Source organism: Desmodus rotundus, chromosome 6 (assembly GCF_022682495.2).
Source record: "Desmodus rotundus isolate HL8 chromosome 6, HLdesRot8A.1, whole genome shotgun sequence".
Lineage (NCBI taxonomy): Eukaryota > Metazoa > Chordata > Mammalia > Chiroptera > Phyllostomidae > Desmodus > Desmodus rotundus.
The window spans coordinates 14,797,098-14,928,994 of NC_071392.1; the positions used below are offsets into that span (position 1 = coordinate 14,797,098).

General features: G+C 42.4%; 2 protein-coding genes across 3 annotated transcripts; one reads left to right on the plus strand and one right to left on the minus strand.

Moving 5' to 3' along the window:
- Window positions 1-3,563: 3,563 nt before the first annotated feature.
- Window positions 3,564-106,694, plus strand: IGF2BP3 (insulin like growth factor 2 mRNA binding protein 3). Of its 2 annotated transcripts, none has more exons than XM_053926898.1 (15): window positions 3,564-3,988; window positions 5,388-5,448; window positions 43,926-43,974; window positions 73,604-73,655; window positions 73,750-73,813; window positions 82,004-82,285; window positions 85,898-86,032; window positions 87,443-87,565; window positions 89,710-89,845; window positions 91,318-91,443; window positions 98,731-98,847; window positions 99,523-99,597; window positions 102,099-102,230; window positions 103,528-103,641; window positions 104,554-106,694. In XM_053926898.1, exons 1-15 carry the CDS (start codon window positions 3,814-3,816, stop codon window positions 104,650-104,652), a joined length of 1,740 nt encoding a protein of 579 aa, XP_053782873.1. In that variant the 5' UTR covers window positions 3,564-3,813; the 3' UTR covers window positions 104,653-106,694. The 2 variants fall into 2 exon arrangements, with proteins under 2 accessions (XP_053782873.1, XP_053782872.1); XM_053926897.2 differs by having other exon boundaries at window positions 3,719-3,988; window positions 98,728-98,847.
- A 673-nt stretch (window positions 106,695-107,367) lies between these two features.
- MALSU1 (mitochondrial assembly of ribosomal large subunit 1) lies at window positions 107,368-119,901 on the minus strand. Its single transcript, XM_045197399.3, has 4 exons — window positions 119,560-119,901; window positions 118,689-118,867; window positions 109,220-109,301; window positions 107,368-107,571 (listed from the first exon to the last, which is right to left on the minus strand). The coding sequence occupies exons 1-4, from the start codon at window positions 119,798-119,800 to the stop codon at window positions 107,384-107,386; spliced, it is 690 nt and encodes a 229-aa protein (XP_045053334.1). The 5' UTR covers window positions 119,801-119,901; the 3' UTR covers window positions 107,368-107,383.
- Window positions 119,902-131,897: the final 11,996 nt, after the last annotated feature.

Here is a 131,897-nt window from a genome sequence, read left to right on the forward strand (position 1 = left end):
TTCTCCGGGAAGGGGAAAAGGAAACAACCCCATCTTCTCATCTCCCGGGGCACCATTTTTTATTTAAACAAAAATAACTGAAGGCAGATTCTGAAGAGAGGGCAGAGCCAGGTTACTACTTATCATGCATCTGGTTTCAACAGATCAGAGTCCCGGAGCGCCGGTTGAAGGAGCAAGAGCATGTTAAAAAATACCTCCTAGGAGGCCCAGGCGACGTGGCCGGCATTGCGAGCCCACCCTGGTTACGGTCATCGGCTCTCGGCTGGGCCCCGAGGCAACGGGAGTCCTCTACCTGCTCAGCCTTCGTTCATTACCTGTGGATACAGCCACGGTAACCGACCTTCTAGACATTATTTTTCCTCTTTAATGTTACTCTGACCAATAAGAAACATTTTTATTGCACTCAAGACAGCAGATGAGGAGGTGCAGCTGTCCAAAGAGTAAACAGGCTGCAGTTGGAAAGACTCAGCCGATCAGAGCAGATACAATGGATGGGAGTCCCTCGTGGAATTATTAAATAGGAGCTACGACTGCTTCAGGAAGAATTTGGAGTAGCCATGTACATGGTTAATTTCTTGTGTGAGACTCATCAAAAGATTGGAAGTCAGAGTGACTTTGTATTTATTCGTGAAACTCCATCAAAGATATTTTTGCACTTGAAATGCCAATAAAAAACAATTACCTATGCTCTTTTTACTACGCCATTAAATATATACTTATCCCTCAGTGCCTGGAAGATTCAAAGTGAAGTGGACTGTATCCACCTCCCTTTTTGATGTCTGAGGTTGTGTAACTTGTGTATGTTTTTAAGGTCCTAGATGGAGTATCCAGTTTGTTACAATAATACACAGATTAAGTTCACAAGAGTCTCAGGAACATATTTCATCAAAACAGCGCACACTGTTTTAAGTTCCAGCTGTTAGATTTGTTTGATAGTGACAGACAAGCGTGAGCTAATGTTTATGGGAAATAAACATTTTCCCCCATACTTTGGAAGTAGATATTTCCTTAGGTCTCAGTTTTAATATGAGCAAATAGTCAGAAATCCAAAAGGCACCATTCAATTGATTTTAAAAACATGCTGAACATACAAAATTTGTTCTTAATGAGAAATGACTAAAAATCAAATGATCAACAGGCGAGTTTATAATAAGGAGGTCTTTAGAAAAGCAAACAATACTAAATAAAAAGCACATTTTTTTCAAATAGCTTTTGATCACATGCAACAGGTTCATGAAAAATTCACAATTTTTGATATTTACATTTTTAATACCACAGAAGTCATAAAGGAAGAATATTTTTTTATTTTTTAGAACCAAGGTTTCTTTTATTAAAAACATGGGAAGGGAAAAATAAGCAAACTCTTTTGAAAAGTTAAACCTACTGTTTGGGGAAAAAATGTTAAACCTAGCCATAAACATAAAATTTCAACCACCAAAATGTTTTTTTGAGCTACAGCTCAACACCGTTCTAAAGTATTATACAAAAACATGTTTGTCCCCTCTATCATAAAGTAAAAACGTTTTACTAAGTTAAATTTGAATGAAAATATAGTGAAAGTGAGGTTTACGTTAAAAAATTTGGATTTGCTTGGCAGGGGAAAAAAACCTGTTTGAACAGTTGCATTTAAAATGGATGATGATACCTTCCGGTTCCTTAACACAAAATTATAAAATAGTTCACATTAAAAGAAAAAACTGTAAATACTCTTCATATTTTGCAATGATCCCCACATAAATAATCTGCCATTCATCTTTTAATTGGAATATACACTTTTAAATGCCATATACGGTTTGACAAGGGAAATTGCTTGTCATGATTGCTTAAGATGTTTTAGTGTAAATCACAATATTTTCTCTACTACACAAAACATTTTCTACTACTAAGTATCAAGCCATTAATGAGGTTTGTATTTATTTCCGTGCTATACAGAATTTCATTCACTTGCTTAAGCATTTTATACATTTTATATCTTTTCCATGCAATACGTGTTAAATATATACAACAAGTATCTGGTGCAAATGAAGCCTGTGAATGGAGTACAAATCATTAAACGACACTCGGAGATTTCCAGCGGAACCCCAGCCCTGCGTTCATTTCCGTATTCCTCGTCTCCAGCTCACATTTTGTTGGCCCAGGAAAGCTCCACTGGGCCCAGACCCTCCCCCAACACCCACCATTGTACTCGTTGCACACAAGGGAAATTCTTAATGGTTCTCACGGCCAAAAGCGGGCAGAGAAGAGGCAGAAAGAGACTCGAAGAATTTTCGAGTGCGAATACCACTTAGGGGTAACGCAGAGTGATCTTCCTGTTTTTGAGTCCCAAGTTCAACAAACTAAAATGATTTAAATGAAAGTACCAGCCTACCCCACTCCTCCTCCTCCTCTGGAAACTACAGGAAGAAATGGTTTCCGTTTAAATACCGTCTTTTCCCACTCTGCCTTCTCTTCTCGGGCCTCCGAGGCCCCGGGACGCCCCCATCCCCACCCCGCAACCCTCCGCCCCTGGGCTCCCCTCCCCCACCGGTGACCAAGCCCGCCCCCGGCCTCATTTATCCCAGAGCCTTTTCTGAAGCGCGCAACCAATGGCAAACGCGAAGCCGAGAGCCACCGCGAGCGCAGGCGGAGGAGGTGTCGCCCAGACACCCGCCCAGGACGCCGCGAGCTCCCATCCCCCACCTCGCAGGCTCGGGGCCGCCCCCCTTCCCCGGTGCCCCGGCCGGTGAAGGGTGCAGGGGTGGGGCGCGTCGGCCTGCCCCTCCCGCCCCTCCCCGCCCCACTCCCTCGCCGCGTTTCCGCCCGTGCTGGAGCTGGAAACGTGCTCGCGGCTGTGCCAGGTTGCACGCCCCGTGTCACCCACGCCACCAGCCGAGGGGGAGAGTGACTCTTCGGTTTTGTTAATTATCTATTGTAAGAAATCGAATATTTAAAACTCCGGCCCTGGAACTGAGGAATTGCCTAGTTAGTACCCCCGTCCCATCTCGTGCAGAAAAAAAAAAATCAATATTCCTCCCCTCTGCGTCCCCTCCCCCCCGGACCCGCCCCGACCAGATAACCCTTTCCAAACTCCGCGGTGCAGACGGGCTCCCGCAACCGCGCTTCCCCGGGCGCTCCGGCCGCGGCTCCGCCAGCATCCCCCCTCTTCCTTCCCTTCTCAGGGTCCCTCGCCCAGTCTCCGCGCCCCTCCCCCCTCCTCCGCTCGCTCTCCACCCCGCCCCCCCAAACCCACTCTAATTGAGGCGCTGGGATTCCTCACGTGAGACGTTGATTTGTAGTTTGAACACGTGGCTCATTCAAAAAGCCGGACACTCGGAGCGGATTTTTTCCGCCTCCTGCGCCTTCCTCCCTCCACCCCATCTCCCCTCCCTCCTGCCAGTCACCCTTGTGGGTTTTTTTATGGGGAGGCGGCGCCTGCCCTCACGTAGTGTGATATTTTCACAGTCCGCCGGCCGATGCCAAAGGGGTTGGGGAGGAAGAGACAAAAAGTAGTTTTCCCCCCTCCTCCTCCCCCTCTTCTCCTTTTTCTCGCTAATCCCGCCTCCTTCTCCGAGTTAGGAAGACTCGTTGATGCGTTTGGGTTGTAGGAAGGCTTTTTCTTTTCCTTTTTTTTTTTTTTTTTAATACCCAGAAAGGGAAAAACAACCCTCGGATCTGATTTTTTTCTCTCCTCGTTCTTCTCCTTGGTTCTTACTGTGTTTGTGTATTTTAACGGCGAGAAGACAAGGGGAACAAAACCCGCCGGATCCATCCATCCCTGGGGGTGGTTTTAATTTTTCGTTTTTCTCATAATTTTAAAAACAACCACTCTTCACAATGAACAAACTGTATATCGGAAATCTCAGCGAGAACGCCGTGCCCTCGGACCTGGAAAGTGTCTTCAAGGACGCCAAGATCCCGGTGTCTGGACCCTTCCTGGTGAAGACTGGCTACGCGTTCGTGGACTGTCCGGACGAGGGCTGGGCCCTCAAGGCCATCGAGGCGCTTTCAGGTGGGCCCCGGCCTGGCCCCGCCGGGCGCCTGCCCCAGCCCTGCGCCTCCGCCCGCCCGGGCCTGCCGGGGTCGGGGGCCCGGAGCCAGGCCTGCGGCAGCGGCCGCTGGTCCACACAGGGCCCCAGGCCCGGCCGAGGGCGGGGAGCGGGGCCGAGGCCCGGGCGCCCACACGCGTGGGGTCCCGGCTGCGTTCTCAGCTCGGACTCCGACCCCGGACCCCGCCGCTCTCCTCCCCGCGCCGGAGCTTTGCGGGCTCAGGGTGGAAGCGCTGTCAAGAAAGCCCGGGCGCGGGCTCCGAGGGGAAGCGGGGACCGCGGCGGAGCTGGGCAGCGGGCCGGGGGAGGGGCGCCCGCCGGCGCTGGACCCACAGCGCTCGCCCCGCGCCCCGCCCGGGCCCGGGAGCGTGCCCCGGGCTCCCGCACGCCGGGCCTCGGCGCCGAGCGCGAACGCCGGCTCCTCCCGCCGTCCTTCCTCTGCTCGGCTCGTCACTTAACGGTGTTGGATTCGCTGACCCCGCTCCCACCCCAGGCCCGGCCGTGGGAGGACGCAGAGTGGCCTCGACCCCACGGCCGAGGGAGGCCGCGGGCTGGTGCCTCGCACCGGCGACCCCGCGCTGCCTCTCGACCGTGCGGGAGGCGGGCATTGCGACCCGGGTTCCAAGTTCCACCTCCCCCGCGTCCCACGAGCCAGGGGGCAGGTGGGTGGGTGGGGACGGCGGGTGGTCGCGAGGGAGGGACCCGCCGCTCTCCGCGCCCGGCCTGGGGCTGCCGCCGCCCGGGATGGCGGGGCGCGCTCGGCGAGGACGGGGAACGCCCCAAGGGAAGGCTGCTCTCGGGTCCCTTCGGGAGCCCGCGCCTGTCGGTGTGGCGGGCGCAGCACCGTCCTCCGCCCGTTGTCCCTTCCGTGCCGAGAGGTGCCGCCGGCGTTTTCTCTTTCTGCGCCCACCGTGCGGTCCTCGCGCCTTTCCCGCCACTCCCTGTTCCCCACGGGCCTGGGCTCGAACACGGGGGGAAGGGCTGGTGCGCCCCCTCCCCCAAGTTTGCCTCAGGCGAGTGTCGGGAGAGGTGCGTGGAGGGGTCTCGTCGGTCCGGCGACGGTCTCGGGGTTGGGTGACCCCCTGAGGTGGGCGGGAGAGCCGAGGGTCGGGAGGAAGAATGTGACCGAAGTGCTGGGACAGCCCGTGGACTCCCCTCCCCAGCGGTCTGTAAGTTCCAGCGCCCCGCGGGGTTAGCTTCCTCCCCGCGCGGCGCCGCGCTTCGCCCTCGGCCTGGAGTCGCCTCCGGGGGCCGTCCTGGCTCTCGGAAAGCCACTCGTGTCGCCGCTTAGGCCGTGCGGGTCCTTCGGGCCTGGAGAGCCGCGAAACGCTGCCAACCGTCTTCCATCCCTTGTGTCCGCAGGTAAAGTAGAGCTGCACGGGAAACTCGTAGAAGTTGAGCACTCGGTCCCCAAAAGGCAAAGGTGAGCCTATTTACTCTGTTCTCGTCGATTCTCTGCTTGCCCCATTATTGGGAGGAAAGACTGTCCACACAGCTGAAAACAACTTTTCCCCTTAATGCTTTTTGGGGCTGCTTGGCCTCGTCTTTTTCTCTTGCATTTAAGTGTATGGCAGGTGTGCGTGCGTGGGTAATGCTGAGAAGAACAGAAGGCTTGTTGGTGGGTCCTTGACGCTCCGTTAGTGTCATTGGCATGGAAGTCTCTCAGGGAAGCTCTCGCAACTAAATATTCCCCGGCGGAGTGGGTCAAGTTGCTACATCAGGAAATGAGTCTCAGAGGGCAGTTTGGGGGCGTCTGTAGGATTTAGGAAGCAAAGGGCGACCCCACCCCCACCCTACTTATGAGGACAGGATAGGCAAAGGCAGCTGCGGACACTCGCGAATGTGGCCTGCCTTTCCTTGAGAGGCCTAGGAGCCGCCTGCAGCTCGGAGAGGAGAGAAATGGCCTTTACCCTGTCGGCTGGCCAGCCAGGGTCGGAGCCCGTGAGTGAACGCCTGGCCTTTTCCAGTCCAGAAGCGCCATTCGGTCGCTCCAGAGTCACACAGGTTTCTGCAAACCCGCCTTTGTCTCCTGCTGCTCTCCCCCCCCCCCCCCCTTTTAAAACTATTTCTGCTTACAAATAACCACCAGGAGATGGTGAAGACTCAAGATCTGGGCTACTGCAGCCAAGGGATTGCACTTTTGGGAGGGCATGTGTGGTGTGTCACTTTACAGAATGTTTGGAGGCCGTGTTTTTAACCTATGGAGTGTTCTGGAGACATGGCTCCTTTCTCGCGATCAGGCCAAGATCCGGCTCTGTAACCCTGACTGGAAAGGTGCTGCTCCTCCCCAGTGGTGCTGGGGCTGGCCTGTCTGCCTTTCTGGGTTTCGCAAGGTGGGGTTAGGGCTTCTGCCTTTTCCCCTCCCCTTTCCCCACTCCCAGCCTCGGCCGAGTAATAACCTGGAAGTTAATTTAAACTGGGACTGTTTGTGTCTGGTTAGGTATTGGTGATAGAGTGGGTGCTGGAGGCCAGGGGGTTTTGCTGTGCATTTCCCCGTCGCTGTGCAGAGAGAGACGGCTACACAAAATGTCCTTGTTTGCCTAGTTCTAGATTGAGTTCTCTTCCAGGTAAAGCATTTTTGCGAACTATGTTTTTGTTAGCAAGTTGGTTTGGATTTTTGTGGATTTCTCTTGTTCATGTGCTTAATGTTCATCAGGATATTTGGAAAGACATTTGTGTGACCAGATAGATTTAGTTCTATTGGGAATTTCTGTAGGTGGTCAAATAATTGTATATAGTAGAATGGAATTCTTTTTATAAATTTACTAATGTAATAGAATGTGTACTGGAAAGTATCTAAGTTGATCTTAGTTTAATAGGAATTAAAAAATTGAGGATGAAGTCATATCTCCTTAAAAAGAAGTTTAAAGGCATAATCTGAATTGTTTACCCCAGGGGTGGGGGGGATTATAAGCACATTCTGCAAATTCTAAATGGTTTCATGTTTAGCCAGTGTGTCTTAATTTTCTTTGAATATTGAATTAAAAAATAAGCAAATGATTGTTGAAGGACTGGCATTTTAACATTTGAGAGTTTCTAAATTTAAAAATTAAATATCTTTTGCTTCTCAGATATAACTCATTGACCTGCATGCAAATTACTTTCCAACTTGGCGTTAGTTCTCCCCCATGTGTAGGGAATTGAATTTAAAACATCTGGTAAGGACTGCCTGTTTTATTCTTAAAGGCTTTTGCTCAACCTAAAAACATAACTTAGTTACTTGTTACTTTGTAATAGCAGGTTCCTCTTTATAGAAAAGCACATAAGGTAAAATGTTGCCAGTGGAAGCAAGAATTTATCAATGGAAGCCTCCAGTTTATTAACAATGTAGATTAAACTAAAATGTTTAGGATTTTAAACGATACTATCTTACTAGCAAAATAAATAGGAGTACACTGGAGACAACTTTTTACTGATTTAGAGAATTATCAAGTAACTCCTTTGCTTGTATTGAAATGGCTAAAAACAAAAGTGGAGCTCTCTTTTCTGGAATTTTCATAGAGAAATTTTCTGGAAATCCACATTACAATTTTGTTTGAATTGAACCTTGAGGGGAGCGGTGACGCAGTTCCCCTTATCTGAATGCTTCCACTGCTCGAGTGGGCTTTGGGAGCGGGCAGAGAAAGAGCCCCGGTGATTCACATGCCCAGCACCTATAGGAAGGTCAAGAGTTGGTACTGGTGACAGAGAGTTGAATGCCACAGACCAGTCCTTGCCGAGTGAGCCTGCTGGACTTTTGGGTGGAGTTCTTTGTGCTTAGCAGTCATGGCATTCCATCCCATCATCATGTAGGCATCTGAGGCAGGCACACCCACATGTGCAGCGATGACCTTTATACCTGCTGTGCAAGGCATGTTGGGAGCCCTGTGCTGAAGAATGCTTATGGCAGCACTCTGAGATGGATGAATGGGCTTGCAGCTACTAAACAGGGGAGTGGGCCTGGGAAGTGATTTGATGCTTGGCAGCCTGGCCCAACTCTGACTAGGAGCAGGGCTGGGAGGGGACCCTTTCAGGAAGGGGTATTGTTGAATTTGGTTCAGACCAAGCTTAGCTCTTGATTACCAAAGTCTCAAGGGAATGTGGAAGGAATGTTGCTTTTCTGCATTCAGATACCCCTCCATTGGGGAAGTTTATAGCAGCACACTTCACAGAGCTGGAGGTCCCCTGCATCCAGAGTGAAGGGAGGATTGCTCTGAATATTGGTGGTAGTGTAGCACTTTCTGTTCCAAATATAAAAGCTATAGCACGTGAAGATGTGGCTTCACTCTGAGGCATAAGCTTAACCCTCCCTTCCACTTGGGGGTTAAGTTTAAGTTAAGGGTGGGTGTGGAGATTGTTGTGACATTGGAAGACTGTAGCTGAGTTTGGTTGGGAAGAGCCACTGGTATCTTGGTGGGACCTTGGATGTGCCCCTATGTGATTATGTAAATACCACTGATATTTTTGTTGTTATGTTGTGGGCTATTGGGCATGGGAGAGCGACCAGGAAAGTCGCTGACACTGGGGAACTGAAAGGATGGTGGTTTTACTTCACTTTCCATTACTTTTTTAAATTATGAAAATCTTTTATATTTTCAGGTTTTTTTATATCTTCAACTTCCTCATGGTTTGGCTGTTAGGATATATTGATTAGGATATGTAGCCAAATATATTTGATATAGGAGAAAAAGCAGGATATTATAGTTAATGTTTTTTTCAGGAAGGATTGGTTAAAATGGACTGTGGTGCCTAAGCTCAAATGCCTTTTTTGTTTTGTTTCTTTATTTAAAAATGTTCAATGAACAACTCACTTCCATATTAGAATCTTATGTTTAACATGTAAATTGGATGCAACATGTATAAAAACTTACCAGGGCTTTCAGCGTATCTTACTTTAAAAGGCTATTTAAATGCTAGTGCTGCATTTTAATAGCTAAGTATGGAGTCGGTGGGTGCCATGACCAGCCGTGTGCCCATTAGCCAGGGCATATGACCCTGTTGTCTCAGGACAACAAAAGCTGTCTTTAATGCCGACCATTTAAACACAGGTATGGACACCTGTGTGGGTGGCTCCTTGCTTATCAGCCTGGCGGTCCAGGTGAACCTTGTGCATTAGGGGAGATTTCTCACACACACATTCCGAATGCTAGGAAACTTCGGTGGCTGGTAAAGAATCATAAGCAGGGTTATCGTTGGAGTGCTGTTTCAGATCAGTAATGCACCGCTGCCTAAGTGATTGTAGCCAGGAAAGTTTTTCCTGCTTTCATATTCTTTTCTCAATACAGTTTGAAAGAGTTGCAAAGATTTCTTACTTTGCCCTTATTCGAATTTAAACAGAAAATAAGTGTTAAGTGCTTGTGTGTGGCTGTGCGCAATAACGAGGAAGATGTTAGGGAAACCTGACATGTGCCTGGAGCCGGTGGGAATTGAGAAACTTGGCTTGTGTTTCTGGCTTTCCCTTTGACTTGTGTGATCTGTTCCTGCCAAATGCCATTATAATAAACTAACAAGGGGCGTATTTTGTTCTGATTTGCCATTCTGCATGAAATAAATGAGTTACCAGCTAAGGCTTAAAAATATCTATTGGAATTACAGAGATCTGGGTTTCCCCTGCAAGGAACTTGACTTGTATTTCTTTTCTGTAGTTTGGAAGCTCAGTTGCTTTTGCACGTGTACCTCTTTCAGGCAGTTAGCAAGAGGGAAATGATCTTTGCCATACTTTGAAATTCTTTTATGAGCCACACCACTGCAGTTAATGTGTCCTTACAGGTCCGGGATTTTGTATGGAAGCGAAGCTGTTGAGCTACCTTGATATGTATTGAAAGCAATTCCATTGTAATTGTCTTCAGCAGCATTAAGACAGCAACTTTTCCAGCAGTAGCATTTTTGAAAGGTATGAATTATCCATTCAGTAACTCTGGTGGTTGATTTGGTCTAGGAGGAAGGAGACAGGCTGTGCTATTCTTAGCTGAGTTTCCTTTATCAACCCTTGCCTTTGATTCAAGAGGCAATAAGACAGGAGGTGGCAGTGTGGTAGCAGTGGCCAAGGGGTAGACTGGCACTTTTAGTTAGGATCTCTGCCCCATAAATCTGATGTTTAAAACTTGGCTTGGACTGCCAGGGTTTTGCTTGAAAGCTGGTGGCAAACATAGTTTTCAGTGCTCTATTAAAATTGAGGGTGTAATTTCTCATGGTCTTAAATTGCTGTTTGGCGAGTGTTCAGTATTGGTAAATAAACACAGTTATAAATTTTAATATACTATGTGGATTTTGTTGCCCTGAAGGGGAACACATACTACATAAATTATATATTTTAGAAAATTATCCTGAGACCATTTAACTTGATTAGGAAACTGTTTGAAATTATGTTAGAACTATTCTTGGAGGACTCTAACTGAGCTCTAAGTGGAAAGAGGCCTAAATCCTTAGAATAGCTGGCATTATCATTTCATTGTTTAGGAAGTTGATTCATAACGAACCACCATAAAGCTAGCAGCTCAAAATAAGTTTTTCTCCCCATGACTCTATGGTTCGGCTAGGTGGTTGGTTCTGTTCACTTGGTATCATTTTGGGTCATTTACTAAGCTAGGTGAAAAGGTCCATGAAGCTACCCTCACATGTTTGGCCTCTTGGTGCTTGTCCTCCTGACCTTTCTCCACAAGGTATCTAATCACCTGGTAGTGGTAGCCTGCAGCTGGCTGCCCCACGTGAAAGCAGAAGTTGCTAGTCCTCTTAAAGGGTTGGCCCCGAATTGGCACGATATTACTTCTGTCCCATTCTGTTGATCAAGGCAAGTCACAAGGTCATCCCAGATGTGAGGGGGATATGGACATGGACTCTACCTCTTGATGGGAGAGTGGCCTGCCAGGTGCAGAGAGGGAGAAGTTGATGGCTGGCGGTCTTTGTAGGTTATCTTCCATCAAAAGGAGGAGGGGAAGAGTAGTGGCTTCAAAATGCTGAAGTCACATAAAATGTCCGAACATTGCATTTAGCATTAAAAATGGAGAGCCAGTCCCCATTGTAATATTCTGGCAAGAGATGATTAAATTAGCTTTGGAGGAGATAAATAGTGGTTATTATCTGTGTATTTCTAAGGAACAGCCAATAGGACTTGCTGATGCATTAGACAAGAGGTAGGAGAAGAGCAAAGGATGATAAGCATTTTTGGCCAGAACAACCGGGTAAAAAGGTGGTGCCATTTACCAAATTGGAGAGCATTGGAGGAAGAACAGATTTTGGGGTAGAAATCAGGAGCTTTACTTTTGGCATGCTGTGTTTCTGGTACTTATTAGAAATTAAAAATCTAAATGAAGAAGTTGAGTAGGTAGCTGGATACATCAGTCTATTGCTCAGGGTAAGGTAGGAAGTGAAGGTGAAAATAAGAGGCTTCATTAGCTTGTGGTGTTTGAAATGATGGAATTGGACAAGATCACCAAGGGACCGAACCTGGGGCTCTAGGAGGAAGGCGGGACCAGCAAAGGGGAGTGAATGAGGCCAGTGAGGCAGAGGAAAGCAAGGAGAGCGAGCCATCCCTAGGAGATCCGTGAAGAAAGCCTGTGGAGGCGCATGGTGGCACCAAGTGTGTGGCCCACCACTGAGCGTCTGTGATTTAGGTGCATGAGTAAGCAAGTGGGGGTGGCCTTAAGTCTCAGCCTTCTGGCTCTGCTGTAGATAGATAGAGAGGGACTTATGAATTTTGGAGCAAACTGGAATGTAGCCTTTCTTCCAGAATTCATTTATTAGGACATTAGTTCATCTTCTTATTTTTTAAAATAAAAATTTAAAAACTTTTATGTATTGATTTTACAGAGAGACAGGAAGAGAGAGAGAGAGAGAGACTGACTTGTTTGTTTCACTTATTTGTGCATTCATTGGTTGTTTCTTATATATGCCCTGACCAGGGATCGAACCCATAACCTTGGCATATTGGGATGACACTGTAACCAACTGAGCTACCTGGCCAGGACTCATTTTCTTATTTTCTAGAAACATCTACGAACACATTCTGTTTAGATGGAAGAGTCTGAGTTTAGCAGATCCTCTGTTGAATGGACAAGACTTGTTTGTGATGGTGGACCTACGCTCTGATATCTGTTTCGTCGTTTCTGGTGACTGTGAGCCCACGTTCTTATGGACACTCTGTTCTGCTTTTTGTTAATATGTATTTGGAAAATCTTCTGAATCTGTCTTAGGTTCTAAAACAGTGTAGACCAAGTCCAGTGCTTCTATGTGGTTGTCTAAATATTTGATGATTTGACAAGCAAAGGTTGAAACCATTGGCCAAAACACTTACGGATATATCACAAACTAGCTTTAACATATTGGTTTGGCCAAAAAGTTCATGTGGGGTTTTTTCTCCCCAAAATAAAAGGTACATTTTTCATTTTCACCCATAACTTTATTGATTTGGATATTTTGAGTGTGACAGCTCTCTCCGTGTGGTATAATGTTGATCTCAATTAATATCTCAATTTGATCACTATCAATTTCAACTGGTCTTCATGACTGTGGAGCATCGTCCAGTGTGAAATCTCTAGCACAAAACTTTGCAAACCACTTCTGATGTGTTTGATTAGTCACAGCACCTTCTCCATACACTGCACAAATCTTTTTTTGCATTTCAGTTGCTTTTTTTTTCCTTTCTGGAAATAATGAAGCCTAATATGCCAAAAATGTTGCTTATTTTCTTTCATCTTCAATACTAAAATGGCTACCAAAAAATTCACCAATTTTGATAAGTTTTTTTTTAAATGCGTGCTGTCACAATACAATCTGACAAAATTGTTTCAAATGACAACTAAGCAGCACTTGAGCTGTCTTATGGAGAAAAAACAAACTTTTTGGCCAACCCCATACTTGAATCACTTTATTTTAGGGTCCTGGAATAAGTAAAGCATTCTTTCCATTTTATTCATACAATCTTAGCTATAAGAAATACAAGAAACCTTTTTTAAAAGATTTTATTTTTTATTTTTAAGATTTCATTTAGAGAGAGGGGAAGGGAGGGAGAAAGAGAAGGAGAAACATCAGGAGGAACTTTGGCATGCAGGAGAAATGTCAGTTGGGTGCCTCTCTCACGCCCCCTACTGAGGACCTGACCTGCAACCCAGGCATGTGCCCTGACCAGGAATAGAACTGTTCTCAATCCACTGGGCCACACCAACCAGGGCAGATTTTGTCTACTTCTATGGCTTCTGCAAGAGTCCATTAATATAAGGTCAGTGCTCCACTTCTCCCCAAGAAAGCTTTTGTAAGTACCCTAAATTTTCTCATTTTTGCATATTTAAAAATCTGATTCTTGCTAAAGTAGCCATCTCCATGAATTATGGATTCTGCCTTTAGTCACACTAGTAGTTACCAAAACTAGGTAATGTGTTAGAACAATTAATTTTGAGACAGAATAAGTCTTTTTAAAGACTTTCTGTGTCTATGCAAGTCCTTGGATCAATAGAGTACTACTTTCAAAATATGTTAAACACCTACTACTTTAAAAAAGAAAAACTAATAAAAATGAGATAGCACAATAGGTTTTTTTAAGTGACCTTAATTGCTTTACCAGAGGATTCTCCATAAAGCCCTGGGAGAAGAAGAGACCTGCCTGAGGCACCAAAGGTGATCAGTGGGACCCCTGCCCCACCCCAGGCCCTGGACTCCGCTTTGCCTTTATTCCTCCCATTGAAGTTGTCAAACCCTCAAAGGGGTTTAGGAGCAGTCTAGTCATGTTTGCAATGGCAAGTCAGAGCAGAGGTGTCCTGTTTCCTGCATTCTCCAAAAAAAAAAAAAAAAAAAAAAAAAAAAATCTTGTTTGACTTCTTTGAAGGGTTGATTTTATTGTCTTCCTGTAGGAAAAAGACAGGTACTTACTATATAATAAAATATCTGGATGCCCTGTCTTAAGATAGAAAATGAGACTGTTTTCCCTTGAAGGTAACTTTTAGCAGCTTCATCTTAACATTAATGAACTGCAGAGAAGTTGGAGGGGGTTCTAAAGACCTATGAGAGTGGAGCAGAGGGCATCGGAGGCAGGTGCGTGGCTTTATATCAGGCAGGTGATTGGGACTTGTGAGATGTGTTTGAGATTACAAGAGGTAGCTGTGTCCAGATTGGAGTCCATGGTGCCTGGTTGTCCCAGCTTGTTACCAAGATTAGTAGGATCCTGACTTGCAGGAGGAAGTCAGTATCTCTCTTTTAAAGATTTTATTTATTTTTAGAGAGATGGGAAGTGGGGAAGAAAGAGAGGGAGAGAAACATCAATGTGCAAGAGAAACATGAATCAACCAAGGTCCTGGCCTGCAACCCAGGCATGTGCCCTCACCGGGAATCAAACTGGTGACCTTTTGGCTTATGGGAACGAAGCACAACCCAGTGAGCCATACTGGTCAGGACACAGAAGGAAGTTTCTTAAATGTGGAACATTGTTAAGGATTAGAGAGAGTAGGAAAGGAGAAGTAGTGTAGAAACATTTTAATTAGGAGTCTTGTTTGCCTTGTGCCCGTGTTAAGCTGAAGGGTACAGCCAGAAGAATGTGGGATATGAGGTCCTAGACCTGGGTTTGAATCCCAGTTCCACTTTGTAAATGCATGATTTTGTTTAAGGATGAGGAACTCGAGATCTGGGGTAGGAGGTTAGAATGGAAACGACGCCTCATGAGTTCCTGGGGACAATGTGGGGAAATCATCAGTTACAGTATCACTAGTAGTCACTCCAGTGGCAGCTGTTGTTTTTTCGCCTCTTGAGATTTAAATGCAAAGGCTGGAAGTAGATCATATTGGTGATAACAAATATGGAAAAAATTTTGTTCTGATTGGGGTGTGAACTGATATAAGTAGAAATCTGTGGGTGGTGTCTTTTTGTTTTAATTTTCACTGAGCATGTATTACCTTTTTTTTTTTTTTAAATTAAGGCATAACCTAGATACAATAGCATGTGTAAGTATTAAGTAAACAGCTTAATGAATTTTTATGTATGTATACATTCAAATTAATTGAAACCACATGAAGTAAAATGTGAACATACTTGTTTTACAATCCTCCCTATCCCCAGCTATTTCCCAGGTCTTATAGCTGGTACCTCGGTGTATTATTTTCCAGAAATTCTTTCTTGCCTGTATCCACAGACATGACTTTTTAAGTAAATAATGAAATCAGTCTGTTTATATAATTTGTGCTCTTACTAAACTAAGTATCCTGAAGAGTCTTCAGTGTCAGTATAAATAGTTCACCTTTTTTTAACAGTTGCATTGCTCAGCATAGGCATGCATAATGTCATTGTTCTTTTCATAGTAATTTCAATCAAGTGTATTTATTTTACATGTATATCATAGGACTCTTGGGTACATACTTTTATAAGGTAAATTCTTAGACCGGGAATTGCTATGTCAAAAGACCCGCGCATTTGAATTCGAAAGTGCTCTGCCCCACACACTTCGTTGACATGTATTGACACGGTTAGTCCTAATTTGACAAGCAAGAGAGCTGTTTTCAGTGAAGTGTGCAGTGAGGCAGTCTGGTTCAAAACTGTCTTTTCAAGCATGGAGGACTCTATCACTCTAGGGATACCGTATTCTCTCCACCACGGTTTTTGCGCTAACTCTGACAACAGCCCAGGTCCTGATTCATCTGTTCCCCTTGTGTGTGGAAATTAAGCCAATAGCTACCAAGGTTTAGTTTTGATAACTTACAGCTCGAAGACCTAGGGCTTATGTTCTCCCATACTTAGCACTGTGAATTTGGGATCTTACTTCAGAAGCTAACAATATTTTCTTGCACTGGGAACTTTACTAAATCATACTTTGAGGTTAAATTTGACTAAAAATTAGTTTCCAAAGTGCGGCTCAGCTTGCCACTCTGGTTGGGTAGATGATGATTGGAGAGCATTGTGAAGAGAGGCTGTGATGTTGTTAAAACTGTTTGGGAAGTGGTTGAGTTCTCCCCAGTGACCCCCAAATGTCTGTTTTTTTAAAAAGTAAGCTGTTGTTGCAAAAATAAAGCAGCTCTTGCCTTTTCTTTGGATAAATAAATGTCGTTGAAAATTATAATTTCCGTATTTTTGGGGGGTGCTAGTTTACTTACTTCTGCATTTTTCGAGCTTCAGAAATGAATTTATTCCCTGTGGCTTATATCAGCTTTGGTTTAACAAGCATAGATGGAACATTTGTGCTCATAGTCCATCTCTGCAGGGAAAGAGAAGTTGTGGATGTGGCCCAGGGTATCTGGTTCGCCCCAGAACGCAGGAGGGGCATCAGGCTTAGCTGGGTTTGGTTGGCCAGCCAGGGGCAGGTTCAGACAGGGATGTGCAGGCAAACTGGGGCTAACCATGTACACTGGGGATGGAAGAGGCAGAAGGGACAGCAGGAGCCAAGGCATGTCAGTGTGAAATATCCTGGTGTGTGTGGGGAGCTGCAAGCTGTTTGGGATTAGAGAGGCTCAACTGTGAGAGGATGGTGGTTGAGCCTGAGCCTAGAGGGGCGGTGGCGAGAGCAGCCTTCATGCTTGAGGAATGACTCTGCAGGGTGGGGCAAAAGTAGGTTTACAGCCCTGGCTGCTGTGGCTCAGTGCATTGAGCCCCGACCTGCAAACTAAAAGGTTGCTGGTTCAATTCCCAGTCAGGGCACATACCTGGGTGGCGGGCAAGGTCCCCATTTGGTGGTATGCGAGAGGCAACTGGTAGCTATATCTCTCCCACATTGATGTTTCTCTCCATCTCTTTCTCGTTCCCTTTCCCTCTCTCTAAAAGTAAGTAAATAAAAATTCTTTTTAAAAAAGTAGGTTTGCAGTTTGTATGGAAAATAATACAAGAATAAATTATAATACAAGAATAAACTTGGTTGTGTTTTGCATACTCACAACTGTAAACCTCCTTTTGCTCACCCTGTATTATTCTGATTGTTCATGTGTTCAGCCAGGTTAATTTAACAGGTGGTCATTTGCGATTATCATGCAAGACTTCATGCCCAGGTTAATTTTGGGATCTGCTCACCAGAGATCCTGTTGAACTGCTTTTACCTCTAAGGTCTTCATGGGAACTGCTGTGCCCGAAAATATTCTGTGGAATTTAGAGCTGCCCTCAGCATACCTTTGACAGAGTAATTAGGGTAAACGGTGCTAGGACTGAGGAACCCTGCAATGAGGCTGGATAAGCCTGTGTGATTTTTGTTTAAGGTCAGCTATGACAAGACAGTAATCGGCGGTGATGATTAAAGCACCTGGGATTATTTGATTTTTTTTTTTTAGGGCACCTCCAGGGACGTAGTGAACTTTGGAGGAAAGGAGGTAGACTATCTAGTTGCACACACTGTTAACGGCACAATGAGGGGCAGCAGTGCTTGCAACACACTGATAAGGAATAGGAGGGCGGGGCATCTGGCCTGGAGTCGTAAAAACCTTAGTGGTTCAGCTCTGTGATCCTGGGAAAACTGACGAAACTCTCTGAAGCCGCTCAGTTTATCTATAAACACGGACCATAAAACCTATTGCACAAGGCTGCTGGGAACTAGATGATAATGTTTGTGAAGGACTTCTGGAAGTATCTGGCACCTACGTGGTATTGTCTCATATTAATAAGCCTGTGCATTTGCACGTGACAGTTGGAAGTTAGAGGTACATATTGATTCCTGTATAGTCCCATGGTTGGTGTCTCATCTGTGTAGGCAGGAATCTTTCACATTTCCTTGGGGACTATAGGTTATGTGTTGTGAATAAGCTCAGAATTTGTATTTTATGTTTAGATGTGTAGGTCTTAGGATCCTAAAATAAGTCTAGATTTGAAATTATCTTGAGAGATCATACTGTTAAAAAAACAACAACTAGGAGATAAAGAATTCCTGTTAATTTCAGAGGTAGGCAATGTAGTATAAAAATGTACAAAGGATAAGAAGTAGACGTTCAGAAGGGGATATCTTAAAAGACAGTCTACTTTGGGAAAGATACCCAGTCTTACCAGTTATAAGAAAAATTGGGAAACGTGAACAAGATTGATACTATCTGGTGTTGGCAAGAGTGTGGAGGAATGGACTCCCACAGCTAGAGAGCAAATTGTGAGAGGCTTCTTGGCATGTCACTTGGTTGTGTCTCTTAGAATTTGAAGTGCAAATACCCCTCAAATGTCATGGAAAACAGCTCAGTCCTCGTGGTTTTGTGCAGTGTGTAAGCACAGTTTTAATCGGAAATACGATAAAAGAGCTCCAAATCTCCAGTCAGGACCTTGTGAAAAGGTCTCTGGGTAGGAGTCCATAATTCATGCAGATAAACTTGTTGGTTTTATTACCTCACTCATTACATTTTAACAGGCATTATACAGAGAATCTAGAACTTTCGCTATTGTCTACCTTCCAAGCAAAGGGGATGTCCAGCCCCAATTTGACTGTCTGGGACACTTTGCAGTTAACCAGTTTTGAACTTTAGAAGGTAGATTTTTGAAAAAGAGAGAGGGTTCTAGATATCTTCCTCATCTTTCTCATTTTTCCCCCTTAAAAGCACTTTGAAGTAATGTTAAATAATTTCTTACTTTTAGGCATGTTTAGTGTCTTCTGGTAATTTCTGTTATAAAAAATACTTGGCAAAAGACATTTTTTTGCAGTATTGTTCAGTAGAAAATTGGAAATAACTTAAATGTTCGTAAATAAGTAAACTGCACCTTATTTTAACAAACTATACTGTGGTAGATTTTGTGGCAGTTATAAAGAATGATACTGACTTATATGAGCTGACGTGGGAGAAGCAAATTGAAAAGCAAGTTATGGGATTCCTCTTTAAAGAGATGGACATTTGGGGCAGGGTCCCCTCGGATGCACATGTCTGTTTAAGAACAGAAGCAGCTCTGGAAGGTCACTCGGGGAAAAGAGCGGCTGTCTCTGCAAAAGGGACCTGACTGGGGAAGGAAGAGGCTAAGGGCAGACTTGAATTTTAGGAGCTATTCTAAGGGGTCCCAAACTTTGTTTTTGACCCTTTGACACTTAAAAACTGAGGACTCCCAAAGAGCTTTTGCTTGTTTTTGTTTATTGATATATACTTCGTGAGCAATCAACTAAATCATGTATAAAATTATTCTTAAGTAACTATGATAAAACCCATTTCATGTTAACATAAGGTTTTTTTTTTTTTAAACAGCAAGAACAACAACAAAGCCCTGGCCAGTGTGGCTAAGTTGGTTGAGGGATCAATTCCCAGTCTGGGCACGTAATTGGGTTGTGGGTTCGATCCCTGGTCTGGGTGCAAGTGATCCTCTGATCCCCGGTCCTGGTGCATGTGGGAAGCAACCAGCTGATGCTTCTCTTTTGCACGGATGTTTCTCTCCCTTCCTCTCTCTAAAAGCAAAGAAAAAGTGTCCTTCGGTTGAAGATTAAAAATAAACAAACCAACAACAAAAACCCTCCTAAAACCAAAATAAAAATTAGGAAAGTGGGAGTTGTTTTTCCTTTTTGCAAATTTCTTTGATGTTTGGCCTAAAAAACAGCTGAATCCTCATAAGTACTTCTGCATTCAGTCTGTTGTGATTATTGTTTTGGTCCAAGTATGTGAAGAAAATCCAGCCTCTATGCCTGGGTTGCAGGCCAGGTCCCCAGTTTAGGGCACGTGAGAGGCAACAGATCGATGTTTCCCTGTCTTTCTCCCTCCCTTCTCCTCTCTCTAAAAAAAATAAATAAAATCTTAATAAAAAGAAAGAGAAAGGGTTATTTTAATAGTCTGTTTAGGTAGTTGTGGATATTCTTTGTTCCTACACCATTGAAATGTGGAACCTGAAATCATGTCAGTAAATTTTTTATATTGTTACAATTAAAACCCATTGGTCTCTCTTGCACTTTGAATGGTTCTTTTATCCTTAAATACTGGGAAGCCGTCAGAGCTCTTGGTGGTAGATATGTTTGCCGAAATTCTAGTTTTTACTTAAAAGCTCAAATGTAGTCATTGGTGACAAATACTATTAGTTTTTCTAGAAGAAACTGGCTGACTTTATTCTGTTTTGAGCAAATGTATACAAGAGACTCAAGGTTAAATAACCATGCTGTGTTGATAGCTCTTTTAAGTAAAAACAGTGCTCCATGAAAAACGTGGCAGGTTCAGCCTGGCAACTCAAGCACCTGCTGGGCGCTGTTTCTCCAGGCAGCCCCAGGAGGCAGCGGAAGTGCTTCCTGCGCGCTGCCCTTTTCCACATGGGTACTAACAAGGTGTGTTCACTCAACGGTTATTTAAGCGAATTAATCATTTTTTACTGCTTCATCTAGGACACTTAAAAATGAAACTTGGGTTGTATTTTTATTGCAAGTGAAGAATACAATGATGACTATTACATCTTAGTGTTGCTGCCTTGATTTATTTTGCTCGGGTGCCTCAGTTTACCCATCATTGCTGTCATACCATCAGTGCAAATGTCAACATGGTGAACAAGCAAATAACTTAGTAGTATAGCAATAGTGTTTGATTTCTTGGACCTCTTGAAAGTGCCCCAGGGACCCCCAGGAGCCCACATACTGAGTCCATCAATAATTACTGTTTTACACGAATGTGATGTTTGAAATTAGTTGGATTAGGTATTCCCGTGAATACGTATTTACATCCTATCACAGCAGATGGCAAGAACACGTGAGGATTTTATGCAACTTCAGGGTGTGTTAGCTGCAATAGGGAATTTTGCACAAGTCAGTTTGTAAAAACCAGGTATGAGAAGAAAGAAAAACAAAAGAAAAAAGGCCAGAAACTAAACACAAAGGAAGAATTTAGGTGTATGAAAGGTAAAATATTTAAGTAGTTAGGGAGCACTTAAAACAAATGCACATGGGCAAAATGAAGTGAGTTTTATCATTTGGGCATCAAAGGGAACAGTACGTGTTGACTGCAGGTTTTGCCTAAGGAAATGGACGGCCTTCAGTGCCTTCTGTTATTTCTGAACGTTAAAGAGACCTAAATAGAATCCACTGAAGTTTCTCTTGAGGAACTTTCTCTCTCTCTCTTCCTTTTCCTCCCTCCCTCCCTGCTGGAAGCTTGCTTGTGGCGACACATTGCGTTTGTAAGGATGAGCACATGGGGAGTCCACCTCTGATATATATGAGCTGGCTTTCCCTGCCTTTAGTAACTGTTGGTTCACTTTAGAGAATAACTACTTTTGTTCCTATCACAGGAGGGGTACTTTCCTTGTCTTAGTCAATAACTTTTTTCCTTCAGTGACTATAAAACAACAATGACCTATCATGGCATTTCACCAAGTCTTTTCTATTCTGTGCATGTATTTTTCTAGTGTGGGAAAGCTTGGTAGCTGCCTGGTATGTTTTCCTTTTCAAATGGTTCTGTTTTGCCAGTCTTGGATCTTAGCAGTTTGTAAATTGAACAAATTGGAGTGTTCACTACGTGCCAAGGTGCTGCCTCAGGTTCTCGGGAAGAGAAGAACTTGCTCTCATAAAGATTAGGGTCTAGGACGGCGCTGCCCACTAGGGCAGCCACTGGCCCCATGGGGCTGTCAAGCAATTGACATGTGGCCGGTCCACATTGTGATGAGATCTGTGTACAAAATATACTGGATTTTGAAGACTTAGTTCAAAAACAGAATATGAAATATCTCAGTTTATCTTACTTTTACCTACTTCTTTTTACTTGAATTGGCTACTGGGAAATTTAACGTTATGTATGTGGCCTGCATTTGCGGCTTTTGTATTTCTGTTGGCCAGCACCGATTCACAGAGGAGAAGTGCGCAATATATACGTAACGTGAGGCGTGTTCAAGGCTATGGAGGAAAATAAAACAGGATTCGGAGGAATGGGGACGACTGCCAGGGGCTTGGGTTTGGTTACTGCATGTCAGATGACCATGGAAAAGCCTCACCCATGCAGTCCTCTGCGTGAGCAGAGGCTTGTAGGAGGTGAGGGAGTGAGATGAGCAGGTAGGTATCCCCAGGAAGAGTGACACAAGCAAAGAGGGAGGGAGGGAGGGAGAGCTCAGGAACACAGAAGTCTGCAGGTCTGTGTGTGTTCTCTGCCTTTCTAGTCAACAAGCAGGCCACTGTGGCTGGACCAGAGCGACTGCAGGAGACCTACAGGAGGCCAATGTGCTTGTTAGTTGGAGGAATGGAATGGGAGGAAACCATGGGCGGGGTTTTAGAAGGAACCGTTCTGTTGAAGTTTAGGGCAGTCTCTGCTGGGAATAGACCATGTTGGGTGGAGTGGGATCAGGGAGACCAGTTAGAAGGAAATCACAGTTGTACAGGTCAGTGATGGTGGCGGTGGGACTGGGGCTTTGGAGGTGGCAGTGGCCATGAATAGGTTCTACTTTGAAGATGGAGCCAACAACAAGCGTGGCGGGACGGGGGTAGCAGTGATAGAGGAACCAAGGATACCTTGACAGTTTATGGGAGAAGCCACTGGAAGGATGAAGTTCCCACTAATTGTGAAGAGCAAGACTGTGGGAGCCGTGTGGTGGGGGAGGGGAAGGTAATGAGTTCAGGTTGGCTGGGTTAGGAGGTGCCTGTCAGACACGTGGAGACAGGACAGTGAATACACAGTAAGTGGAGGAGAGGGCAAGGGGGAACCAGGGATGGAGTCCAGAGAACAAGACCCTGAGGTAGGAGGAGAATCCTGAAAGAGGTACCTGGAAGTCCTTGTCAAAGGGTTTAAGTAGGGGGAGGTGTCCGCTGTGACAAGGGATGTAGAGTAGGGAGAGGATGGAGTTGGCATTTTCGACACTGGTATCGTGACAGGTGCAGTTTTGATGGAGCAGGAGGGCTGAAACGGTGAATGGTGAGGGCTCGTGAAAGAAGGGATTAATGGAGAGGAGGCAGAGACAGCGGGCATGGACCTGCTCTGAAGCAGTTTGCTGTGAAGATGTCAGAGAAATGGGATGGTAGTTGGAGGTGTTGTGCTTTAAAGCTTTTTATTCCAATTTACAGGAAAGTTTTCAAAACAGTACCAATTATTCACATATGCTCTATCCATTTTCCCCAAATGCTAATTTTGACAAATTTTTCTGGAACACTTGAGAATACATTGCAGAACTGCCATCTACCACTCAAACTTTCAGTGTGTGTTTCTTAAAAATAAGGATATTGCATTATATGAACACAGTAAAGTTATCAAGATAAAATATTAAAACCCTAGTGTTTAATCTATAGCTGTTATTCAGATTTTGCCTGTGGTCCCCTAGTTTCCTTTCTCTGATCCTGGATCCAGTCCAGCATACACAGTGCATGTAGTTGTGATGTTTCTTTGCTTTCTTTTAGTCTGAGACGCTACCTTAGTCATTTGCGTATCCTTCAGGACCTCCATGACTTTGAGGACGACAAGCTCGTTATTTTGTAGATTGTCTCTCGTGTGAGCTGGTCTGCTGTCTGTCCGTGGGAAGAATCGGGTTATGTGTTTTTGGAGGGATGCCACAGAAGTGGTGCTGTCCTCAGCGCCCAGTATCAGGAGGCTTGAGATGCTGGTTTTTTTGTTCCCGTAGTGAAGAAGTTAACCTCGATCAGCGGGTAAGGTGGTATATCTGCCAGGTTTCTCGTGTTAAGTAACTGTTTTGTCCTTTGCATTAAGAATCTTGTGAGGGGTAATTGAAAACAAGGTAAAGATTTGGTTTCTCATCTTACTTTCACTAATCTCAGCGTTCATTGATGATTCTTAGCTGAAACTGTTGTGGCTGCCAAATGATGACTTTCTATTTCTGTCATTGTCCCACATTGATTAGTTGCAGTTTTACTCTAAGGAAGAGCATTCTCTACTTAGTTTGTTTATATTAACATGGACACATTGATGCTTATTGTACAGACTATAACATGTCCCTATTATTTTGTTTCTCAAGTTCAGGGTTAAGGTGAGAGGCATTCTCCCACGGTGGTGGTGAGCTGAAGGCCCAGATGAGACAATGATTTCGATACTCTAATGTCCACAGTACCAGATGAAATCTTTGTAGGCTGATAATTGATTGTAAATGAGCAGCTTTGTACTTACCTTGCTTGAACACGGACTTTCACTGCCTAAGTACAACAAATCTAATATATTTGACTCTCTCCTGGCGATGTTTTATAACCAGGGAAAATCGGGTCACTCTTCAGGTACTGGGCACATCACGTTTAAATTCAGGGACTGTGCTGTGCACCTGGAAGTGGGTAATAACTGTTGTCTAGTTGTGCATCACTTATCATCGATAAGCATAGGCAGGGTGTTTTTTCCACTCTAGTCTAACTGTGTTTTGGCCCGTGAGCAGGCGTGTGCCCCAGTCTGGTGCATTTCGATGCACCAACTGCAGTGAGTGAGAAGCTGGAGCGGCTTTGTCGCCCATGTCTTCAGTGTGTCTGTCCGACCTTACGACTCAGGTGGAGTCTTACACTGTCTTCTTGAGCTGATATACTGCATACAAAACACCCACAGGAATTAAGCAGAACTAGTTTTCTCTATGGTAATTAAAAAGGTTGGAAGATTAAAAAACTATGTAGTTACATAGTAAAATTTAAACCATAAAAATGATTAAAACAATCTTTTTCTCTGTCCCCAAATGTGGTCTTTGTGTAGTTTCTTGTGTTGGGGGTGGTGGGGTTTGTATACATGTATAAGAATCTATGAATGTATAGATTTTTGGAAAAAATACTACTTACTCAGTTCTGCCCCTTACTGTTTTGAAGTTTTTTTTTTTTTAAGATTTTATTTATTTTTAGAGAGAGGGGAAGGGAGGGAGGGAGAAAGAGAGGGAGAGAAACATCAATGTGTGGTTGCCTCTCACTCACTCCCCACTGGGGACCCAGCTTGCAACCCAGGCATGTGCCCCGACTGGGAATGGAACCCATGACCCTTTGGTTCTCAGACCTGCACTTAATCCACTAAACCACACCAGCCAGGGCTGTTTTGAAGTTTTAAAAAGCAGTTTTAAAGTTGCTATGGAAGCTGGAGGGGAGGAAATTGTGGTAATAGAGTAATAGTTCATTACTATTAAAATAGGGGAGTCTTGATTTAGGAGTAAACTGTGTTTACCCATATCTGGGCTGATAATACCTTAAATTTTCTTTAAATGTCTTTGTTATTAATAGGATATTAATAATCTGTTAGGTTTCATTATGAATACTTGGTATAGGAATTCTAATTTTCTGAAAACTCCAGCATGTGGTTTACCTCCATTTTCAATATGGAAAGAAGAAACATGTTTTACAGCGTTTAATCAAAGTGCCCCACCCTCTGAAAGCCTAAATAACACGTACATAATACATTGTAGTAACTGGATGAGTTCAGTGCTCCAAATTTAATTCTGTTACCGTTCTTCTTGTCCCCCCCCATTTTTTTGTGTTCTGAAATTGCCTTTTTGGGGTTCTCAAAATGCTGTTTATTTTTTAAAGTATTTTTTAAATAATTATTTTCCAGTTGCTGTTGACATATGACATTATATTAGTTTCAGGTGTACAGCATAGGGATTAAACATTTATGGTACCTTACAAAGTGGTCATCCTGGTAAGTCCAGTGCCCATCTGACACCACACATAGTTATTACAATATTATTATTGTATTTCCTATGTTGTTCTTTATATTCCCATGACTGTTTTTATAACTAGCAATTTGAAATGCTGTTTATTTTTAAAATTAAAAATTTTACAGAAAAATTTTATTAAAATATTCTGGAAAACACTGAAATTTGATTAGTAAGCATAAAGAAAATAGTTTGAGATTTTAAAGGAGGAAATTTTAGTTTTTACACTGTTAATATAAATATTTTAAATTGAAGTGTATATTAGTGAAAAGTCAAACAGTGCAAATCAAAAGGGCTGATTCCAAATTTATAGACTTGTTTAAACTAATAGCTGTTAACTAAACTATAGAATTAAATGTTAAATATCTCCTTAATGGAATTACAGCTAACAATTCAATACTGCATAATATATCTAAGCTTTGTTATATGTCTTGAACTTTAAACAAGTTTATTAAAAATATCACTTCTTATACTATCTAGATATGTAGTTCTGACAAATTTTAGTTTGCATGTTAGATTTGTGTATGAGTATTAGTATTTCACTTTTTCAGAACAAGTTTTAAATTTTATGATAGTGTAATTAACTTAAAATGCTAAAATTTCACTAAACTGCTTCCAAATGGCTTGGTCAAACAAAATTCTGGTTAGCAAGTTTTATTATAATTTTTAATTTGGTTTAATCACTGCCACATACAAAATCTCAATTTATGAAAAGACTAGATGAACATTTTCATAAAATAACAGCAAAATACCTAAAACAAATACTGAAGCTTATTGCTTAAATTTGAAACACTAAAACTTTTTTTTTAAATCAGGAGTTTGGTCTCAGGAATGTCTGAGTATGTATTCTTGTTATTCCAATAACGAATAAAAACCACAAATGCTAAGAATTAAGATTTTTGAAAATATAATTCTGTTATTAATTTTGTACAAAACTAAAAAATCTCCAAGATAACATTAATTCATAGCCAACTGATAATAAATTTGTTTCAAGAGAATTGTATTTTTAAAATATAAGAGATTGTATTTTAGAGCTATTGATATTTGTAGTTTGACCTTAGTGGTGTAAGTGCAATTTTATTTTCTTTCAACTTACCTGCCGAGCCCTGCCAGTGACAACCAGTGTACCCAGGTGTTAGGGGGAGAGAGAAGCATTATCTTAACAATTTTGAAAGAGAAAAATGAACATTTTATAGTAATTTAATTCAGGCAAGCAATTTTTTATGAATGATATGTGCATTAACATATTTTTAACCATTGTCATAATTGGCAGTAAAATTAAAATGCATAGAAAAACGGAGTCTTTTGGACTGATTAGGTAGTTTGTGGTTTCTGGGAGAGGTGGGAGCTGTTAAGATTCTGAAAGTTTCTTTTTTTAATTTACAGAATATTAAGGTGTATGTGTGTATTTTTTAGTAAATCAGGCCCGGTTCTGATTGGCTGCCTCTTGATAGTTTTTGTTTGGTTTCATTACAGTGGTGATAATTTATAGGCTCTTGAGAGGATAGACTATCACACGCCCAGCATTTTTTCTGCTTGTATCAGAGTGAAGATAGAATTCTGCAACTAGTTTTTTAGTTAACCACTTTATGTATTTAACGCCTTCTCAAGTCTTAAACATAGGGGCGAATAGCTAAATAATGTCTAACAGATAAATCTATTAGGAGGGTATTTAGAATCCCAAATGCTTGTAACTCATACTCCATTCTTAAATTTGAGATTTGTTCTAGTTTTAATCATCAGTAGAATGTGCTAAATGCAAGTGCATATGTATATTCTAGGACGTCTTAAAAAAAAAAAAGTGAAAACCTTGGCCTTTTTTTAACTAAAAAAAAAAAAACCCAAACAGATGGCTGGTGGTTAGGGGTGTATCAGAGTCATGGTGTGCTGCCCCCTGGTGGACGGTCCTTCCTGATTGCTTACGTTTTGCACTTGTTTCTACAAGTCAGTCTTCAGGCAATTAATTAAGGTGCTTGTCCGGTGTTTAACACGTTCTTAAGTGTTTTGAAATGCCTAAGCTTTTATTTCAACATTTTTACAAGGTGTTAAAGTCTAAAGCCCAGCCCACTAAAATTTAATGCCCTGTACAGATTGCTAATGACAGGTTTAGTTTGTGATGGCTTTCCTAATAGTAACGCTTTCAAAAGGGTTAGAGCACTTGAGGATGGGGAGGGCCATTTAAAGCCCGAAGTGTCTATGTTACTGAGAAAGCCTGAGGGCGGGCAGGTGTGCTTTGGGTACGCTTTGAGGACGAACACTGTGCAAAGGTAACTTTGGTCCTCAGTGCCCTCTCTCCTTTTGGCTTAATGTTAAACTTTTTGGACCAAATACGTCAATAGATCAAGACCAATAGTTTCTTCCTTTGAGAGACTTGCGTCCTCCGTGGTCTTGGAGATGTGAGTCATAGGTAATGTGTTTTTGCATAGAATTAGTGATTGTAAGCATGATGTTACATTCTAGATTGTCATAATAGGCATAGTTTAACATGTCACTTTTTAAACTGAACTTGAACCATATGTAACATTTTTTGAAGTGGGAATATAATTTGGAAGTGTAAAATACACTTGAAGTTCTAAAGAAAAACACACAACACAATTAGGTTGTCGTAAAGCTTATTTAACTAAAAGACTAATGCCTAATAATTTTAATTTAGTCTTATCTAATAACTATGTAAGTACATAGGGCCCTTGAAAGGACTTCCCGGTAGAGGGGAACTTACTGAAATATCTTTTATTGTCAGTTGGTATAGCTGTTTGTCGTCTTATTCAGGTGCCATGCTAGCTGCTAGGTGAGGCTGGAGGTTTTCTTACCTTGAAATGATCACCTCTGTGTTGATGTGATCTTTTTGGGCCTTCTCTGTAACGTGGATATAAGTTAGATAACCTCCAATGTCCCCCACTCAGGACATTGGGATTTATATAGTTATGATTATATTGAACTATTTTCTTGGAGAGCTGTGGGTCCCCCCCATACATAGAAGCCAAATAGTAGATAGCTAAAATTATGGTAGAAATAGCATGAACATTGGAGTTAGGACTTTGAATTTCATTTTTCATTTATCTAACATTTCTTGTTTAAATAATCGCTTGAGACAGTTTCCTTAGTATGTGAAGAGAGAGTATTAATGCCTACTTTGTTCAGTTGGTATAAGGTACAATGAAAATATATTTCAAGTGGCTGGCATGGTCTTTTATGCATTAGGAGTCCCTGAATAAATGGTTCATTTTATCATTTTCATTCTCAATAAAATTGCCATTCAAAAATTTATCATTAAGTTGTAGTTGTGGCAGAAATAACCTGGTAATGACTAATCTTTTCCGGGATGTTGCTGCCTTCAGTCTTTCTGGTAAAGGATGCAACTTTTCTTCTGCAGCATCTCTTATTTGTATCAGAATTGACATAAATGCAAACTGCATAGAATTGTTTTTTTAAACAATTTTTATTTATTGATTTTGAGAGAGAGATAGACAGACACTAGGGTTGGAACTCCCACAACCTTGGTGAATTGAGTCCACAACCTTAGCATATTGGGACAATGCTCTGACTGACCAACTGAGCTACTCGGCCCGGGCTAGAATTGTTGTCCTAATGTGACAAAGGATTCCTTTTAAATGAATAGCACAGATAATTTCATTAATATACATAAAGTTATAAAACAAAAATTTTGTGAATATCCTGTCCCTTAGATAAAATGCTCAAGTCCCTTATATAAAATGGTGTAGTATTTGCACATAATCCACACACATCCTCCTGAATACTTTAATCTCTAGATTACTTATAGTACCCAGTACAATATAAATGTTATATAAATACTCATACAATATTGTTTAGGGAATAATGACAAAGAAAAACATTTGCGTGTGTTCTGTACAGGTGCAACCATTGTAAGCTTAACTACACAGTACACACCAGCAATAACAAAACATTTTTTTCTTTTTTCCTTTTTAAAGACTTTTTAAATTTATTTTTAGAAAGAGGGGAAGGGAAGGAGAAAGAGAGGGAATGAAACATCAATGTGTGGTTGCCTCTTGTGCCCCCCTAACTGAGGACCTGGCCCCGAAACCCAGTCATGAGCCCTGACTGGGAATCGAACCAGTGACACTTTGGTTTGCAGGCCTGCACTCAATCCACTGAGCTACACCAGCCAGGGCAAAACGTTTTTTTCCTGAGTATTTTCTATCTGTGGTTGGTTGAATCCACGATGTGGAACCCTGGGGATACAGAGCGGCAATTGTACTATCCTCCCCAGGCAAGGGAAGGAGATTCGTGTCTGATGCCTCAATCTTAGGGCCTTTTACTGTTTCTGCAGGACGGGAAAGGCTGCAGTGACCGAAGGGTATGTGTGAAAAGTTCGTGAAGTTTCTTTACCACCACACAGTCATGTAAACGTAAATCATCTTTTTCTCCCAAAATTGTCTTTCTGATGGTATAAAGTACTAACAAGCCCAGACTTTGATTTTGGTGAATTTCTCATTTGTGAAGATGGTGACTTCTAGATTTTAGAGAATAGGAAACAAACTTAAGAAATTTCAAAAATACAGTACTGTAGGAGAGAATAGAATAAAGAATTCTCCTATGCCCCTCACCTTCAAGAATCCCCTAGCTTCAAGAATCACACCAGCTGAGACCGGCCTTCTTGGATCTCTATGCCCCAATGCCATATCTCCCCTGATGATTTTTGAAGCAAATTCAAGACAAGCCTATTACAGTCCTAGATTCTTTAAAATGTATCTCTAAAAGATAAGTATTTAAAACACAGACAATACCGTTATTGCATATACAAAACATAGGCACCGATTCATTGATATCAAATACTCCAGTCTTTCCTGGTTATCTAATTGCCCCCCCCCCCGCCAGTTTATTTGAATAAGGATTTAAATAAGTTCCATACATTGTGATTGATTTATAGGTCTTAGGCTTTTTGGTTTTTTCCCTTCTTAATGTCTAAGTTCTTTATCTTTTTTCTTTGAAATTTATTTGTTAAAAAACTTAGATATTTGTGCTGGAGAGTTTCCTGGGGTCTGCATTTTGCTGATGTGGTATGTTTCAGCAGGTACTCTACGTCTGTCCCCAGAGGATATGACAGGTCTAGAGTAGCGATTTTCTACCTTTTCCCACGGCATACATAAACTAATCACTAAAATTCTGCAGCACACTAAAAAAATATATATATATAGTTTGCTGATCAGATCAGAAATATAGATATGATTTTGATTCATTCACATTGCATAGCTCTTGTGCTTTGGCTGTTGTCGTTGTTTAACTTGACAATCTAAGAGGGAAAAAGAAGTCAGTGCCCCTGACTAAATGGTCAGGTGTTGCATGTTTTAAAAATTCTTGTGGCACACTGGTTGAAAATTGCAGGCCTAGAGACTTGGTCATTTTCAGGTTAATTTTTTTTAAATTGGCAAACATATAATAGGCAACTCAAAAAACTATACTTTCAGGGATCATTTCTGTAGTTTGTTATAATAGGCAACTCATGGCAAAATTTTAATGTCTTGGCCAAGGTTTTATTTGTTGAAAGGAATAACAGGTTCAAACAGTTTATCAATGTGAGAGTTCAAGTTGGGGAAAAATTGGTACAGATGAGGAAGCATGTTACCTCTAAGTGAAACAGGTCCTAACCTATTCTTAAGTAGTGTAAGCATGCTTTTTTGTCTTTTAGCCTTACTAGAGGGTGAAATAGGTTACTAGGCAGGCGGAATTTGCTGCTATCAGAGACCGCTGTGGTAGCGTTGCATTTATGTTAAGCATTCTGCTAGGAGACGGGTTCTCTGCAAAGTCCAGTGTGGTAATATCTTGGGTTAAGTTGCCTAGGACGAGGAATGTCAGATATTTGGGTCCAACTTGTCTACCTTCTTTGCTGCTGTTGTTTTTGCTATGTAAGAAGTCTTTATTGATATGAAATAGAATTTTGCTATGTTAGAATTCTTTAATGACATGAAATAGTTTTCATTTTGATTCTCTTCTGGGCCATAACAATTGCTTATTTTATTTGCTTGATTATACAAAGTGTATTAAAATTGGGGCATATTAAAATTGGAAATATAAGCCATGCGGGTTGTATAACTCTACTTCTTGGAAATAAGAAGGATCTAAACTCTCTTCTTCAGACTCTTAGGTGGGGGTGCAACTTTCCCACTTTTAAAACCAATTCAAGAATTGGCCTTGGAAAAGGACCACATCTAATTGGCAGTAATGCGAAATAGAAAGTGTTAATGTAGAAATACCCTATATTCAAAATACAGCACTTTCAAAAGTTTTGTCATCTTAAAACACCACCTCTTCGTGCAGGTACAGTGCACTTAGTGATGGCGGGACTTTGTTTCTTAATTACTCTTGACATTTACTTGACAAAAAAATAAAATTCTATCAGTTTTACCTTTGAGTGTCAAGGATACTAAGTTTTAGATCAGCTCTGTCCAATTGAAAAAATGTGAAATTTTATGTATATGTAAAATTTTAACTTTTTTAGTGGCCACAGTAAGATGTAAAAATAACAGGTGAAGTTAATTTTCATATCTTATACAACCCAATATACCTAAAACTTTAATCTTATTAATGTGTGATCAGTGTTAAAAACTTGACATTTTCTTTATTTTTGGTACTGAGTTTTCAGAGCCTATTGCATGTCACACTCATGGAGCAGCGCAGTGCGGACTGGACTAGCCGCACGTCAAGTACTCAGTAGCCTCTTGTGACTAGTGGCTCGTCTGTTGGACAAAGCAGTTTTAAGATACTTACCTTTAAAAGTCACTTGTTGAAAGTACGACACCTTGCTGGAAAAAAATGCAATGAAGTTTATAAAATTAGTTTAACTCTGGAAAAATATGGGAATGATTAATTTTCAATGTGACTCAAACAAATTTGAGGTTTTGAATCTGAGTACTTTATTCCCTTGTGACCACCCTACGTTTTAAGGAAGAAGCTATGTGTAATCAGCTATGTTGTGTTAATGTTATACATTTGAAAGAACTACACTTTTGAGTCATATTCTCCCTGATGTTCTGTTCCGTGTGTTTCTGTGGTTGGTTGAAATACTGGGAGTAACTTTTTGGTTAAAGGCACATTTTCAGATTAAATCTCAGTATGAAAACTCCAGAAATCTTTTGATTATTCAGGGATCAAGGGTGAGTATGCACCCCATGAATTCATCTATTATTTTTGGAACAGTGTTCTGTCGTCTTACCTTGCACATATCCTAAGGAAGTGTAAGACCTTAAACAGTATTCCTCCTTTGAAGGGGCCTTTAGTCTCTTACGAGAAAGAGATGGTAGTGCATGTCCTTGCAAGCGTTGGTAATAGGAGCAGCACTTGGAAGAACATTCAGCCTTCCTTGGACTGGACCAGCCCATACCTCTGGCTTCAGTCAAGTTTCCATCCGTATGCTTATGGTTGTCCGACTGTTCTAGATAGGTGAAGATGAGAAGGTGTGCAGCTTTGAAAGATAAATACATCTTTGTTTTCATTGAGGGGACTAAATAAAACATGGCTGTTGTTCCCATGGAGATCTGGGAGCTGGGGGATGATAGAAGAATCACCTTAGATGCTCCCTTAGAACTGTAATGTTTAAAGAGACTTTTCTTCATTTCTTCCTTGTTTAAGCAAAGTTGAGTTATTGCCCACTATGAGCCAGGCAACCTGCTAAGCACTGGAATATCCAGAAGTGAATAAGATAGAAATAATTTTAGCCCTCAGAACACACTGAGCCCTGGAATCTTCATTTTCCGTCAGCCCTCCTGGTGATTCCGATGCAGATGGTTCTCAGACCACCCTTGGAACGCCACCTCTACCCGTGCAGCGGCATGCGTCGTTTTTCCCTTTCCTCCATTCACTAGGATCTGACACCCCTGAAATTGTTGCACAGACATGCTTTTCTTTACACTGCGTGTGATCTCCTGTCAATCCAATAGATGGGGGCCAATCTTTCACAGGGATTCTTTTAAACAGTTTTTTAAAAAATGTTCACCCAAGGATACATTAAAAAAATTATTTTAGAGAAAGAGGAAGGGGGTGCAGAGAGAGAGAGAGAAACAAACATCAAATGTGAGAGAGAAACATTGATCGATTCCCTCCCATATATGCCCTGACCAGGGATTGAACCCTCAATCTTTTGGTGTATGGAATGATGCTCCAACCAACTGAGCCACCCAGCCAGAGCTCACAGGGAATCTTAACTTCAGGTCTGCCTGATTTACTCCTAAGTCTCAGCGTTGTGCCCTCCTTCCTACTTTTTGCTGACACTTCTTTAAGACTGTCCTAAAATGTCCAGTTTCTTTGGTTAGACTGTAAAATCTTTGGGAAAGAGAACAGTTTACAGAGTTAATTAGAAATCTCACAAACCTATTGCTGGTTTCTCTTGCTTCATCGTATGTTATAGTACAGGTTGGAAATGATATATAGCTCATTTCTCCCTTAACAATTAGTAAAGTGGATTTTGTAAAACACAAAAGCAAACTGAAATTGAAAACTGCCTATGATTACCATCCTGATCATTATTTTGGTGCTATATCCTTTCCTCATTTCTCTCTGTACGGGTATATGTGTGTGTGTGTGTGCGCGCGTGCGTGTGTGCATATACACACTTTTCTTCTGCTTGTGGACATTTTATTTATTATGGTAATACATTTTTAAATGAGGTCATACTTCATGTTTTTATAATGTGCTTTTTTCCAGTGAAAAATGTCATGAACATATGTTCTCAATGAAATATTCGTTCACGTTTATACTGTTGCCATAATATTTTGTTGCATATGTTGTAATTTATTTAGCTAATCCCTTTTACCTGGATGTGTAGGTTCTTCTAGTTTTGCCTATTTACAAACTTCAGGCTAAGTCTGTAAGCATGTTACAGCTTTACCTGAAGGAATGGAATGACACAGGAAAGAACGCTTCCAGTCAGGATTTGTAAGAAAATGCCAAGTCAATAGTGAGGCAAGCTTATTCCAATTGCCAGTTTCTACCAGCAGTGCACATTAAACTTTTTGAACATTGAGGTTGACCTTTTAAAGAGCTAATTCATTTCTGTTTTGCTGTCAAAATTACTTTAGTTTTTTAAAAATAAAACTTTTCAGTTATAGTTGCAATATAATATTATTTTCGGGTGTACAGCATAGTGATTAGACATTTATGTAACTCAGAAAGTGATCACCCTGATAAATCTAGTACCCATCTGACACCATACATAGTTACTACAGTATCATTGGCTGTGTTCCCTATGCTGAACTTTACATCCCTGTGACTATTTTTATAGCCAGCAATTTGTACTTCTTAATTCTTTCTCCTTTTCACCCAACCCCTAGTCCCCCTTCTATCTGGCAACCATCAAAATGTTCTCTGTATCTATGAGTTTGTTTCTGTTTTATTTATTTTGTTTTTTAGATTCTACATATAAATAAATGAAATTATATGGTATTTGTTTAAAGAGCTAATTCTTAAATGTATAAAACGAGAATAGGTATAATTATATTGATAATACTGACTATTGCAATTATTGCCAGTCCTTAGTACTAGTGAACTTGGCAAGGTTGAACACATTCCTCTTTGGGCATGGGATGAGTTGTCTGGGCACAGCTGGGAGAAAACTCTGCAGCCAGTACAGAGGATACCCCTCCCCCAGTGGCAGGTCCAGGAGGCCTTGCTGTGCTGCTCAGAGTCCACAGACTTGGCTTTCTCTTTCAGAATGACTACATGTCCCAGTTCTTTGCGCAAGGAAACAAGGCGAAGAGGGACAGGGTACGAGTTAGACTTGGTTTTCTCTTCCTGTCCTCCGCTGGTGTTAGCATTGGGCCATGGTACGAGCCTTAACCTCTTTCTCTGTGAAGTGGGAAAGAGTGATTCCCGTGATCTGTGTAAGTTGGTAGAAAGAAAGGGGCGAGACAGAGACTTTGTTATTCGGGGAGAAATAACAAAGAAAACGTGCAGGTAGTTGGGGTGGAAGGTTGCAAGTCAAGTACACTCCTGTGTGTCCCTTAAGACTTACCACGCGGTGACTGGCCTCACAAGGGCCAGGTGTGCGCAGTTTTCACGGTGTCTGAGGCAGTTGAGTTAGCTGAGTTTCAGTGTAGTTGCCTTTATTGGTATTAGTTGGTAACCTTGTCCATTTAATGTCAGTATTGAGTCTTGGTATGTAAATTGTGATTGATTTAAGCTGTGGGGTAAAGTGAAAATTTTGCTTTAGGATTAGCATGTCCTTGACCTTTTGGGTTCCACATACAACTTGTATTTTTCTGAAGTCATTTGATATGGTTACATTATTGGTTGGATTGTAAGTGAAATCAGTAAGATTGACTGCAGTGTCAGAGGACAGACCTGGAACCGGAATGCGCAGATCCGCGTGCTGACCCTGCCACACATGAGCAGTGTATACTGGGACAAGCTGGACTTCCGCTTTGGTTTCCTTTTTATAAAACTTGAAGGGTTATGAGACATAGACCTTGTCTTAGGCAGTTTGGGCTGCTATATCCAATACCAGGGACTGGGTGGCTTAAACAGTAGACATTTATTTCTCACAGTTCGGAGTCGGAAAACCCACAGTCAAGGTGCAAGCGGATTCATGTGGCGCTTGGTGAGGGCCCTCTTTCCGGCTTGTAGACTGATGAATTCTTGGCTGTAGACACACGTGACCTTTTCCTCAGCAGGAGAGAGTGCTGGTTTCTCCTCTTAAAAGGACAGTAATCCCATTATGGGAGCTCCACTCTCATGAGCTCTTTTAAGCCTAAGTACTTCCCTAAGACACTGCCCCCTAAGACCTTCACATTGGGGGTTAGGGCTGCAGCGTGAGATTTTTTTGGGGGGTGGGATGCATAAAGCATTTATTGTTTGTATACTTGTTTATACTTTTGTCAAGTTTTACAGTGGAAGAAAAGATGCAAATAACAAAGACCTTCTGCAAAAACCCAGGAATCTGAAATTTGAGTGGGAAATAATCATTATGAACACATGGTTTTTTCTTTCAAACATAATTTCAAGCTCTGGTCTAGGAGCAATGACCAGTGACCCAGTAACAGTGAGCCCCCTCGTGACCAGATTGTGTCTGTCTGTGTTATTTCTGATTAAAAGGGACCAGTGCTCCATGCAGATAAGGCTGATTGCCGATGGGGCCAGGAAGTGTACAAGTTAAACCTGGGTTATCAAGTCTACCAGAAACCAAAAGAGCTCTTCGAGATTACTCGAGTCTCATCAAGAGATGCAGGAAACAACACACGAAGAGGCTTCCACTGCTGGACCAAAGACAGGGCAATTTGAGCATCCAAAAGAATTAGTGCAATGGGTCGATACACACAAAATATCTAGGAATCCATGCCTTTATAATGATATGAAAACAAAATCCCCCAGAAAACATTTGGTCATCTTCACACAATGCCAGGGCACCAACGGAAAATTTTGAAATAGTGATGTCTTTGAACTCCTGAAAGAAGAGACTGAGGTGAGGACTTGCATGAAACGGATTTATTTTGGAGATGATTTGAAGGGTTAAGAGTGAGGGGGGAAGGGGAGAGTGAAATGGGAAGAGGAAAAGCCAGTGAGGGGTGCTTGACTGAGTTTGCTGTAAGGAAATGGGGCCTCAGAGAGCCTTAGTACAGAATGCCTCCCTGCGGGGGGCTGGGCACTTATCTCCTGGCTCCCGTGCCCTCCCCTATACATTGCAGCTTGTCTTCAGTGCTTCATCTTGCCTCTGCTTCTCGGCTGCCTGTGTCCTTTTCGACACTTTGGAGAAGCCCTGAGGCAAAAAGGCAAGGATGTATGCTTAGGGATGTGCGCTCATGGGTGGAAGGCGGCAGACTGCGCCAGTGTGTGTGGATGAAATCAGAGGTGAGGGAGGGGACGTGACAAGCGACACAAAACTGCAGCGGGAAGGAAGGAAACAAGTACTTATCCTGCCTGCACTGTACTCACTGTGCTTCAGAGTATCCAATATTGGAGAAGGGAAAGTTCTTTATGGAAGAACTCCAGCTTAAAACAACACAGAAGAAATGATAGAGTGGGAAAATCAGTTTCCAGCTCTGAATGAGATGATGTATTTAGGCAGCGATCAGTAGGGAGCGTGCCGTCATAGGAAGACGGGGAGGACTGGTCTCTGCAAGGAGTAGGAAACACGCCCGTGACGTGTTATTGACTCTCTCAAACAAATAGCAACACAAACCAAATTGAGTCTTCGGATCTAATTACCACTTTGTCGGTGACAGAGGAACGTATTAAACACCACCATGGGGGTGTAATTAGCAAAATCCGTGCAGGACAAAGATAGGTTTTTGGTTTCCCCCCCCAAGTAAGAGGCAAGAAATAAAAGGAAACATGTAGGCTATGAGATTAGAGTCATACTCAACCAAATGCAACGTACAGACTTTGCTCGGATACTGATTGAACAGACAATTGTAAAAAGTTGTTTTTAAAAATTGGGGCAGTTTGAACACTAACTAGATGTTTAGTGTGAAGTTTTGTTCATCTTTAAGGATTGATAATAGTATTTTGTCTACTTAGAGTCATTTTAACAGGAACTAATACAAATAAAAGGCATGAGAATGACAACAGATTGGGGGTGATGGTTGCATTCTGAGGCAGCAGCGTAGGTGACTTCAGTTGTCTTACTCTGTTTGGTGAGGTGGGCTCATAGGTGTTTTATGCTTTAAAACATAAAAAAATTGTACAAGGTGTATCAAGTTCAACATAGTAAACATTTACTAAAGTGACAGAAGGTGCAGTGAATAAAATCCAGAATGAGTGATTGTATAGGACTTACGACCCAGACCGCCAAATAAATGGTACAAAAACAGTGAAGGAAACTCCTGTATAAAATCAGCCTAAAGAGAGATCAACTCTACATGTGTGCATTGTGTTGGAATCTTGATGCGAACAGACCAACTGTAAAACGATGGTTATTAGGCAATTGGAAATCAACAGAGTGGATATCTGATATCTAGGACTTTTTTACTCACCTTTAGGAGACATAATGGTGGTGTAGTTAGGTTTAAACAAAAAAGGTCCTTGTCTTTTATAGCTATTTACTGTGGTGCTTCGGCAGGACTGTGGGTCTTGTTGGTGTGGTGTAAGTATAGATAAGGACCCATGATCATACTTGATAATTGAGACTGGTATGGAGGTTGATTTTATTAGTTTATCTAGTGTGGTGTCCGTGTGAAATGTCTCCAAAATAGGTAAGTCCGTTCCATTGATTACTAAAGCTCTTGAAGGTGTTTTCGGAGTGAGTCTACCTGAGCTTCTCTGTTGGCTCGTTATCCTGTGATTTAAGTTGCATTTAAGAATAACTAGTATTAAATTTTCACAGTAACTAATATTTCAAGCACAGAGAATGTTAAACTTTACCTTATTTTTCTCTCTTGGGGAAAACCCTTTGAATTGTATATGATTAACTTATAGATTGTGTTGGAATTGTTCTTTGAAAATAACACAGTAATTAAATCAGTATTTTTCTGGTTTTTATTCCCAAACCTAAGTGCGGCAGTTTTCACTCCCCTTAAAATTTTTAAGAAAATCATTGGAAATGTTAGTAGTTTCTGGATGGTGGGTCTGTGAATCTTGTTCCTCTTTCCCTTCTATATATTAGAACAGGATTTAAATTAATTATTAATTGGGTGCAGCTCGGGGGCCAGGCGCTTTCCCCAGCTGTGGACATAGTGGTAGATGAGACAGCCCTAAGTGGACTGTGTGTCCCGTTCCCATGGCTCTGTGTGTGAGGAGGAAGAGAAGCACCAACCTCTTTCACTGGTGGTTAAATTGAGCTTTAATGATTTGGTAATCAGAGTAGAGACAAACACCAGTATACATTTTATCAACTCTTTTTTTTTTCTTTTTAAATATATGGTATTGATTATGCTATTACAGTTGTTCCAATTTTTCTCGCTTCACCCTCCTCTGCCTGGTACCCCCCTTCCCTCTATGAACACCCCCCTTATTTCATGTCCATGGGTCATGCATGTAAGCTCTTTGGCTTCTCCATTTCCTATACTATTCTTGACATCTCCCTATCTATTATGTACCTGCCAATAATGCTTCTTTTTTTAAAAAAAATTTTATTGTTATTCAATTACAGTTGTATGCCTTTTCTCCCCATCCCTCCACCCTACCCCCAATTATACTTCTTAATCCCTGCACCTTTTCCCCCATTCTCTCCCTTCCCCCTCCCAGCTGATACCTATGATTCCATACCTATGATTCTGTTCCCGTTCTGGTTGTTCACTTAATTTGTTTTTTTAGATTCAGTTGTTGATAGTTGAGGACTTGTTGCCCTTTCAATGTTCATAGTTTTGATCTTCTTTTTCTTACACAGTGATAAGCTCCTTTAGCTTTACCTTGTCTGGGAAGTACTTTATCCACCCTTCCATTGTAAATGATAGCTTTGCTGGATAGAGTAAGCTAGGTTGTAGGTCCTTGCTTTTCATCTCTTTGATACTTCTTGCTAGTCCCTTCTTGCCTGCAAAGTTTCTTTTGAGAAATCAGCTGACAGTCTTATGGGCACTCCTTTGTAGATAACTCTCTGCCTTTCTCTTGCTGCTTTTAAGATTCTCTCTTTATCTTTAACCTTTGGCATTTTAATGATGATGTGTCTTGGTGTGATTCCCTTTGGGTCCAACTTGTTTGGGACTCTGTGCTTCCTGGGGACTTGTATGTCTATTTCCTTCACCAAATTAGAGAAGTTTTCCTTCATTATTTTTTCAAATAAGTTTCCATTTCTTGCTCTTCCTCTTCTCCTTTTGGCACCCCTGTGATTCAGATGTTGGTACATTTAAGTTGTCCCACAGGTTCCTAAACCTATCATCGTTTTTTTTTTTTTAATTCTTTTTTCTTCCTACTGTTCTGATTGAGTGCTTTTTCCTTCCTTGTGTTCCAAATTGTTTGATTTTCAGCTTCATCCTCTCCACTGTTGGTTCCCTGTAGATTTTTCTTTATTTCACTTAGTGTAGCCTTTATTTCTTCCCTTCCGTTTTTGCCATACTCAGTGAGTTCTTCAAGCATCCTGATCACCAGTGTTCTGTACTCTGCATCTGACAGGTTGTTTATCTCCATTTCATTTAGCTCCTTTTCTGTGGTTTTGTTCTGTTCTTTCATTTGGGCCATATTTCTTTGTCTTGTCAATTCAGCAGCCTCCCTGTGTTTATATCTGCATATTTGGTAGCGGTCCTTTGACTCCTGCCTGGATGAATGTGGCTTCTTTAAATCCTTGATTGTCAGAATTCCATACAGCTTGATTTTCTGACGGTTCTGGTAGTTACTTGCTTGGAGAAATAGTTGGAATTCTGTCTGTGGTTGCACGAGGAGGCGAAGGGTGTCTGTCTATGCCTCCATCTTGTCTGGGAGTCCGTTTTGTCAATTCTTAAGTATTTAGAATCAAACCTAGATATAACCGAATTCTAAAATCTCATACAAGAAAGGGGCACTCAGACAAGAGGTGATGGTATTTTAGTTGTTCACAGCTAACTTGGTAAGTACAGTGGAGTGGGGTTGATTTTTCTCTAGTACTTTCCAGATTGGGAGTTCGTGTTTATGTATGGGATGATCAGAACTCATGCCTTTGTTTGGTCCCTTGTAGCTTGGAGCATTTTGAATCTTGTACTGACTGATAAGAGTGGAGCTTGGGGTTAGGAGCTGGGGAGGAAACTGAGAGTTTAGGATGAGTTACTGGGTAAGTGGGAAAGAACAATTATTTAAAATTAATGTTTTTTATTGTATTTTTTCCATTACCATTTATCCCTGTTATACCACCTCCCTCCACCTTCTTTTTCATTTCAATATTGTTTTAATTTGCACTGCTTCTGTTTTTAGTGTTATAGAATATATTTCTACATGTTTTTAGCATTTTTAAAATTAAATTTGTTGGGGTAACATCGATAACAAATTTCAGGTGCACATGTTATAGTACATCTGTAGAAAGAAAGGTTTTTGATGTCTTAGCACTAACTGTATGAAAACAGTTCTAATGTTTGTCTAAAATGGAACTTGAGAGAATCAGATCATGCAATTGGACAGCCATTTAAGGGAAATAATTATTCTGGAATAAGCTCTAATCAGTACATGGGTGTTGGCTGCACACTTTGCAGAATGCATTGGGAAACGTGGTTAATGGATTACTTCTGATGTAGGAGAGATGGTATTCCATTTAAAGAATTTATTGGGGGTCCTGTGAAGTGGATTGTTTGTTTTTGTAATATGAATAATTACCTGCTAGTTGACCAGATCTCTGTATGTGCATTTACATTTGTACTGCCAGGGACATTTTCTGTAATGTATACCCAGAAGAATGAGTCTAGTGGTGATAAATGCTTGGTTTCTTAACACTGTGCTGATTCTTACTGGGTCAGATGTTTGATCAGACAGATTAGTACTTGCATGCGTGTAGTAATTCTTGCTTCCTTGGTTACCCAGGGTAAATATTTACACAATGTGAGTAGATTTTCTGCTAGCTAAAGCTATATATATACATGCACATATATGTATATATACACGACAGTTTTGAAATCTGTGTGTTAGAAACCCTTGTATTAGGGTATATTTTTAAGGCTTTTGTAGAAAATATAAACCCTTATACAAAAGTGGAGCTATCGTGCATACGCTGTAGCTTTTATAACTATTAGCACATAAGTTATTTTGAGACAAATCCCACACTAGCATTTCATATGTAAATTCTGAGAACTAGGTGGTGTTTAAAATCTTTTTTTTTTTTTTCTTTTTGTAAATTGACATTCTCACTATCTCTTTGGTATATTGCTCCTGATGATTACACTTGGTTTTACTGTATCAAAAATAATGTGAGAATGCTTCTTCTTTCTCCATTTTATGATTACAAACAGGATGAACCTGATTTTGGTTAATCTGCATATTCTTTAGAGTTTCCTAAGGGACAGGTAGTATCAGTGGCATTTATTTGTTCTCATGCTTTGGGGGAATAACAGGGACAAACCGACTGGACTACAAATCTTGTCTAGGGGTGTTTTGCTGTGGGACTTTAAAATAAGTGGATTATTTGACCTGGAAAGGAGAATGAACTGTGGTTCTATTCTAGAAGTTAAGTAATTTATTTCACTTGAGATGTCAGGCCTAACTTGCTGGTCTTTTTTTTTTTTTTTTTTTTTAAATAGCTACTTGTTTATAAAATTCTTTGCCTTCTACAGGGTTGATTGGTGTGTGGCATCTTCTATGCTACAGTCTCATATAATTATTGTTTCTCCCCTCCCCTTCCCTACTTTCCCCTCCTCTCCTTCCTGTCTCTGACAGTGTTGAAGAAGGGGTATAAAGAGGGTGTGTGTGTATGTGTGTGTGTGTGTGCACGCATGTGCATGCATAATAGATACTATTATATACATTATATAGTATACTATATATGCATATTTACATATGTGGGCATTTGAAATAAGGTGGGTTTAAAGAAAAACTGTTTTCTATACTAAAGACTCCTTTGATAGCCTGAAATGTATGGTCATCTCTCTTAGGATGTTTTTATTTTTTATGTATTATTACTTTTTAAAATTATTTTTATTTTATTGATTTTAGATAGAAGGAGTGGGGGAGACAGAGAGCGAAATATTGATTTGTTGTTCCACTTAACTGATTTATTCATCGGTTGATTTTTGAATGTGCCTTGACTGGAGATTGAACCTGCAACCTTGGCCTCTAAGCAATTGCGCTACCCGGCCAGGGCCACTTCTAGGATGCTTTTATGAGACTAAAGCGCTACCTACTGTGCTATTGAGGCACCTTAGGATGCTTTTAAATGCATAAAATAAAACATACAGGATTATGACGAAATCAATTATTTTGAAATATAGTTAGCAAAATGTTAAAACTCATAGTAACGTGCTTCTTAACATAGTAAATAACAAGTTCTAGCAACACATCTAAATTTCAGAGTAATGAGTGTAGATGATATTTAAGGATCTGCGACAACTTAATATGATATGAAAAGAACCAATTTATGTGGACGTCAAAATTACAAGTAGTGTAATTCTACTGTGGTTTATGCCAGCATTTATAATTGAAAAAAGGTGCTAAATTTCAGGGGCTAGTGAAAATAAATGTATGATTTCCCCCACACCCCGGTCTCTCATCCACGTTCCTGAATTTTACCCATGAACCCACTTGGCTGCAATCTCAAATTAAGAACATTCTGCACTAAGGCTTTGTTTGTGTCCTGCAATGCTTAATTTGAGACTAAAGGGTTTGAACTTAGAATATAGTCATTAGATGAAATATGTTGCAAACATTATATGTGCCCATTTTAGTGGCTTTTAGAATAAGCCATAACAATCTAATGATGCTGGGTCTCCAAATGGTCTCATTATGCACTCTGTGACTAAATTTGTCTCTTTTTTGAATTCTTGGGCTGCATTTTTTTTTTTTACTATGTATTGGCTTGTAGTTAGTATAAAATTAATGTTTTAAGCAGTTTCTAAACATCCACGTTGGCTGTTAATGTCTTTTGCTTTTTATATGTTTTTCTTTTTCCTTTTAAAAAACATTTTAATTCTTCTGCAGGATTCGGAAACTTCAGATACGAAATATCCCGCCTCACTTACAGTGGGAGGTAAGAATTTCTATATTTAAAATTAAGATTTTAGTATCTAAGCCTATTGTTAGTTTTTCCAAAAGTTTTTCTCCTTCCCCCAACTCTTACACTAGGTCACAAAATTCTTCTCTCTTAAGGTTTGTGTCTTGCTGTGGGCTTTTCTTTGTAAGCGCACACTGTATCTTTAAAAAGATTGCTCTTTGAAATACTTAAAAAAAAAAAGTTGAAAAAGCTTCTTGGGTAATCTTCCTCATTGCATCTCACCCCAACAGAATCTTTAAGATCTTTCTGATGAGCTTGCCAATTGTATTTAAAAGTGAAGTTCCCTCCTTGGGAAATTTTTTGAAAGACAAATACCTGCTGCTTATGCTTTACTTTAAAATATTACTCCACTTTCTTTTGCTCAGATGGTGGCACTATAGAGACTGGATATAAACACAAACTAAATATTTAGCACGATTGATTAGCCTGTGTCAGCAATTTCAAAGCATAATAATAATGATGTGGTAGAAATTTGAGACACCAGTGGTTGAAAAGATAAAGGAAAATATTTGTTGACTTTTCTAGATGGTGGAACCTGGAAGTACTTAAAACCTACCTTGAGAAGAGGGTGCAGGGAGAACTGCTCAGCTCTTCTGTAGTTTTAATACAAAAATCAAGAGTAACTAGCTTTGCATGATTCACATTCATCTTCTAAAATGACATTTGATGAGTCACTAAACCAGAACATTCATCAAAATGCAGAGTATGGTTAAAAGGTTTCTTTGGTGGTGAGTTTTGGGAAGTTGGTCCGAAGTCTGATTTTCCAAGGTCCCAGTTGGTAACAGATCATTTATGCTCAGAATATTTTACACAGCATTTATATTCAGACTAATATTACTCACTGAGTTTAATTTTTTGTTGGAGGAATTGGTTCTTTGGTATATGCTTAAATATTTGTCAAGCTATGTAATGTAGCAAAGGTATATTTTTGTAGATGGAAACAGTGTAAAAAAGGTGAAGCTCAATGCATTTTCCTGTTTTAGAAAAACATTTCTTTAGGGAATTGAGTGCCTTGGAGGATGGGTCCTCAAATCAAGTGTTGTGATTTAATCCCTTTGTTTTAATACAGACCATATTAAATATGATTTTTCTGCTTCCATATTGTAGCTTTCAATGAAATTGTCAAATGGTAGCAGTCAATTTTAAATAAGTGAATTACTAGAGTAGTAGTGATTTTTGAACCTCTTTCATCTCGTGGCACACAAACTAATTACTAAAATTCTGCAGCACACCAAAAAATATATTTTTTGCTGATCTTACAAAAATAGGTGTAATTTGTATTTATTCATGCTGGACAGATATTGTTGTGTTGGCTGTTGTCATTTTTTAATTTGACAATCTACGGGAAAAGAGGGCAGTGCCCCTGACTAAAGAGTCAGGTATTGCATGTTATAAAAACTCTGTGGCACACTGGTTAAAAATTGCTGGTATGTCAGATATAGGCAAGGCAATTTCTTTTTAATTCATTCACATTATCTGTTCAAATTTAGATTGCAGTGGCTTCTCAAGCATTTAGTTTGTTGTATTTTTGGTGGCTTTTCAAACTTTTAGTTTATTGCATTCTTACTCAGGGTAAAATGTAACCTCACTCATGAGTCTAAATCTTTATTTGCCACATCTAACTTTTATATTTCATTTTATCCTCCCCATAGTCCTTTGAGGTAAGGTGAAGCAGGTGGCATTATCTCCATTTTTTCAGGTGGGCAAATATGGGCACATGGGATTCAAATAATTAAGCAAGAGCATATATTGAATTCTAATAAGTTTGAAACTAGACGTTGAAACTCTTGACTTTCACCTCTTTAAAAATTTTTAAATGATTGTTTGCAGTGTTGATCAACAACCAAATTTACCGAGGGCTTGTCCAGGTAGGATAAGCTAGTGTGATGTTTTCTTGCCTCGAACACTTGAATTTCCTTTTCGAGACAAGTCACTTTGTATAACTTGCATGTACACACCGAGCGTGCTGGCTGCTGGCGTGCCAAAGCCTTATCTTAGACAGTGATGATTTTGCACTTACAGGTCTAGACTCCCTTTATGTTGGAGGGATTAGACTTTGAACCCACTGATTAATCTTAGAATCCCTGAACGTGGGGAGATTGGACATTAGGCGCCAACTGATTTGATGCAATAGGAAATACATAGATGAAATATTCTAGTCTAAAATATAGAGGTTTGAGACCTGGCTGGTGTGGCTCAGCTGGTTAGAGCGTTGTCCCGTACACCAAAAGGGTTGGGGGTTCGATTCCTCGTCAGGGCATATAACCTAGGCAACCGATTGATGTTTCTCTCTCACGTTGCTGTTTCTCTTTTTCTCTCTGTCCTTTCTCCTCTATATAAAATCAATAAACATATTTAAAAAAAAATAGAGGTTTGACTGAATTCGCTTTCAACCTGAGTTTACAATACAAATGGGAGATAGAGGCACAGCTGAAATTGTGCCACCGAGAAACAACTAGCCAGGTCCAGAAGATGGGACATCCCACAGGACAAACAACACTTTTTTTTCCTAACCAAGCAGTGGCTTGTTAAGAGAGAAGGGGACTGTTATGGACTTAGACTTATTGGGGAAACAAAGAAGCCAGTTATATCTACAATAAGTTATGTGTGAACTGTGTCAACAGTCCTTCGAAGCAGCTAGAAAAGCCTTAGAGTTTTTGTGGGTGGACTGTGGGTCAGATTTGGAGTTGTATCCCAGCTTCCTGACTTTCTCGTTGTGTGATCTGAACAGGTTTTAAAAATTCTCTGAGCCTCGTTTTCCTTCCTCATCACTAACATGGGGTGATGATAGCAGCAACCTCATTGGGTGGCTGTGAACATTAATAGGATTGTGCGTGCAAGCACTGAAAACAGTGCTTGGTACATAGAAGTGCACACTACGTTTCAGCCACAGCACGAACAACACACTCGCCTCCTCTTGACCTTGTTTTTTTCTCAGTCAGATCCAGCCTGGAGCACAGAAAGCACCAGGTGTTTCACCATGGGGAAGTTAATGTGGAGAATCACACAGATGCTGCAGGGAGCAGCCACCACCCTGAGGACCGAGTTGGTGACACTCTGAGTGAGGGATGCTCCCTGGCTGTGGCTGGTACCTGGGATGAGGGGCTGTAACTGGCTGGGAGGTGATACAACTGGCTGGAAAGCCACTGCTGATAGAACGATGCTGATAGGGACAGCCGAGAGACAGGAAAGAGCAAGTCCCATCTCTTCCACTCCTGCTTTCCAGTTTCGCTCCTGTGCCTTCTATCAGCAGAAACCAGCAGGGGGCCACTGGCAAAGGAACAGTGGAGGGCCAGCCCCTGTACTGAAAAGTCAGAAGGTGGATTTGGAACTGAGAGCTTAATGTCCAGCCAGACTTCCAACCTAGAAATGAAAAGTCCTCCGCTGTCCTGCCAGTGCTTCAGTAAGTTGTTTTCTGTGACATCACCGAAGGGTGACAGAATCTGGGCCTGTGGCAGGAATACTAATGGAACAGACTGTGGCATTTTGTAAGATCTGTAGCTGGGTTGTTATCTTTATTTTGCTATGGTCTTTTTATTTTATATGTGTATTCATTTGTTATTTATCTTCTCTTCATACCACCATATATTGCCGAATGATACTAGAGGATTCTTTTCTTCTTGAATGCTGCATATATCAAACAGGGGTTAACTGATATTTTTTTTGTATTTGCACTTTTTCCCCCTTTATTTTTCTTGTTGACACTGTTGCAGATGTCCCCATTCCCTGCCCCCTCCTTCACCCCCCTTCTCCCATTCCCCCAGCTCTTGCTTCCCCCGCCCTCCGGCCGTCACCACACTGCTCTCTGTGTCCATGGGTTATACATGGATGTTCTTGGCTAATCTCTTCACCTTCTTCCAGCCCCACTCCCCCCGCCCCTGCACCGACAGCTGTCAGTCTGTTCCGTGTATCCATGCCTCTGTTTCTATTTTGTTCTAACCATTTTGTTTTAGATGATGAGAAAGCACCCCTGGGCACTGGGTTGGCTAAAAGTTTCGCTAAAGTGTTTTGGGCAGATAGAGATATGGGGAAACGAACTTTTGAAGGGCGTGCTGTCAGAGACTTAGGCAGCTTTGTTTTTTCCCAAATATGTGTAGTGTAGACGGGAGATTGAAGAAACTGTCTCTTCTCCAGCTGCCACCCCCTTGCAGGAGGTGCCTGAAGAGGAGATGTGACTAGACCTAGAAGGGCTTTCCTGTGAACAGTCCCAGTGGCCGGTGCACCTGGGTCCTCGGGGGCCTCAAAGGTGGACTGGTGGGATGAAGACGGAGGGGTCCTCCTCTTGGGCAAACAATACTGAGGTGGGGGAGTGACGGAGCCCCAGTATGACACTTGACTTTAAACACCTTTGAGAATACTTTTTTGTAAAGCCTTACTCACTGTCTCAGATGGGGCCCCATTTTCTAAATTTAAAGAATATTTTTCTGCATTTAAAAAATAAATTTCCAAGGCCTTAGGGAAGGATTTCTTTAAGAGAGGTTTTTCTAACCTTACTGTCTTACTACTGCTCTCTCATCAAAATAATCAGAATTCCTAATAAGTACTCACGAAATGTCAAATAGGGTACCCTCTCTGAAAGAAATATAAGATCCACTAATTATGTAAATGAAGTGTCATAGAGTAAAGGGCAAGTTCAGTGTTCATTTGGGGGTCAGGCGATGAAAGTCGAATGATGTTTCTGGAGAGTTTCCTGCATGCACAGTCCGAGATACGGCATGAATTAGTCATCTGTGTCACGAGGTGCTGTGCCGGCCAGGGCCTGACATCGCGCATGCCTGGAGCCACTGCATTTTCAGGCAAAGATTTGACCATGTGGGCTGACAGATACTTACGAGGAATGCATACTTTAAAATCACAATCCTGGTAGGAAACTGAGAATGTATGTTGGCATTACCTCAAGGACTGGCTATCCAATTTTTCTTGGACTTCGTTGAGCTGAGCAGATGAGTGTCTTGGGAAGAAACTCTGAGGAGGTTTATGCAGTGTCAGACCCGTTTCTGCCATGTGTGTGGTCTGGTGTGATTGACGAAAGGAAGCGGCAGCTGTCTTCTGGGCTGACCGCAGGGGAGTACAAGGGTGGGTGGGTGGGGGCTGGCTCTTCACAACTAAAGCATCCTCAGATTGCATCTAGCCTTCTGCCATTCATGAGCTGGTCTCTGGTTCTTGACGTGGAAAGTGAGTCACCAGTATACTAAAAATAAAAAACCAAAGCTACAAGTTGGAAACTGCAGCATAATATATTGTTTGTTTGTTTTTCCCTCTCAGAGCAGAGTTACCCTAAATAATTTCTTTTAAAGGTCTTTTTGGTGCTTCTATATGAGCTTGAAGCAATTTTTGGAAGTAAGTGGATCTTACAGGAAATCTTAAAAGGCACTTCTTTTGTAGGGGCAGAGGATTGCCCTAACAGAACGGGGTTGGCTTGTTAGTTTTGAACCCAGCTCCTAGTAACCAGTTTGGAGAAAGTTGACTTTCAGGGCACAGGGAAGATTAGAAAACCATTGGCTTCCTTCACGATTGAGAGACATTTATTCCTTTGTAGTTTAGTGGCGGGTAGTGCCATGATGAAATACCTCAAATTGTGACTATAGTTGGAGATGGGGTCTTTATGGAGATAATCAAGTTCAAGTGAGGTCATTGGGATGGACTCTAATCCTGTAACTGGTGACCTTATAAAAATGGAGAAGTGTAGACGTACACACACAGCACCACGTGAAGATTGGCATTGCAGGGCCACAGTCTTTGGAAGAAGGGCTAAAGCTTTAGAAAGATGCCCACATTTCAGACCATAATGAAAGGTGCATTCTAATAAGTTGGAAACCTCCTTAAATGGGCATTTTCTTGTGAGATTAGGCAAGTACTTATAATGGAGAAATTATATGATCCACGTTATAATTAGAAGAATGCTGAATGAGGGTGAGTTGAAGAGGTTAGAAATTTCCAGAAGGTTAATAACAGCTTCTTAAAGCTGGTAACATCTCAATGAAGTCTGTTATTTTCTTTCCCTATGTACTCTGAATATAGTAAGATAATTATAGGAGACCTTCGCTGGCTGTACTAGGAAGTAGAAACAGCAGTATCATTAAGGTAGACTCTGGCAGACGGGAAACCAAAAGAGTTTTTATTTAGAAATAAGGAAGTAAGCAAGAAAGTAGTGATGCCATGGGGTCTAGTCTGGGGAGAAGACAAGATAGGAGCACAGTTAATGTAAAATACATGGTCCGGCAGAAGTAAGGCCTGCTGGAGTGTGGCTGGTAGGGTAATAATATGGGTGTAATAACTTATAGTTTTAATTGGGACATTTCACCTAAAATGTCATATGGTGTGCTTGAGTGTATTTTTATGTTACAGAATTACATGCTTATGCTTTTGTAATACAAGACTTGGTAGTAAAAAAGGGGTGTTGTTTGTGCCAGACGCTATAGTTCAGGGAGAGCCCTCGTGGTACCACTTGGGATGACTGTGTGCTAGGAGTTAGAAGGGCTTGGAGAAGAGGGGCAGGTGGAGTGACTTCCAGTTGGAGAGATTCAGGCAAGGGCCATGGGGTCTGTCAGGGGAAGTCCCTGGTAGATGTTGCTGTTTTTAAGGGAAGGAACTGTCGCTCTTTGGCATCATCCACATGCTGGTTCCTGTTGGCACTCTGGTCAGATACTGTTTGGCTCGTGATGAATGTGTGAACTACTGCAGAACAGAAGTTGGGTGAGACCAAAGCATTTAAATATTATTGATAATGTAAAGTTAACAATATACCCTAGCTGGTATGACTCAGTGGATTGAGCTCTGGCCTGTGAACCAAACGGTTGCTGGTTCGATTCCCAGTCAGGGCACATGCCAGGGTTGTGGGCTGGGTCCCTGGTGGGGGATGCTCAAGAGGCAACCACACATGGATGTTTCTCTCCCTCTCTTTCTCCCTCCCTTCCCCTCTCTCTAAAATAACTAAATAAGATCTTAAAAAAAATAAAGTTAACAATAGGAGGTGCTTTAACTCAATCAAACAGAAAAAGACATCTGTAGGAGCAGTGAGGTTGGCATTAACGAGGATTTGAATGAGAAGTCAGCAGAGGCATAGATGTCGATATTAGAAATAACCCATTTACAGGTTGCCTTCTGCAGCAGGACATCTTGGAGTTATAAAGAAAGTAGTAGCTGATAAACAGTCTTCTGGATGGGTGCTTTTGAAACTTTTCAAAGATGATGGTGTGGCTGAAGCCTGGTGTGTGAACACAGATAAAGGCAGAGCTGGTGAAAGGTAGCATAGCCTTGCCTGATGGTTCCCCTGGAATCCTCTGGGGAGGTTTTGTGGGACCCTGAGAGTCACTGTGACATCAGTGAATTTGAATGAATAGGTGTTAGAGGTAGTTGATCTTAACCAAGTAATTTTGAGGGGATGTAATAGACAATTTAAGGAGACCATTGATGCAGATAGGTGATCTTTCTTCACCACGGCCTGACTCCGAGCACTGGCTTGTAAATAGCGGACATTAGTAAGTACCTATGTGCTGGGTGCTAGATTAACCCTTTTATCTTAACATCAGCCCCCTGACCCCACTATACAGATGAGGCCACTGAGATACACAAAGGTGAAATAACTTGTCCGGGGTCACTCAGATGGAACATGGTAGCGTTTCTGTTCCCACTCACGTTACTCAAACAGAAAACTTTCCCTAAAAGGCAAGTTTCTAGTTCTTGTTATTATCATCACTTATTGGCTTTCAACACACCCGAGAGTTTGACAGTGAACCCAATAGAAACTGGATTCTCCCTAGGGCTGGAGGAAATAATGTGGTTACGAGTGATGAATGGACTTGGGCAGATTATGTGAGGAAGTTGTTGGTAAACTCTTCCTTTTAGAGAACTGTGGTCAAAAGGGTTCTCTATGCATTGTTGCTCTGGGGTGGGTCAGACTTTGCCTCATTAGGAAAGCTCTGGTGAAAGGTGTGCGGGGGGGGGGGGGGGGGGGGGGATACCAGAGTTTTCCCACTACCTGTACGTGAAAGTGTTTCTGCTCCCAAGTGTTTACCATGCCCTCGCACTTTGGGGCCTGGACATTTGTCCCTTGCTTCCATATTTCTCCTGAGATGGTCATCTCAAGGTCTTCTTGCCCTTTATATAACTCTTCTATTATGAAAATATAAAACATAAACAAAAATAGAGAGGCTAATAGGACACGCAATCTCAGTCATTGTGATTAGGGGGTCTTGTTTTGTTTCTCACTCTACCCTCTTCACCCTTTGGCAGATTATTACGAGGCAAATCCCAGACATGTTACTTCATTTAGTAAATACTTCAGTATGTAGCTCTAAAAGATAATGTGTCTGTATTAGTTTGCTAGGGCTGCTATAACAAGATGCCACAAAGTGTGTGCCTTCAACAGCAGGAGCATTTTGTCTCACAGTTCTGGAGGCTGGACATCTGATTACAAGGTGCTGACACCTGTGGTTCCCCTGAGGGCGCTGCAGGAAGGGTCTATTTGGGACCACTCTCTTCTGATAGATAGTTCCTTGCTGTGAGGCACTGTAATTCCAGTCTTCACTTGGTGCTCTGTGTGTGGACATCTACATCTCTCCTTTTTATAAGGACACCAGTTATATTGGATTCAGGCTCATTTGAATGACCTCATTTTAACTTAATTATCTCTGTAAAGACCCTATCTCCAAATACGGTCACAGTCTGAGGTGTTTCATCATGATGTTTTTTTAGAAAGATGTTATTTATTTTTAGAAATAGGGGAAGGGAGGGAGAAAGAGAGAAAGAAACATCAGTGTGTGAGAGATAGATCAACTGGTTACCTCTCCCACGCCCCCATCCGGGGACCTGGCCCACAACCCAGACATGTGCCCTGACCGAGAATCGAACAGGTGACCTTTCGGTTCACAGGTTGGCACTCAGTCCACTGAACCACACCAGCCAGGGCTCCTCATGACTTTTTGGGGGGGCACAATTGAACCCCTAACAGTCTTTTTAAAAAATGCCCATGTTAAATTAATAGTAACTCTCAAATACTAAATCAGATCATTCACATTTCCTTGATTACATCAATTTTAAAAAATTGATTTTATTTGAGTCAGGATCTAAACAAGACCTTTCTATAATATTTAACCAAGAGGTTCCCCCACCCCACTTTTTTGTGTGTGCAGAGTATCTGTTGAAGTGTGTTTACATGCTGTGTAGAATGTTCCCCACTCTTAGTTTGCTGAGTTGCATTCACGTGTGATCCCGTAACATGTTCCTCTGACACTTCTGGGACTTGGGTTAGACTCAAGTTCACTTTCTGTTTGGACAAGACAAATAGGTGGACATGTATTCCTCCATCAGGAGGTACATGATGTAATACAATGTTTGTGCTGGGAAATGCCATCGATCCTTTGTTAGATCCATTACTTGCAGGATGGTACTAGTCTAATTGTACAAGGTCTACATTTATTAGTTTCAGTGCATTTGTGAAGAGGAACTTGTCAGTGATTTGATCACTCTGAGGTAAAGTTTGAGACAGGAAACATGCTTGATTCTTTCCATGTGTTTTCTGCCTTATAAATATGGCTGCCAGTCAGTTTCCGTGTGTGTAATTGGGAGCTCACAAATTTAAATATATTTGGGTTTCAGAATTATTGGAATCAGTCATACTGATACTTAAATTATTCTAACCTGGAGCCCTTGGAACTTCTTCAAGACAGGGCTCGTGTCCTGTTGACGTCACCTCAGTGGTTGGTAGCTTCCTTGATTTTTGGTTCAAGAAGTCACAGGTTGATCTTGTATGTGTTCTGTTCCAGGGGTGGGAGTCAGCCCTTCCTCCAGGGAGCCTGGCTCCTTGGGAAATGGCATTCAGAGACCACAGTGTGATCAGGCTTCTCTTGGGACCAAATCCATTAGCCTTTTCTCGGTCGTGCATTTTCTCCACAACATTTATGCCCTCAGCCCCCCTCCCTGCGGGTTTTGGTTGCGGCTGCTCTTCTGCATTATTCTCTGACATGCGCTTCTCTATTCCCAAATGTGAACATCCCTGTTATTTGTTTACTCTTTAGTTTCTCACCTTGAAAATGCCACTCCTTTCCACTTGCTTTTTGCTTCCTGCTCCGAAGTAACATTCACTTAACTATCCATTGAACTTAAGGTGTCTAAAACCAAATTTCTTTCCCTCTCAAATCATTGCTTTGTTTCCCCTGAATTTTAATATTGCCTAGGTCACATGGCCTTGGCCTTGAGGTCACCCTTGAGTCTCCCTCTCCCTTTTGCCTTCTGGCCACAGGACACCAGGTGTCCTTAGGATTGATGTTCTTTCCTGTACCACCAGCCTGCAGAGGATTCAGTCACCGATCAACCATTTTCAGGACCTTCCCCTGCGTAAATGGGGGAGATGACAGGCAGGCACAACCACCTGAAGAGCGGTGGCCACAGAGGGCTCCTGCTTAGTGTTCCCAGCTCAGAAACCGTCTTCAGAAGTGCCTGAGCACTAAGCGAAGATTCTGTATTAGTGCAGAGAGATTAAAAACTTGCTCTTCTAATTTCATAATCTGCAAATGAGTCTTCTAACTCTTCTAATGAAAACAACTGGTCATTTCTGTTTGAATTGTATTGAACTACCAACAGCCACAAACAGATTGTTTATGGTTATACAAAGAGAGGTCTTTGGTTTCAGCAGTGTTTACTTGTATTCTTCGTCATACCCGAGAAGAAAGAAGTGATAAATCTCTCATTTGTGTTGCAGGCAGAACTTTTTACGTGATTCCTACACTCTTTCAAGTTCAGATTGGTGCTTAGGAATAAACGTGGTCCCGTGAACAGAGATTTACAGGAAAAGTTAACTTCTTGTTGGGTGGGAAGTAAAGTCACCCAAACTTGAATATTCCATGGCCAAAAAGCCAAACAAACGAGTAACTTAAAAGCCTCCTTAAAAACCGTGGTCGTTTCTGTGTGGGATTGATAGAGCTTTATGTGCTGAATTCAGAGGAGCCCTCGGGCCTCCTGCCGCTTTCTGTGCCAAGTGCTACCCTGAGTGTGAAGCAGGACGTTTGTCGAACATCAAGTGAGGGGATCTGTGTCGTTTTTACTTATAACACTTCAGATATCACACCAAATATCTTTTTGTTATTTTTTTCAATTACAGTTTACATTCAGTATTATTTTGTATTCGTTTCAGGTGTACAGCGTAGTGGGTAGACAATCATATACTTTAAAAAGTGGTCCTCCAATATTTCAAGTACCTACCTGGCCCCATACGTAGTTATTATGATGTTATTGACCATATTACCTGTGCTGCACTTTACATCCCTGTGACTGTTTTGTGACTCACAATCTGTATTTCTTAATCCTTTCACCTTTTTCACCCTGCCGCCCCTCCAAATACCTTTTGTGGCATTTTTTCTAATACTACTTCTGCTCTCCAACACCAGCTTGGGGTCCCACAATTCAACTCAGTTCAGATTCTACAGGTTGAGGGCCCACCTCAGAAAACTGCCCCCCCTTCAGATGCCAGGTGCAATGGCATGACTAGGCTACTCAGTTTCTACCTGGCTGACCACACATTTGGAGGGTCCTGTAATGTTCCCCCTCAACGCGTTGCTAATTCACTAGACTAGCTCACAGAACTCAGGAAAGGGCTTTACTTGCTATTCCCAACTTACATAAAGGATACAACTCAGGTACAGCCAGGTGGAAGAGATACTTAGGGTGAGATGTGGGCAAAGGAGCCCAGAGCTTTCCTGCCCTCTCCAGGCATGCCACGTGATTCGGCTCTAGAGATGTGTATGCAATGCAAATGGGAGACCGTTTCAAATTTAAATGTATAAAAACCTTCACTTCTTGCTCTTTTCCTGTTGCTTCCTACCTCTGATGTTAGTGAGCCAAATGTTCAGGGTTAATATGGGGAAGGAGAAGTCCCCAGGCAGGGGTTTAGAACAGTAAACCCACTGGAAATGGCAGGGCACTCTTGATTCGATGTCCAAGTTTAGCGCCAGCAACCAGAAAGCAGTGTGGTCTCAGGACTCAACACATTCCCCTTTTGTGTTTTTGCATTGCTAAATGACCTACATTGTCTTATCCGAAACATAATCTCACTACTTAGAGTTTCTTCCCATGCGGGGATGAGAAAGGCTACAGTTTTCTGTGGTCTTTTCCTAGATGTGTAGTACGCATTCCGTGATGTCTTCTCAGGACCCTTCAGTTGTCAGTTGGTCCTTGTCTGGTGCACAAAAGGAAGTGTTCAGTAAGCATTGGCTGAACAGAGAACGTAATGTGATGCATTTCAGAACGTGCCCAAACGCAGACAGAGATCTCTGTGTTCATCCTGTGAGGTTCCTTCTTGTCTAAGGTGGTTTTGCATTTCCCCTCCCCTGTGCACAAGTAGCTGTCAAAAGGATTGAAATTATTCAGTTAGCTTAGTGAGGTTGATGGTGATGAATTGATTTTTCAGACCTTTTTTTTTTTTTTTTAAAGCAAGGCCTATATTTGATTGTCTGTTTTTCCTTATTTTTGTGCTTATCACATTCCAAGCTCTCATTTCTCTTTTTACTTGACTACCATGCCTTTAAGTTTTAGATCAACTTTAATTGCATGGAATGGATTGGCCATGGGGTGGATTGGCATTCGATTCTTCCAGCCAGCCCTAGATACAGGAAGGAAATAGTGCTTGTTTTGGGGCAATCTGATCTAAAGCCCCCTTTCTTAGCCAGCACTGTATGTAAACTGTATGTAAACTGCATGTAGTTCTGTCATCTCATATGTAAAAAGACTGACCTCTAATATACCCTACAAGTCTATTTATGATTTGGAACACCAAACTTTTGGGGCAGGGACTATACCTGACATCAAAGACTGTGTCTGGGGTGAACTAGCTGGTTAATCATCACACAAACTGTTCAACTCCATAATAGTTATTTTTTAAATAGTTCACTGCATTTTTTTGTGGGGGAGTGGGGAGAGGCAGGGATGGTAGGTACAAGAAAACGGAATGTAAATTTGTTGTCCTAGATCATTGAGTGCTACTGAAGTGGAAATTACTGTGTTCTTCTTGTGAGTTTTTTTAAAATGCTGTTGTTTTTGTTTGCTTTTTTGTTCGTGGTGGTTATTTATTTATTTTTATTTTGGAAACAAATAGAAATCTTTGAAGCCATGTTGGGCCCTTCCCTAGCAGGGAGCACGTGTTTTAGAAAGCTATCTCGCAGCTATGCTACTTGTGTTAATGTTCTAAGCAGTTTAGGTGTTTTGGGTTAGACTTTCTGATAGTATTTGAGCTTAAAATTCAACTTCCTGTTTGGGGGGAGCTTAATTTCTTATTTTTTCTCTTTTTAAAGAAAAGCCTCAAACCTTACATTGAAGAGATGAGTCACCAAGAAGTCAGATGCATTGTTGAGTAATGCTCCTTGTGGCTGTGTTAATGGGCAGGCTGTGCCCTGAGATGCGGCCTCACTAGGATGGATTAATGCTAAGCCCTCCTGGGTTTATACCCATCATCCCCACCTTGTTCTCCTTTCACGGCAAATCTGCTGCGCACCCGGCGTGTTTGCGCACTCCCAATATTCCAGTATTGGTGAACACTACTTGAAGTTGCCCAGCTGAACAAATATTTCTGATTTCAAATAATCTTCATGTTTTCCTGATAAAAGACATGACCTAATCACGTTAGCGTCTCTCTTGCTTAACAAAAGACGGGCAAGTCTTTCATCAGACAAAGCTTTGTTTTTGCACGCTAGGATTTTATCCTGACTTGCTGTTTGACTCTTTGATAAGAGGACCTTTGCTCACAGGTTTCCTTCTGCTATTAGAGACAGAGCTTTGTTGTATACAATAGAGTGTTAGTTACTTTCTACGGACTGTGTCCACTTGGTGTCATCTGTTACTGAGTAAGGGTCGCCTCTACCTAACAGTGTATCATGTGTGTCCAGAAGGTATCCAGTCATGTAATGTGAAAAATAGATATTTATTGACGATACAAGAAACACTGTACATAGGACACTGATGCCTCACTCCCCTTCAAAGTAGGCACCTTGGGACCCAATTCTGGGCTGTAGTGGGGCTGAGTCACCTGGGTGATTTGATATTTTTCCAAAATGCTCTGTATGAGGTGTGATACCTGAGCAGGCGCAGGTGTGGGTGCGTTGTTTTGATGAAGCTATCAATCACCAGTTGTCCATAGTTGTGGCCTTCTGGATCTAGTTTCCATGGAGGAATGTTCAAGCTTAATGCAAAAGTTGATACAGATTCATTGCCCTACTTACTCAGTCATTTTTTAAATTAATTATATTTTATTGATGATGATGCTATTATAATTGTCCTGATTTTCCCCTTTGCCCCCCTCCACCCAGTACCCCATACCCCCTCAGGCAATCCCCCCACCATTGTTCATGTCCATGGGTCATGTGTATAAGTTCTTTGGCTACTCCGTTTCCTATATTATACTTTACATCCCCATGGCTATTCTGAAACTACCTGTTAGTACTTCTTAATCCCCTCACCTCTTTGCCCATCCTCCCACACCCCCTTCCTGTCTGACAACCATCTGGTAACTTCTTTTTTTCTTGCTACTTTTAAGAGTCTCTCTTTATCTTTAACCTTTGGTATTTTAATTATGACGTCTTTGGTGTCTTGGAGTGGGCCTCTTTGCATCCTTCATAATCGGGACTCTCTGTGCTTCCTAGACTTGCTTGTCTATTTCCTTCACCAAAATAGGGAAGTTTTCTTTCACTATCTTTGCAGATAGATATCCAGTTTCTTGTTCTTTCTCTTCTCCTTCTGGCACCCCTGTGCTGCAAATGTTGGACCTCTTGAAGTTGTCCCAGAGGCTGCTTACACTATCCTCATTTTTTTTGGATTTTTTTTTCTTCTTCTTGTTCTGATTGGTTGTTTTTTGCTTCCTTATGTTCCAAAGCATTGATTTAATTCTTGGCTTCATCTACTTTACTGTTGTTTCCCTGTAATTTGTTCTTTATTTCAATTAGTGTATCCTTTGTTTCTGACTGGTTCTTTTTTATGCTGCTGAGGTCCTCACTAAGTTCCTTGAGCATCCTTGTAAACAGTGTTTTGAACTCAGCATCTGATACATTGCTTATCTCCACTTCATTTAGCTCCTTTTCTGAAGTTTTGATCTGTTCTTTCATTTGGGCCATGTTTCTTCAACTCAGCGGTGTCACTGCCCCCACTGACTAGTACAGTGAAGTCATCATTGTTCACACATGCACATTCCAGTCCACTCTCCCTGGCTGCCAGGTTACATCAATGTTGTGCAAACCATTCTTGTTATATTAATAATGACTATGCCTTTTCTGGACAGACCTTTTATTTTAGGGTTTTAACTTTACTGCTGATTATAAAACCAGGTATTAAAATATTAAAGTATTATTGATTTGCATGTTTAAAGGTATATGTAGTGTCTAACTAAACTGTGTTGCCTGGCACTAGCATGGAGGGCTGCACCAGTCGGGGCAATTAGTGGTAAGGTGACAGGCTCAGACTCTCTGTGGGGCAAGGGCTCTTCTGGAAGTCCACGCCGGTGGGCGGAAGACAGGCTGAGATTGGATGACAGCAAGGTCTCCTTGCTTGGGGAAGCTGATGTGGGTTAACTCTATGCATGGTGATGAGACTTGTGGAGTGTCCTCTGAGGAGCTGAGGAATTGAGTTATTCTCACTGTGAATTCCTAAGAAGTTGACCATTGCCCTCTCACAGCAATGAGTGTTGTCCGTTTTGACTTTTTAAGTTACACGTGTTTTATGTCTATTGCAGGGCTGTCATGCTATCATCCAGAGGTAACCAGCGTTACTGGTTGAGTGTTTTAGTTGATTTCTATTACATAGGGTGAGCTAGTTCACTGTCCTTGAACTTTTCATCCAAAATGGTTTTCCAGGGTTGTAGCACCACTATCTAAATCAGCTTTTCCTTAAGAGCCTTTGTGCTCTGGGACTCATTGACAAGTTCACTAAAAGTGTTGCCTTTCTCATTCGAGGGTTAATCAGGCATTGGGATCCTTCAGAGAGGAAGGGCCAGCTGGTTCTGCCTTCTTTCTGGCCACATTTCCCACTCTGTGGGAACTATTGGCTATCCATTTACAAGCAAGCAGCAACTGTGAGTGTAAAGGAGCGATCAATCTGATTTTTCGCCCCCCAAATCATTTCTGGACTCAAATGCCTTGTCTTCGTCTTTTTTAGGGATTGCGAGGCTGTAAGGGTGTGTAGCAGATTACACCAGTGTTGTGCATTTTAATCTGAGTGCACTACATTTTATGTTACGAATATCCCAGAATGGCTGTCAGTGAGATTGGGTTGTTCAGTTTTTAACTGTGTTTTCAGGTGCCTAGCAAGCAAGTGGTAGCTACAAGCGGTGATTAATGAACATTCCCACTGAAAACCAGTAACATTCCTTCTCCTTGCCTCAATTCCCTACTCATCTTGATTTTTGTTGTCCTGCCTTCTACGTGTTATAATTTGTTCAACCACAGTGTTTATTGAACTTGTTTACAGGCAACTGTCAATGTGTATTTTTACCCACAGGAAAGTTGTTTGTAATCTTTCGGATGAAATCTCTCTCTGTTGTCCTGCCTTGCTTTGGGGATACTCGAGTCTGGGGAAGGCACCTGTAGAGCCGCAATCACTGTAGCACAGTCCCCAGTTTTTAGTTTCATTTGGGGCTTGGTCCTGAAGAAGTTAAAAGTGGCTCTGAATGGGGTTCCAGTAATAGGTCAGAATGTCTGAGTGTCTTTAAAAGTCGGCTCATCATGGCTGTCACAGGTGTTCTGGCCCCCTCCCTCTCAAGGTGAGTGTTAAGGAGATGCTCACCCTCCATATGTGGGTGGCCTATCTCCTATGTCAATAGCTGCAACATTACAATTGAGAAAAGGCAAAGACAATCACAAGGTGAAGTTTTGAGAGTCTTATGCATTGTGTAACTGTCGCTTTGTACCACATACGCAGCCCATGCAGAAGGGGGTAAGCGGTAAGGATGGTGGTGTGCTTACAGCATCTGTGTTCGCTCCAGCTGGCATCTGAGGGATTTTGTTCATGGGTAAGAGTGGGATGTCCTGGAAAGGCTGCCTGCTACTGGAATCTTCCAGTGAGCTACTCCTGAACGGGGTGTAGTGGTGTGCCTCAATCTCATGGTGCTCTTTGCTTGCTTCATCTACTTCCTTCACGTTCTGGTCAGTCAGGGGGCAGACCGACTCTTATTGGGTTGGTATTTTCAAATGAAGCTACAGTTAAAGGAACGACTTAACCGGCAACCCCATTCTAAGTAATGCAGATTCATTGGATTAGACCCACATTCACATATACTCATGGACAAGAATTTTTAAAGGACACTATTCAACCTAGTGCAGGGGCTTAGCCAAGACTGGGAGCTACCAGGGGTTAATAGAGTGTAATAAGACCTGAAATTTGTTCCACTTTAAAGGTGGTCACTAAGGAATTAATTACTTGGGAGTGGATGAGAGATAAAGTTGGAGAGCAGTACATTATAATAGTCTTGAACCATATTAGATTGCATGGATTTTTCCCCCTTAAGACCCCTGGGGAATCTCAAGCATTTTGAAGTCAAAATTCACATAGCATTGTGGATTTTTGTTGTATTCATGGCTGAACACTAATTTTGAAATAGCCTTTCTGTATCTCTTCTTTTGAGGAAATTACCAAGTTATTAATCTTACGACTCATCTTAGAAATTGGCACCGAAATGCCCAGACCTCCCCCTGCTACCGCCTGTGCGGCTGGGATGTAGAGAGCTGGTCGCCGGCTGGCCTCTCCAGTACATCCCTACAAGAGTTTTGTTCGGTGTGAGCAATCATAAAGCCATGGAGTTGCAATGCGGATGTATGTCTTGAATTTGCCAAGTGGAAGCCACAAGCACATGCAGTTTCCAAACTACTCATGTGCTGGCAGTGGTGAGTTGCAGACAGGTCTCGGGGAATCTGCCATTGAAGAGGGAAGCAGTCCCAGGAGTAGTTTGACGATTAGGATTTGAGGGGTTTTGTTTGTTTTGTTTTTGCGTCATCTTTAAAACCCCAGGTGAACTTGATGGGTGAGTAAATAGTCTCTACGAGGTGAACTTGCTGTTTTATAGGCTTGATTTCCTAAAGTGTGCAGTTAACAAATTGTCTCCATCTTGCTCTATCTTTTCCTTGACTATTGGTGGACCTTCGTTACTTTTTAAACCTTTAAAATTACTGGAACATTCCCCATGTATCAGTAATAGGTGCTATCCAAATTGGTACTCAAATATTTCCTAAAACAGCATGAAGCAGGATTGTGTAACAACCTGAGGGGTTAGGATTGGGGTGAAAAGCTTGCTAAATAGAATTCTGGACCAAGAGCTGTACTCAAGGGCTTAATTAGCAGTTTTTAAGTACAGCAAAAACATGGCTGGGCTCCAAGTAATGCCTTGATCTTGGATACACACTGCCGGAGACTGAGAGCAGCGGGCGGGTTTGGGGGCCTGGTTTGCCTTGCAGACCCTCCTGCCCCACCTGACCAGTACATTCAGAATGGGGAAAACTCTGAGGACATTTGTATGGGCTGCTTCTTGTCACTAGCTTGGCAATATTGTGGTGATTTGTCCTCCCCCAAAGCAGTTAAACTTCTTATGAAGTACATGTCTGTCATAGGAAACCAATGGTAATGGACGGAGGGATTCCACTTGACTGTGGTTCCCAGTCCACTCTCCTAGCCTTCTGTCTGACCTGGTGGTAACAGGGTTCAGGTCTGTTACAGTGGGTTTTCGGGGTGAGCGGCTCTCCTTCTCTGTGCGGTCCCCAAATAAGTCACACACTTGTCTCTGCCTGTTCGTTTGTTTCTCCAGTGAGAGAGTTAAGAACAGGAGAAGAGAGCTTAATTTTCTTGGCATCACTTTTTCATAAAAGAATTTAAAGGCCAGCATAATCCAGTTTTTGTCATTTTTTTCTTGATTGTAAAATGTTCTTTGCAGAAATTTGGAAAGGGACTAGGAAATAAGGAAAGTCCTCCAATGGCAGCATTGTTACGTGATTCACAACACAATCTAGGGCAACAGGCGTTCTTCAGCCTGGTTGTCAATTTGTGTGCATAAGTTTACATCCCGTTACTCTTCAACATCCTCTTTTCTACAAACATGGAGCTGCGATTCACACACCATAAAACCCACCCCATTGAAATGTACAGTGAAGAGTTTGTTAGTGTGTTCACAGGTTTAGGGACCATTACCGCTAATTCTGGCATGTTTTCATTGTTCCAAAAAGTACCCCAAGAGCCATTAACAGCCACTGACCTTCCTGTCTTCTGGCCTCTTCCCAGCCCCTGGCAACTACCAGTCTCCTTCTGTGTCTCTGGATTTACCTGTTCTGGACATTCCATAGAAAGGGAATTCTATAATATGTGGCCTCTTCATGTAGCATAATCTTTCTAAGGTGCACCCATATTGTAGTATGAACTTCCTTTCTTTTTATGGCCAGATACTATTCCAGTGTATGAATATGTCACACTGTTTATTCCTTCAACAGTTCCAGGTATTTTATGATAAGGCTCCAGAGAGCCCAGTGGAATAATTAATGCACATCTGAAGGGGTAGTTCTTATGGGAACCATTCTTACCAATGTTAACTTTGTAACCTACCTTTTTCTTCTCCTTCTCTAGCCATTTTTATCTTATTTTTAAAAAGTAAATTTTAACAAGGGGAAGTGGGTAAAATGCCAGCATCTGGGATAGTCTGCCAGCACTTTTGGGGGCCACTTAATTTTGGATATTTTTCACCTCACTTAGATAAGTTACTTCTTAATCAGTGCCTTTACCCAGAATGACATTAGAATTGTAATAAGGCTTTTGAACTGTTGTCTTGCCTCTTCCTCTAGTTATTTGTAGCTGTTGAGACAAGTAATCCCTGCATTTCTGCAAAAGGAATGTTAGTTATTGAAACTGGGGTTAGGGGCTGAGGCCTGGAAGGAGGACTGGGCAGGCAGCCACTGCCTCCCTGCTCCCTGCTGCAACTGCCGCGCCCCCCCCCCCCCTCCGCAACCAGTGGCCTGGGGGAGGCCACACAAGGCTTAGACTTCAGGGTTTGGGGGAAGTCTGTGACTGCGGGGCCTGAGGGAGAGATAGCAGAGTGGTAGCTGGGGCTGTGGAGTTCCAGGTGGCAGTTAAAAAGAATAAGCTAGATTTGTGTTTACCAACATGGATTGGCCACCAAGATGACAGATGGGGGGAAAAGCAAATTACTTAAAATTGGCCTCAGTTGATTCACCCGCAAAATGGGGATCATAACCACACTGAGGAGTAAATAAGAAAGTATATGTAAAATGTTTAGAACAGCAATTAACATTAGTTTTCTAAAAATTAAACATTCAACAAAATATGTGTCTTCTATGGGTGTATGTGTGACTATATAAGCATATACACATACTTTTTAAAAAACTTGTTAAAATTCACACACTTATAAAAATTCACCATTTTAAATTCTACAAGGCGGTGGGTCTTAGCATAGTGAGGAGGTTGTACGGCCATCACCACCAGAACATTTTCATCACCCCCAAAAGAATCTCCCTACCTGCTAGCCCTCACTCCCCATTCTCTCCTCCCTCTCGCCCTGGCAACCTCTAACTTACTCTCTCTCTGTGGATTTTACTTTCTGATAAATGGAATCATACGGTATGTGACCTTTTGTGTCTGACTTACTTCACTTAGGCTGGTGTTTTCGCGGTTCACCCACACTCTGGCATGCATCGGTACATTTTTCCTTACGGCTGAATGCCATTCCGCTGTATGCATACACCACATTTTGTTTACCCAGTTGGGCTGGTGATTGTGAATCATGTTGCTATGAACATAGGCGTTCAACTACTTCTCCACGTCCCTGCTCTCAGCTCATCTGTGTACACACCAGAATGGGATCGTTGGATCATATGGTAACTCTATTCTTAAGTTTTTGAGGAACTGCCATATTGTTTTCCATAGAGGCTCCACTATTTTATCGTTCTCCCAGGAATGTCTGAGGGTTCTCATTTTTTCATATTCTTGCCAAGACTTATTATTTTCCTTAAAGAAAAAAAAATACAGCCATTCTAGGGGGTATAAAGTGACATCTCCTTGTGGTTTTGAAATGCATTGCCTCAGTTAGTAATGGCGTTGAGCACCTTTGCATGGGACACACCTACTTCTGCAAACACCTGGAGAGACGCAGCCAGCTGACAGTGGTTTCTTTGAGGGTTGGGGGAAGTAAACAGTTTGGAAGCAGGTGGTCAGAAGGGACCCTACGTTTATATTATTTGGAGAGTTTTTACAAATATTTCTGTTAGTAAAACATAAAACAAGTTAATGCTGGTCAATACCTTCATCTGACTGGGTTATATGGAAATACAGTATTTAGCACTGGGAATGTGGGAGTTGATAAAATTCTTTGCCCACTAAAGGATGATAGTGATCTTCCCACAAAGTAAGGGTTGAACTAGTTTTAGTTTGTATCATTATGTTGCAATTTAATTGTATAAAGAAATGAGGCAACTTAGTTCATCATGTGGAGAAGAGTGTAGGCTCTGACATCGGGCGGCTTGGGCTTAAGTCGTTTCCCCATCACTGAGCCACCTGTGCCATCACGTCCCGGGCACGAAACGGGAGGGCACCTCAGAGCAGTGTGTGGGTTAGTGAGTTCAAACAGAGAAGCTGTTCCAGACAGTGCTGCTGTGAGACAGCACCCAAATATGTCTCCCACAGGCCATTACTGAAAGGCCAGTGTAGCTGGAAAGGAGGGAGTGGCATTAGGTGATGAGCAGGTCACACGGGCCTCTGGACACTTGTTAGGGATTTTGGGCGCTCTCCCAAACACAAAGGGGGGAAGCCCTTGGAGTTTGTAGTAGAGTGCGAGTCGATTAGCCCTGCTTTAAAAAGTCAGCCTAGTCGAGCACTGTCCAGTCCAAAGATAATGCAGGCCATTTATGCCATTTAAAATGTTGTGGCCACATTAAACAAAAAAAGTAAAAGAGAAAACAGGTAAAAATTAATTTTAATAATATTTTGCTAAACCCAGTACAGCTAAAATGTTACAGTTTTAACTTGTTACCAGTATTTTAAAACTTTTTTTTTATGAAGTCTTCTAAACATGGTATATGTATTTTACATTAAAGCACATTTCAGATGCCCAGCAGCCACATGTAGCCAGTGGCTGTCACTCCTGGGCCATGCAGGCCTGGCTGTTAGAGAACAACGACTGGAAGCAGGGATGAATCTGGGGAGACCACTTAGGAGTGGGCTGCAGTAGGTGGTGGAGGCTCAGGCTTGTGGCGGCTGAAGAGAGAGCAGCTACCTGCCCAGAGCGATTTGTAGGAGGTAGCAATATGTAGGTGGGTTTTAGTAATGAGCTTCAGGAAAACGAGGGCACAATTATTCGGGTTGAATGCAAGGTTTCTGACAAACGTACATGGACCACTCGCAACACGCTTGACAAGCAGCCGCATCCCTGTGGCTAATACTCACAGGTGTAGTGGGGGAGTGAAGATCATGAAGAGATTATAAAATGACATTGCTTTCATGTCCAGGATTAGGGGAGCGCAGGCACTATGGAAACCAGGCGCTTTACCCTCTCTTGAGGGTGTGCCTGGAGTGTAGGTGTGGGGAAGCATATTAAAGATGTTGGGAGAGGTAGGCTGACCAGAACACTGATGAATTCCTACACCATGTGGCAGTGTGGATGGCTTCCAGTGGCATTCTGGAGCCACTGAGGAGTAGTAACTTCTAGAAGGAGGAGAGTCACGGGGTGGTGGGCTGGTGGCAAGGATGCCAGTTGGACCCTTGGTTCAGATAGTTCGGAGGTGATGGGACCTGCCCTGCTGCATAAAGAATCAGTAACCAGCAGGAGGTTTATCTGGAGAGCGGGAATGACTCCACGCCCATGGGGGTCCACTGACACACAGCACGTTTTGTGGGGGGTGGAGGTGGGGCTGCTGAGGCAAAGAGATTCCCATTGTGTGTGAAGGACAGCGACAGGTTTTCAGCCGCCTTTATTTTGGTGTTTTGTGTGTGAATAATTAGGCTGCTAGACTGAAGAGGCACAAGAAAAAACTTACTTTGGCAATGGTGATGGTTTCATGGGCTCGTACGTCACGGCAAAACTGGCAAAATTGCATGCAGTTTATTGTACTTAATATTTACTACTTCAGGGGATAAAAAACCTAGATCATTAGGTAGTATTATTAATGCTAGTTATTTTAAGTTTTATTGAGATATAATGCACATACCACACAATTTCCCCACTTAAAGTGTACAATTCTGTGGTATTAAGTGGCTCACAGGTAGATTCAAGCCCCACCATAGTCAATTTTAGACCATTTTTCATCCCTTCAAAAGAAACCTTTAGCTATCACCCTTCCACTCTCCCCAGCCCTATGCAGCCACTCATAACAAGGGGGGATCCAAAAATACCCGTGTGTCATCTTCTGGAGGGCAGTCCCCTTGTAGCACAGGCTTCCCCCACTAGGTGGGTGTTCTAGGAACCCATCTGTACCAGTGTATGAGCTGGCGTTGTTGTGAGAGGCTGCGTTCAGCTCTAGTGAATATTTTTTGAAGACTCAACGCATTTGTCCATTTCATGATGGATGATTGACGAGTGCACCTGCCCACACCACGCTGAGTGTTCAGTTTTTAACCAAAATTGGCATGACCCCCATGCCCCACCCACCCTATTGACTTTTTTTTGTTTCCCCGGATGAAAAAGTCCTCCAAGGGAAACATTTTGTTGATGTGGAAGTGGTGAAACAAAAAACAGAAGCACTAAAAGGCATCAAAATCAATGAGTTAAAGAACTGTTTTGAGTAGTGGGAAAAAAGTCTCAATAGATGTATTGCATCAAATGGAAAGTACTTTGAAGGTGACTGAAGTTTAAATATATAAGAATAAAGTGCACAATTTTTTATAAATAAATTTCATTTCTTGTTCCTCCCCCCTTACCTGTCTCTAGAGTTCCCTGTTCTGGACACTTCATATGAATGGAATCCTGCAATATGGGGTCTTTTGTGACGGGCTTCTTTCACTTAACATAATGTTTTCAAGGTTCATCTATGTTGTAGCAGGTATCAGTACTTTATTCCTTTTCATGACCAGATAGCTTTCCAGTGTGTGGCTTTACCATGTTTTGTTTTCCATTCATCAGTTGATGGGCATTAGATTGTTTCTGCTTTAGGTTATTATGAATGAGCTAATTTTTTACCAGTATGTTAAGGGAAGTGATAATCTTTGCATCTAATCATGTGATTCTTTCATTGCTATTTCTACTTTTGGATGAACTTTGGATATGCTTTTTTTTTTAAGTGCTGAACATTTGAGATTTTTCAGTTTTAAATATATAAAAAGGGGGATTCCACTAAGGCATTTCCTCTGAGCTTTAATTTGCTTTGGCAGCTCCTTTCCCATCCAGTTGGAGTTGAGACTTACCTAAGCACAGAGAAATGTTTTCTTTCTGGCTTGAGTAAAATAAATTCATTTAGGAATGAGAATTTTGGTTTATTAAGAGGTTGTGGAAATGTTGGAAATGTGCAGTGGAAGTATTTTGGTTTTTGTTTTTACCATGAAAACAAGGCTGTTAAAAAAAACACTTGTGGTTGAGATAGTGGGAGAAAAGACTAGATGCTAGGAACGGAGAGGAGGCAACAGCCTTGCTGGGCGGTTTCTGTGAGGGACAGCAGGAGCACGTGTCTAATCTTCCTCCTTTGTGCAGGATGAGTCAGAAGGGCGGGACTTATCAGAAGTTGTATTTGCTTGGAGAGTTCAGCCAGGTGGGGTGGCCGGCACAGTTTGGCAGTCCCGTTTCACACAGCGCATTCGGACAGATGCCTTCCCAATAGGTTAAAGGAAAACTGGTTACTTAGCATTGCTCAGTCACTTGGGGGTTGGAAACCCTTCCTGGATTTGTGAAATGGATTGGGCTATGGACAGTCTTTTCCCCCATCTCTCACTCGTGATTACCCCGAAAACTTGTGCATAAAACTTGGAGTGAAGGCCTCAGAGATGCATTGCAGTCCATCCCTGGTGTCTAGGTAAAACCCCACAGGTTGCCTGATTAACTAAGTTCCAAGATTGATGCTGGACCTATTTTTCTTTTAAGAACTGTAGTTTGTTTTATGCTTTAAAGTCAGGTTTATTGAAATATAATTTACATACAATAAAATTCACCATTTTTAGTGCATAGGATTGTAGTTCCTAATTATTTTCCCAGAGATTTTAAGCACCGGATGGTTGGTAATTGGTAGCATTTTTTATTACTTAGGAATAGAATGTTTAAGTCTACCAGCAATTTTGTTCTTTATACAGTACATGCAGTGAAGATTTTATGTACATTTCCTCAATTTTTTTAAGTTCAAAATTTTATTGTATTATTTATATGTCTGTGTTTATGTATATATGTATGTATTTACGTGTAAATATATGTGTGTATTTGTGTGCATATATAAAAATAAATGTATATGTCATTTATGTGACTTTGTCAGCAGGCCCTTTGCAGAACATTAGTTTCATTAGAATTATTTTTGCAGGTTTGGTCCACATTGTTTATAAATCAAGGGTATTTAACTTTGTAATATTCTCTATAGTAACAAAAGTTAAGGAGATATAAGCTCAACTGTGTGGAGAGTAATGTATTTAATTACTGAACAAACTACTTTTAGGAAGAATTAAGAATGACGTTTATTTAAATTAACATTAAATTGGCAGTTAGCCCCGTCCTACTGCCTACCCCCCCACCTCCCTGCCCCTCCACACCCCTGCTGCTCAAGATACCCAAATTGCTATAAAGTGGCTTTCATTTAAAAGTTACATTTTAAAAGGTAGATGCACCTCTCATGCCGCTTTAATTACTTCAGTGGGGATGAGTTAAAGTACCTTGTTTGAACTTTATTAGGCTACATATAAAACATTTTTGGTATTGAAAAAACTTTTGTTTCAAAAATATAAGTAGGTTGCTTGCTTTTTAAAAGATTTTGAGGCATTACATGTTGCATATTACCTCTTTAGATGTCGTCGTGAGAGGTTCCCTAGTTTTTTGCCTTTATGAAATGTCTGTGATCGACGTTACACGTATGTCAAATTCACCTCTGAGATAATTCAAAGTACTGTTCCGAATAAGCTATACTAAAATTTCCTCCTGAGGAAATTCACTTTTGAACTATTTAAATATCCTTTCGTGCCTCGACAGTCTAGGTGCTAGGGATACTACAGTGAACAAAAAATTCCTGTTCACAGGGATTGTCTATTCTAGTGGCTGAGCCAGACAAATGAAATCATATGTATAGTCAGTTAAGTGCTCTGAATTACAAATTAAACTTTATGATTTAACAGTGGCTATAATTAGAGACAAAGATTGGTGTACTTCTATTAATAGGTCCCACTCAAAGGAAATTCACCATGTCAAATTTTCACTATGAAAAAAATGTAACTATTCCATTCACAAATAGGTGTTAACCTTATTTAAAATGAAAAAATAAATAAAAGCTCATTTCCAGACAAACCTTACTATATATTTCAAATTGGAATCAATAGACAAAATAAAATCCTGAAATATACCATGTAAGATAAATATTCCTTTAGAAGAAATTGCTTAAAGTTTAGTAGGAAATTACCATAAATATTTATTTAGTGTATTTTTAAAAATTATATTTTATTATGCTGTTACCATTATCCTGATTTTTCTCCCTTTATCCCCCTCCACCCAGCACCCCCCACTCCCTCAGGCAATTGCCCCACCCTTATTCACATCCACGGGTCATGTCCATGGGTCATGTGTATAAGTTCTTTTGGCTACTTCCTTTCCTATACTGTACTTTACATCCCCTTGGCTATTCTGTAACTACCTATTTGTACTTCTTAATCCCCTCACCTCTCATGCATTTTTCCACACCCAGCGTCCCATGTCTTTATCTTTAACCTTTGGCATTTTAATTATGATGTATCATGGAATGGGCCTCTTTGCATCATCTTGTTGGGGCCCTCTGTGTTTCTTGGACTTGCATGTCTATTTCCTTCACCAAATTAGGGAAGATGTCTTTCATTTTTTCAGATAGTTTCCCAATATCTTGCTCTTTCCCTTCTTCTAGCACCCCTATGACATGAATGTTGGATTGCTTAAAGTTGTCCCAGAGGCTGCTTACACCATCCTCATTTTCTTGGATTCTCTTTTCTTCTCATCGTTCTGATTGGTTGTTTTTTTCTTCTTATGTTTCAAATCATTGATTCAATTCTCGGCTTCATCCACTCTGTTTTTTCCTGTAAATTGTTCTTTATTTCAATTAGTGCATCCTTTGTTTCTGACTGGATCTTTTTTATGCTGTTAAGGTCCTTACTAGGTTCCTTGAGCATCCTTATAACCAATATTTTGAACTCTGTATCTGATAGATTGCTTATCTCCATTTTGTTTAGTTCTTTTCTGGAGTTTTGATCTGTTCTTTCATTTGGGCCATGTTTCTTTGTCTCCTCATTTTGGCAGCCTCCCTGTGTTTGTGTCTATGCATTAGGTAGAGCTGATTTGACTCCGTGTCTTGGTAGTGTGGCTTAATGCAGTTAAGTGTCCTATAGGGTCCAGTGGCGCAGCCTCCCGTATCACCCAAGCTGGGTACTCAAGGTGCACCCTTTGTATTGGCTGAGTACACCCTCCTCTTGTAGTTGAGCCTTGGTTGCTGTTGGCAGATCAATGGGAGGGATTTGCCCTGGCCAGTCACTTGCAAGGATTGGCTGTGACCACTGACCACCCACCTCCACCCTCCATGGAGGATCAGCTGTGCAGGGGCAGGGCGGTGGTGCTGCAGTGTGATCTGTAGCTGTCTTCTGGGTGTGTTGGCCCTGGGGTTTCCTGGGTGGTTCAGGCCAAGATCAGCCCCCACCCGTGTTATGCCTGGGGCCACCGTGCCTGAGCTATAAAGCAATCTGAGATGGCTGCTTCTTGTGCTGGGCTTGGAGATTCCCAGGCAAAGCCAAGCTGTGAATCTAGGCTGCTAGTGCCTGGTATGGGACTCACTGAGGCCAGCCGCTGTGTTTTTGAGAGGATTTAGCAAGTTGTGAAAGGGGTGAGCCAAGGCTATTCATGGAAAAGCAGCCTGGGTGGGCCCATAAGTTGAGTGGGGCAGAGTCTCCGGGGATCTCCAAGGCAGGTCGTTAGTGTTAGACAGGTTAATGGAATCTTAGAAGCAATCTGCCAGTTCTGTGGAGGGAGGGCCCAGAAAAGTGACAACGGCCTCTGTCCCCCTTGATGTCAGCCTCTCCCTGTGTACAACTCGTGCCCCTCAAGCCACCACCCCATTGCTGGAGCCCAGAGGGAGTGAGTCTGAGTGGGTGAGTCCACTTGTGGGTTCTTTAAGAGGATCTGCTTTGGGCTCCAGCAATTTCTTCTACTGACTCAATCCCTGCTGGTTTTTGCAGCTGGAAGTTGTGGGGGCTTACCTTCTTGGCACTGGAACCATGGGCTGGGGAACCTGGTGTGGAGCTGGACTCCTTGCTCCTGAGATATCCCTCCCAAATTTTTATCCACCACATGTGGAAGTGGGACCAGCCCGTTCTGCATCTTCACCCCTCCTACCAGTCTGGATGGATGTGGTTTCTTTAATTCGTAGTTGTCAGACTGCCATTCAACCGGATATCTGTCAGTTCTGAGTGATGGTTATTCTGTGTCTTAGTTGTAATTTTGTTGTGGTTGTGTGAAGAGGCGAGCCATGTCTGCCTACGCCACCATCTTGACAGGAAGTCTGTGTATTTCTTAATGGTTTACTGTGTTCTGGGGGCCAGCAAATATTTTCAAGGGACTGTCCTTTAAATTTTTCAATTAAATTAATGAACAATTGGTTCACTATAAATTAATAGAAACTTATTTTATTTTACTCTTCAAGAAAAGTTTTTATACTTCTAGTAAGCTAAGGACAGTTGGATTTGGTTTGTACTGATGAGGTGTACACCTGCAGTTTATAGTATAATAAAATGTAGTTACTGTTTTAACGGCTTCTCGTTAGAATAACACACACACAGTGCAATATGTGGCTACAGGAAAGATGGTAAAACCATAGACAGTTTAAAATTGTACATTTTGCAACCTATATAGATTTAGAAAGGTTCACTTCTTTTTTTATACATTTTACTGTCTAAGTATTGATATACCACTTAGCTTAGTCTTTAAAGACTCCAGGTAGAATATCCACAATATTCTTTCTTCATTTTGTAAGCCTCCCTTGAGGGTAGTCTGCTCTGGCATACCCATTATAGCTATAAAAGGAAGTTCTTTGAAAAGCAACATCTTAAAGATGAAACTTAACTTGGGCCCTTGTCTCGTGACTTCGTATACAAGGAGGAAGTACGCTGATGTGTTGGTGTATGTATGGGAAATATATGCTTGCTTCTCCTGCAGCCTCAAGAAGCAGGCAGTTGTGGCTTTGAACACTTTGCTGAGCTGCCTTAGTTCTTGGTAATCCACAGGCAACGAGCTGGAAGTCGGGGATCTTGGGATAGGAGAGGAGACATGCCCACTCACTGGATGCTTTCCCTGGTGGCCTTCCCTTGCTACCAAAGCCCAAAACCCAGGACATTTTTTTTTTTTTGGCTCTTTTTCATCACAATTCTTTGTGATTTTCAGATCTATTTCTGCCCTTGCTAATAACTTGGGAAACTGAAAATTTGTAATTTTCTCTCCCCCTCCTGATAGGTGCTGGATAGTTTACTAGTCCAGTATGGAGTGGTGGAAAGCTGTGAGCAAGGTACATGTCTTCGCAATTACTTTCAATTTTGTAAAAGGAGCAAAGTAAAAAGAAAACTAACTTTTTTTCCCTCTTCCTTTTTCTCTCCCTCTAGTGAACACCGACTCAGAAACTGCCGTTGTAAATGTAACCTATTCCAGTAAGGACCAAGCTAGACAGTAAGCAGTTTGAAACTTTTTTTATCTATTTGCAAGAACTAGTTAAATATAGTACTTATATTTTGGGCTAGTGGATAGCAGAAATGAACTTCATTTTGCAATGTGTGACCCGGCAGATCTTTTAACATTTGAATGTATAAGAGCTTGCATTGGTTAAAGTTTTATTATCTTTTCAATATGTCTTTAATGACAATTATAGCTTGATATAGTATGAAGCTGAGTTACATCCTATTTGCAAAAACCTGTGGACCTGGGTATCATCAAATTACACAAGCATTTTTTTCTATTGCTATGCTAAATTGCTGGTTTATCCAAAGCGGGTAAGTTGGTCATGTGTTAAGCTAACAACAGTGTTAAATGTTTTCTTGCTCCCTGGTTTTTCCAATGATGACCATTGTCATTTAGGGGTGTGGAGACATCGAATGGATGTAATTTGCTCTTAGATTAGTGGAAAAAATATATTCCAGTGCAATGAGGAGGCACAACCTTATAGATCAAAAAACCTCCCTTAGGAAAAGACAATTCTCTAGGCTTGGGAATGACCTAATGAACTGACTGAGCACTAGAGAGAGAAAATGAGGACCCCCCCCCCTGCCCCCCGCCGTCCCCGCCCATACTGCTTTGATATAGCTGCTCAGGTCACAAACACAGGGGAATGGCTGGCAAGGTGCTCGGCAGCACAGTGCTGAGTGAGCAGACCGTGGAGGGCTTACCCAGTACAGTGCAGGCAGGAACAGCCCGTCTGCCCTCTGGGTGGGAAAGGGGAAAGGAGAGACCGTGCTGGCTAACCCCTAGCCCAAAAGGGAGAAGGCGAAATCAGCTGCAGAGTGGGAATTGAGCTAGTTCAGTTTACCAAAGGCGGTACCCAGCCCTGGAGGAACTATGAAAGGAAAGGTAGGGCTGGGAAGGAGACGGAAATTTGTATCACGTAAATGGAACTTCATTTTTTTAAGTTGGTGATATTTACATGGTTCAACGTTTTAATGGTATCTTCCTCCCAGTATTGTTCCCCAACTTTCTTGGAGATAACCATATGCAAGACAAATATGTATATGTTTTTCCTCCTTTTTACACAGTGATACCATAACCTTTGAGTATATAGAAATCTATTTTTTAATAGAATTTGACTGTAGGGATATAGAATGACTTAGTTCCACATTGGGTGTTTAGCCTGTTTGAGTCTTGCAGTTATTTACAATGCTACAGTACAGCGATTTCCAATGTTTTTTGTCCCATGGTGCACATAAGTTAATTACTAATGGTACACCAAAAAATACATTTTTTAGCAACAAAAAAATATATATGATTTTGATTCATTCACAGCAGATGGCTATTGTTGTGCTGGCTGTTGTCATTTTTTTGTCTGACTGTCTGAGGGAGAAGGGGTCCGTGCCCTGACCTGATGGTCAGGGGCGGCGTGTGTTAGACGTTCTGGCGGCCCACCGGTCACGCGGTTGACAGTCACTGCTGTAGTGACTCTTTGGCATACGCCACTGTGCACGGTGCGAGTGTAGCGGTAGCTTAAGTTCCTAGGAGTAGATCTGCTGAATCAAGACACTTGTGCCTTTTTTATTTTATTAGATATGGGCAAGTTATCTTTCATAGAACTGGAACTAGTTTAAGTTTCCACCAACGCCAGGGGCTCTCACCCTAGCACGGGGCTCTGCCAAACCTGGCCGATCTTGTGGGTGAAATGTAGTGTCTAATTATGACAATTCCTATATTTTTTTCTAAAAATTGAGTGAGGCTTCTGAAACTCATTTGTAACATTTTAATATGAGACTTTAAAGTTGTTTAAACATATTCTATTTTTTATCCTTGTGTCTTTCACTCATTTTTTTTAAAATTAAGTTTATATGAGGTTTTTGGACATCTTAGAAATTGTGGTACGAGTTTTAAAACTGATTTTTACTGACTTTATTCTTCAACCATGTTGTATAAGAGGGAAGAACGGAAGGTTTTCACGTTTTATACCCCAAGTAGGTTGGGGGCCAGTGAGAACACAGAGGCTCCACCTGTCTTACCTGCCTCAGTCTTTACAAAGATTGACATTAAATACTTGGTAGAGCTGGCTCTCTGTTAGATGGAAGATACTGGATAACATGATAAACACAAGGATATTTGGGAATTGTCAGAGGCCTGTCCTAGTTGTCTTGTTTGAAAACTTATGTGAGGATAGCTAGTTAAGGGGGAAGGGGGGAAAGTGCTTAGGTTAGCAGTTATTTAGTCTGATGGGAGAATGTATGTTAGAGACATAACCTACGTAGTCTTGAACTTGAGTAGGAACTGGTTGACACTTAGCAAACCCTCCATTCCAAGCACTGGGAGCACAAGCACAGGAAGGGTATGCAGGTTAGTCAATGCAGAATTACTGGCGAAAATAATTCTAACCTGACAGCAAACTGAATGTGGAGACATTTTAGTTCTAAAAGTGTTGTTAGAGATCGACAGGGTTCTGTTGATCCCAAGGAGAGAGGAAAAAACTATTAGGAATTTGTAATTTGGTAATGAGGTAACCTAAACAGATAAACTGGGCACTTTTTAAAAAAGATACTATTTATTTAGTTTTAGAGAGAGGGGAAGAGAAGGAGATAGGGAGAGAAACATCAGTCGGTCACCTCTTGCATGCACCCCAGCTGGGGACCAGGCCCACAACTCAGGCACGAGCCTGACCGGGAATTGAACAGGTGACCTTCTGCTTTGCAGGGTGATGCCCAACCAACTGACCCACACTGGCCAGGGCTAAATTGGGCATTTTATTGAGGGAAATGATCCTCATATCTCTTATTCTAATAGTCAGTTGTCACTTAATGAATAGCAATTATTGACCAAAAGTTGCCAATGAATAAGGAATAAAATCCCTGTCCTCAAGGATGTGCTTTCCAGTGGTGAAAGAGCATTTAGAGAGGGATCACCTGATTTTAATTCCCACCCAAATTGAGTTTCCTTGTAAGAATACTGGGTTTTCTCTCCCTCGAAAATTCCAAAGATCAAAGGAAATTAGTAAATAATTCCGAGAAAGTTAATAGGTTTAAAGAATGGAAAAGTCAGTCTTGTGGTACAGTATTATGAAAATTTTCTGTGAAAGTTTTCTAATAAGTTTTAAAAAAAGTTGTGGAGTACATTTTCATTCCGTGAGGAGAATTAATTTTTTTTTGAGGGGCACTGGATGGAGTGGAGAAAGCATGTGTGGCCTCTGACCATAACCTTGACCTTTCTGAGTTTCAGCTTTCTCAGCTACAAAATGAAGGTCGAAAAGAAACAAATATATTCAGTCCCATAGGCACGTATTTATAGAAAAACCACTCATCAAGTGGCCTGGCACATACGCACTAAGGAAATCGTGGCTCTTGTCCACCCCACTGGACCCGGGCTGCTTGTAGAGCAGCGTGAAGTGGTTTGAGCTGGGAAGCTGGTCCCTCCAGGACTTGCTCACTGAACCCTGCAAGCCTGTTCGCTGGGCCCCGCACAACTGTCTGCTGCCTGAACTAACGTGCTAAGATTTTCCACGCCCTTTCCTTGGCAGCCCATTCAAAGCGCATCTCTTCAGGTGACGAGGGCTGAGTTGATATTCTCAGTTGACTTCTCTTCTTTCCTTAGCATCTGTTACTTGGCGTCTGTGTGGCTGGCATGTGCTTGTGCAGGTGTGGGTGGAACGTGGAGGGTGAGAGGATATGTTCCAGAGTCCGTTCCATGGAAGGGACTGTCTGTGCCACCGCTCTTCTAGCTGTGACTCGGGTGAAGGTAATCTGCTTTAGTCCACACCTGTCTGTAACGTGGGAATAGTTGCAGTTCTTAGCTCTTGAGGCTGTTGAGAGAACCTAACATAGTGCCTCCACAGCACTTATCATAATACCAAGCAAGAACTCCAAAGTTAGCAGCTATTATGCATTTTCCAACATTATTATTGCTGTGGATTATCTCTTCTTGCTCCCCGTACTTCATTTCAGATGATGACTGGCCACTGATCCCCAGGAGTTAGGGACCTGGTTTGAGAGCTTTTGTGACTGCCTCTTTTTGTTTCTTAAAGCTCTATAAAAAATTCCACTTTTAAGAAGATTGTTTCTTCCATAAGGCTGTCTCTGAGACAATTTAACGTGGAAATTCCTGCCCCCTTGTGGCTAAGAAAAATCAAAGGTTAATAGTATTATATTACTGGGAAATACATATTTGTTTTAACCTTAAGTCTCAGATTATTAAATTTATTAAGACAATGAAATGAGTAAAAATAATAAAAACAAAAATCATTAAAAACAGAAGCATGTATTTAGTATCTCTTGTTCCTTGGAGCAAGAGAGGCTCGGGTGTCTGGAACGCCTTCTGGAGAAGCTCAGGTAACACTGCCAAGGACAGACAGACATCGCTCACTGGTAGATTGGTAATGGGCGGCAAGGATATGACCCTTTAGAATTTGTGAGCGTTTAGTTTTTATATTTCTTTTTTTTAGGGTTCTTATTTCTGATGTTTGTTTTTGTTAGGGAATCAGAATATGGTTTGTTCATACTTTGAATCTATCGTTGAAGATCCTTCTGTATCAGTTCAAAGACCTGTATCCATCCCCGTTTCGGGGGGCACACGGGAGGCAACCAATCGTTGTTTCTCTTTCATCTTCTCCGCCCCCCCTCTCTCTTCCACTCCCTCTCTCCCTTTCTCTCTCTCTCTCTCAAATCAATAAGCATGTCCTTGAATGAGGATCAAAAAATAATAATAATAATAATGAAATAAAGCCCTTTTTAGGTAGCTCTTTGGGCTTTGTCCGTAATTATTTTCTTAGGACGCCCCCCTGCAGTGGTGTTCCCAGCCCTTCGGTGATTATTACTGAACTGTGTGGCTCAGCCTCTTATTCTTGGTACGAGCAGAAAACTGAATGGTGTGACTTTTCAGTCATGGTTAAACCTCATTTTGTTAGAACCTATGTTACATACAGCACGGAGGTCTGGGAATAAGAAGAAGAAAATTTTAGACATGAAATTTTAGAGTTGAAAGGGATCATAAGTCTAATCTCTGAGTGTTGTAGGTGAGGAACCTAGAACTATACTAGAAAACGACCTTTCCAAGGCCACATGGCTACTCATTGCTCTGGTTGGACTGGAATTCCGGTCTCTAGTCCATCCTCTTCTCACTCCTGAGGTCTGTGTGTGTGTACCTGTGGGTGAGTTTAACTTCTCTGGGTCTCATTTCTTCTCTCTTCTCCTCTGCCTCATCCTCCTCATCCTCGACTTGCACTCCCTATCTCCTATCTCCTATCTCCTCTCTCTCTCTCTCTCTCTCTCTCTCTCTCTCTCTCTCTCTCTCTCTCTCTCTCTCTCTCTCTCTCTCTCAAGGCCCTTTCGACTCTAAGCTTGATCTACCCCAATAAACTTACCAATCCAGTTAAGGTCTACCAACTAGTAAAACCGCTCATCATCTTCCGAATGACTCAAACTAGTGCTGGAGCAGAGTTGGGTAATGCAGGGAAACAGCATCCTGAGTGATGCACCTGCTGGATAAACACCCTTGAGTTCTGTTGAGGTCAATGTATAGGTTTTGAATAATTTTGACAATTGCTCCTCATATGTCTTTTGAAATTTTTAAAAAATGGAGGTGTAATTGATATATGACCTCACCTTAGTTTCAGGTGTACAACATAATGACGCAGTATTTGCACACACTGGAGATGATCAGCACAGTAAGTCTAGTCAACATCCACCACCGTATCATCATACATGCTGTGTATGCAACATGTTTGATGAAAATACCACAACGTTTTCCCCGTGGACTTGGCACACCACCAAAGGACATCGCTGAATATCAAACTCTGTACATAGAAAGGTTTCAGTGTTTCACTTAACGTTCAGGAATTCAGAATCTTTAGTCCTGAGGAAGTTACTGCTTGCAGTTAGGCTGCTCCTGTACCGCCTCAGCTTCGGCCCGATGTGGAGCGCTGTGGTTCGGGGTCGGAAACCCGGCTTCGTTGGCAGGTAGATGGAGAACACACAGTGTGGTCTGTGGGCAGGAGCAGCCCAAGCTGGGGGCTTCTGGGGCCCAGACTGTGTGCTGGCCACTGGATCACCGTGCCTTCCGACCTCCTGACAGAGAGACTCTCTCCTTTTCTCCTCCTTAAAAAAGAGAGGGGGGTGGGGATAGAGAAAGAAAGAAACAAAAAAATTTCAAAGCAGCACAGTGAAGTTTGGAAGTTGGTTTTCTGCCAAGTCGAGAGAGCTGTATCTTAGGACATGTGACTGTATTTAGAATACATAGACACTTCTCAGTGATTGTCTTCATTCAGAAATAACCAATATATTTAATGCCCTTACCCACATCCCCTTAAGGAAAAGGGGAGAGGAAGAGAGCAAGGGACAACAGGTTAACGGAAGGTTCTGTTCCGAGGATGTTGCTGTGTGCCAGCTCTTGCCCTAGGAAGCTTATGAAAAGAACGCCCTCTGACAGAGAAACCACATGGAAACATCCCAAGATACATTTGGAAAAGGAAGAAAATACAAAATTATGTGCATCGTGGTCCCAATTGTGTTTTTAAGGAGGTGCTGAACACATACATCCATATGTATATAAGCATATGGAAAGAACTGGTCCGTTTGCAGAAGTTACCACGGTTACCAGTGATTCTAGGAAGGCTCTTGGAGAGTTGGTGATGGTGACAGAAATGTCTTTTACTTTGTATTTCCGTGTGACTTGGGTCTATTGTGTATGAGACACTGTAGGACAATGGTGTGTAAGGGGGATAAGAGTGAGGGAAGAGGGCAGAGTTCTGGGTCCCGGGAACATAATAGGTGCTGAGAACTGACGGAGTGATTATCCTGAGTATGAAATCCCATCAGTCTCCTGTGAGTGCTTTAGAGAGATCTGTCCTCTCATGCTTAAGATGTCTTAATATTTGTATTTGGTACAAGGATGAAGTGAGGGAGGTGTGTATTTCTAACATCCTCCCCTTCTGATTTGGAAAGATTGGCCTGGACAAGAACTGCCCCTTGCTTCTCTGGCGGTTTGGGCATTCCTAAGCTGCTACTAACCTCCTGGGTAGTAGCTTAATCGAGAGTTTCCCTTGCGGCATTATTTACAATAGCCCAGATATGGAAACAACTTAAGTGTCTGTCAGTGGGCGAATGGATAACGAAAGCCTGGTTTATGTATACAAAGTGGAGTAATATTCAGCCATAAAAAGGAATGGAATCTTGGCACCTGCAATACCACAGATGGATCTTGAAGACATTGTGTTGAGTGAAACAAGTCAGGAAGAGGTCAAAGACAAATACTACATGATCTCGCTTATATGTGGAATCTCCAAAAACAAACAGACAAACAAACAAACAGGCGCACAGATTCAGAGAACAGATTGGTGGATGTCAGAGATGGGTATGGGCAAACTGGGTAGAGGAAGTCAAAAGGTACAAATTTCTAGTTATAAAATATGTAAATCATAAGGATGCAATGCATAGCCTGGCAACTGTAGTTATTAATACTGTATTGCATACTTGAAAATTGCTGAGAGAGTAGAACTTAAAATTCTCATTACAAGGAAAAAATTCTGGCCCTGGCTGGCGTGGGTTAGTAGATTGAGTGCCAGCCTGTGAACCAAAGGGTCACTGGTTTAGTTCCCAGTCGGGGCACATGCCTGGTTTGTAGGCCAGGTCCCAGTGAGGGGGCACGTGAGTGGCAACCACACACTGATATTTCTCTCCCTCTTTCTCCCTCCCTTCCCTCTCTCTGAAAATAAATAAAATCTTATTTAAGAAAAGAAAGAAATTCTGTAACCAGTACGGTGATGGACGTTAACTAGACTTGCTGTGGTGACTGTTTCGCAGAACATGCCAGCGCCGAGTCCGTATGTCCTACACCTGATGCTGATGCAAAGTTGCGTGTCGGTCATACCTCAGTGAAAACATACTTTGACGCGTCGTTTTTTCTATTTTTCAGATGGCAAGTCTGTTTTGTTCCCTTCGGAAACTTGTCAATCTTTTCTTTCCTGTGTGTGCTTCAAAGGAAAAGAGTGTGTGTGTGTGTGTGTGTGTGTGTGTGTGTGTGTGTGTGTAGGGGTAGGGTGTTAAGTGGGTTCTGCGTTATTTGCTCTGTGGCTTTATTCAGAAGTTTTCCAGCCAGTGGTCCTGAGTGGAAGAGAGAGGTGTTACTTTGCCGAAAGGTGTATGGTGTAGCTCAATTTCTTCTGACCCGTTGCTCCTTGTCAACTTTCAGAGCTTTAGACAAACTGAATGGATTCCAGTTGGAGAACTTCACATTGAAAGTGGCCTACATCCCTGACGAAATGGCCGCCCAGCAGAACCCCTCACAGCAGCCCCGAGGTCGCCGTGGGTTTGGGCAGCGAGGCTCATCGAGACAGGGGTCTCCGGGATCAGTGTCCAAGCAGAAGCCGTGTGACTTGCCTCTACGCCTGCTGGTTCCCACCCAGTTTGTTGGAGCCATTATAGGAAAAGAAGGGGCCACCATTCGGAACATCACCAAACAGACCCAGTCCAAGTGAGTGTTCCTGAGGGGGGGCGTTAATGTTTTCTCCTCTGGAGCTTAGTAATAGAGTGTGTTGTTCTGGTGTTCGGTGTTCTTGTGAACACAAACTTCTCATACTTGAGAATCTGGAAAAACCTTGTGATTTTGATATCTTAGTGTTTATTTTATAAAAATGTGGAGCTAAATCTAAACCTCAAAGGGCACTGCAAATTTTTACACATTAATGGAAAACATACGATACCTAATCCACTTGTGGTGGGGGCGGCCCTGGCGAACAAAAGGGGCAGCTCACTGGCTGTTTCCAGCCCCCAGTGATACCTGCCTTTTTGTTTTTGGATGTAATTTTCTGGGTCCAGTACAGAGATAGGTTTTCAGTCTTGCTTTACTTGAGTAAAGAATCATTCAGCCTACGGTCCAAATTTGTCCCATGAGTAAGCCATGTAGCCAGAATGGCTTTTTCTTCAGGATCTTGATTGAGATTTTAACTTGCAGATTTTAAGGGATTGGGAGATTCTTGGGCAAACATTGGAGCTAGCTTTTCAGGAGCAGAAGGCAGGAGCTCTATGTTATGACTTACCACAGTGCTGGGCATGCTGCCTGAAATGGAGAAGGCGCCCGCTCATCTGGCAGATGAGTCAAATGGAACTCCGCTGCATCACATACTTGTTGTTTTGCCTTATTAACCATCCTGTGATGCTGTATGTGACTGTTTTGACCCAGAGAAGCTTGGTGACGGAGCTCTGTCCCCACCCTGCTTCTATGGAGTGCCACCAGGCACCTCTCTGGACCGTTGCCGCTGTATTTCCTGAAAAGCTGAGTGTGCCAGGCTGTGTACAGACCTCTCGGGTCAGTCCCTCTACACCAAAGGGTAGGGGAAGGGCCTTGGGCCAGCTTCAAAGATGACTGTAGATTCTTTTGCTTTTTAAATTTGATAAGGACATTGCTTTCATTTCATGTGGCCCAAGGAATTAAGGAGAGAGAGTCTTTTTCTGAAAGTACAACTATGGCACTGTGTTTGTTCCAACTGGCTCCGTAGTCGTCATGGGCACCGTGCCTGCAGTGAACTCGCTGACTGATTCCTCATGAGAACCAAAGAGAACTGTGTTTAGTGGTGGTGGTGGGCCCACGGCACCTGCAGGGTGCTGTCTCATCCTGCCTTGCCCTGCTGAAGCAGATGTTTGGTGCTGGGTACCTCTGTGCAGAATCAATGGCCTTTGGCCTCATCGTGTAGGGAATTGGGGAGACAATTGAACCATTGCCTAGGTCACTTTTAATGTTAAATTTGCCTGGTTTTAATCTTGAAATTGAAGAGTTTCTTGCTTCCCTTGATTCAGCATTACCTGCATAAACTAATAATTAAATGGTTTTCCTTCCTCGTCACACGGCAGATTAGAGTCGTTCCTTTTAACGCTATTCACTTCCTTGTCAGAGGAAAGAGCTCCTGTAATTTAGATTGAACTGCTTGTTTCATTTAAGGCAGGAAGATGGAGGATGGAGAGGGAAGGGAAGCAATTTTTGTTATATCCGATGATTCATTTGCAGAGCTCTGCCAGTGGATTTAATTAATTCTTGCCATTGCAACTGGTCATGATCAGATCCTCTGTTTCTGGACCGGCGGCCTCTGAGGCTTCCTCTAATCTATCCCGCAGCCTTCCCTTCTCTCCAGAGAGAAGACAGTTAACACAGGGAACGGTGGAAATAAACTGGAAGGAGGGAGTTTAATGTGTCACCTTCTAGAAGATGAGCAATGCTTACCGTGACTGGGGATTTCTGAAATACTGGCTGGAAAGACGGTTCCTGAGATCGGACCGTTTACCTAACACACTGTTTGTTAAGTAGTTACTTCTAGTTACCTCCTACTTATTTCATTTCTACATTTTCCTTATTTTTAGTGATAGGCTTTATTTCTGAAATAGATCTTTAGTTTTCAGCCCACATTTGGGAGAATGAGCCCCAGATGAGGTGGCCCTTCTCATGGTGAGTGATGCCGTGGCTCCTGGTCCTCCATGCGTGAGTGGCCAGAGGGACTCACAAATACCTTGTGTTCCTTCCTGTGCCTTTACAACAACAGCAGACTTATTTTGCATTTAGTTCAAAATGTACATGTATGCAAATGAAAATAAAACAGTTACCCTTCATCGCACCCCCAAGTGTTGCTTTAAAGGAGAAATTTCCAGTGTCACCCAATACTTTTAATTAATTAAAGATTAAAAAATAAAGAAGAAGTCTTATCAAGGTATGTATTGCATTTTTTCACAGAAGATCAATGACCTCTTACAAGTGTTGGTATCTGTAACTATACCGCATGTCTTTAAACAGCTGTGTGATATGTATATGCTATATTATTTAACCATCTCTTTCTGGTGGGTCTTTTAAAGATCATCTCAATTTTCTTTCTATCACAAACAGTGCTACAGCGAACATTCCTGTGCTAGTGGTGGTTTTCAGCCAGGAGTGAACCCCTTATCACCAGGGGCATTTGGCAATATTCGGAGACATTTTTGGTTGTCACAGCTGGAAGTGGGATGTGCTACATACAGGCATCTAGTGGGCTGAGGCCAGGGTTGCTGCTAACCGCTCTGTATTGCTCACGACAGCCCCCAGAACAAAGAGCCCATCTGGCCCAGAATCTCAGTAGTGCCGTAGGTGAGAAACACCACTCTCGGCATTCATGTGGGACTGCATCTGTAGATGTTACCGGAAGTGGAATATAGATTTTTTTTTTTTTAAGAAGGGGAGAGAGGGAGAGAAACAGTGATGTGAGAGAGAAACACCTCTCTCTCTCTGCCACTCCCACATGGGTCCCAACCAGGAATCATAGCAGCGGCACTTTGCTTTGGATACCCAAACAACTGGGCCATATCAGTCAGGGCAGGAAGTAGAATTCTTGAGTCAAAGGTGATAAGCATTTTGGCTTTGATAAGTCCTGCCAGTTCTATACTCCCACCCAAGCGTGGCTGTGCCCAGTTTACCCATTCTCTTGCCAATACTTACCTATATCTATCAAAATATTTGCAGGTCTGGAAAAGTAATATGCTTCATTTTAGTTGGTGTGTATCTAATATTAGTGAGGTTTGACACTTTGCATGAATTGACCATTTGCTTTTCTTTGAAGTAGAATTGCCATCTCTGGGTTTTGTTGTAGACTTTCCTCTATGAAATAGGCAAAGTGTAGGAGAAGCCTTGCAAAAGGAAGCAGAAGAGCAAAACGTGCTCACACGAATAGTGAAGAATACTGTGTAGACTAAGAAGTTCGACCTGGTTTGTGGGATTCCCATTCCCGCCCTCTTGGCACTGCACCAGTTCCTGTTTGTTTTAGAGCAGAAGAAAGCCTTTGTCTGAACTTCAGCTCTTTGACACCAGATGGTTGTTCTGTGCCATCAAAAACGGAAGCTTTAAGCAGAATGCAAAGATGTCCCTACTTGGCCAGACTGAGGAACGAGAGGGAGTGTTCCTAGAATTAGCGTTCTCCTCTGAGGCTTCCTGTTGACAGTTTATCAGGAGCTTATGCTCTTGAGGGAAGTGACTCATCCTCTCTGCCCTCAAGTCCTGTGACCTTGTGTACGCAGTGGGGAATGCATGCTCACAGCTGTGCTTTTCCTCTCTCCTCGCGCCCACCCCAAGAATCGATGTCCATCGTAAGGAGAATGCAGGTGCTGCTGAGAAGTCCATTACTATCCTTTCTACCCCTGAAGGCACCTCTGCGGCTTGTAAGTCTATTCTGGAGATTATGCATAAGGAAGCTCAAGATATAAAATTGTGAGTAAAGAGGGTGGAGAGGGCACTATCCGGGCTGCTTTATTTTGGGTGTCCTGACACAGTTCTTGGGGGACTTGCTGCCCATTGAGCCACGGCGGTTGCAGGCACTGGTTGATTTGCTTGTAAAGGACAAGTCCTTAAGCGATTGGCATTTGTGTTTGGATGTGGAATGAGGGGTGGCCATGAGGAAAGTCTAGATGTAGAAGGTGGTGACTGGGGGACATGAGCCCACCTCAGGTCCAGGAGGTATCCCTGGGGTTCACCCAAGGCAGGGCCCGATGCTCCTTCACTTTGAGCTGATGGGGGCTCCGTTCTCACTGTCTGCTCAGCCCTACCCGCAGCAGCAGGGCCTGTGGAGGTAGGGAAACCCCTAATCCTGTGCCGAAATGACCTGGGGATTTATTTGAATATGCCAGATTGGCACTCTGAGCTCTTTTCCACAGGAGCTTTGAGGGGAGGTCGGGCTTTGTGCTACTTTTAGCGTTCAGTGCAGTGCTGCGTGTAACATAGAATCCTGAGGAAGGTACTGGAGTTAGCCTGGACCTAATCACCAGCATTCAATGTGCAGGGACCTTAGAAGTATATTAAATATATTTCATTTATAAGGTGTTACATGGTGCTTAAGATAATTCTTTTTTAGTATAGAGGGAGAAAAAAAGGAAAAAGCTCACCACCCAGATAACCTCAGTGACGTTTTTCCTTTTTATTGTTGCATTTTTTCCATTACCATTTTCCTTCTTATACCCTCTTCCACCTCCACCTCCCAGCACTGCCTCGCCCCGAGCCACCCCCCGCCCCTGCCAAGTCACCACACTATGGGATTCCTGCGTAGTCTTGTTGTCTATGTCCATGAGCCCTTTTTCTTTTTCCAGTGACATTTTTAAACAGTGATATCTGTGTGACTTGGAAATTCAGAAAGGTACAAAATGAGATGTGAACCCTCTCCCCCTACCCTCCATCCCTCCTGCTCTTACTTACCTTCTTCCCCCAGAGGGTAACTAGCCACTATTGAGTTTCTTCTGTTTCCGTGTGTAAATTGTACCTGTATTGCCAGGTATGTATTTTAAAATTGATACTAAAATCATAGTATCTTGCATTTGTACATGTTCTGGTGTTGGGAGGTCAAGAATAAGAACTTGAGCAGGAACAGTTTTCAGAGCTAACAAAAGGAAACGATTTTTAAAAATTAACTTCTATCCAAATACATGTTAATGTTTTTTTTACCTCCTCTGTTCATGCATTGCTAGAATGTAGGCTAATGGTCAGCCAGTTTTAAAGTCTACCTAGCACAAGGCTTCCTATATGGCAGCTAGGTAGGAAGTAAATGTTTAATGAACGAGTATTGTCTTTCTACCCAAGAGTAGGTTCACTTACCCTGATTTCATGACCCCCTTTTTTTTCCATTTACAGCACAGAAGAGATTCCCTTGAAGATTTTAGCCCATAATAACTTTGTAGGCCGTCTTATCGGTAAGGAAGGAAGAAATCTTAAAAAAATTGAGCAGGACACAGACACTAAAATCACGATATCTCCGTAAGTGCTGCCTTGCTTTCTTTTGAATTGGAAGATTTTCAAGCGCTGTGTTTACGCTCTAGGTTACACATTCCGCATGGCGTGTGCCACTTGGCAGCTGTTAGAACCAGCCTGCACCCTGTACTTGCACTTCATCCCTCACGCTCAGGCTGCCATCCACTATCTGTTTCTAACCCATATTGAAAGCATTATCTGTTCCCACTAAAGAAGCAGGGGCCACTAAAAACTTTACATTCATATTTCCTAGCTCAAGTTTTGATCATGTTTTCTGACACATTCTCCACAGATGGGTATTTAGAACCCAGCTTATTATCCATTGATGTGTAAGAAATTATCCCAACATTTGATAGCTAAGACAATAGTAACTGTGTACTGGTCACCTGGTTTCCGTGGGTGAGGATGTCAGGTGCGGTCTCACTGGGTGGTTCTGGCTCAGGCCTCGTGTTGCTGACAAGTCGGTGCTGGCTGTTGGTATGAGGCCTCCGTTCCTCAGCACAGGGCTGCTTGGGGGTCCTCAAGGCCCGGCTGCTGCCTCCTTCTAGAGCGCGTGATCCAGGAGACAGCACGACAGAAGCGGCAGTGTCTTTATAGCACAGGCTCAGAAGTCACGCCCTGTCGTTTCTCTGTGTTCACACGGGAGGGCTCTGTTCAGTGTGGGAGAGTGCACCTCACTGGGGAGGGGTCATCCCGGAGGCAGCTACCCCACCGAGGGTCCACAAATGCTCTGGAAGGATTTGGGAAGGTTTTCCTTTTTCTGAGAGTGACTATCCTTAGCTTCCACCCAGAAACCAATAAGGTGGGAATAGATGGATGAACTAAGGAAGAACTGAGGGCACAGGGTGTTTGTGGAACAAGGAGTTTTGAAAGGAGAAAGTCTTGCTTGATGGTAAAGAAGGAAAAAAACCCCACAAAGTGGTAAATGTAACACATTGTCTTGTCTTGAAGTTTATGCTCAGACAGGGGAGGGTTTTAAGTGAAAAAAATCTCAGAAGCTATTCTAGAGCAGCTATTTTAAAAACTGTAATATAAAAGCTTGGCAGGGGCGAGGTGGGTTGAAATTGGAGACTAGAAATATACTTCTTTAAGCAGTCGAAGACAAATAATGTGTAGATGTTTACATTTTTAGCAAGTTGGAGAAAAAAAGGAATGCTGTCCTGTTCATTTGTCTCAAGTTTAGCTTAAGGTATTCTGCTAGTCGTGAAAATGAGAATGGTAACTCTGGGAATATGAAGGAGAGCTGTACCCATGTTCCATGTCCCTTCGGCTGTATGATTGTTTTCCATGGTAAGCATTGTAGCTCTTAAGGCTGCGGACTGGCTGCGGTGAAGGGGGCCTCAGATGTCTTCTTCATGGTTTGAAGCTTCGGTGGGGCCTGGGTTGAGCAAGGGGTTTCTGACTATTGCTGCAGCATTCTGATTTTTAGTTGTCTAAGTGGGCATCCAGGGACCATTTCTTTAATTTAGTCAAGATGGATTGAAAAATGTTAGGAGAAAAAACCCCTGAAAACTAAAAAAAAAAAAAACCATAAAAAAGAAAACAAAAAGATAGATTGGTTTACATTATTTCCTCTTGCCTACTTTGATCCAAATTCTAAAACCACTGGCGAAAAGGAAGTTCAAACACATGAGTTCTGGTTTGCCCTTTTGGAGCATTTCCATGCTTACTCCTTGCTTGGTGACCCAGAAAATGCAATTGCGTGAGAATGCCAGTTATGCCTAGAATTGGCTGGTGCAGACTAGGAACATACTTATTAAAAGTTATGTGCATCTGATTCTTGGTTTCCGCTAAAACTGTATCCCTCCGATCATTTTCATTATATTTCACTGTTAAAGTGTGAAATGGTTCAACCGTAAGTGGTCAAGAAGTAAGTACACTGTGCTTAAAACATGAACTTAATTGCCCTATTAACCTCCGGTGATTTTAGTTGAGAAGGTGTATGTGTGGGGTGGGGGGTTCTCTCCTGTAGCTTTACAGTTTTTGGATTCATCTCTTTTCGTTGGGGCTTACTCATTTTTCATGTCTAACCACCCACTTTTACATATTGCCAGCCTCCACAGTGGGGTTGCCATCTGTGGCTGAACTCTTATGAACTGTCTTCCTCCTGTAATTCCCATTCTCTTTCTGTCCCCCTTTTCCATCTGCAGACTGCAGGAATTGACGCTGTATAACCCGGAGCGCACAATTACAGTGAAGGGCAGCGTGGAGACCTGTGCCAAAGCCGAGGAAGAGATAATGAAGAAAATCAGGGAGTCTTATGAAAATGATATTGCTTCAATGAACGTTAGTTTAATATGAAGGGCGTGTCTTTGATGAACAGTTAAAAGATGGGTTCAGTTGCATTGATACTGATTTCTTTAATGGTGTCATCATTAGACGTAGGTTCTCATTGATTTTTAGCACCCTAGGGAGTACCCTGGGAGAGTACCCAGACTTTCACATTAGGTTCGGCAATATCTGTGAGTTTAGCAAATCATTTAGTCTTTGAGACTTAGCTTCCTGACCTGTGAGTTAAGGCTAATACCTACCTTAAAAGGTTAGTATCTCCTGTGCAATGTTAATTTGAGGGAGGTTAGTACAGTAGAAATATGAGCCTCAGAGGTATGTGAACGGCAGCTCCATTCTCTTGGACAACTTATTTGATCTGAGTGTCAGTTTCCTCACCTGTAAAATGGGACTACTGCTTACACTGCTTGCCTGTTAGAATTATAGTAGGCAGCAGTGCATGTAAAAGCTATTATTATGAACACAAATTCAAAATTTGGTTACTTAGAGATAGGAATAAATAATGTGTTGTTGGTGCAGCTGAGACAAAAGTGAATTGCTGACATCCTTAATGGATGGAGTGGTGCTGATGATGCAACATTTGCAAAGTTCATCTTGAATTTTCAAGTGAATGATTGAAAAAAAAAAAAAAAGTCCTCAATTGGGCCTGTCATCGGAAACATTACACCTGAAAGAAGGGACATGAGAAAATGGTATTACCATTGTGAGAGCTTAGAATGCAGATCATCTCGTGCACTTGACTGCCTGCCCACCTGCACATTGTCGTCCACATGTCCGAGGTGCCTAGGAGTAAGTCCAGCTCCGTAGGCCTTTTTGCAATATTCTCAAGTATGCTCAAGTCTCAGCTCAATAATCTCCACCTCACTTCCTCAACCCTTACAATGTTAAACCAAAACAAAATCCCCTTTCTGGCTCCTGGATCCACTCCAAATATAACTTTAATTGTAGTGGTTCCATGCGGATGGGACCTGGCTTCTGAAGGGCTTGACTTTGCGTTGGGCCTTTACACCCGTGACTGCCAGGCTGGATCCATAAGGAAGGCTCTCCTAGTAGCTGGTTCTCTGTCTGTGGTTTGCTTTTTAGTGAACAAGCTTGTTTACTGACTTCTTCAGTTACTGCGCGATTCTGCCTATATGTGCTGTGGGCCTACAGTGCGGAGTACAGATTTGTCTGACCTCTGTGAGCTGTCCACAGGGACAGGAAGGCTCTGCCCCTTCTTTGAGAAACTCTGTGGCTTCAGATCAAGGAGGAGGCAAACAAGCCCGTGGATTTTAAAATACAAGAAATGTAAACATGTAAACTATATGGTCAAGTATGGTTACAGGAAACAGCTGCTTTGTTCTAAAATTTGTGTCAAATGATTTTTTTTTTTTTTACTAGACAAGCAGTCACAATCTGAATATTGTCACTTACAAAATGCTGACTTAAACTTTTAATTGTAAAATGAAGGGACCCTTTTACCATTGCAGCTTCAAGCACATTTAATTCCTGGATTAAATCTGAATGCCTTGGGTCTGTTCCCGCCCACATCAGGGATGCCACCTCCCGCCTCAGGGCCCCCTTCAGCCATGACTCCTCCTTACCCACAGTTTGAGGTAAGATGATGCACTGTGGCTTTCCTTGTGGTTGAGCAGGACACAGTCAGACTTCGTTGCCTTCGAGTGGTGTGTCGTGACATGCTTTGTGGGGAAGATCATCATGTAAAACCCGGTTCCCGTGTGATCTGGAATTGGTTTAGGGCCAGCACATGCTCTCTGGTCTTGTTAATAAAACCTTCACATCGACCCCTTTTGTAGCCAGGGGCAGAATTACCGCTTTTGGGTTTGGGGTGGTAGAGTTGTCAACGTGTGCTTTCAAATATCAAAAGTTTGAGACTTTGGGGAGGGGGAAAGAGGTTGTTTTTAAATATTGAAGAAAAGAATTTTTCAAGGGCTTCCTTCCTCTTTTTCACCTGGAAGTTAACTGCTTTGAAAGGTCAGTAAAGACGACATAGCTTTTTCTTTTTTCCCCCATATTGAGTGCTTATAATAAAAAAAAAATGTCTTAGAGGTTTTATTTATTGGTTTATAGAGAGGAAGGGAGGGAGGGAGCGAAGGAGAGAAACATGCATCGGTTGCCTCTCGCACTCTCTCAGCTCCCAGCTCCCAGACCATCTTTCACCCAGTGGATTCAATACCCACTGCCCATGTTTGCCCAAATCATGTATTACTGTCTTCCTGTCGTCTTTTACATTTCTTAGTTGTCAATCTTCTGTAAAGTACAGCTTTCTCTGCTCCATGCCTTCAGGGGGGGAAATGGTTTTTGTTAATTAGATTAGGATTTCCCCAGACCTCTTGAATTAGAATGCCCCCTCCCTCAGGCCCCCGGTATTTTGGAAAACTCCATGGATGACTCCAATGTGTAGCCAAGGTTAAAAACAGCTGCTCTGTTTCTTAACTGGTTCAGAACCTGTGGCCCACCTTGGTCTTAAATGAATCAAAATCTCAGTAGTAGATGGAAGCTTAGAAACTTGAGGTTTTGTAAAGGTCATACGGAGCTTTTTGTTAACTATTCACTGTCAAGAACTATGGCTCTGGAAAGAATGTTTACTAGTCTGTGGAGGGTGGACTTAGAAATGCTGGAAAGAATATCTCCTATCAAGACTAAACTGTGGGAGATAATATTTAGGATAAGCATAAACACACCACTCATATATGTCCCTTTTTCTAACTTGTTTGAGGCTTTACTTTAAAGTGTAGTGAAAAACCTCACCCCCTTTTCTCTCACCACCTGTCATTCCAACTCATAGGCAACTATCAGGCCAAAACTGCCTTGGGATGCTGCCATATGTCTGTTTTCATGCTTCTAAATACGTTTTGGCATGCTATATTATCAGGATTAGGGTTGGCTGGGTGTTTGGAGTTAAAAAATGTGGTCTAAATGAATTTTCCTTTTTTAAGAGAAGAGTTGAAGGGTAGGTAATCTGAGTAGTTCTGGTGGTAGTTCTGCTGTATCGTGTAGGACTGGTGCTCCTATTGGCTTGGCAAACCGGCCCCTGGGCCAGGATGACTGCTCAAGCTCCAGTCATCGAGTCTGACTCCAGCCAGCAGGAAGGATGAAGGATCAAAAATCAGCAGCCACCTCATTTTAGGGCACTGCCTGAGGATAGCCTTTCACATGTCCACGGGTACCTGTTTTGCTAGATCATAACACCCGGCCACTTCTACCTGCAAGGGAAGCTGGGAAACCAGGGCTATAACTAGATGCATAGATGTTGGGGATGGCTGTTTGACTCTGCCCCCTGGATTTAGCAGTATTACAAACTAAAGGGATCTCGCAGAGCTTGGAAGGGAGAAGGTAAGCTTTTAAGGTCTCCTCCCAACCCATCCCCTCCAAAAAAGGAGACTAAATTAATTCTGGAAAAAATTCCATATTCTAATTCCACTCCTGCGGATTATTTTAATCTAATAAAGAGAAAATTCCACTTTCAAAGAAGTGCACTATCTCTGGATACCAGTCAGAGTAAAATCTACTTCCAAATAACTGCCAGGTGGTTTTCTGGTTTAATGTTTCAGAGAAAAATTGTTTCGCCAGTTTTTGTTAGTATATAGCTTCATGGGGGAGGAATACTTAGTTGGAGTAGCTTTGCCTTCACTGTATATTAGGAGACTTTGTTCTTTTTCTAAACCCAGATTACTAATAAGTGGTCACCACTCTTTGAAACACAAACTATTGTTTTTTTTTTTAAAGGCAGTAGTTAAATTTGCCAAAGCTTTATCTTCTTTTTTTTTTTTGCTTACCATTTCTTCTTACAGCCCTTTTATTCCCTCAGGTTTCACTTTTCTTCTTGCTGAAGAACATAATGTTGAAGGTCTGTGATATTTTTTAAAACCTGAGCTAGAGAATGCAAGGTTGGTAGGTATTCGCTCCCAGCTGTCTGAGGGTTGTCCTTTACCACGACCAGGCATCCAGGCTGCTGCTGAGAAGCTTGCTGCTCCTTAGAAAACACTTACTAAGATCGCTTCTTTATCCTTGATGCCCTGTCGGTTAGTGGTAAATTTCTTTTACTTTAAGTGTACATTGCCTGGCAAGGAGTAGGTTTTGATGACTAAATGTTTCAAAAACTGACACTCTTTCTATGTACTGCTTCCTCTTCTGGAATTGTTTAATTTTTTTCACCTCCTGTTTTCTCACTTCTGCTTTGTAACATGAAAGGAGAATGGATGCAACTTGTCTTTGGATAAAGCCTTTGCTTCTGTTCCATTCCAGAACTTTGCCCACCTCTCCCCCTGCAACATACCCTTCTTCCTGGAACCTGCCAGGTTGATTTTTCCCATAGAGCTAAAGAGTTGGTTCTCTCAACGGACAAAAAGTCTGTAGTTCCTGCCTAGCAGCTGGCTCATGCAGTTCTTAATTGGCAAACTTTGAGTGTATAAATGACAGGAAATGCTCCTTTCAGAAATGCTCAAATAGGAGGGAAGAGGCAATTGGCAGCCAGTGAGCAGAGCAAGAGCCAGAACTGGCACGCAGCAACTTCCACACAGCGACATCCACAGCCTGACGGTGTTGGCAGCTTGCTTTTGGTTTGGCAGAAGTTAGCCCAAGGGCTGTTGTCTTAATTTTGGTAGCACCTTTGGAATCTTCTCAGAAGTCTTCCAAAACAATAGCATAACCTTAAAATTGGTAACTTCTACTTATGAAAGAGGCAAGAAAAGTGAGCAGTTCCTTATGTCTTAGCTAGTTTGAGGTGTTCTTTAGGAATCAAAATACGACTTGAAAGGGATTTTGGAGTCGATGGCTATTCCATGGAGTCTCCTAGTCCACCTTAGGGTTTCTTACTATGGGTGCAGCTCTTCTGTCAGTAAATAAATTTCAAAGTAAATAATTCCTTGCACACATTTGTACCTTTAAGAGGCCTTGATTACTTGTTATGGGGGGAAAAAAGGTTATTTGCCTTTTTTTCTTTTTTTAAGACTTCAATATTCTTTTTCAAGACTTCAATATTCTTTTTCAGGTCATGGAATTGAGTAACCATAATTCCAGTTCCAGACCAAAATCCATTAAAACAGAAGAAACAAAACAAAACAAAAAACCCCAGGAGTATCTATTTTACAAACCCAAGGGAACTGCTGGCGTCCCTCCAGGTTCCTGGAGGCTGTTCTTGTTGGCTGGCATGCGTGTCTCCATGCCTTTGTGATGTCTTAGAATCTGCTCCCACAAAGTAAATACACTTAACCTTACTGTTTACTCATTCTTGTATCTCCTCACGATAGATGATTAGGAATTACTCAATTGGCAGACTTCACCAGTTATGCAAACTTTCATTTGAGCAGCTTTGTTCTTTTGTTTTTTCAAGCTGTAACACAGAGTCTGCCAGCAAGTCCAGAGGAAGTTTTGCCGATAGGCATCTGGCAGAAATCCACTGGGAAGCAGCCTGTGTCCTGTGAATATTCTTCAGTCCTAAAGGTTTAGGAAAAAGGGTTCAAAATAATGCAGCTGAACATTAACTTAAAGGCAAAGAATGTGTAACAGAAAGGTTCACGCGGATAAGATTCTTTCAAGCTCCATCTCGGAGACTTAAAAGGACGAGGCTTATCATAACCCATTGTTCGGGCTTTAGTTTTGTAAGTAAACACGAAGTTATCTGCTTATCTGAGGGTACGAGTTCTGCAAACATGGCTCGCAGTGCTGCATCGCAAGTAAGAACGATTCTTGCCGGAGAGCCAGGGTAAGGACTGCCAGGTGGACCGGACGTTTGTGAGGTGTATTCCCAGAGGAAAATTTCCTTGAAAAGTAATTTATCATCAGGGAGATGCCCAGTGGATATGGGATTGGAGCAAAGGGAGTTGGGCGATGCTCAGAAATGTCTCCATCAAGCGGCGGACATCTGATGAGTCAAGTTTTACGAAGGCGCCGTTGCCCAGGGTGCACACCACTATCAGTCTGGGGCCCCACCTCCTGGGGTGCGCAGTCGGCTGGGCTCCAGTGCTTTCTATATTTGACAGGTTCTGTCGCTTCTGTTTTCCTCCCAGCGCGGAACATTTTTTTGTCTACATGCTGATTCTTCTGGTGTCCGCCCCTTCTTTCTGTTAGAATTCGGTCCTTTGGACCCTTCTCGACTGGCCACCATTCCTTTTCCAAACTTCACACAACTTCTCTCTTAAAGAAGTATTTTCTTCATCTTCATATTGGATTTGTTGCCCCTTGTACCCCACCACCAACCCCCACATAGGAACAAGTCAGGTGCATCGATAGCCTTTCATCACTGTGGTGGAAAGACTGTAGCTTCTGTTCCGCTGCTGAGGCTACGCACAGTTCCTGCCTCGCAGCTTTCCCCACGGCAGCAGCGGTTCGGCATCGTCTGGGCTGAGAGCGTGCCGGGGCCGTGCTGGCTGCACGGTGCTCCAAGGCTGGTACCTGTATGTCACCCTCCGAGGACACTCAGAGGTTGCTCTCTGGGACCAGTCACCGGAAGAGTAGTTTCTATACGCAAATGAATCGTTTTTCTCTTACAGACATGGTAAATCATGCAACTGATTTTTTTCCTCTTTAATTACCTTCTAGGAAGCTTGGGTCAAATTTGTATAATTAGCATTTCTGGCTTCATCTTGTCTTTTCTGTTCAGGTCCCTATGCTTTTATTTCTTTACTTCCTTTGTTTTATATCTTTCTAGGTTATGTGTACTTTGTAAGCAGCATAAAATATTTCTGGAACAAGGCCCAGAAAACAATTATACAATCATGGCAAAATACAATGGGACAGATATCTGGGCAAGTTACACATTAGATTTAGGCTGAGCATTTAAAAGGTCTTTATCACTGTCAGACCCCTGCCCCCTCCCCCCAATATAAATATTTATATATTTCAGAAGAACATGATATGAATGTTCTCAGTGACATAAAATATTTAGATCCTAGCTGTATTTTAAAAAATTGGTTAAAATTAATGTAGGAGTTTTAATATAAGGACCAGAATGACAAAATAGATGCTAATATTGAACACAGGTTTTGTGTGTGTATATGTGTTTAATCCTTACCTGAGGACATGCTTATTGATTTGAGACAGAGGGGAAGAGAGGGAGAGAGAGAGAGGAAAAAAATATTGATGTGAGAAACAATGATCGGTTCCTCTTGCACACGCCCCAACTGAGGACCAAACCCAGAACCCAGGCATGTGCCCTGCCTAGGAATCAAACCCATAACCCAGTTTATGGGATGTTGCTCCAGCAACTAAGGCACACCATCCAGTGCTTGGACAGTTTATGGTCAGTTCAGCATTAATTCGGTCATTCTATCTAGTTATTAAAGTAGGCTTTAACGTGTCCCTCTGGAATAAGTGGTATGTGGTAGCTGCATAACCCCCTGGCAGGCTGTGAGGTGTGGTGCTTCCCTAAGAGAGGCACTGTGTTTATGACTTAGAAATACCGAAGAATGAAACAGTTTCATTTGGTGTTCCTCACTGATGAATAGCAACAGGAGTCACCTGACCGCGCTGTACAGGACAGGCCCTGTTACAGATCTCCACAGTCAAGAGTTTAGGGGTAAGGCAAAGCCTTCTGGGGATTATTCCCAGAATGCTTGTAGGACCACAAGAAGACTGCGTTTAGCTGACACCTGTGTTGAGTGTGTGATGACATCCTGGGAAACACAGGGAACACCAAAGAACTACCAAGCCGTAAGAAGGATAGTGCATCTATTTTTACAGTTGCTGTGTTTTTCCTAAGTGTGAAAGGCATGGTTTGAACTAAAATGATTCCACACTTTTAATATATTGACTAAGATAAATATATTAGCGTGATAATTTGGAAATATGTCAGTTTTAAATGGTCATTCTCTGGTACAGCATTTCTATTACATAAAGTCTTAGAAGTGTTTGTACAAGGGCACAAGTTTATGTTTAAAGATTTGATTGGGGTATTATGAATTAGTGAAAAATTAGAAACCAGACTTTCTGAAGGTCTTTATAAAGGAGCATCCTCAGATATATAACAAAATAACTGTCAGGTAAAGATGAAAGAACCATGGATTTTTTTTCTTGACTTTTCTGTGATGTGGTTATTTTATTCTCATAATTTCACTTGTTTGTCGAGAATTTCGTTTATACCCTGACTGGTGTGGATCAGTTGGTTGGAGTGTCATCCCATAAACTGAAGCCGGTTTCATTCCTGGTCAGGGCACATACCTAGGGTGCGGATTTGATCCCTAGTTTTGGGGTGCATACAGGAGGCCACCAATCAATGTCTCTCTCTCTCCCCTCCTTTCTCCCCCTCTCCCCCTCTTTTCCTCCCCCCTTTTCTAAAACAATGAAGAAATGTCCCTGGGTGAAGATTAAAAAAGAAATCATTTACTTGTCAGGAACCTACCTTGGATATAGTGATGGGGGAATCTTCATTTTAAATACAATCTTATTCCTCTATTCTAATACATTTAAACTTTGTAACATTCACATAGCTTTTAAATCCATAATTTGGTGACATTCTAAAGTTTCAGAAAATTGTGTACAGTCCCAGCCGGGTAGCTTGGTTGGTTGGATCATTGGTCTGATATGCCAAGGTTGCAAGGTTGTGGGTTCAATCCCTGGCCAAGGTACATACAGGAAACAACCAATGAATGCATAAATAAGTGGAGCAATAAGCTGATGTTCCTGTCTCTCTCTCTGAAATCAGTAAATAAAATATTTTTTAAAATTATGTACGTGAGTGACATTTTGCATTGCAAATGCTTTCAGGATGAGTATGAGATCTTCTCGACCTGCTCTGTAAACTCATGTCAACTTACTGTGGTGTTTTTCCTAAAAGAATCCTGCTATTCCTGCTGCATATGAATGCCCCCATTCCTATGCCAATGACAATAGCCCGATTTGTATCCAGTAAGCAAGAGTGTCCTGTGTTTCTTTTCCAGCAGCAATCAGAAACGGAGACGGTTCATCTGTTTATCCCAGCCTTATCTGTTGGGGCCATTATCGGCAAGCAGGGGCAGCACATCAAACAGCTTTCTCGCTTTGCAGGAGCTTCTATTAAGGTACCCTTCTGCCAACGGTGGCTGTCCTGGTGCTTTACATAGTCAGTTACAGAGACATGAATCGTCTCGCCACCTAATATGAACTGAAGTTGCAGTCTGTCCTGAGATTACATAGTTTATTTCATATTAATGTTAGTTTATTTCAGATGCTACTCCAGTGATCATAATTTGGGGCTGTTTACCAGTTAGTTGTCTTAAATCATGAACAGTTTCTTGCACACACGGGAAGCTTGAGGGGTTCTGATGCATGAGGCCAAGACCACTTCCGAGTACCAGTGGTACAGTGGAACGCGGGCAGTGGAGATGCAGATCCAGCTCTCCCGCCAGCTCTATCAGCTGTGCATCCATGGGCCTGGTAACTCAGTTTCTCCAGCCTTCAGTTTGCCCATATGTGAAGGAGAGGCAGTACCTCATCAAGTTGTAGTGAGGATGAGCTGAGGGACTGCAGATGGACTTTTACATCAGGACCAGGCACGGTGTAAGGACCAGTGTGTGGCAGGTACTTGTATATAGGTATATACTAATAAACCCACATGAATCACTGCCTCTTTGTAACTTCCTTCCAGAAGGCTTTCATTCTACACTTCAGTAAGTCACATCAAATGTCAGGCTTGTTAGCGGAACTTCTGTCACTGCCACCTGACAGGGTCGTAACCCCTTGATGGTCTGTTACAGATTGCTCCAGCTGAAGCACCCGATGCTAAAGTGAGGATGGTGATTATCACCGGGCCGCCAGAGGCCCAGTTCAAGGTACGTGCTCTAGAGCCCGTGCACAGGCCACCCAGGAATGGATGCAGAGACTGTGAACGCCTTCTTTACGGGAACTCCATAGCCTGGCTTCTCCCTTACGTGGATCTCATACCCAGTAAAAACAGTTTCTAACTCGACATTCCTAAGACTAAGAACAGAGTAGAAACATAACCCAAATTACATTTCAAAAATAAACCAAAAGCCTTTGTTTTAATTTTGAGAGCTCTGCAGGGGTTGTTGGATTTGGATTTACCTATCTCCCCGAAAGAGCATTTGCTTAATGCCTCGTTATCGTATGTGAAGGTGAGACCTTAAGACAGAACTTTACAAACCTGCCTGGTTAATATGCCTTGGAAAACCTGTTCCCTAATTGTTCTTGTCCCTGAGAAGCCTTAACGTTGAATTAAAATGCTCCCCTTTCACCTCACTCTCGGAGTAACTCTTAGTCCGTAGTTTGTTTCTCCACGAAGCTAGTCTAACCCTTCACATCTTAGAGGCTGTTGTGGCCTTTGTCCTGGTGAACCACTGCCTGTGTGTACTGGGGTTCGGGGCCCTTCGAGCTGGGATGCCTCACATGTACACTGAAAGGTGGTGTAGCTGGGTGATAAAGAGCAGGCTCTTGGCAGCCAGGCTGCTAGTTCAACTCCCAGCTCTACCATTTACCAGCTTATGACCTTGTGCAAGCTACTTAACCTTTCTCTCGCTAGTTTCTCATCCATAAAATGGGGATTTAAAGTTTAAACCATATATAAGTGCTCAGAATGGTGTCTGACACATAGGAAACACAATATAAACATGGTGTTGGTGGTGTTCAGCAGACTCGGGGGAGATCAGGCTAAGGTCCTGCCAAATCCTCAAATTCACAAATACATACCTTTGAGAATATGACTTCTCCTATAAAACTTAGTGTCTTTGTCATCGGTAAAAAGCAACTACTGAATTCTAATGAAACCAATGTATCCAAAACCCATGTCATATTCCTACCACTTCACTGCTGTGTAACAGGACAACTTTTAAACTTAAACCTTAGTTCCCTTAGCTCTAACGTGGCTAAAAATAGTGCTCATGAGGCCCCTCACCCCACATTTTAAATCCTCACTTTCTTTGGCCTCTGTTTTCAATGGGCCATTTTTCTCTAAAAATACAAATTCACTTCATTTACAGGGAGAACAGGAAACAAAAGGAGCTGCTTTGAGATGCGTGGGTGCAGGTTGTCCAGGCTCAAACTCAGGTCAAGAAATGGACTCCCTCACACCAGCCTTGTGGTCACGCAGGCAGTTCAAATTATAAGTCAGAAATGTTGAAAATTGCTTCCTATCCTGAACTCACAGGGTCAGTCACTTTTAGTTTGAAATCTTAAAAGATACAGGCAAAATCAGTTATTACACGTTCCTTCTCAGTGCTGAGCTCTTCCACTTTGCAGTTTCTATGATGCTCGAGTGCTGGGCAATCCAGTTTGTTTCCCTTCACCCTCCAAGGCCCACATCGTACAGCTGTCTTAAATGGAAGGTTTAGGAAGAGCTCTAACGCTTAAATCTCACTTACGTTACCAGCGATGATTACAAATGAATTATTTAGAGATCTAAGGAAGAGTAAACCTCCTAACCCGTATTTTTTCCTATGAATTCAATCCGGAGCTTTTGTTTTGGAGGATGACGTTTGTCCCCAGTGTCCTTTGTGTTAATAGCTACACCCGTGGCCTGAGATTGAGGATAAATGGAATACCAAGATTGGGTTTGCTTTTTTTTTCCCTGAACCCCCCCCTCAAATGAGCTATCATTTCTGCACCAGTGAAAGTGTGTTGGGCACTTTTGTTTGTGGCTTGCCCTGGCAGCTTGTCAAATGAAACCAACTCTGACTTCTGTTTCCTTTGGTGCAAGGCAGAGCAACTCAATGGTAATACATGCTGGGGGAGGTCTCTTCTGTGTAACTTCCAGTTGTATGCAGTAGGTGGCAGGGTGTGTTGACTGTTAATATCAGAAGTATATGTTACCTGGACTCTGTAGCTTTATTATTCCAAGTAGAAACCACCTGGCAAAGAAGAAGAAACAGACTACCTCTCTCAGCAGTTTCTCACTGAGCCTGGCACAGCTGGCTCTGTCTTCTTCCCTAGTCTCCTTTGCTCAAGAAAAATAGAATTGCTTCCTTACTGCCTGAAGGAGAGGTTTTGACTTGATGGAGAGCAAATGGCCATTTGACCACTAAAGTGGCTTATTTTTAGTTACACGATGACTACTAATTAACTGCCTTTAACTGCTGTCAGAAGAATATGGATTGTTATTCTTTCATCACTCACTCCACTGCTTTGTCTGTGATGCGCAGTTACTGTCCACCTTTCCTAGGGCTTTCCAACCTCTCTGTCTCGTAAGCGGTCTTCAGTCTATCCAGTGTGGACGTATCACTGTGGAGGGCCATTCCAGCAGGCTTGGGCCATCCTTCACATTCAGGGACCTCTGGTATCTCCAATGCGAATGATACTGACAGGATGTTTTCATCTGTAGGCTCAGGGAAGAATTTATGGAAAAATTAAAGAAGAAAACTTTGTTAGTCCTAAAGAAGAGGTGAAACTTGAAGCTCACATCCGAGTGCCATCCTTTGCTGCTGGCAGAGTTATTGGAAAAGGAGGCAAAACGGCAAGTACTTCAGCAAAACCTGTGCAGTGGTATGAAAGGGAGAGCATTGAAAGGTACTTAGGAGTTCCAAGCCCCTGAGTTTTGTCTAATGTATAAAAAGCAGGACCACCCGGGCCAAGGTTTGGAGAAGGTTGCCTTCTGTTGGTCTTGTGTAAGTGCTGGTGTCAGCTGCTGGTGGAAGGAATGCCTCTCAGACTGCTTTGCATGAGAAGACTCTCTCATATTTATAAGGAGCATTTAGCATTTTTGTGTTGACATAACAGCTTTTTACATTTTTCCTGCACAATGACAAAAAAATTTTTAAATTTCATCTACCTTTATAACTTGTACTTTTTAAAAAATTTATTTATTTTTATTCAGTTACAATTGTTTGCATTTTCTCCCCTTCCCTCCACCCCACCCCATAACTTGTACTTCTATAACTGAGGAAAAAAAATGGTTTCCAGTTTTTCTTTAATATTGGGTTGGCCAAAAAGTCTGTTTAGTTTCTTTCCATAGAATAAGACATGTTTTCATTTTCACCAATAACTTTATTGATTTGGATATTTTGAGTATGTCAGCTGTCTCCTGCTCTTAGCTTCTAGTGGGTAGATGATGCCAAACAATGCATAAGACAGCCTCACAGCAAAGAATTATTTGGCCAAAATGTCAGTAGTACCAAGAGATTTCACAACCCCCTTCTGACTCATTCAGTCAGTCACAGCACCTTCTCCATCCACTGCACAAATATTTATTTGCGTTTCAATTGCGTTTTTACCTTTCTTGAAATAACAAAGCATAATACACCCAAAATGTTATCTTCTTCCATCTTCAATGTTAAAATGGCTGCACAAAAATTCACCAATTTTGATGTTTTTTTTTTAAATGCACGCTGACATGACAGCTGTCACAGTACAATCTAACAAAACTGTTTCAAATGAAGTTAAAGGCAACTAAACACTACTAGAGTCATCATGTAGAAAAAACTAACCAAACTTTTTGGCTAACCAAATTCATGTAACTATGTTGTTTTCAAAGCTATTTACAATTTTCAAGTGATTGAGAGGGACCACTTTGGAAGCAGACTCTCAGGATTTGAATTTGGTTCTCCATTCCCTTCTATAACTCTGGGCAAGTCAGTTTCTTTGGCTAAGGCTCGGGTTTCATCATCTTGCCATGGGGACAGTAGTAAAAACCGGACAGGATCATTCGTGGATTGGCTGAAATTTGTGAAGCCATTGCTAGTGTTTGGCACATAGTAAGTGCTCAGTAAATGGCAACTGGAAAAAATGTAACAGGTTGTATTTACCTTTTTCAGGTGAATGAGCTCCAGAATTTGTCTAGTGCAGAAGTTGTTGTCCCTCGTGACCAGACGCCTGATGAGAATGATCAAGTGGTGGTCAAAATAACTGGTCACTTCTATGCTTGCCAGGCAAGTGGGTTCGAACGTGATATGCTCGTTTGTTGCTTCTTTCTCAAAGGGCAGCAATTTTCCTGTGGGTGCCCCTACCCCACATAAGTATTTAAAATTGTTCCGTGCCAAACACCTAAAATTTTTTAATTTATTGATTTTTACTGTTTTCCAAAAGAGTCGGTCCCAGGCAGCACAGCACTCAGGAGGGAACAAAGCCCGAAGGGCGTACTTTGATAGGGCTCGGGGCTGGGTTTGCTCTGGTCTCACAGCTGCGGGTGAAATGGCAGGGCGAGAAGAGGTGGAGGTGAGCCACTGCATGATGATGATGATGATGATGATGATGATTTACTTTCTACACAAGCTTGTTCTTCAACGTACAACAGGCTCCAACACAACACTGCGCTATAGCTCTGGTGACAGGAGGAGTTATGACGGGAATCCAGGTGTTAAACAGGAATGGAATTAGGGATCGCCATTGTCCCAGGCACCAGGAACAGCTCACTTTTTGTCAGATTTCTCAATTCCACCAGTGGCCAGGGGGCTTTTAGCTCCTGGAGTGTCTTCTGCTCCTCTTTTGCTTCTGCTTGAATGGCTTATCTTCCTCGTCCATCTCCTTGGCCTGCTTCTTGGGCAGTTCCAGGGGCGGCTTCTTGCCACCTTTGCTGCAGGATACGCAGCTGCCACCCCTTTCCGGGGGGTGAGGGTGAGACCCTGCCCTGGGGGGCGCTAAGCATCCCATCCCAGGCCTGTGCTTAAGCCTCCAGTGCAGGGCCTGCTGATTCTAGTGCCAAACACTTTTAATCCCTGCTTTAGCAGGTTATTTAATATGTATAATTAATCTTCAAGTAAACTTCTGTTTGAAGTTTTTGAAGTGGAAAAGTAGAACAACTTTTGACCAGGTAGAAGTTTCAAAGTGCTGTCCTTTTGTAGGTTGCCCAGAGAAAAATTCAGGAAATTCTGACTCAGGTAAAGCAGCACCAACAGCAGAAAGCTCTGCAGAGTGGACCACCTCAGTCAAGACGGAAGTAAAGGCTCAGGAAACAGCCCAGCACAGAGGCAGACGCCAAACCAAAGACAGATTGCTTAACCAACAGACGGGCGGCTGAACCCATGTCCAGAATCACATGCACAGGTTTTTACCTAGCCACTTGTTTTTGAGGACCAGGCAACTTTCGAACTCCTGTCTCTGTGAGAATGTATACTTTATGCTCTCTGAAATGTGTGACACCCAGCTTTAAAAAGAAAAAAAAATAAAGGGGGGAGGGAGGAAAAGAGAGGAGCTCTGCACTTCCCTTTTGTTGTATTCTCAGTGTAACAAATATCCTAATTTTTCTTAATACTCCCCTATGATGCAAGAAATTGGCCCAATGATGCACTCACTAAATCCATCAAATACATACAAATCGACTGCTCCTAAGTCAGAATAGATTACAGAACTTAAATATGTTAAGCTATTAGCATAGAAGAACTGTCTGTTTTATGTGTTCTAACACTAACACGAATGACATAAGGGAAGTGCTGAATGGTGTTGGCAGGGGTATTAAATGTGCATTTTTACTCAACTACCTCAGGTATTCAGTAATGCAATGAAAGCAATTTTGTTTTGTTTTTTTTTTTGAAAATTTTATATACTTTATAAAGATAAGTCCAACTGTTTTTTAAAAAAAACTTAAAATTTAATTAGCTAACAGGCAAAAAACAGAAATTTTACTTCTGGTGACAGTAAAGCTGGAAAATTAATTTCAGGTTTTTTGAGGCTTTTGACAGTTATTAGTTGGAAAATCCAATAAATGTTCAGTGTCATGGAGCAGTGCCTATATTTGGAGAGCAGCAATACCATTTGTTTTTTTTCGTTTTTGGTAGGGAAAGTTTCGATGGTACTAACAGAGCAAGGTGGCGGCAGGTGGTTTTGGAATGGCTAGTTTAAATGGCTTCAGGAGACTTCATTTTTTGTTTGGCTATGTGATTGAACGCATAAACATTTGTGCTTCTGACTATCACTACCTAAAGAAAGTGCATCAGTGGAGAGAAGCAGCCCCTGTGGACTGTAGACTGATGGGCAAGGAGCAAGCCTCAGCCTGTCTTAGAGGAAGCTTGGTTCGCCCATAACCTCAGAGCGGTTGGTTTGCCCTCCCGCAGACCCCGAATGAACTGCTTTGTGAAGACCGCGGGGTGGTCGGGGGGAGGGCGGCGCGAGGGCGGCGAAAGGCTGTATCGCGCGTGCCAGGCACTGTCGTGAGCCTCACTGGGCTGTTTCGAAGAGTTTTTAAACAAGGATAAATCAAGGAAAATGAAAGGCCACCTAAAATGACACATAAAATGCAGCAGGATTTCTGTATTCTTTGCAACCAGCTATTGTGAGAAAACGATTTTTGGAATATAATTTGAATGACTGTGATAAAACATTTAACCTTCGATACTGAGCTCATTGTCCATCCCGTAACTCGATGGCAAAGACCAGTATGTACATTCATGTGGTTGTGGGTGGTCTCCAAGGCCACGCTGCTCTCAGAATTGTGTTGCTTTTGTTCATCAAATGTTCACAGTCATCCTGTTACACGGATCTGAAGGACATATATAATAACCCCTAAAAAAATCATTTTGCCTCATTTGTATTTCAAGATGAATTTCTACAGACTAGGTAAGTTTTTCTGATGACCAGCATATCAGACATTTTGAAAATGACTTGAAATGTTTTCCTAAATGTTTTCAGAAAACCAGTTTATTTTGTAGTTTTAGCCAAAAAGTGCCCTTTTTGTCACTGAATTCACCTAGCATTCATAATTTTTTTCTCTCCAAACAGTAAATTGCTTTAAAAAAAAAAAAAAATCGTGGACTGGCTTTCTGGTTGGTTCTTAGGTAAGATATGCTTATGGCCAGAGCTCTTCCTCAGCATTTGATTTTTCCACTATTTGTTGGTATGTGTTTTTTTTAAATACAGATAGGTGCTACATTTATATCTGCTGGTTTAAATTCTGTCATATTTCACTTCTAGCCTTTTAGTGTGGCAAATCATGTTTTCCTTTCAGTGAAGCATTGGTAATGGAGTATCTGGTAAGAGCTAGGAAATAATCCTGTAACCGAGTTTGTACTCACTGCATATGGATCATTCCTCCTTTGTAACGTGCCCCAAATGCAGCTTCAATTTCCAGATACCTTGATGCAGAATAAAGTTTTTCATCATTAGGTGCAGCTTGATGTGTAGTATGTTTTATTTTTGGTCTTTTCAAATAAACATGAATAAAATTTATAAATTTAAACAGATTTTTAGTAATACCATGTCATCTCAAGTTAAGCACCAATACCTATTGGTAAATTATTTTCTCCATTCCATGGTACTTTAATGTCAATCTTGACAATACTGTTGCATATGAACTAAGAACTGTAAGTTTTAAGTACTAGGACCAGTGGGGTGGTTATGTCTATTTTGCTTTATTTATTAAAATTTTGGCTATTCTATACTACATAATAATACTTACACTTAAGCAAAATTAATTAAAATCTGAGCAGAGAGCTCAAGGGCAGCACAGGGCCCCGTGGTGGCTCCAAGGACGCCTGCTGGGGTATTAGCAATGACGACGGGACTGAACTACAGTTGACGCGCACTTACCTACAGTCTCCACACCCAGAGGTCGGTTGGCTGGAGCGCCTGTAGTCAGATAAGATTTGTTTTGACAAGAACTTGCCCAATTAGATGGGGTTTATGAGCTGTATTTTGAGAAGTGACTCAGTCTCAATCCGAAATGACTAAAACAGTATTTTATTCACATTTTAACTCCACTGGAGTCAGGGAAGAAGTGTCATCTTCTAGTCCAAGAATGAAGTCTTCAGGTAACGTCTCAGGTGCTATCTGAGCTAACTGGTCATCGTAAGAACGTAGGGTCCATAATTTCTCCAGTTCATACTTTTCTCTGGTCTCTGGAAGCATCAAATGAATTACCATGCTGCCTGTCAAGGACAGATAAGAGTGACAATGAAGAAGTAGTCTGTTTGCTGCTGTTCTTGTGACCTCACGACCCTCTGTGATAGTTTGTCACTCACAGTGTAATCACAGGAACTCGAGCAGTGGCTTTCTAAGTGTGGACCACAGATGAGCATCACCTGGGAACTTGTAACAACTACAAACTGTGGAGCTCAGCCAGCAGAAAACCATGGAGGTGCCGCTGTTTTTCTCAGTGCATCACAGAGGAGATACATGATATTGGTATGTAATGTTACTCACGTTAACTTCAATTTAACTTTATCCAAGTGACTTAACAGTGAGGCCTGTCAGCTTTCTCTTGGGAGACAAGCCTCCAAATGTGTTACGTTTCTGCACATCCTATGAGCAAAGCACTGCCTGCCTTTCGTTCTGGGCTATCTTTTTCAAGGATGTTTTACGGTGAATAGCCACAAAGAGATATTATCTCTCTGGAGCAAAAGGCAGGTTTGCTTACAGCAGTGGTTCTCAATCAAGGGCATTTTTGATTTTTCACAGTTGGGGGTGGAGAGAGAAAGGGAGGGGTACTGCTAAACATCCTACAATGCACAGGCCAGTCCTACCCACTCCCATCAAACTACCTGGTCCAAATGTTAACAGTGACAAAGCTGGGAAACCCTGACTGACAGCCTTGCCAGAAAAAGTGTCTTCCACCAGAGCAAATGCAGGCCTGCCTCTTGCCCATTGTAAACCCTAATCTCAGGGTTCCTCTCTTAGAACTGTGTGTTAGGCCCTGGGTGTTGCACTATAGAATCTGGGGGCTGCGGCACCTGGTGTAAAAACGCTGCAGCTGGCTACTGCTGCCGTAATAAACTGCCCTTCAACTTTCACCTGCAATAGTCTTGAATAGTCTTGAGTCTTTTACCAATATCCGTGAAACTGGCCAGCTAACTTGTTAGCTTATAAGATAAAATCTCAGACTCCCTCATAGTTCTTGACGTTACTTTTTTCTCTTTGTAATTAGAACCTTGTGGGAAAATACTTTGAAACTATGTATATATTAATACCCAAATCTGTTAGGTCTTTTCAAAATTCCAGTCCTACGCCTGGAATGCCCTTTAGCTTCACCTTGGCCAGGTTATTTAAGACCAAGGTTACGAAGACTGAGCCGTCTACCACCACTAAGGGATCCTCTCCCATCTCTACCCTGGTACGCGTCCTGTTCGCCATCATCTTCCTGACCTCTGACTCACTGTGTACATACCAGGTTAGTTGAGCATTTCACACGTGAGTAAGACCACCTGGCTTATAGTGAAACAAACATTTCAAAAATTTTACATGGAGCCCTTGCTGGTGAGGCTCAGTGGATGGAGTGCTGGCCTGCAAACCAAAGGGTCACTGGTTTGATTTCCAGTCAGGGCACATGCCTGGGTTGCGGGCCAGGTCCCTAGTAGGGGTTATGTGAGAGGCAACCACACGTTGATGTTTCTCTCCCTCTCTCCTTCCCTTCTCCTGTCTAAAAATAAATAAAATCTTTTTAAAAAATTTCCACAAAAAATCTAAAATTTTACATGAGAAAACACTCGGCAATTTGATCTCAATCCTTCTGCAAGTGAAAATAGTTCAAGGTTATGCAATGCCAAATATTTATCTTTGAGATGTGCCCAGACAACTTACCGAAGTCCACACACATCCAGTCATCAGTGTCCTTTCCTTCAATCTTCACGTGTGGCTCGCTTTTACATTTTAGGAATTTGTACTGAAAAGGGAGAGGTCATATGTTAAAGGGAGAAGAGCTAAGGGAAATCTCTGATCTTACTGAGGGTCTGATGGTATTTTGTCTTGGTCTTAATTTGGGACCTAGCTTACAACATTCCTCATACTTTGAGCCATAATTAATAATAGGGAGCCCTGGCCAGGTAGCTCAGTTGGTTGGAGGGTCTTCCCGTGCACCAAAAGGTTGTGGGTTCAATTCCCAGTTGGGGTATGTATAAGAGGAGATGGGTCTGTTTTTCCTCTTGCTCCCTCCCCCTCTCTCTGAAATCAGTGAGCATGTCTTCAGGGGAGTATTGAAAAAATATTTAAAAAATAACTTGGGGAGGATTTAGGGGGAAACTAGTTTCCCTAAGTTCTACACCTCTCTCCTGAATCCTGGCCAAACCCTTCTGATAGGGCCACTCTACCCATTCCCCACAGTATGGTGCAGAGAGAGGCCTGAGCTCATTCAAGATCAAGCTCACCTACAATCATCCCTTCTGTCCATGATGGGATGGACACTTCTCAGGGGAGGCAGATGCTGCCCTCCTGCTTTCAGGGCAGCTCTTCTTGGTCCATTCCAACTACCTCTATGACATTGTTAATGGGACTTTACCATCCCACGTCTCTCTTCCCAATAGATACTATGAGTGGTCTAAAACAACAGATATACTACAATCAGAGAAAATATACTTAGGTCTTAAAACTATTACAACAAAGAAGGATGTTAATGATAAAAGGGACAACTAACCAAGATGACAGAACCACTATAAACATATATGCATCAAAAACCAGAGCTCCTAAACATATAACACACTGAGAGAACTGAAGAAAGAAAGAGATGGTAACAGAAATACGGAAGACTCGCTGCCCCATTTTCAGTAATGGGACAGAAGATCAACGGAGAACGGAAGACATGAACAACACTGCAGAGCAACTGGACTTAACAGACACTGGCAGAAAACTCTACCCAACAACAGCAGAAGACGTGTGGTTGAGCGCACACGGAACATTTTTCCCGATGGATCATGACGGCAGGCCACAAAAGTTTTAATAAATTTTTTAAAATGTGGAAATCATAAAGTGTATTTCCTGATCACAATGAAAAGAAAAATCAACAGAGGGAAAACTAGAAAATCCACAAGTATGTGGAAATCATGGGTTAAAGAACAAATCAAAAGGGAAATTAGGAAATATCTTGAGACACATCAAAAGATAACATATCAAAACTTACAGGATGCAGTGAAAACAGTGTCAAGAGGGTAATTTATAGCTATAAATGCTTACAGGTGAAAAGTCCCCAGATCAAAAACTTGAACTTACACCTGCAAGAACTAGAAAATGAACAAATTAAAGCTAGCAGAAAGGAGGAAACAATGATTAGAGAAAAAACTTGAGGCAAAAATCAATGAAACCAAGATTCGGTTCTTCAGAAAAATCAATTGACAAATCTTTAGCTGGATTGACAAGCAAGAAAATAGAAGACCCAAATGATGAAAATCAGAAACAACCAAGGGGACATTACTATCAAGTTTAGAAAGGGGAAAAAGGATTATACTACTACTATGAATGATTGTACGCCAATAGATTGCAGGACCTAGATGAAATGAATAAATTCCTAGAAACACAACCAACTGAGCCTGAATCATGATTAAAGAAAGTGTGAACAGACCTATTTAGTAATAGCAACAGGACTGAATCAGTAATCAAAACCTTCTCAATACAATTACATCTCAATTTTAAAAACAGGCGGGTGGAGGGAGGCTTGACCAGTGTGGCTCAGTTAGTTGGGCATCCTGCAAAGTGAAAGGGTGCTGGTTTGATTCCCAGTCAGGGCACATGGCTGGGTTGTGGGTTCAGTCCCCGGTTGGGGCACTTATGAGAGACGACTGATCAATGCTGCTCTCTCACACTGATGTTTCCCTTTCTCCCTCCCTTCCCTGCTCTCTAAAGATTATTTTTCTTGAAGATTTATTTATTTAAGAGAACATAAGGGAGAAAAAACTCCCAACAAAGGCTTCACTGAATTGTAACAAATATTTAAACTCCTTCTCAAACTCCTCCTAAAAAAACACTGAAGAGAACACTTCCCAACTCATTCTGAGATTCACATTACCCAGACACCAAAGCCAGACAGAGACACTATTAGAAACTACAGAACAGAATCCCTGATGAATACTGATGCAAAACCCCTCAACACAATACCAGCAAACCAATTCAACAACATATGGAAAAACATATACACAACCAAGTATACTGGGAATGTAAAGATGGTTGCACATGAAATCAACATAATAAACAAAATGAGGGACAAAAACCACAGGACCATCTCAAATTCATGTAAAAAAAGCTTTTAACAAAATTCAACACATCTTTCATGATACACTCAATAAACTAAGAATCAAAAGAATATCTCAAGATAATAAAAGCTCACAGCTATTATACTAAATTGTGAAAGACTAAGTTTTCCCTCTAAGATTAGTAACAAGACAAGAATGCCCAATTTTATCCCTCCCATTCAACTAGTACTGGTATTCTAGCCAGAGCAAATAGAGCAAGAAAAAAATAAAGGTATCCAAATTGGAAAGGAAGAGATAAAATTATCTCTATTTGTAGAAACATGATCTTACATTTACATGCCTAAAACCCTAAGGATTCTAGGAAAAGGGAGAGTAGAGAGAGGGAGGGAGTGAAGGAGGGAAGAACACACAGAGAGAGAATCATTAGAACTAGTCAATGAATTCAGCAAAATTGTAGGATAAAAAAAAATCAACACACAAAAATCAGTTGCATTTCTCAGTAACAATGAAAAACCTGAAAAGTAAACTAAGAAAATTCCATCTACCATAGAATCTAAAGAATAAATACTTAGAAATAAACTTAACCATAAAGGCCAAAGACTTTTATGCTGAAAATCACAGAATGTTGCTAAAAGAATGAAAGACACCAGTATGTGGAGAGACCCTGACTTCACAGATTAGAAGACTTAATATTTTAAGATGTCAACATTATCCACGGTTACTTACAAATTCAAAGCAACCCCCATCACAATCCCAATGGCTTTCCGCCCCCCCTCCAGAAACAGAAAAGTCGATCCTAAAATATGTACGTAATCTAAAGGGACCCTAAAAAGGCAAAACAATTTTGAAAAGATTACACAGTTGGAGGTCTCAAACATCCTGATTTCAAAACTTAACTGAAGTTACAGTAATCAACAGTGATCAAGGTAGACATAGACCAATGAAATAAGACAGAGAGCCCATATGTCCAAATGATTTTCAGCAAGGGTTTCAAATCCCTTCACTGGGGAAGGGCAGTCTTTTCAACAAATGGTACTGGGAAAACTAGGTATCTACATACAAGAAAATGAAGTTGGACCCTTACCTCAAGGGGTGACCAACCTGCGGCCCGCGGGCCGCATGCAGCCCAGGGTGGCTGTGAATGCAGTCCAACACAAAATCTAAATTTACTTAAAACATTATGAAATCGTTTTTGTGATTATGTGTCGCAACGTATTTAATATGTGGCCCAAGACAACTCTTCTTCCAGTGTGGTGCAGAGACGCCAGAAGGTTAGACTCCCCTGTGGGATTACACCATCTACAAAAACTACTTCAAAAAGGAAAAAGATCTAAACAGAAGACCTAAAACTATAAAACCCTTAGGAGAAAACACAACGAAAAGCTTTGTGACATTGGATCTGGCAGTGACTTCTTGGATATGACACCAAAGTCAAAGGTAACAACAAAAATACATAAACTGGACTTTATGAAAATTAAAACCTTTTGTGCATTAAAGGACACTATCAACAGCAAAATGACAACCTACAGGATGGAAGAAAATATTGCAAGTCACATTTGATAGATTACTATCCGGAATATACAGAGAACTCTTACAACTTCCCACTCCCTGCACAACAGCTAGTGGGCTGTACTTGCAGCCGGTCCTCACAGCCAATCGGCCTGAGAGTCAGTCCCCCGACTGCTGTGCCTGCAGCAATCACGGCGCACACAACCCATACGGGGATGCCCTGGAGCATCCAGCCCTGGTGACCGGGGGGACTGCCCACTGGGCCTCACAGGACACCATTACATAAGGCCACTCTTTCAGGAGCAGGAGACACACTCGATCCACCCGATACACGGAAAGGAAACAGTCCAAATGAAGAGACCAGGAAATATGTTCTAAGTGAAACTCCAGAAAACGAACCAAATGAAATGGAGAAAAGCAATCTGCCTGATAAAAAGTTCAAAACTGGTTATAAAGATGCGCAACAAACTTGGGAGCAGAATAACTGAAACTCAGTGGTAACTTCAACAAAGAGAAAATACTGGGTAGGCCAAAAAGTCTGTTTAGTTTTTTTCCATAAAATAAAGGACATTTTTCATTTTCACTAACAACTTTATTGATTTGGATAGTTTGAGTATGCCAGCTATCTCCCGTGTGAATCAAACGGATTGTTCTCAGTGTCTCAATTTGATTGCTGTCAACTTTAACTGGCTCCCTGACCGTGGAGCATCGTCCAGCGAGAAATCTCCAGCAAGAATCTTCATAAACCACTTTTCACATGTTCCGTCGGCCACAGCACCTCTCCATACACTGCACAAGTCTTTTTTTGCATTTCAGTTGCATTCTTACCTTTCTTGAAATAATGAAGCAGAGTATGCCATAAATGTTGCATATTTTTTCATATTCAATATTAAAATGGCTATGCAAAAATTTGCCAATTTTGATTTTTAAAAAAAAAATGTATGTTGATGAGACAGATGTCATAATACTATCTAACAACATTGTTTCGAGATGACTAAGGGCTACTGGAGCTGTCTTATGGAAAAAGCCAGACGAACGTTTTGGCCAACCATCTATAAAAAGAACCACACAGAACTTAAGAATACAATAACTAAAAATAAAAAACAACACACTAGAGGGAATCAACATCAGATCAGATGATACAGAGGAACAAATGAAATCTGGAAAACAAGGTAGTGGAAACCCCCCAACTGGAACAGCAAAAAGAATGAACTGAGAACAGTTTAAGGGACCTCTGGGACAACATCAAGCATGTCAACATTCACATCATAGGGGTTCCAGAAGGAGAAGGGAGAAATAGAAAAACTATTTGAGGAAATAAGGAGTGAAAACTTTCCTAACCTGGTGAAGGAAACAGACTGCAGGCCCAGGAAACACAGAATCACAAACAAGATGATTCCAAAGAGGCCCACACCAAGACATAATTAAAAGTCAAAAGCTGATCAAAATTACAATTGAACTACAGAACCATCATTCAGAACCACCTGCAATCTCGCTAAATGAAATCCTACAGCTAAGGATTTTAAGGAGCCACAGAAACTGGTAGGAAAGGTGGAGATGCGGAACAGGCTGGTCTCACATGTGCTGCAGATAATAATTGGGAAGGCTGTGGCTGTGGAAGGTGCCCACCCCCCACCAGGAGCAAGGGGTACTAGGCCCACAAGTCCAAGGTTCCAGTGCCAGGAAGACAAGTCCCCATAACTTCTGGTTGCAAAAAAACAGTGGGAACTGTGGCTGAGATGAGGGCTTCGGGAGTCCCAGGCACAGACTTACTGGGACTCATTCTCTCTGAGCTCCATCCAGCACTGGGGCAGCACCTCAAAAGACATCAGGGACACATAGGGAGAAAATAAATTGTCTGGCAACAGGGCAAGAGCTGGGGCGGGGGCACTTTCTGCCAGACAGAAGTGCTAGCAGAGACCATCGCTCCTTTTCTGAGCCCTGCCCCCCACAAACAACCTGGCAGGTGGGAGCCATACCTGAGTCTCCCTCAACATGGCTCACAGTGTTCACCCTGCCCTGGTGATCCCCTGAGATCGTGCCCCTCCCACATGCGGGCCCGCCCAAACTGTTTCCAGTGGCTTTTCCATAAGAAAGGCCTATCTCATGCTTCAGATTTTCCTAAAATCTCTCAAACAAGTAGAATCTGGCCTCAGCATGCCCACTACCTCTCCATAAGTGGACCCAGGCCTGGTGGTAGCAGCAGCAGCTAGCCTTGGATCACAGCTTGACCTGGCCCGGGCACCTCCAAGCCCAGCAAAAGTAGTAGCCACCTGCAGATCACTTTGTAGCTCATGCCAAGTGGCCTCAGGCAGGACACAGGCGGCAGCTGATCTTGGCCTGTACCTCCTGGAAGGCCCCAGAGCCAGTGCCCCTGGTGGACAGCTTCAGACCATGTGGAAGTACCACCCAACCATCTCCACAGTGACACATTCAAGGGGCAGACTCAGGGGGCACCAGAGCCCTGTTGAAGTAACTCTTGCCCTGTGGAGTGGGCCCCTGCACAGCTGATCCTGCACTGGTCTCAGCCAGTCCTTGCAGCCAACTGGCCTGGGGGTAAATCCCTCCCACTGACATGCCAACAGCAACCAAGGCTACAACAAGAGGGTATACACGGCCCACACAGGGTGGGGGCAGGGGCATCTGGAGTACCCATCTTGGGTGATCAGGGAGGCTGTGCCACTTAACCCTACAGGACACCTACTACATAATGCCACTCTACCAAGCCCAGGAGATGCAGCAGCTCTACCTAGTTCATAGAAACAAGCACAGGGAGGCTGCCAAAATGAGGAGGCAAAGAAACATGGCCCAAATGAAAGAACAGAACAAAACTCCATAAAAAGAACTAAACAAAATGGAGACAAACAATTTACTAGATGCAGAGTTCAAAACAACTGGTTATAAGGATGCTCAATCAACTAGTGAGAACCTCAACAGCGTAAAAAATGACATGGGAACCATAAAAAAGAACCAGTCAAAAATGAAGGATACACTACCTGGAATGAAGAATAATTTACAGGGAATCAACAGTAGAGAAGACAAAGCTGAGAATGAAATCAGCAATTTGGAATATAAAGAAGCAAAAAACACCCAATCAGAAGAGCAAAAAAGAAAAAAAAAGAATCCAAAAAATGAGGATAGTGTAAGGAGCCTCCGGGACATCTTTAAGCATTCCAACATTCCCATCATGGGCGACAGAGGAAGAGAACGAGCAAGGAATTGAAAACTATTTGAAATAATAGGGACAGAAAACGTCCCTAACCTGGTGAAGGAAACAGACATAAAAGTTCAAGCCACACTAAGACACATCATAATTAAAACGCCAAAGGTTAAAGACAGAAAGACAATCTTAAAAGCAGCAAAAGGAAAGCAGTAAGTTACCCACAAAGGAGCTCCCATGCACTGTCAGCTGATTTCTCAACAGAAACTTTGCAGGTTAGAAGGGATTGTCAAGAGTATTCAAAGTGATGGAAAGCAAGGACCTACCGCCAAGATTACTCTACCCAGCAAAGCTATCAGTTATAATAAAAGACTATACATAGAGCTCCCCAGAGAAAAAAAAGCTTAAGGAGTTCATTGCCATCAAACCAATGTTATATGAAATGTTAAAGGGTCTTCTTTAAGAAGAAGAGGAAAAAAAGATAAAAAATATGAACAATAAAATGGCAATGCATACATATCTATCAACAATTGAATCTAAAAACAAAATAAATGAACAAACAGAACAGAAACAGACTCAAAGAAACAGTATTCTGATGGTTGACAGATGGAAGGGGGTTTAAGGGACTGGGATGGAGAAGTACAAATTGGTTGTTACAGAACAGTCCTGAGGATGTACAGTACAGTATAGGAAATATAACTGATAATACTCTAGTAACTGTGCATGGCGTCAGATGGGTGTGAGATTTATTGGGATGATCTCTTAGGAAGTTGTATAATGTCAAATCACTGGGATATACACCTGAAAAAAATAATATTGCATGTTTGCTGTAATTGAAAAATAAAAAAATGATTTAAATTAAAAAAATTAAGTGACTTGGTGACCCACCTCCGAAAATAAATAAATAAATAATAAAATGCAAAAAGTTAAGAACAAAATTTTGCCATTTGGGACAACATGAATGAACTAGATGGCATTATGCTGAGCGAAATTAAGTCAGAGGGAAAGACTAGTACCTTATGATTTCACTTAAATGAACACAAAAACAAACTCACACGTACAGAACAAACTGATGGTTGCCAGAAGTAAGGGAGGTGGGGAGACAGGCAAAAAGGGGAATTAAGAAGTACAAACTGCCAGTTATAAAATCAGCCACAGTGACATAAAATACAGCGTCGGGACTCGAGTCAGTAATATTGTGGTACTTATGTCTGGCGCCGGAAGGGCGCTCCACTTATCAAGGTGATCACTCATGAAGGTACCCAAATGTCTAATCACTGTATTGTATACCCGAAACGAACACAATGTTGTATGTCAACTATAACTAAGAAATAAATTTTAAAAAAGAGCAGGGATATGAACAGACATTTCTATACTCAAGTTTACAGCAGCATTATTCACGAGAGCTCAGAGGGGGAAGCAACCCAAACGCCCATCAACAGATGAAAAGATAAAATGTACATATAATAAACTATTCTGACACACAGTACGACACAGATGAACCTTGAAAACACTGCATCACAAAAAAACAAGTAGGCTATTATTTCACTCAAATGAGGTACTTAGAATGGTCAAATTTATAGACACAGGAAGCAGAATGGCGGTTGCCAGGGGCTGGGGAAAGGGAGAATGGGAAGTGTTTTAGGGTGTCCGGGCACCACGGCTCAGTTTTCAGCCCACTTATGTCACCACCCTTCTCCAGGCAGTCCCAGCTAGTGCTTTGGTCATAACTGTCCTCTCTATGACTGGTCTTCAACAAGGGGAGAGGTATGTTTCCCTGTAAAAATTCACTTTCACTCCATCTGGAAAATGAACTTCAACTGTAATTCCGAGGGCAAGGGCTAAATCTTTCTCATTGTTTTCTGCCCAACACCCAGCACAGTGCTTGGGGACACCAGACGTGCTCAAACATTGGAATTAAACTCTAGGTCAGCACTGTCCACTACACCTTTGTGCAATTACGGGAATGTTTTATAGTTGTGCTGTCCACTATGGCAGCCGTAAGTCACGTGTGGCCAGTGAGCACCTGCAATCTGGCCCAGTGCAACTGCAGAACTGAATTTTTTATTTTAACTTATAATTAAATAGCCACATGCGGCTAATGGTTGCCGCACAGGACAGCGCTGCTCTAAACCTCCCTCTGGGTTTTACTGTCTTCTCGTCGGCCTCAGGTCATTCTGTGGTACTGTTTTCCTTGTGGTCATAAAAGGCACAAATTACAAATATCGTGATTCACTGGGGCTGGATATTTGTCCCCATAACTTTCACTATCAAAGGATATAAAACACTCATTCTGAGAAGTTGGGTTTCTTGCATAATCTCATTCTATGCATGGGTTTGCGTCTCACGCATTACTCCCCATCCTCATGAACCGACACTGTTCCCTCAGTTAACGGTGCCAAAGGGTAAGAAAGCATCCTACCATTTTCACGATGTAGTAGACCACGGCATGTAGGTGTCGGGTGGAAGTTCCACTAGCGATCACAAAGTAATCTGCATATTTCATTTCTGGAGGAACCTGGATCACACAAATGTCTCTTGCATTTTCTTGCCTCAGAAGTGAAACCAGCATATCAATATCAAACTTGGGACCAGTATGATCTGAAAATGCACAAAGATTTGCTTGTGTCAGGTGACCAAGTAGGAGGAAGACACGGTATGCACCCAGAGATCCAGACGACGGGTGAACCTGCGCTTCCATGAGGGTATTTTGATTTGAAATGTTTTCAACGACAAGCTGACCCTGGGCAGTGGCTTCACCCAGCATCACTCTGCTTTCACAGGGAGGGTGCTCGGGCTGCACAGAGCCACCGTCCATCCTTTGCTATTACCATGTGCAAACAGAGCCACACGTCAGCAACAGATGACTTTTTGTTAACTGATAGTTGAGGAAATGAGCACTAGTCCCACATCTATCAGCTCTGGTACACCCTTCGCCCCCACCCCTGGCTCTTCGCGGAACCTTCACGCCCCAACACTCCGGACAAGTCCATTTCTCAGGACAGAGAAGAGTGTGAAGGGGAGTGAGGGCGGCGCGGTTGTGATGCCAAGGATCCGGCGTGGCCGTTCGCACGTCTGGGATTTAGGACCCTCAGTTCATCTCTCGGCCTCACAGACTTCACCGTGAAATGGCAAAGCTGGCGCCAACAACCGTTTAAGTCCCTCCCAGCTGTGGATCCGTAAGAGTTTTGTGACTCCACGAGAAAAGCCCAAAAAGGGTAACTCGGAGCCTCCTCCGCTGGGACCCGGCTCTGGCCGCACGCAGGCCGCGGCCGCCTCCCCCGCGCCAGTACCTGCAGGACGCGACTCCAGGCGCCCCTCGCCGGCTGCCACGCACGGCCGCTCCTCCAGGTCCGGCCCGCCGTGCAGGCCTCGCGCGCGGCCGGGGGTCCAGCAGGCCCGGCCTGGCGCTGGTCCCGCAGGAAGCTGCCCGGCCGCCAGCAAGCGAAGGCCGGACGCAGCGCGCACCGGGGAAGGGTGCCTACGGCCCAGGAGCGTCCGCAGCAGCCGAGCCACAAGGCCTCCCGGTCCCATGGCCGGCGCCCGCGCGGTGACTCTCAAGGTGGAGCTCAATGGAGCCCAAGCGACTTCTGCGGCTGTGGATTGGCCGGGTCAGTGTCGCAGGGCCTGGAAAATGTACGTCAAGAGCGAGGGCTGAACCGGGGGGCCCAAGGCGGGGCTGTGGGCGGAGTCAGGGCCCTAGCGGAGGCCAGATGAACTGATCCAGGCTTTCCTTTTAAAGGAGTGGGAGGACCAGTAATTCTCCACCTTGCTTTGTCTCACGTCATAGTGACGCACCAAGTCGTCTTTGCCTTTTTCTGTATGTACATTTCATGAAGGCAGGATTTTTTTTATTTTTTAAATCTATTTTATTGATTATGCTGTTACAGTTGTCCCATTCCCCCCCCTTTATCCCCCTCCACCCTGCACACCCCCTCCCACCCACATTCCCCTCCTTTAGTTCATGTCCATGGGTTGTACATATAAGTCCTTTGGCATCTACATTTCCTATACTATTCTTACCCTCCCCCTATTTTCTACCTACCACATAGGCTACTTATTCTCTGTATCTTCCCCCCTTTCTCCCCCTCCCCTTCCCCCACTGATAACCCTCCATGTGATCTCCATTTCTGTGATTCTGTTCCTGTTCTAGTTGTTTGCTTTGTTTTTGTCTTTTTTAGGTTCGATTGTTAATAGCTGTGAGTTTGTTGTCATTTTACTGTTCATATTTTTATCTTCTTTTTCTTAGATAAATCCCTTTAACATTTTATATAATAAGGGCTGGGTGATGATGAACTCCTTTAGTTTTACCTTATATGGGAAGCACTTTGACCTATTCTAAATGATAGCTTTGGTGGATACGTAATCTTGGATGTAGGTCCTTGCCGTTCATGAATTTGAATACTTCTTTCCAGCCCCTTCTTGCCTGCAAGATCTCTTTTGAGAAATCAGCTGATAGTCTAACTGGAACTCCTTTGTAGGTACCTGTCTCCTTTCCTCTTGCTGCTTTTAAGATTCTCTCTCTTTCTTTAATCTTGGGAAATGTAATTATGATGTGCCTTGGTGTATTCCTCCTTGGGCCCAACTTCTTTGGGACTCACTGAACTTCCTGGACTTCTGGAAGTCTATTTCCTTTGCCAGATTGGGGAAGTTCTCCTTCATTATTTGTTCAAATAAGTTTTCAATTTCTTGGTCTTCCTCTTCTCCTTCTGGCACCCCTATGATTTGGATGTTGGAATGTTTAAAGATGTCCTGGAGATTCCTAAGCATCTCCTCATTTTTTTGAAGTCTTGTTTCTTCATTCTGTTCTGGTTGAATGTTTCTTTCTTCCTTCTGCTCCAAATCGTTGATTTGAGTGCTGGTTTCCTTCCTGTCACTGTTGGATCCCTGTCGATTTTTCTTCATTTCACATAATGTGACCTTCATTGCTGCCTGGATATTTTTCATGCTGTTCAAGTACCCAGTGAGTTTCTGGAGCACCCTGATAACCAGTGTTTTGAACTGTGCATCTGATAGGTTGGCTATCTCTTCGTTGCTTAGTTATATTTTTTCTGGAGCTTTGAACTGTTCTTTCATTTGGGCTTTTTTTTTTTTTTTTGTCTGGGTGCACCTGTTACATAGCAAGGGGCAGAGCCTTAGGTGTTCACCAGGGTGGGGCACCACTGTCAGTGGTTGTGACACTGTATGTGGGGGAGGGGTCCAAGAGGGAACAGTGCCACTTGCTCTGCTCTCTGCTGGCTTTCAGTGACTTCCCCCGTTACCCACAAGCAAAGTGGGCCCTTCTGGTGCTGCCTCCCAGGTGGGTGGGTTTGTGTACCTCCTAGGACCCTGTGGGTCTCTCCAACAAATTCCCCTGTGAGGCTGGGAGTTTCTCCTGCTGCCACAGTCCCCACAGGTGTTTTCAATCAGAGATTTTGAGGCTTTATTTTCCTGCGCTGGAGCCCTGGGTTGTGCCATCTGTCTTGCTCCCCAGTTGTTCCTCCCAATTTATCTGCACGCGAATGTGGGACTGCCCAGTCCCCCAGACACTACCTGGCCACGAGTCCTCTTCTCCCAGATGCCCATCTCTGCCACTCCTACAGGTCTGGATGAATGTTTCTTCTTTAATCTCTTGGTTGTTGGACTTCCATATAGTTCGATTTTCTGGCAGTTCTGGTTGTTTTTTGTTTTTAAATTTGTTGTTGTCCTTTTGGTTGTGCGAGGAGGTGAGTGTGTCTACCTATGCCTCCATCTTGGCTGGAAGTCCAAATATTATCAGGAATTTTTTTAAAAGATTTTATTTATTTATTTTTAGAGAGAGGGGAAGGGAGGGAGAAAGAGAGGGAAATAAACATTCTCCTGCAGATGCCACTACCCACCCAGGCAACTGGGAATTAAACCAGTAACCCTTTGATTTGGGGGATGCTGCCCAAACAACTGAGCTACACAGGTCAGGGCAGCAACTCTTTTTATACAGTATTAAAATGAAGGAAGGCAGCATCTGGAAGCTTTGAAATTCAACTTATCTACTGAAGCAGTCTTGTTTTCAAAGCCAAGGTTCTGCCGCGTCCCAGCGAGGAGTCAGTAACTGGAACGCTTCCATGGCTGCCTCTCTCATTGGGGGGTTCTAGGATGGTAGAAGTCATTTTATAGATCAGATGAAGTACATTTTTGCCATCAACAAACACAGGTGGCTTGGTTTGCCATCAACAGCCACTGTGAACCTAACCAGAAGTAACTCGGAGTTGGTGGGTGGGTTTTGTAGGAAAAGGCAAGCAGGTCAGGTCTTGAGGTTTCAAAGCTCTCCAGGGGTGTCAAACTCATTTTCACCGCAGGCCACATCAGCCTTGAGGTTGCCTTCAAAGTGCTGAATGTAATTTTAGGACTGTATAAATGTAACTACCCCTTAACTAGGGGCAAGGAGCTCTACATTCGGCCCTTGGAAGGCAACTGTGAGACTGATGTGGCCCCTGGTGAAAATGAGTTTGACACCCCTGCTCTAGACAGTTTCGAACAGAATCACTTAAATTTCATGCCTATGAGGTTGTTCAGAGCACACATAAGGAATGTTATTAAAAATTTCTGAATATACAATAGCGGTGAGGAAAAACAAGAGAACTACCCAGATATACCCAGATTTAGCAAATCTTTTTTGCTATGTTTCAGATCTCTTTCCCTTTAGAAATAAGATGTTAGATTCAGCTAAAGCCCCTTCACAATCCTCTTTAATCCCAGGCCTCTCTCCACTGTGAGTGACCACTGCCCTGCATTTGGTGCGTACCATTCCCGAGCATGTTTCTGTTCTCTAACTCCCTAGGGAGGCATACACAGTTTAGAGGGTTGTTTTACATGTATTTAAATTTTGCTTAAACATCATGCTGTGCTGATGGCTTGTTGTTGACATGTCTTTGCTCTTTGCACCTGCATTTCCCCAGTTACTGGTGTGGTTGGACATCTCGTCATATGTGGATTGGCATTTGGATTGCCTCCTCTGTGGGTTGTCTGTTCATGAACCTTTGCCAATTTTTCTATGAATTGTGTTTATTTAAAAACTCTTTTAGAAGTTATGTTATTCCACTTAAAAAAGTAAGTGATAGACCTGGCTGGTGTGGCTTAGTGGGTTGAGCGCCAGCCTGCAAACCAAAGGGTTGAGGGCTCGATTCCCAGTCAGGGCACGTGCCTGGGTTGTGGGCCAGGTCCCCAGTAGGGGGTGTGAGATAGGCAACCACACATTGATGTTTCTGTCCCTCTCTTTCTCCTTCCCTTCCCCTCTGTCTAAAAATCAATAAAATCTTAAAAAAATTAAGAGAGGGAGTAAGCGATATTTGCAATGTACTAAAGAATATACATAACATGAAGATAAAATATAAAGAAGAAGAATAAAACAACCCTACCAGTCAGCTTAGTAAAACAAGTCCCCTGACTGCTGCTTCCACGGCACCTGTTCCTCCTCCCCGGAGACAACCACTGTGCTGAATTTAATGGAGTAATTCTTTTACCTTCTTTTCTATAGGCTTAAAATGTATGTTTGTGTATATTCCCATTTTGTTTAGTTTCTATGCTTTTGAAAACTTTACATAAATGGTATCATATTGCACGCATTCTTTGGTAACTTGCTTTTTTCTGTCAATGCTAGATTGATGAGAGTCTCTCCGTCGGTGTTTATAACTGTAGGTTTATTCATTTTCATTGATGCATAGTGTTCCATTCTACATGTTTGGAATCTACATGATTCCATTCTGAATCAGTATCCCAACTGATTTATCCATTCTATTGTTGAGGGACCTTTGAGTAGCTCCTCATGCTGTTTCTTTCATTTAGCCAGTTTATTTCATTTAGCATAAAGCTTTTGAGATATATCCATGTCATTCCATCTATCGATAGTTTGTCCTTTTTTTCACGCTCAAATAGTGTTTCATTGCATGGATAACATTATTATGAATGTTTAGGTGCAAGTTGTTGTAGGAACCTATGTCTTAATTTCTCTTGAGTACCTCGGAGCAGAAGGGCCAGGTCACACTGTACCTATATATTGTCTTTATAAAAAAACTGCCAAACTGTTTTCCAAACTGCTGTTTCCCATATTGCACATCCACCAGTTAGTTGCACATGAGAAATTTGTGGGTTTTCTTTTTTAAGATTTTATTTATTTATTTTTAGAGATGGGGGAAAGGGAAGGAAAGAGAAGGAGAGAAACATCAATGTGTGAAAGATACATCAATTGGTTGCCTCTCACACGCCCACAACTGGGGACCTGGTCTGCAGCCCAGGCATGTGCCCTGACTGGGAATCAAACCAGCGACCTCTCAGTTTGCTGGCTGGCACTCAATCCCCTGAGTCACACCAGCCAGGGCAATGTTTTGTTTTGTTTTGTTCTTTTAACAAGAAGTTTGCAGTGCCTTTTTCATACAGAACTTTAAAATTTAACATAATTTGATATATCAACCTTTTTCTTTATGGCTGGTGCTTTGGGGGATTTATGAAATCCTTCATCATTTGTTTTTCATGTTGTGATTCTCCTTTTTGTAATTTCTCCTGAGAGGATTATTAGATTTTTTTCTCCAGAAATTATTTTTTGACATTTTCCCCATATCAGTGTGGACAACGTACACTTCCCTTACTATGTCCAATCATACAGCGCTTGTTGTCATTATGGAATAATGTGACGTGAGGCTGAGGGCAAGAGCTGAAGGTACTCAATTAAGAAAATTATATTCCACATAATTGAAGGTCTTTGAAGAATTCTTGATTTCTCCATTCAGTTCAGAATGGGGTTCAACGATGCTTTCAAATCATTGAGGGAACTTCTCTATAAAGGACTAAATAGCAAATATCTGGGCTGTGCAGACCGTATGGGGGTCTCTGTGCCAATCACCAGGCTCTGCTGTGGTGCAAAGGAGGTCACTGGCAATATCTAAGTAAACGAGTGTGGCTACGTGCCAATAAACTGTATTTATAGGCACTGAAATGTGAACTTCACATCATTTTTATGTGACACAAAATAGTATTCTCTTAATTTTTTTCAAGCATTAAAAAATATGAAAACAGCAGGGGTAGGGGTGAATGGACATAGGAGAGGGTGTAGGGGGGTCAATGGTAATGGAAACATAAAATAAAATAAAATATATAAATAAAACCCAACTTTTGCCTGTGGGGCATAGAAGAACGGCAGAGCCAGACTGGGCACGTACATAGAGCAGTGCCAACTGTTAATGTAGGATGTGCTCCTCCTGACATCACTGTAAGGAAATTGGGTCATGTCTTCCCCGCTTTGCACAAGCATTAGAACTCAAGGAGACTTTCGAGTTCCTCCAGTTTAGTTTCCCTCTCTTCCTTCTTCCCTCTGTTCTACAGGTGAGAATTCAGTGCACAGAAGGAGAAGGCTTGGCTTAAGTCCTACCTACCTTTCTCTGCTCAGTCCCCAAAACAAAAATGTAAAACTATATCCACAGCCACAAAATCCTTTTGCCATGTTCTCATCAGCAGTTAGTCTTTGTTTTATATAAGGAATATGCTAAAGAAACTTATTCTAGTAAACCCCTTAAAATAAAGGACTCACTAAGCTCAAGTCTTGATATTTAATTATATCATTAAAACCTGTACAATACAGTTAACAGTGAGAATTGCTTTGTAACTTTGAGAGAAATTTTGATTAGCAAAGTGACATGATGGGATCTATGGGAAGATTATACAGAGAATTAAAATTGGTTAAATGTCAATAGTAAAATACCATTAAGGCACCAAAATCCCAAAAAGCCTATGGAAGATCTCCAGAGCAAATTGTGCTCCAGAACTTCAAGGACAAAAGGAAGGGCAGTTCAGTTGTACAGAGAGAGGAATTGCTTCTGGAGGTCAGCAGTGCTGGCCAGAATGGCGGGGGTGGCACCCTGGGCCACAGGTAGGGCGCTCACTGCAGTGAACATGGGAACCGAGCTCCAAGCAGAGTCCTTGTTTCTTCTTCATTGGTTGTGTCCGCTCCAGACCAGAGCCCGGGGGACTGGTGCTCAGTCAATGATGGCCGAAGGATCGAAATCAGTCTGCCAGCGGTGAGTTTGGGAACTGGCCTGAATTTTTAGGGTACCATTTCCAGCAGCTATGTGACCATTCTTAAAAAACAAAACAAAACAAAACAAAACAAAAAAACCCTTAAGGGACGTTTCCCCAACCAGGGGCCCCGTCAGAAGGTGGTCCCCTTCAGCCCCTGGACTGCCTTTACCTGCGCGTATGCTGCCACTAACTTTTGAAGTCACTAGACGTCCCCGGATGCAGTGAACACATCGACGACACTGACTCTGAACTGGTAAACAATTGGAAATCCAGCCAGGGCTACCGGTGTTTATGAGTGAGTCCAGAGTGTTTAAAGTGTGGACATTTATAAAAAGTCTTAGGAATAAGAAATTCCCAGAACAATTCATTACCCACGCACTTCAGCTTCCTCGGGAAGTTCTGGTTCTCAGCAAACATTAATCGTCATCCCACTATCTTTTAGGTTACTCCCCCCTTTCACAGATAGATAGCCATTCAGCAGAAGTTAAATGACTTGTTGCCAAGGTCACATGGAGAACATAAATCTAAATAATTCACGATTTCAGTTCTCTCTCCTGCTATTTGTTAGATTGAAGTGTGTGTGTGTGTGTGTGTGTGTGTTGGGGAGGGGGTGGTGCTTGATGAGGTTTCTGACGTGCTCCCAACCTGTTTTCTTTGGTGACTGGCCATGTGTTTGCTGCTCTCTGCTACCCTCTGTTGACAGGAGAAGGAAAGTGGGGATCTCAAGACCTTAGTTTAAAAAAAAAAAAAAAAAAGACCATAGTTCCCAAAGTTAGGTGTGGGCAGCATCCCCCAGAACTAGTGAGAAATCCAAATTATGGGGTCCCACCCCAGGACACTGAATTAGAAACTTAGGGGTGGGGCTCAGGTGTCCATTTTAACAAACCTCCAAGTGATTCAGCTGCAACTCGATATTTTTCTGCATAGGACTAGTGTCCTGGCCTCCTGCTCCTCATAAAATGACAAAGCATCTTCCCACTGCTTCCATCCCCAGGCCTCACATATGACACATAACCACTGTGCTGTACACAAAGGCCTCTCAGGCCCACCATCCTTCCAGAGGGGTCTGCACAGCCCTGTACAACAGGGGAGGAGGGGCTATGCATGCACTACAGATGAGGAGCCCGAGGCTCAAGAAAGGTCAGATAACTTGTCCAGGGTTACTCACCTGTAAGTGGCAGGGCTGGACTTGTGTCCAAGCCTCCCGTCTTTACATCCATCTCCAGGGTTTCTAACATTTGGGCTCGGTAACGGGGGTTGCTTTGTTGTGGGGAGCTGTCCTGTAGCCTGTAGGATGTTGAGCAGCATCCCTGGCCTCCACCAACTAGAGGTCAGTAGCACCTCACCCTGGCAGTGACAACCAAAAATGTCTCCTGGTATTGCCAATGTCTCCAGGGGGCAGAGTAACCCATGGCTGAGAACCATGGGTTCCCAACCCATTGTTGATAGTTGTGAATTTACTGCCACTTTAAAGTTCAGAGAACCAGTGACCTACAGCTGACACGTAACTGGGGAGAAATTTCACAATTCACATTCTGTAAATGTTATGCTCTTTGGAGATGGTTTCAGAATAAACAGCTTATTTTTGGCCTCTAGGCCACCTATGAAGTGAAGGCACGAGACTACATAAATGTTGATCTCCACCACTCCTTACAAAATTCTTCACCGTTCCTTTAAATAATTAACAATAATTCCTTAAAGCCACCTGGCATCCAGTATATATTTACATTTCCCTTGTCCCAAGAATATTGTTCATAGATTTTTTTTTTCTCCCATGTAGGATCCAATCTAGACTCCTGAATTGCTTTTAGTTGCTGTGTCTCTCTGCTTTACTCTAGAACAGGGGTCAAGAAACCATGGCCTGTGAGTCGTATCTGGCCTCCTAACTGCTTTTGTAAATAGGTGTTTGCTGGGACTTGTTCTTTCATCTGTGTTTGTGGCAGCAGTTGAGTGGTTGCAGCAGAACTGTGCAACTCACAGAACCTAAAAATTTCCTGCCTGGCTCTTTACAGAAAACGTTTGCTAGTCTATGATTTAGAACTATTCTCTCACCTTTATTTTCTTTTTCAAAAATGTATTTTATGGATTTTGCTATTACCATTGTCACAATTTTCCCCCCTTTGCCTGCGTCCACCCAGTCCCCTCCATTCCCTCCGGCAATCCCCCTCCTTAGATCATGTCCATGGGTCATGCATATAAGTTCTTTGGCTACTCCATTTCCTATACTGTTTTTAGCATGGCCCACTTATTCTGTACCTACCAATTTGTACTTCTTAATACCTGCACCTTTTCCCTTAGTCTGCCCCTTCCCCCTCCTCTGGTAACCCTCCAAGTGATCCCCATATCCATGATTCCGTTTCTGTTCTGCTTGTTAGCTAGGTTTGTTTTTTAGGTTCAATTGTTGGTAGTTGTGAGTTTATTGCCATTTTAAAGTTCATAGTTTTGATCTTCTTTTTCTTAAATAAGTCCCTTTAACATTTCATATAATAATGGCTTGGTGATGATGAACTCCTTTAGTTTTACCTTATATGGGAAGCACTTTGTCTGACCTATTCTAAATGATAGGTTTGGTGGATAGCGTAATCTTGGATGTAGGTCCTTGCCTTTCATGATTTTGAATACTTCTTTCCAGCCCCTTCTTGCCTGCAAGATCTCTTTTGAGAAATCAGCTGATAGTCTAACGGGAACTCCTTTGTAGGTACCTGTCTCCTTTCCTCTTGTTGCTTTTAAGATTCTCTCCCTATCTTTAATCTTGGGAAATGTAATTATGATGTGCCTTGGTGTGTTCCTCCTTGGGCGCAACTTCTTTGGGACTCTCTGAGCTTCCTGAACTTCCTGAAAGTCTATTTCCTTTGCCAGATTGGGGAAGTTCTCCATTTTTTTTCAAATAAGTTTTCAATTTCTTGGTCTTTCTCTTCTCCTTCTGGCACCCCTATGATTTGGATGTTGGAATGTTTAAAGATGTCCTGGAGGTTCCTAAGCGTCTCCTCATTTTTTTGAAGTCTTGTTTATTCATTCTGTTCTGGTTGAATGTTTCTTTCTTCCTTCTGCTCCAAATCGTTGATTTGAGTGCTGGTTTCCTTCCTGTCACTGTTGGATCCCTGTAGATTTTTCTTCATTTCACATAATGCGACCTTCATTGCTACCTGGATCTTTTTTATGCTGTTGTAGTACCCAGTGAGTTTCTGGAGCACCCTGATAACCAGTGTTTTGAACTGTGCATCTGATAGGTTGGCTATCTCTTCGTTGCTTAGTTACATTTTTTCTGGAGCTTTGAACTGTTCTTTCAGTTGGGCCTTTTTTTTTTTTTTTGGTTGGGGTGCACCTGTTATGTAGCAAGAGGCAGAGCCTTAGGTGTTCACCAGGGTAGGACAACCACATCACTGGTTGTGACACTGTATGTGGGGGAGGGTCCAAGTAGGAACAATGCCACTTGCTCTGCTTTCTGCTGGCTTTCGGTCACTTCCCCCACTACCCACAAGCAAAGTGGGCCCTTCTGGTGCTGATTCCCAGGTGGGTGGATTTGTGTACATCCTAGGACCCCGTGGGTCTCTCCAATAAACTCTCCTGTGAGGCTGGTGGAGTTTGTCTTGCTGCCTTAACCCCCACAGGCGTTTTCAATCAGAGATTTTGAGGCTTTATTTTCTTGTGCCGGAGCCCTGGGTTGTGCCATCTGTCTTACTCCCTAGTTGTTCCTCCCGGTTTATCTGCACACGAATGTGGGACCGCCTGGTCCTCCAGCCGCTACCTTGCCACCTCACTGCAAGTCCTCTCTGTCCGGCTGCCCATCTCTGCCCCTCCTACAGGTTTGAATGAGTGTTTCTTCTTTAACCCCTTGGTTGTCGAACTTCCATACAATTGGATTGTCTGTCAGTTTTGGTTGTTTTAGTTTTTAAATTAGTTGCCGTCCTTCTTTTGGTTGTGCAAGGAGGCAGTGTGTCTACCTACACCTCCATCTTGGCCAGAAGTCTCAGCTGACAGTCTTATGGGAACTCTTTTGAAGGTAACTCTGCTTTTCTCTTGCTGCTTTCAAGATTCTCTCTTTACCTTTAACATTTGGCATTTTAATTATGATGTGTCTTGATGTGGTCCATCTTGTTTGAGATTCTCTGTGCTTCCTAGACTTGTATGTCTATTTCTTTTATTAAATTAGAAGTTTTCTTTCATTATTTTTTCAAAAAAGTTTTCAATTTCTTGCCTTCTCTTCTCCTTCTGGAACCCCTATGATTTGAGTGTTGGTACCTTTGAAGTTGTACCAGAGGCTCCTTAATTTATCCTCATTTTTACTTGATTTTTTTTCTTCTTACTGTTCTGAAATTTTTTTCTTCCTTGTGTTCCAAATCATTGATTTGATTCTTGGCTTCATCCACTCCACTGTTTATTCCTTGTATATTTTCTTTATTTCGCTTAGTGTAAACTTTATTTCTGCCTGGGTCTATTTTTATGCTGTTGAAGTACCCAATGAGTCCCTTGAGCATCCTTATAACCAGTGTTTTGAACTCTACATCTGATAGATTGCTTGTCTCAATTTTGTTTAGTTCGTTTTCTAGAGGTTTGTTCTGTTCTTTCATTTGGGCCGTATTTGCCTTCTCATTTTGGCAGCCTCCCTGTGTTTGTTTCTGTGTATAAGGTAGAGCTGTGTTGACTCCCTGTCTTCGTAATGTGTTCTCTTGTAGAAAAACGCACCAGTAAGTTGGATGGGGCAGAGCCTTAGAAAATCGCCTGGGTGGAGCAATCCACGTAAACCAGGTTGATGGAGTCTCAGATATGGTGTCACCTCTCTGTGGCTCTGTGTTGGAGAGGAGTCAGAAAAGGGACAATGGCCGATGCCTGGTCTCGAGTTTTGTCTGGGAGGGAGCTGTCTCACAGTACTTGCCCTAATGCCAGACAATTCAGTTTCTTTCAGTATGCCACTGGTGTCCTTCAAACTGCTGCCCCAGAACTGGAGCCTAGAGAGAGTGAGTCTGTGTAAGTCCTAAGTCCACTGAGGATGCTTAAAGAGGAGATGCCCGAGAATCCCACAGTTCCTTCCATCACCTCAATTCCCTTTGGTTTTTACAGCCAGAAGTTATGGGAACTTCCTGTCACTGGAACCCTGGGCTGGGGAACCTGGTGTGGGGCTGGGATCCCTTGCTCCCGAGATACCTCTCCTGATTTTATGCACCACCTGTGAGTGTGAGACCACCCGTTCCACGTCTCTGCTGCTCCACCCCTCCTACCCGTCTGAATGAATGTAACTTCTTTAATTCCTTGTGCGGGCGCGTTGTCATGATGAAGCTGCCAATCCCAAGTTGCCCATATCCACAGCCTTCTGAATCATCCAATAGATTCCATGGAAGAATATTCAAGCTGAATGCAAAATTTGATGCAGATTTGTTGCTCTACTTGCTCAGTCATTTTGAATGTGACAACCACACAGTACACATGCTCATTCAATGGTGTCTACAGCCCCCACTGACTAGTACAGTGAAATCGTCATTGTTCACACATTTGTATTCCAGTCCACTCTCCTTGGCTGCCAGGTTACATCAATGTCACGCCAACAGTTCTCATTATATTAACAATGACTGGACGTGTGCCAGACAGACCTCATACATATTTAATA

Excerpts from the sequence above, each read along its gene's own strand:
- IGF2BP3 (XM_053926897.2), top strand. The coding sequence starts at position 3,814 with ATGAACAAACTGTATATCGGAAATCTCAGCGAGAACGCCGTGCCCTCG. Across the intron at positions 3,989-5,387 it reads GGCCATCGAGGCGCTTTCAG|GTAAAGTAGAGCTGCACGGG; the intron begins GTGGGCCCCGGC and ends TTGTGTCCGCAG. Across the intron at positions 98,848-99,522 it reads TTGCAGGAGCTTCTATTAAG|ATTGCTCCAGCTGAAGCACC; the intron begins GTACCCTTCTGC and ends GGTCTGTTACAG.
- MALSU1 (XM_045197399.3), bottom strand. The coding sequence starts at position 119,800 with ATGGGACCGGGAGGCCTTGTGGCTCGGCTGCTGCGGACGCTCCTGGGC. Across the intron at positions 118,868-119,559 it reads CCTGGAGTCGCGTCCTGCAG|ATCATACTGGTCCCAAGTTT; the intron begins GTACTGGCGCGG and ends GTGCATTTTCAG. Across the intron at positions 107,572-109,219 it reads CTGGATGTGTGTGGACTTCG|GCAGCATGGTAATTCATTTG; the intron begins GTAAGTTGTCTG and ends TGTCCTTGACAG.